This window comes from Nipponia nippon, unplaced genomic scaffold (assembly GCF_047370975.1).
Source record: "Nipponia nippon isolate SJK-2023a ecotype South Korea unplaced genomic scaffold, ASM4737097v1 scaffold_2, whole genome shotgun sequence".
In the NCBI taxonomy this organism is placed as follows: domain Eukaryota; kingdom Metazoa; phylum Chordata; class Aves; order Pelecaniformes; family Threskiornithidae; genus Nipponia; species Nipponia nippon.
The window spans coordinates 34,660,456-34,780,059 of NW_028262336.1; the positions used below are offsets into that span (position 1 = coordinate 34,660,456).

Here is a 119,604-nt window from a genome sequence, read left to right on the forward strand (position 1 = left end):
GCCACCGGCATCCACCTCCGGCACGCCCCCCGCCTCACGTAGCACCGAGGCCAGCCTTTCCTCCACGCTGGCCAGCAGTGTGGAGACACAGGCAGCGTGGCTCACCTCCAGACCCCTCACGGTGGGGCAGGCCACGGCGGAGGCGGGGGCCACTTCATCTTCCACAGGGAGCCCCTCGCCTGCCGCGGACACGGCCTCTGCGGCTACCCGTGCTGTGACGCCTGCCAGCGAAGGCGAACGTCCCACCACGAGCACGGGGAGCGGCGCAACCGCTGAGCCCAACGCCAAGACGTCCCTTTCCCTCCCTGCCACATCGGTGGTGACCCCCTCCACGACGACGATGGTGGGCGGAGGGCGGAGGACGGAGACTGCGCCGGCGACGCCAACTCAGGAAGGGAGCTCACTCGGGGTGTCTGCCAGGAGCGAGGCGACGAGCCCCGCCTTCCCAACGACGAGGCCTCACGCCGCTGCCACCGGCGTGGGCACAGCGAGTGGCACTGCTGCCTCCCTGTCTCCCGCGCCCAGCTCAGCAGCGACGAGCCACTCCTCCTCCTCCTCCTCTCCTGCGGGCTCCTCAGCTGCGACTCCCAGCCCGCAGCGAAGCAGCACCACTGAGGCGGGCTTGGCCACCGCATCCCACCCATCCACGGCACTCGCGTCCTCCGCTCCTTCCTCCACTCCTGGCGTTACCAGCATCGGGTCGGGCGCTGCGACGCCAGAGCCTGTGACACACAGCCAGGCTCCCAGCGCGCCCAGCCCCAAGCCACCGGCATCCACCTCCGGCACGCCCCCGCCTCACGTAGCACCGAGGCCAGCCTTTCCTCCACGCTGGCCAGCAGTGTGGAGACACAGGCAGCGTGGCTCACCTCCAGACCCCTCACGGTGGGGCAGGCCACGGCGGAGGCGGGGGCCACTTCATCTTCCACAGGGAGCCCCTCGCCTGCCGCGGACACGGCCTCTGCGGCTACCCGTGCTGTGACGCCTGCCAGCGAAGGCGAACGTCCCACCACGAGCACGGGGAGCGGCGCAACCGCTGAGCCCAACGCCAAGACGTCCCTTTCCCTCCCTGCCACATCGGTGGTGACCCCCTCCACGACGACGATGGTGGGCGGAGGGCGGAGGACGGAGACTGCGCCGGCGACGCCAACTCAGGAAGGGAGCTCACTCGGGGTGTCTGCCAGGAGCGAGGCGACGAGCCCCGCCTTCCCAACGACGAGGCCTCACGCCGCTGCCACCGGCGTGGGCACAGCGAGTGGCACTGCTGCCTCCCTGTCTCCCGCGCCCAGCTCGGCAGCGACGAGCCACTCCTCCTCCTCCTCCTCTCCTGCGGGCTCCTCAGCTGCGACTCCCAGCCCGCAGCGAAGCAGCACCACTGAGGCGGGCTTGGCCACCGCATCCCACCCATCCACGGCACTCGCGTCCTCCGCTCCTTCCTCCACTCCTGGCGTTACCAGCATCGGGTCGGGCGCTGCGACGCCAGAGCCCGTGACACACAGCCAGGCTCCCAGCGCGCCCAGCCCCAAGCCACCGGCATCCACCTCCGGCACGCCCCCCGCCTCACGTAGCACCGAGGCCAGCCTTTCCTCCACGCTGGCCAGCAGTGTGGAGACACAGGCAGCGTGGCTCACCTCCAGACCCCTCACGGTGGGGCAGGCCACGGCGGAGGCGGGGGCCACTTCATCTTCCACAGGGAGCCCCTCGCCTGCCGCGGACACGGCCTCTGCGGCTACCCGTGCCGTGACGCCTGCCAGCGAAGGCGAACGTCCCACCACGAGCACGGGGAGCGGCGCAACCGCTGAGCCCAACGCCAAGACGTCCCTTTCCCTCCCTGCCACATCGGTGGTGACCCCCTCCACGATGACGATGGTGAGCGGAGGGCGGAGGACGGAGACTGCGCCGGCGACGCCAACTCAGGAAGGGAGCTCACTCGGGGTGTCTGCCAGGAGCGAGGCGACGAGCCCCGCCTTCCCAACGACGAGGCCTCACGCCGCTGCCACCGGCGTGGGCACAGCGAGTGGCACTGCTGCCTCCCTGTCTCCCGCGCCCAGCTCGGCAGCGACGAGCCACTCCTCCTCCTCCTCCTCTCCTGCGGGCTCCTCAGCTGCGACTCCCAGCCCGCAGCGAAGCAGCACCACTGAGGCGGGCTTGGCCACCGCATCCCACCCATCCACGGCACTCGCGTCCTCCGCTCCTTCCTCCACTCCTGGCGTTACCAGCATCGGGTCGGGCGCTGCGACGCCAGAGCCTGTGACGCACAGCCAGGCTCCCAGCGCGCCCAGCCCCAAGCCACCGGCATCCACCTCCGGCACGCCCCCCGCCTCACGTAGCACCGAGGCCAGCCTTTCCTCCACGCTGGCCAGCAGTGTGGAGACACAGGCAGCGTGGCTCACCTCCAGACCCCTCACGGTGGGGCAGGCCACGGCGGAGGCGGGGGCCACTTCATCTTCCACAGGGAGCCCCTCGCCTGCCGCGGACACGGCCTCTGCGGCTACCCGTGCTGTGACGCCTGCCAGCGAAGGCGAACGTCCCACCACGAGCACGGGGAGCGGCGCAACTGCTGAGCCCAACGCCAAGACGTCCCTTTCCCTCCCTGCCACATCGGTGGTGACCCCCTCCACGACGATGACGGTGGGCGGAGGGCGGAGGACAGAGACTGCGCCGGCGACGCCAACTCAGGAAGGGAGCTCACTCGGGGTGTCTGCCAGGAGCGAGGCGACGACCCCCGCCTTCCCAACGACGAGGCCTCATGCCGCTGCCACCGGCGTGGGCACAGCGAGTGGCACTGCTGCCTCCCTGTCTCCCGCGCCCAGCTCGGCAGCGACGAGCCACTCCTCCTCCTCCTCCTCTCCTGCGGGCTCCTCAGCTGCGACTCCCAGCCCGCAGCGAAGCAGCACCACTGAGGCGGGCTTGGCCACCGCATCCCACCCATCCACGGCACTCGCGTCCTCCGCTCCTTCCTCCACTCCTGGCGTTACCAGCATCGGGTCGGGCGCTGCGACGCCAGAGCCTGTGACGCACAGCCAGGCTCCCAGCGCGCCCAGCCCCAAGCCACCGGCATCCACCTCCGGCACGCCCCCCGCCTCACGTAGCACCGAGGCCAGCCTTTCCTCCACGCTGGCCAGCAGTGTGGAGACACAGGCAGCGTGGCTCACCTCCAGACCCCTCACGGTGGGGCAGGCCACGGCGGAGGCGGGGGCCACTTCATCTTCCACAGGGAGCCCCTCGCCTGCCGCGGACACGGCCTCTGCGGCTACCCGTGCTGTGACGCCTGCCAGCGAAGGCGAACGTCCCACCACGAGCACGGGGAGCGGCGCAACCGCTGAGCCCAACGCCAAGACGTCCCTTTCCCTCCCTGCCACATCGGTGGTGACCCCCTCCACGACGACGATGGTGGGCGGAGGGCGGAGGACGGAGACTGCGCCGGCGACGCCAACTCAGGAAGGGAGCTCACTCGGGGTGTCTGCCAGGAGCGAGGCGACGAGCCCCGCCTTCCCAACGACGAGGCCTCATGCCGCTGCCACCGGCGTGGGCACAGCGAGTGGCACTGCTGCCTCCCTGTCTCCCGCGCCCAGCTCAGCAGCGACGAGCCACTCCTCCTCCTCCTCCTCTCCTGCGGGCTCCTCAGCTGCGACTCCCAGCCCGCAGCGAAGCAGCACCACTGAGGCGGGCTTGGCCACCGCATCCCACCCATCCACGGCACTCGCGTCCTCCGCTCCTTCCTCCACTCCTGGCGTTACCAGCATCGGGTCGGGCGCTGCGACGCCAGAGCCTGTGACGCACAGCCAGGCTCCCAGCGCGCCCAGCCCCAAGCCACCGGCATCCACCTCCGGCACGCCCCCCGCCTCACGTAGCACCGAGGCCAGCCTTTCCTCCACGCTGGCCAGCAGTGTGGAGACACAGGCAGCGTGGCTCACCTCCAGACCCCTCACGGTGGGGCAGGCCACGGCGGAGGCGGGGGCCACTTCATCTTCCACAGGGAGCCCCTCGCCTGCCGCGGACACGGCCTCTGCGGCTACCCGTGCTGTGACGCCTGCCAGCGAAGGCGAACGTCCCACCACGAGCACGGGGAGCGGCGCAACCGCTGAGCCCAACGCCAAGACGTCCCTTTCCCTCCCTGCCACATCGGTGGTGACCCCCTCCACGATGACGATGGTGAGCGGAGGGCGGAGGACGGAGACTGCGCCGGCGACGCCAACTCAGGAAGGGAGCTCACTCGGGGTGTCTGCCAGGAGCGAGGCGACGAGCCCCGCCTTCCCAACGACGAGGCCTCACGCCGCTGCCACCGGCGTGGGCACAGCGAGTGGCACTGCTGCCTCCCTGTCTCCCGCGCCCAGCTCGGCAGCGACGAGCCACTCCTCCTCCTCCTCCTCTCCTGCGGGCTCCTCAGCTGCGACTCCCAGCCCGCAGCGAAGCAGCACCACTGAGGCGGGCTTGGCCACCGCATCCCACCCATCCACGGCACTCGCGTCCTCCGCTCCTTCCTCCACTCCTGGCGTTACCAGCATCGGGTCGGGCGCTGCGACGCCAGAGCCCGTGACACACAGCCAGGCTCCCAGCGCGCCCAGCCCCAAGCCACCGGCATCCACCTCCGGCACGCCCCCCGCCTCACGTAGCACCGAGGCCAGCCTTTCCTCCACGCTGGCCAGCAGTGTGGAGACACAGGCAGCGTGGCTCACCTCCAGACCCCTCACGGTGGGGCAGGCCACGGCGGAGGCGGGGGCCACTTCATCTTCCACAGGGAGCCCCTCGCCTGCCGCGGACACGGCCTCTGCGGCTACCCGTGCTGTGACGCCTGCCAGCGAAGGCGAACGTCCCACCACGAGCACGGGGAGCGGCGCAACCGCTGAGCCCAACGCCAAGACGTCCCTTTCCCTCCCTGCCACATCGGTGGTGACCCCCTCCACGACGACGATGGTGGGCGGAGGGCGGAGGACGGAGACTGCGCCGGCGACGCCAACTCAGGAAGGGAGCTCACTCGGGGTGTCTGCCAGGAGCGAGGCGACGACCCCCGCCTTCCCAACGACGAGGCCTCACGCCGCTGCCACCAGCGTGGGCACAGCGAGTGGCACTGCTGCCTCCCTGTCTCCCGCGCCCAGCTCGGCAGCGACGAGCCACTCCTCCTCCTCCTCCTCTCCTGCGGGCTCCTCAGCTGCGACTCCCAGCCCGCAGCGAAGCAGCACCACTGAGGCGGGCTTGGCCACCGCATCCCACCCATCCACGGCACTCGCGTCCTCCGCTCCTTCCTCCACTCCTGGCGTTACCAGCATCGGGTCGGGCGCTGCGACGCCAGAGCCTGTGACGCACAGCCAGGCTCCCAGCGCGCCCAGCCCCAAGCCACCGGCATCCACCTCCGGCACGCCCCCCGCCTCACGTAGCACCGAGGCCAGCCTTTCCTCCACGCTGGCCAGCAGTGTGGAGACACAGGCAGCGTGGCTCACCTCCAGACCCCTCACGGTGGGGCAGGCCACGGCGGAGGCGGGGGCCACTTCATCTTCCACAGGGAGCCCCTCGCCTGCCGCGGACACGGCCTCTGCGGCTACCCGTGCCGTGACGCCTGCCAGCGAAGGCGAACGTCCCACCACGAGCACGGGGAGCGGCGCAACCGCTGAGCCCAACGCCAAGACGTCCCTTTCCCTCCCTGCCACATCGGTGGTGACCCCCTCCACGACGACGATGGTGGGCGGAGGGCGGAGGACGGAGACTGCGCCGGCGACGCCAACTCAGGAAGGGAGCTCACTCGGGGTGTCTGCCAGGAGCGAGGCGACGAGCCCCGCCTTCCCAACGACGAGGCCTCACGCCGCTGCCACCGGCGTGGGCACAGCGAGTGGCACTGCTGCCTCCCTGTCTCCCGCGCCCAGCTCAGCAGCGACGAGCCACTCCTCCTCCTCCTCCTCTCCTGCGGGCTCCTCAGCTGCGACTCCCAGCCCGCAGCGAAGCAGCACCACTGAGGCGGGCTTGGCCACCGCATCCCACCCATCCACGGCACTCGCGTCCTCCGCTCCTTCCTCCACTCCTGGCGTTACCAGCATCGGGTCGGGCGCTGCGACGCCAGAGCCTGTGACGCACAGCCAGGCTCCCAGCGCGCCCAGCCCCAAGCCACCGGCATCCACCTCCGGCACGCCCCGCCTCACGTAGCACCGAGGCCAGCCTTTCCTCCACGCTGGCCAGCAGTGTGGAGACACAGGCAGCGTGGCTCACCTCCAGACCCCTCACGGTGGGGCAGGCCACGGCGGAGGCGGGGGCCACTTCATCTTCCACAGGGAGCCCCTCGCCTGCCGCGGACACGGCCTCTGCGGCTACCCGTGCTGTGACGCCTGCCAGCGAAGGCGAACGTCCCACCACGAGCACGGGGAGCGGCGCAACCGCTGAGCCCAACGCCAAGACGTCCCTTTCCCTCCCTGCCACATCGGTGGTGACCCCCTCCACGACGACGATGGTGGGCGGAGGGCGGAGGACGGAGACTGCGCCGGCGACGCCAACTCAGGAAGGGAGCTCACTCGGGGTGTCTGCCAGGAGCGAGGCGACGAGCCCCGCCTTCCCAACGACGAGGCCTCACGCCGCTGCCACCGGCGTGGGCACAGCGAGTGGCACTGCTGCCTCCCTGTCTCCCGCGCCCAGCTCAGCAGCGACGAGCCACTCCTCCTCCTCCTCCTCTCCTGCGGGCTCCTCAGCTGCGACTCCCAGCCCGCAGCGAAGCAGCACCACTGAGGCGGGCTTGGCCACCGCATCCCACCCATCCACGGCACTCGCGTCCTCCGCTCCTTCCTCCACTCCTGGCGTTACCAGCATCGGGTCGGGCGCTGCGACGCCAGAGCCCGTGACACACAGCCAGGCTCCCAGCGCGCCCAGCCCCAAGCCACCGGCATCCACCTCCGGCACGCCCCCGCCTCACGTAGCACCGAGGCCAGCCTTTCCTCCACGCTGGCCAGCAGTGTGGAGACACAGGCAGCGTGGCTCACCTCCAGACCCCTCACGGTGGGGCAGGCCACGGCGGAGGCGGGGGCCACTTCATCTTCCACAGGGAGCCCCTCGCCTGCCGCGGACACGGCCTCTGCGGCTACCCGTGCTGTGACGCCTGCCAGCGAAGGCGAACGTCCCACCACGAGCACGGGGAGCGGCGCAACCGCTGAGCCCAACGCCAAGACGTCCCTTTCCCTCCCTGCCACATCGGTGGTGACCCCCTCCACGACGACGATGGTGGGCGGAGGGCGGAGGACGGAGACTGCGCCGGCGACGCCAACTCAGGAAGGGAGCTCACTCGGGGTGTCTGCCAGGAGCGAGGCGACGACCCCCGCCTTCCCAACGACGAGGCCTCACGCCGCTGCCACCGGCGTGGGCACAGCGAGTGGCACTGCTGCCTCCCTGTCTCCCGCGCCCAGCTCAGCAGCGACGAGCCACTCCTCCTCCTCCTCCTCTCCTGCGGGCTCCTCAGCTGCGACTCCCAGCCCGCAGCGAAGCAGCACCACTGAGGCGGGCTTGGCCACCGCATCCCACCCATCCACGGCACTCGCGTCCTCCGCTCCTTCCTCCACTCCTGGCGTTACCAGCATCGGGTCGGGCGCTGCGACGCCAGAGCCTGTGACGCACAGCCAGGCTCCCAGCGCGCCCAGCCCCAAGCCACCGGCATCCACCTCCGGCACGCCCCCCGCCTCACGTAGCACCGAGGCCAGCCTTTCCTCCACGCTGGCCAGCAGTGTGGAGACACAGGCAGCGTGGCTCACCTCCAGACCCCTCACGGTGGGGCAGGCCACGGCGGAGGCGGGGGCCACTTCATCTTCCACAGGGAGCCCCTCGCCTGCCGCGGACACAGCCTCTGCGGCTACCCGTGCCGTGACGCCTGCCAGCGAAGGCGAACGTCCCACCATGAGCACGGGGAGCGGCGCAACCGCTGAGCCCAACGCCAAGACGTCCCTTTCCCTCCCTGCCACATCGGTGGTGACCCCCTCCACGACGACGATGGTGGGCGGAGGGCGGAGGACGGAGACTGCGCCGGCGACGCCAACTCAGGAAGGGAGCTCACTCGGGGTGTCTGCCAGGAGCGAGGCGACGAGCCCCGCCTTCCCAACGACGAGGCCTCACGCCGCTGCCACCGGCGTGGGCACAGCGAGTGGCACTGCTGCCTCCCTGTCTCCCGCGCCCAGCTCAGCAGCGACGAGCCACTCCTCCTCCTCCTCCTCTCCTGCGGGCTCCTCAGCTGCGACTCCCAGCCCGCAGCGAAGCAGCACCACTGAGGCGGGCTTGGCCACCGCATCCCACCCATCCACGGCACTCGCGTCCTCCGCTCCTTCCTCCACTCCTGGCGTTACCAGCATCGGGTCGGGCACTGCGACGCCAGAGCCTGTGACGCACAGCCAGGCTCCCAGCGCGCCCAGCCCCAAGCCACCGGCATCCACCTCCGGCACGCCCCCCGCCTCACGTAGCACCGAGGCCAGCCTTTCCTCCACGCTGGCCAGCAGTGTGGAGACACAGGCAGCGTGGCTCACCTCCAGACCCCTCACGGTGGGGCAGGCCACGGCGGAGGCGGGGGCCACTTCATCTTCCACAGGGAGCCCCTCGCCTGCCGCGGACACGGCCTCTGCGGCTACCCGTGCCGTGACGCCTGCCAGCGAAGGCGAACGTCCCACCACGAGCACGGGGAGCGGCGCAACCGCTGAGCCCAACGCCAAGACGTCCCTTTCCCTCCCTGCCACATCGGTGGTGACCCCCTCCACGACGACGATGGTGGGCGGAGGGCGGAGGACGGAGACTGCGCCGGCGACGCCAACTCAGGAAGGGAGCTCACTCGGGGTGTCTGCCAGGAGCGAGGCGACGAGCCCCGCCTTCCCAACGACGAGGCCTCACGCCGCTGCCACCGGCGTGGGCACAGCGAGTGGCACTGCTGCCTCCCTGTCTCCCGCGCCCAGCTCAGCAGCGACGAGCCACTCCTCCTCCTCCTCCTCTCCTGCGGGCTCCTCAGCTGCGACTCCCAGCCCGCAGCGAAGCAGCACCACTGAGGCGGGCTTGGCCACCGCATCCCACCCATCCACGGCACTCGCGTCCTCCGCTCCTTCCTCCACTCCTGGCGTTACCAGCATCGGGTCGGGCGCTGCGACGCCAGAGCCCGTGACGCACAGCCAGGCTCCCAGCGCGCCCAGCCCCAAGCCACCGGCATCCACCTCCGGCACGCCCCCCGCCTCACGTAGCACCGAGGCCAGCCTTTCCTCCACGCTGGCCAGCAGTGTGGAGACACAGGCAGCGTGGCTCACCTCCAGACCCCTCACGGTGGGGCAGGCCACGGCGGAGGCGGGGGCCACTTCATCTTCCACAGGGAGCCCCTCGCCTGCCGCGGACACGGCCTCTGCGGCTACCCGTGCTGTGACGCCTGCCAGCGAAGGCGAACGTCCCACCACGAGCACGGGGAGCGGCGCAACCGCTGAGCCCAACGCCAAGACGTCCCTTTCCCTCCCTGCCACATCGGTGGTGACCCCCTCCACGACGACGATGGTGGGCGGAGGGCGGAGGACGGAGACTGCGCCGGCGACGCCAACTCAGGAAGGGAGCTCACTCGGGGTGTCTGCCAGGAGCGAGGCGACGAGCCCCGCCTTCCCAACGACGAGGCCTCACGCCGCTGCCACCGGCGTGGGCACAGCGAGTGGCACTGCTGCCTCCCTGTCTCCCGCGCCCAGCTCAGCAGCGACGAGCCACTCCTCCTCCTCCTCCTCTCCTGCGGGCTCCTCAGCTGCGACTCCCAGCCCGCAGCGAAGCAGCACCACTGAGGCGGGCTTGGCCACCGCATCCCACCCATCCACGGCACTCGCGTCCTCCGCTCCTTCCTCCACTCCTGGCGTTACCAGCATCGGGTCGGGCGCTGCGACGCCAGAGCCTGTGACGCACAGCCAGGCTCCCAGCGCGCCCAGCCCCAAGCCACCGGCATCCACCTCCGGCACGCCCCGCCTCACGTAGCACCGAGGCCAGCCTTTCCTCCACGCTGGCCAGCAGTGTGGAGACACAGGCAGCGTGGCTCACCTCCAGACCCCTCACGGTGGGGCAGGCCACGGCGGAGGCGGGGGCCACTTCATCTTCCACAGGGAGCCCCTCGCCTGCCGCGGACACGGCCTCTGCGGCTACCCGTGCCGTGACGCCTGCCAGCGAAGGCGAACGTCCCACCACGAGCACGGGGAGCGGCGCAACCGCTGAGCCCAACGCCAAGACGTCCCTTTCCCTCCCTGCCACATCGGTGGTGACCCCCTCCACGACGACGATGGTGGGCGGAGGGCGGAGGACGGAGACTGCGCCGGCGACGCCAACTCAGGAAGGGAGCTCACTCGGGGTGTCTGCCAGGAGCGAGGCGACGAGCCCCGCCTTCCCAACGACGAGGCCTCACGCCGCTGCCACCGGCGTGGGCACAGCGAGTGGCACTGCTGCCTCCCTGTCTCCCGCGCCCAGCTCAGCAGCGACGAGCCACTCCTCCTCCTCCTCCTCTCCTGCGGGCTCCTCAGCTGCGACTCCCAGCCCGCAGCGAAGCAGCACCACTGAGGCGGGCTTGGCCACCGCATCCCACCCATCCACGGCACTCGCGTCCTCCGCTCCTTCCTCCACTCCTGGCGTTACCAGCATCGGGTCGGGCGCTGCGACGCCAGAGCCCGTGACGCACAGCCAGGCTCCCAGCGCGCCCAGCCCCAAGCCACCGGCATCCACCTCCGGCACGCCCCGCCTCACGTAGCACCGAGGCCAGCCTTTCCTCCACGCTGGCCAGCAGTGTGGAGACACAGGCAGCGTGGCTCACCTCCAGACCCCTCACGGTGGGGCAGGCCACGGCGGAGGCGGGGGCCACTTCATCTTCCACAGGGAGCCCCTCGCCTGCCGCGGACACGGCCTCTGCGGCTACCCGTGCCGTGACGCCTGCCAGCGAAGGCGAACGTCCCACCACGAGCACGGGGAGCGGCGCAACCGCTGAGCCCAACGCCAAGACGTCCCTTTCCCTCCCTGCCACATCGGTGGTGACCCCCTCCACGACGACGATGGTGGGCGGAGGGCGGAGGACGGAGACTGCGCCGGCGACGCCAACTCAGGAAGGGAGCTCACTCGGGGTGTCTGCCAGGAGCGAGGCGACGAGCCCCGCCTTCCCAACGACGAGGCCTCACGCCGCTGCCACCGGCGTGGGCACAGCGAGTGGCACTGCTGCCTCCCTGTCTCCCGCGCCCAGCTCAGCAGCGACGAGCCACTCCTCCTCCTCCTCCTCTCCTGCGGGCTCCTCAGCTGCGACTCCCAGCCCGCAGCGAAGCAGCACCACTGAGGCGGGCTTGGCCACCGCATCCCACCCATCCACGGCACTCGCGTCCTCCGCTCCTTCCTCCACTCCTGGCGTTACCAGCATCGGGTCGGGCGCTGCGACGCCAGAGCCCGTGACGCACAGCCAGGCTCCCAGCGCGCCCAGCCCCAAGCCACCGGCATCCACCTCCGGCACGCCCCGCCTCACGTAGCACCGAGGCCAGCCTTTCCTCCACGCTGGCCAGCAGTGTGGAGACACAGGCAGCGTGGCTCACCTCCAGACCCCTCACGGTGGGGCAGGCCACGGCGGAGGCGGGGGCCACTTCATCTTCCACAGGGAGCCCCTCGCCTGCCGCGGACACAGCCTCTGCGGCTACCCGTGCTGTGACGCCTGCCAGCGAAGGCGAACGTCCCACCACGAGCACGGGGAGCGGCGCAACCGCTGAGCCCAACGCCAAGACGTCCCTTTCCCTCCCTGCCACATCGGTGGTGACCCCCTCCACGACGACGATGGTGGGCGGAGGGCGGAGGACGGAGACTGCGCCGGCGACGCCAACTCAGGAAGGGAGCTCACTCGGGGTGTCTGCCAGGAGCGAGGCGACGAGCCCCGCCTTCCCAACGACGAGGCCTCACGCCGCTGCCACCGGCGTGGGCACAGCGAGTGGCACTGCTGCCTCCCTGTCTCCCGCGCCCAGCTCAGCAGCGACGAGCCACTCCTCCTCCTCCTCCTCTCCTGCGGGCTCCTCAGCTGCGACTCCCAGTCCGCAGCGAAGCAGCACCACTGAGGCGGGCTTGGCCACCACATCCCACCCATCCACGGCACTCGCGTCCTCCGCTCCTTCCTCCACTCCTGGCGTTACCAGCATCGGGTCGGGCGCTGCGACGCCAGAGCCCGTGACGCACAGCCAGGCTCCCAGCGCGCCCAGCCCCAAGCCACCGGCATCCACCTCCGGCACGCCCCCCGCCTCACGTAGCACCGAGGCCAGCCTTTCCTCCACGCTGGCCAGCAGTGTGGAGACACAGGCAGCGTGGCTCACCTCCAGACCCCTCACGGTGGGGCAGGCCACGGCGGAGGCGGGGGCCACTTCATCTTCCACAGGGAGCCCCTCGCCTGCCGCGGACACGGCCTCTGCGGCTACCCGTGCTGTGACGCCTGCCAGCGAAGGCGAACGTCCCACCACGAGCACGGGGAGCGGCGCAACCGCTGAGCCCAACGCCAAGACGTCCCTTTCCCTCCCTGCCACATCGGTGGTGACCCCCTCCACGATGACGATGGTGGGCGGAGGGCGGAGGACGGAGACTGCGCCGGCGACGCCAACTCAGGAAGGGAGCTCACTCGGGGTGTCTGCCAGGAGCGAGGCGACGAGCCCCGCCTTCCCAACGACGAGGCCTCACGCCGCTGCCACCGGCGTGGGCACAGCGAGTGGCACTGCTGCCTCCCTGTCTCCCGCGCCCAGCTCAGCAGCGACGAGCCACTCCTCCTCCTCCTCCTCTCCTGCGGGCTCCTCAGCTGCGACTCCCAGCCCGCAGCGAAGCAGCACCACTGAGGCGGGCTTGGCCACCGCATCCCACCCATCCACGGCACTCGCGTCCTCCGCTCCTTCCTCCACTCCTGGCGTTACCAGCATCGGGTCGGGCGCTGCGACGCCAGAGCCCGTGACACACAGCCAGGCTCCCAGCGCGCCCAGCCCCAAGCCACCGGCATCCACCTCCGGCACGCCCCCGCCTCACGTAGCACCGAGGCCAGCCTTTCCTCCACGCTGGCCAGCAGTGTGGAGACACAGGCAGCGTGGCTCACCTCCAGACCCCTCACGGTGGGGCAGGCCACGGCGGAGGCGGGGGCCACTTCATCTTCCACAGGGAGCCCCTCGCCTGCCGCGGACACGGCCTCTGCGGCTACCCGTGCCGTGACGCCTGCCAGCGAAGGCGAACGTCCCACCACGAGCACGGGGAGCGGCGCAACCGCTGAGCCCAACGCCAAGACGTCCCTTTCCCTCCCTGCCACATCGGTGGTGACCCCCTCCACGACGACGATGGTGGGCGGAGGGCGGAGGACGGAGACTGCGCCGGCGACGCCAACTCAGGAAGGGAGCTCACTCGGGGTGTCTGCCAGGAGCGAGGCGACGAGCCCCGCCTTCCCAACGACGAGGCCTCATGCCGCTGCCACCGGCGTGGGCACAGCGAGTGGCACTGCTGCCTCCCTGTCTCCCGCGCCCAGCTCAGCAGCGACGAGCCACTCCTCCTCCTCCTCCTCTCCTGCGGGCTCCTCAGCTGCGACTCCCAGCCCGCAGCGAAGCAGCACCACTGAGGCGGGCTTGGCCACCGCATCCCACCCATCCACGGCACTCGCGTCCTCCGCTCCTTCCTCCACTCCTGGCGTTACCAGCATCGGGTCGGGCGCTGCGACGCCAGAGCCTGTGACGCACAGCCAGGCTCCCAGCGCGCCCAGCCCCAAGCCACCGGCATCCACCTCCGGCACGCCCCCGCCTCACGTAGCACCGAGGCCAGCCTTTCCTCCACGCTGGCCAGCAGTGTGGAGACACAGGCAGCGTGGCTCACCTCCAGACCCCTCACGGTGGGGCAGGCCACGGCGGAGGCGGGGGCCACTTCATCTTCCACAGGGAGCCCCTCGCCTGCCGCGGACACGGCCTCTGCGGCTACCCGTGCTGTGACGCCTGCCAGCGAAGGCGAACGTCCCACCACGAGCACGGGGAGCGGCGCAACCGCTGAGCCCAACGCCAAGACGTCCCTTTCCCTCCCTGCCACATCGGTGGTGACCCCCTCCACGACGACGATGGTGGGCGGAGGGCGGAGGACGGAGACTGCGCCGGCGACGCCAACTCAGGAAGGGAGCTCACTCGGGGTGTCTGCCAGGAGCGAGGCGACGAGCCCCGCCTTCCCAACGACGAGGCCTCACGCCGCTGCCACCGGCGTGGGCACAGCGAGTGGCACTGCTGCCTCCCTGTCTCCCGCGCCCAGCTCAGCAGCGACGAGCCACTCCTCCTCCTCCTCCTCTCCTGCGGGCTCCTCAGCTGCGACTCCCAGCCCGCAGCGAAGCAGCACCACTGAGGCGGGCTTGGCCACCGCATCCCACCCATCCACGGCACTCGCGTCCTCCGCTCCTTCCTCCACTCCTGGCGTTACCAGCATCGGGTCGGGCGCTGCGACGCCAGAGCCCGTGACGCACAGCCAGGCTCCCAGCGCGCCCAGCCCCAAGCCACCGGCATCCACCTCCGGCACGCCCCCCGCCTCACGTAGCACCGAGGCCAGCCTTTCCTCCACGCTGGCCAGCAGTGTGGAGACACAGGCAGCGTGGCTCACCTCCAGACCCCTCACGGTGGGGCAGGCCACGGCGGAGGCGGGGGCCACTTCATCTTCCACAGGGAGCCCCTCGCCTGCCGCGGACACGGCCTCTGCGGCTACCCGTGCTGTGACGCCTGCCAGCGAAGGCGAACGTCCCACCACGAGCACGGGGAGCGGCGCAACCGCTGAGCCCAACGCCAAGACGTCCCTTTCCCTCCCTGCCACATCGGTGGTGACCCCCTCCACGACGACGATGGTGGGCGGAGGGCGGAGGACGGAGACTGCGCCGGCGACGCCAACTCAGGAAGGGAGCTCACTCGGGGTGTCTGCCAGGAGCGAGGCGACGAGCCCCGCCTTCCCAACGACGAGGCCTCACGCCGCTGCCACCGGCGTGGGCACAGCGAGTGGCACTGCTGCCTCCCTGTCTCCCGCGCCCAGCTCAGCAGCGACGAGCCACTCCTCCTCCTCCTCCTCTCCTGCGGGCTCCTCAGCTGCGACTCCCAGCCCGCAGCGAAGCAGCACCACTGAGGCGGGCTTGGCCACCGCATCCCACCCATCCACGGCACTCGCGTCCTCCGCTCCTTCCTCCACTCCTGGCGTTACCAGCATCGGGTCGGGCGCTGCGACGCCAGAGCCCGTGACGCACAGCCAGGCTCCCAGCGCGCCCAGCCCCAAGCCACCGGCATCCACCTCCGGCACCCAGCCCGCCTCACGTAGCACCGAGGCCAGCCTTTCCTCCACGCTGGCCAGCAGTGTGGAGACACAGGCAGCGTGGCTCACCTCCAGACCCCTCACGGTGGGGCAGGCCACGGCGGAGGCGGGGGCCACTTCATCTTCCACAGGGAGCCCCTCGCCTGCCGCGGACACGGCCTCTGCGGCTACCCGTGCTGTGACGCCTGCCAGCGAAGGCGAACGTCCCACCACGAGCACGGGGAGCGGCGCAACCGCTGAGCCCAACGCCAAGACGTCCCTTTCCCTCCCTGCCACATCGGTGGTGACCCCCTCCACGACGACGATGGTGGGCGGAGGGCGGAGGACGGAGACTGCGCCGGCGACGCCAACTCAGGAAGGGAGCTCACTCGGGGTGTCTGCCAGGAGCGAGGCGACGAGCCCCGCCTTCCCAACGACGAGGCCTCATGCCGCTGCCACCGGCGTGGGCACAGCGAGTGGCACTGCTGCCTCCCTGTCTCCCACGCCCAGCTCGGCAGCGACGAGCCACTCCTCCTCCTCCTCCTCTCCTGCGGGCTCCTCAGCTGCGACTCCCAGCCCGCAGCGAAGCAGCACCACTGAGGCGGGCTTGGCCACCGCATCCCACCCATCCACGGCACTCGCGTCCTCCGCTCCTTCCTCCACTCCTGGCGTTACCAGCATCGGGTCGGGCGCTGCGACGCCAGAGCCCATGACGCACAGCCAGGCTCCCAGCGCGCCCAGCCCCAAGCCACCGGCATCCACCTCCGGCACGCCCCCCGCCTCACGTAGCACCGAGGCCAGCCTTTCCTCCACGCTGGCCAGCAGTGTGGAGACACAGGCAGCGTGGCTCACCTCCAGACCCCTCACGGTGGGGCAGGCCACGGCGGAGGCGGGGGCCACTTCATCTTCCACAGGGAGCCCCTCGCCTGCCGCGGACACGGCCTCTGCGGCTACCCGTGCTGTGACGCCTGCCAGCGAAGGCGAACGTCCCACCACGAGCACGGGGAGCGGCGCAACCGCTGAGCCCAACGCCAAGACGTCCCTTTCCCTCCCTGCCACATCGGTGGTGACCCCCTCCACGATGACGATGGTGGGCGGAGGGCGGAGGACGGAGACTGCGCCGGCGACGCCAACTCAGGAAGGGAGCTCACTCGGGGTGTCTGCCAGGAGCGAGGCGACGAGCCCCGCCTTCCCAACGACGAGGCCTCACGCCGCTGCCACCGGCGTGGGCACAGCGAGTGGCACTGCTGCCTCCCTGTCTCCCACGCCCAGCTCAGCAGCGATGAGCCACTCCTCCTCCTCCTCCTCTCCTGCGGGCTCCTCAGCTGCAACTCCCAGCCCGCAGCGAAGCAGCACCACTGAGGCGGGCTTGGCCACCGCATCCCACCCATCCACGGCACTCGCGTCCTCCGCTCCTTCCTCCACTCCTGGCGTTACCAGCATCGGGTCGGGCGCTGCGACGCCAGAGCCTGTGACGCACAGCCAGGCTCCCAGCGCGCCCAGCCCCAAGCCACCGGCATCCACCTCCGGCACACCCCCCGCCTCACGTAGCACCGAGGCCAGCCTTTCCTCCACGCTGGCCAGCAGTGTGGAGACACAGGCAGCGTGGCTCACCTCCAGACCCCTCACGGTGGGGCAGGCCACGGCGGAGGCGGGGGCCACTTCATCTTCCACAGGGAGCCCCTCGCCTGCCGTGGACACGGCCTCTGCGGCTACCCGTGCTGTGACGCCTGCCAGCGAAGGCGAACGTCCCACCACGAGCACGGGGAGCGGCGCAACCGCTGAGCCCAACGCCAAGACGTCCCTTTCCCTCCCTGCCACATCGGTGGTGACCCCCTCCACGATGACGATGGTGAGCGGAGGGCGGAGGACGGAGACTGCGCCGGCGACGCCAACTCAGGAAGGGAGCTCACTCGGGGTGTCTGCCAGGAGCGAGGCGACGAGCCCCGCCTTCCCAACGACGAGGCCTCATGCCGCTGCCACCGGCGTGGGCACAGCGAGTGGCACTGCTGCCTCCCTGTCTCCCGTGCCCAGCTCGGCAGCAACGAGCCACTCCTCCTCCTCCTCCTCTCCTGCGGGCTCCTCAGCTGCAACTCCCAGCCCGCAGCGAAGCAGCACCACTGAGGCGGGCTTGGCCACCGCATCCCACCCATCCACGGCACTCGCGTCCTCCGCTCCTTCCTCCACTCCTGGCGTTACCAGCATCGGGTCGGGCGCTGCGACGCCAGAGCCCGTGACACACAGCCAGGCTCCCAGCGCGCCCAGCCCCAAGCCACCGGCATCCACCTCCGGCACGCCCCCCGCCTCACGTAGCACCGAGGCCAGCCTTTCCTCCACGCTGGCCAGCAGTGTGGAGACACAGGCAGCGTGGCTCACCTCCAGACCCCTCACGGTGGGGCAGGCCACGGCGGAGGCGGGGGCCACTTCATCTTCCACAGGGAGCCCCTCGCCTGCCGCGGACACGGCCTCTGCGGCTACCCGTGCCGTGACGCCTGCCAGCGAAGGCGAACGTCCCACCACGAGCACGGGGAGCGGCGCAACTGCTGAGCCCAACGCCAAGACGTCCCTTTCCCTCCCTGCCACATCGGTGGTGACCCCCTCCACGACGACGATGGTGGGCGGAGGGCGGAGGACGGAGACTGCGCCGGCGACGCCAACTCAGGAAGGGAGCTCACTCGGGGTGTCTGCCAGGAGCGAGGCGACGAGCCCCGCCTTCCCAACGACGAGGCCTCACGCCGCTGCCACCGGCGTGGGCACAGCGAGTGGCACTGCTGCCTCCCTGTCTCCCGCGCCCAGCTCGGCAGCGACGAGCCACTCCTCCTCCTCCTCCTCTCCTGCGGGCTCCTCAGCTGCGACTCCCAGCCCGCAGCGAAGCAGCACCACTGAGGCGGGCTTGGCCACCGCATCCCACCCATCCACGGCACTCGCGTCCTCCGCTCCTTCCTCCACTCCTGGCGTTACCAGCATCGGGTCGGGCGCTGCGACGCCAGAGCCCGTGACGCACAGCCAGGCTCCCAGCGCGCCCAGCCCCAAGCCACCGGCATCCACCTCCGGCACGCCCCGCCTCACGTAGCACCGAGGCCAGCCTTTCCTCCACGCTGGCCAGCAGTGTGGAGACACAGGCAGCGTGGCTCACCTCCAGACCCCTCACGGTGGGGCAGGCCACGGCGGAGGCGGGGGCCACTTCATCTTCCACAGGGAGCCCCTCGCCTGCCGCGGACACGGCCTCTGCGGCTACCCGTGCTGTGACGCCTGCCAGCGAAGGCGAACGTCCCACCACGAGCACGGGGAGCGGCGCAACCGCTGAGCCCAACGCCAAGACGTCCCTTTCCCTCCCTGCCACATCGGTGGTGACCCCCTCCACGACGACGATGGTGGGCGGAGGGCGGAAGACGGAGACTGCGCCGGCGACGCCAACTCAGGAAGGGAGCTCACTCGGGGTGTCTGCCAGGAGCGAGGCGACGAGCCCCGCCTTCCCAACGACGAGGCCTCACGCCGCTGCCACCAGCGTGGGCACAGCGAGTGGCACTGCTGCCTCCCTGTCTCCCACGCCCAGCTCGGCAGCGACGAGCCACTCCTCCTCCTCCTCCTCTCCTGCGGGCTCCTCAGCTGCGACTCCCAGCCCGCAGCGAAGCAGCACCACTGAGGCGGGCTTGGCCACCGCATCCCACCCATCCACGGCACTCGCGTCCTCCGCTCCTTCCTCCACTCCTGGCGTTACCAGCATCGGGTCGGGCGCTGCGACGCCAGAGCCCGTGACGCACAGCCAGGCTCCCAGCGCGCCCAGCCCCAAGCCACCGGCATCCACCTCCGGCACGCCCCCCGCCTCACGTAGCACCGAGGCCAGCCTTTCCTCCACGCTGGCCAGCAGTGTGGAGACACAGGCAGCGTGGCTCACCTCCAGACCCCTCACGGTGGGGCAGGCCACGGCGGAGGCGGGGGCCACTTCATCTTCCACAGGGAGCCCCTCGCCTGCCGCGGACATGGCCTCTGCGGCTACCCGTGCTGTGACGCCTGCCAGCGAAGGCGAACGTCCCACCACGAGCACGGGGAGCGGCGCAACCGCTGAGCCCAACGCCAAGACGTCCCTTTCCCTCCCTGCCACATCGGTGGTGACCCCCTCCACGACGACGATGGTGGGCGGAGGGCGGAGGACGGAGACTGCGCCGGCGACGCCAACTCAGGAAGGGAGCTCACTCGGGGTGTCTGCCAGGAGCGAGGCGACGAGCCCCGCCTTCCCAACGACGAGGCCTCATGCCGCTGCCACCGGCGTGGGCACAGCGAGTGGCACTGCTGCCTCCCTGTCTCCCACGCCCAGCTCGGCAGCGATGAGCCACTCCTCCTCCTCCTCCTCTCCTGCGGGCTCCTCAGCTGCAACTCCCAGCCCGCAGCGAAGCAGCACCACTGAGGCGGGCTTGGCCACCGCATCCCACCCATCCACGGCACTCGCGTCCTCCGCTCCTTCCTCCACTCCTGGCGTTACCAGCATCGGGTCGGGCGCTGCGACGCCAGAGCCCGTGACGCACAGCCAGGCTCCCAGCGCGCCCAGCCCCAAGCCACCGGCATCCACCTCCGGCACGCCCCCCGCCTCACGTAGCACCGAGGCCAGCCTTTCCTCCACGCTGGCCAGCAGTGTGGAGACACAGGCAGCGTGGCTCACCTCCAGACCCCTCACGGTGGGGCAGGCCACGGCGGAGGCGGGGGCCACTTCATCTTCCACAGGGAGCCCCTCGCCTGCCGCGGACACGGCCTCTGCGGCTACCCGTGCCGTGACGCCTGCCAGCGAAGGCGAACGTCCCACCACGAGCACGGGGAGCGGCGCAACCGCTGAGCCCAACGCCAAGACGTCCCTTTCCCTCCCTGCCACATCGGTGGTGACCCCCTCCACGACGACGATGGTGGGCGGAGGGCGGAGGACGGAGACTGCGCCGGCGACGCCAACTCAGGAAGGGAGCTCACTCGGGGTGTCTGCCAGGAGCGAGGCGACGAGCCCCGCCTTCCCAACGACGAGGCCTCACGCCGCTGCCACCGGCGTGGGCACAGCGAGTGGCACTGCTGCCTCCCTGTCTCCCGCGCCCAGCTCAGCAGCGACGAGCCACTCCTCCTCCTCCTCCTCTCCTGCGGGCTCCTCAGCTGCGACTCCCAGTCCGCAGCGAAGCAGCACCACTGAGGCGGGCTTGGCCACCGCATCCCACCCATCCACGGCACTCGCGTCCTCCGCTCCTTCCTCCACTCCTGGCGTTACCAGCATCGGGTCGGGCGCTGCGACGCCAGAGCCTGTGACACACAGCCAGGCTCCCAGCGCGCCCAGCCCCAAGCCACCGGCATCCACCTCCGGCACGCCCCCCGCCTCACGTAGCACCGAGGCCAGCCTTTCCTCCACGCTGGCCAGCAGTGTGGAGACACAGGCAGCGTGGCTCACCTCCAGACCCCTCACGGTGGGGCAGGCCACGGCGGAGGCGGGGGCCACTTCATCTTCCACAGGGAGCCCCTCGCCTGCCGCGGACACGGCCTCTGCGGCTACCCGTGCCGTGACGCCTGCCAGCGAAGGCGAACATCCCACTACGAGCACGGGGAGCGGCGCAACTGCTGATCCCAACGCCAAGACGTCCCTTTCCCTCCCTGCCACATCGGTGGTGACCCCCTCCACGACGACGATGGTGGGCGGAGGGCGGAGGACGGAGACTGCGCCGGCGACGCCAACTCAGGAAGGGAGCTCACTCGGGGTGTCTGCCAGGAGCGAGGCGACGACCCCCGCCTTCCCAACGACGAGGCCTCACGCCGCTGCCACCGGCGTGGGCACAGCGAGTGGCACTGCTGCCTCCCTGTCTCCCGCGCCCAGCTCAGCAGCGACGAGCCACTCCTCCTCCTCCTCCTCTCCTGCGGGCTCCTCAGCTGCGACTCCCAGTCTGCAGCGAAGCAGCACCACTGAGGCGGGCTTGGCCACCGCATCCCACCCATCCACGGCACTCGCGTCCTCCGCTCCTTCCTCCACTCCTGGCGTTACCAGCATCGGGTCGGGCGCTGCGACGCCAGAGCCCGTGACGCACAGCCAGGCTCCCAGCGCGCCCAGCCCCAAGCCACCGGCATCCACCTCCGGCACGCCCCCCGCCTCACGTAGCACCGAGGCCAGCCTTTCCTCCACGCTGGCCAGCAGTGTGGAGACGCAGGCAGCGTGGCTCACCTCCAGACCCCTCACGGTGGGGCAGGCCACGGCGGAGGCGGGGGCCACTTCATCTTCCACAGGGAGCCCCTCGACTGCCGCGGACACAGCCTCTGCGGCTACCCGTGCCGTGACGCCTGCCAGCGAAGGCGAACGTCCCACCACGAGCACGGGGAGCGGCGCAACCGCTGAGCCCAACGCCAAGACGTCCCTTTCCCTCCCTGCCACATCGGTGGTGACCCCCTCCACGACGACGATGGTGGGCGGAGGGCGGAGGACGGAGACTGCGCCGGCGACGCCAACTCAGGAAGGGAGCTCACTCGGGGTGTCTGCCAGGAGCGAGGCGACGAGCCCCGCCTTCCCAACGACGAGGCCTCATGCCGCTGCCACCGGCGTGGGCACAGCGAGTGGCACTGCTGCCTCCCTGTCTCCCGCGCCCAGCTCGGCAGCGACGAGCCACTCCTCCTCCTCCTCCTCTCCTGCGGGCTCCTCAGCTGCGACTCCCAGTCCGCAGCGAAGCAGCACCACTGAGGCGGGCTTGGCCACCGCATCCCACCCATCCACGGCACTCGCGTCCTCCGCTCCTTCCTCCACTCCTGGCGTTACCAGCATCGGGTCGGGCGCTGCGACGCCAGAGCCTGTGACGCACAGCCAGGCTCCCAGCGCACCCAGCCCCAAGCCACCGGCATCCACCTCCGGCACGCCCCCCGCCTCACGTAGCACCGAGGCCAGCCTTTCCTCCACGCTGGCCAGCAGTGTGGAGACACAGGCAGCGTGGCTCACCTCCAGACCCCTCACGGTGGGGCAGGCCACGGCGGAGGCGGGGGCCACTTCATCTTCCACAGGGAGCCCCTCGCCTGCCGCGGACACAGCCTCTGCGGCTACCCGTGCCATGACGCCTGCCAGCGAAGGCGAACGTCCCACCACGAGCACGGGGAGCGGCACAACCACTGAGCCCAACGCCAAGACGTCCCTTTCCCTCCCTGCCACATCGGTGGTGACCCCCTCCACGATGACGATGGTGAGCGGAGGGCGGAGGACGGAGACTGCGCCGGCGACGCCAACTCAGGAAGGGAGCTCACTCGGGGTGTCTGCCAGGAGCGAGGCGACGAGCCCCGCCTTCCCAACGACGAGGCCTCACGCCGCTGCCACCGGCGTGGGCACAGCGAGTGGCACTGCTGCCTCCCTGTCTCCCACGCCCAGCTCGGCAGCGACGAGCCACTCCTCCTCCTCCTCTCCTGCGGGCTCCTCAGCTGCGACTCCCAGTCCGCAGCGAAGCAGCACCACTGAGGCGGGCTTGGCCACCGCATCCCACCCATCCACGGCACTCGCGTCCTCCGCTCCTTCCTCCACTCCTGGCGTTACCAGCATCGGGTCGGGCGCTGCGACGCCAGAGCCCGTGACGCACAGCCAGGCTCCCAGCGCGCCCAGCCCCAAGCCACCGGCATCCACCTCCGGCACGCCCCCCGCCTCACGTAGCACCGAGGCCAGCCTTTCCTCCACGCTGGCCAGCAGTGTGGAGACACAGGCAGCGTGGCTCACCTCCAGACCCCTCACGGTGGGGCAGGCCACGGCGGAGGCGGGGGCCACTTCATCTTCCACAGGGAGCCCCTCGCCTGCCGCGGACACGGCCTCTGCGGCTACCCGTGCTGTGACGCCTGCCAGCGAAGGCGAACGTCCCACCACGAGCACGAGGAGCGGCGCAACCTCTGAGCCCAACGCCAAGACGTCCCTTTCCCTCCCTGCCACATCGGTGGTGACCTCCTCCACGAGAAATTTTAGGAAATCAACATCTCTTTATCCTTTTTCTACTCTATCTTGCTGTGAGTCTTTCAACTCTTAATACTGAATTTTTCTGAATTGTTGTAGGAATTGAATATAATTTTATCTTATTGTTGCTAGTTTCAGTTTGAACTTTAACTTTTTACTATATGTCTTTCTGTTGGCAATTCCATCCAAGAATATTAATCACTGGTTCAAGATAGGTTTCTGAAAAATCGCATCTCTATTCTGCCGTTTTATTCACAACGGCTTGTGCTATTGCATTTTGTTGTGCAATAAAGGGAAGTGGCTGTGTAGTTATGTTTCATAGCTTAAGCAATAGTAGTGGGAACTTCAAATTTTTTTAGTATTTGAGGTTTGAAATTCTATTGTATGGAATGTTAGAGGCAGTTCCTTCCTTGGGAGATTTTCTTTTATATGCATTTGTGCTAACTCTGTTATTTATTGTTTCAGTAGTAGTTCTCTTCTAGTGAATCTTTATTTTTTGCCGTGTGGCTATCTGCCTGCTTTAAAGTAAATGTAGTAATGAATCTTACTTAATTTTTTAATGGATAAAAAAGGAAAGCAAATACGGAAAAGATGTGAATGCATTCTTTTCCCATTCTGCAAAGGGATATGATTTTCATTTTTAGAGCATAATAGTATTCTTCTAGTGTTAATATAAATCTAAGGGGTTAATCCTACCTACATTTGGAGTTGTAGCGTTCTCATGGAATTCATTAGGAAATATGCACATGGTTGATATGGTATAACTTGGTCTTTCACACCTTTAGAAAAACATTCCAGAGATTTTTTTTTCCTTAGGCAATCAGTGTTGCACGAATACTTTATTCCTTAAAGACACACAGACTCACAGACTATAACTACAAGTCTTACAGGAATTTCTTTTTTGCTTTTTAGCACCTCTCACTTTCTCCATAAATCTGGAGGATGTGACCAGTACAATGATACAGTTCAGCTGGAAGCCTCAAGGTGGCAGAAGAGACAGTCTTTACAGAGTGCATCTGTGGGGAGGCTCTCGTGTGATGAAGAGAAGCCTAAATGAAACAAGTACTGCATTCAGAAATCTGCTTTCTGACCATGAATACAAAATATCCGTGGATGTTTCAACTTGCTCTGAGAACATCAGTACCTCCTTGACAGTTCGGACAGGTATTTCCTCAGGAACCTTCTCTTTTTTTCCATTAGCAGACTAACACATACATGGCCTGAAGACGAAGCCCTTTTTCATTGAGCACCTACCCAGACACGAATAAGCTATATACTGAAACTGATAGGTAAAGGGAGGCCAAACTTTCAGACACTAAAAGACAGCCTGCAAATTTTCCATAGGGCTAAGATAGAAAGCCTCCCTTGTCCTCCTACCAAATTAAAAACTTTACTGAACTAGAACCACAGTGTTTCAACATCCCAGTCTCTCCCAGCTCCATACTCTTTTACTTCCCAAGCCTGTCCTGTTCCTGCATCCTCACATGCAAGTTGTGCCCACTTTTGGGTTCTCAGTCATATAGCAGCCAGCAGGTTTAAAGCCACAGTCCTCCTGTAGCCTAGGAAAGCCCAGAGTCCTGCACCTCCTACTGCTTGCTCACTTTGCAAATCCCAGCTGCTTCTTCAGTAGAAGCAGCTGCAGTATGGCAAATGCTTACAGTAGGGTATATCAACATAGTTAAGTTCACAAGTGAAATACCTATTATATAATCTGTTACCTGGAGTCTTGCACTGTCCTCCCACGGGACAGCATCTGTGATTCTGGGAGCAACTGTGCCTGGTACATGAAGCAACATGTTGGAAGGAGCAGAGGCAATGCACTGCAGGTCAAGGGCAGGCCTCTTGCAGGCACTGGTGTTCAAAGGTGCCTTGCTGTGAGGCACATAACCCAAGGGTATGGTGCTCCTTCCCCTTCACATCATGTAACAGCTTGTCCTCTTCTTTCAGAGACACATCAAGTAAAAGGTGAGGAATACAGTGGTTTATGAGTTTATTTGTGAGTTTATTGTGGCCAGCTCTGGTGCGGGGAGTTAACGTGTCTACATTCACCTCTGGTCTGCTCTTATTCTTAGAGGTACTTAGCTGAGGAACCATTTTTAAACAATACCTATACTTTGGCTGGTTATTCTGTCTTTAATATCTCCACAGCTGCTCAAGTCTTCAATGGAACCACTAGGATTACCAATGAAGTTTTCAGACCTGAATATCAGAACAAATCAAGTAGAGCATTTAAGGAATTTGAAACGAAGTTCATTAAGGAGGTATTTTGCTTAGAAATTCTAAATAAAAATTTATTTTCTGTTGAGCTCTTCCTAATGTAAATAATCATGAGGATGTGGGTATGAATAATCTCAAGTGTGGATAGGAAAGATTGTGTGATGATTAGAAACAAAGTAGTACTTATTAAGGCCATACTTCTCATTTATATTGTGATGCTCTGAGGCCCTGGTTTAAATGAAATTCTGTCTGGGAGTTATACATATTCTCCTACTATGAGAGATGCTTCTAAATGAATTATGGCCAGCATATTTCTCTAAAAATTCCTTATATTAAAGGAGAAAAGTAGATAATAATGTAAACTTTTTACCTTGCAGATAGAAAAACATCTGCCACAGAAGATCCTAGAATTAATAAAGGAAAAAAAAATGCATATCGTAATTAATAGCATCAAGAATGGCAGTGTGATTGTGTTCTTCGACATTGTGTTGGATGTAGGAGAAAATATAACAAAACCAGAGATTTCAGATGCTTTTACAGAGGCCCTTAACATGAGTACAGTATTGAGAGCTGATCTTAAAAAGACTGTTATAGAAGGTATGCATTCATTTGTCACTGTGAATTCAAGAAATAGTGTATATTTCACTGAGAGTAACATCCAGTGAAATGGGATTTAGGTGGGGAGAGACAATTGCAAATAGTATTCTGTTTATCTCTTTTTCCAATGCTGACTTAAAACCTTGTTCTTTTTCTGTTTTGTTTAACTAATTTCACTGTAGCAAGGAATAGTTGTCAGCCAGGATTAAATGACTGTTCCCAACATGCTACCTGCACCACTGAAGGAGCAAGTTATTCCTGCCAATGCAACAAAGGATTCACAGATAATAGTCCCCAAGTTCCAGGGAGAGTTTGTCAGCAAAAGCAGCATCTACCTTCACGTAACCGCTTTTTTTATATATATATACACACACACACACACACATATATATATTACTTAAAAAAAAAAAAAAGCTTTAAAAAATTGCATATAAGGTCTTTTCCCTCCCCGACCCTCCCTCAGATAATAGTTCATTATCATTACTTACACTGGCCTGTCATGGATTGGATTTTTTTGTGAGAATGGGTACCATAGTTAACTATTTAAGCAAACAATGGAAGCATATTTTCTGGGCTTGTTTTTTGAAAGTTGTTTATGAAAATAAATAGCATAAATTTGGTGAAACTTTAAAAGAAATTCTACTCACTGCCTCCAAATTGCTATTTTACAGAACAAATGACGACAGTCCCTCCAAAAAGTGCTACAGTGAGATATACAGGATCCACAGCTAATTCCATTTTCACTACCACATTTGCATCAGGGCCTTGTGGTAAGTAAATATTTAATATTGAATACTAGAATAAAAATTAGCCAAGATGAGTTATTAAAATCAGATAGAATATTCTTGTTCATCAGTCATATCAGCTGTGAAGTAAAATCTCTGGATATAACTTCAGAAAGGGAAGCCTGGGAGAACCACTGACAATATATAATTATACAAATATCAATCAAGGCAATGTCTACACCTTGGTAAAGCCCTCCTGGACCCAGTCAGGTTCCACTGGGTGCCTACCTCCAGTGATAAACCACTGTGACAGGTTGTTTTTCTTAATGTTATTATGAAGCACGTTTATTAAATGCCTATCTGCTGCTCTAAACTTAGGGTTTCCTGGTGGCTTTTTAGTAATCCACCCTCCTGATGATATCAGTATGAGTCAAATAGCAGTCCACCTCAGAACACTCATCAGAGCAGCTGCCTTGCCTAGCAAGAGTAGAAGCAAGTAGAATGTCACCCATTTGTGTTTTGGAGCCATCAAATAAAATACCATAATGTATGATTTTCAGCTATAGAGCAAACAGTTTCTTTCTGCTCTTGTGGGAAAATGGGCTGAAAGGCTGAAATCAGCCCTGAGAAAGCTCACAAAGATTTATATTGATTTAATTTGTATTTTTTTGCTTCAATATTAAATGTGTAGAATTGCAGAAATGAAATTAACTGCCCTCAGCTGCATGAAACTTTTTCCCTTTGCAGTGCCAGTGTCCATCAAAGTTCAGAATGTGACTGGGGAAGCAATACAATTCAGCTGGACCGGTGGCAGGAGAGGCAGCCTCTACACCATCTCCCTCATGGATGGAAACAGGGAGATAAATAAAACCACTACAAAAGAGACAAAAACTATGTTTGAACATTTGCTTCCTGGTCACGTATACACAATATCTGTGGCAGTATTATCTTGTGCTGAGAATAGCTGGACTTCAGTCAGTGTCCGAACAGGTATTTCCTCGATTATCCTGTCATTTCTTTTTAATTAATATACTCTCAGAATATCCTTTTACAATATGATTTGGATCTGCTTTCATCGATTACTATTCCTGTAAATCATCTTTGTTTGTCTGACTCATCCGCTTACTTGTATAGGACTACTTGGATTAAACAGGAGTTTGCAACAGTAAGTGCTTATTCTGTAAAATTTCTGACCATGCTGTATTGTTGAACCAGATAATTCTGTACAAAAGTCAAGATATTTTGGTTGTAAATTCAACAGTAAATATTATGGTAATGTGAAGTTTAGGTTGTACATGCTTTTGTGAATGCAGGCAGTCCTTAATTGTCATTGTAATCTTTTTAATTTCATCCTGGGATATAGACATTAAGACAGACTGTTTTGTTGAATCACTGTACTAAATCATAAAAAGTAGAACATATGCTATATTTTTTCTCAAAATTTCAGATACACCTGGAAAGTATCTTTTGGGAAGTATATAATCCTGGATGCTTACACCCTTTCCCTCAGCCAAATGCTTTTGACTAAACTTTTCATATAATGTCCAGGGCCTCCCAGGTGACATTGCCTTTCTTACAAGCCATTTAGGGAATGTACATATAACCTGGATCTAACATTTTAGTATACAGGACACTCAACAGGACCTTCTTAGTTGCAATGTCTGTGCACTGATAGTCATCATGTCATGGGTACCTTTGCAAAAAATGTTGCAGGCAGACAGGAGCTTGCTTTTCTTGAAAGATCTTCCTCTGCTCACCTCTGACCATACAAAAGCTGTGTAGTTCCCTTAGAACAGTGCTGAGCCTGAGATCCGTACCTGCCTCTTAACAAGGTTTACAACAAGTGGTCTGTTAAGTATAGCTATGTAGTTACAAGGTAAAAACTATAGACGGTTCTCATCAACTCATTTATAAGCCATCTTGAAAGGCCTTAGGCATTTTTGCTCAGGTATTCCAAATGGAAAGCAGTTGCAGAATTGCAATGCTCTGATGTTCTGAAAACGTTATCAAATTACCAGCCTAAAAGTATCCATGGCAAATCTGTATCCATTCGCTTTTGTGCTAACATTGCCCTCTAACTTAAATAGTTCCCCTCTCTTCCTTTCCTCATATTGTGTTCTCCCTCCCTGATATAATTATAAAATTTTCTTACAGACAGTGCTCTCAGCCTTTGTTTGCTAGACTAGACAAGCCATTCTTTCCTAGTTTCCTTTCCTAAGAAGAATTCTTCTCTGCCTTGGAGGCCCCCATCACTCTTCTCTTCATTTTTTTGAAACAGAAGTCACCTTTCTTGAGTGTGGGTAACTATTACACACAGCCATCCAGGCAAGCTTCGACCATTGTGCTTACCCTATCATTAGCATTCACGTCTCTACTGGAAATGTATTGAACGATGTGTTATATGACTACACATGCTTTTTTCATAGCTGCATCACAGCTGTGATCAGCTCAGGCACTGAAGTCCTTTTCTCTTCAATGTTTGTGCTGCCAGGTTAGAGAAGACATTTTTATTATTAATCTCTAAATACAGCTTTCAGGAGGTGCCATCCCAGTGCTGCTGCTTCAGCCTTAGCTTCATCCAGTTCTTTCTGAAAGATATCTCAATTCTCCCCTGTGTTAATGACACCTACTGACTTTGTGCTATCAGCAAATTTTATGAGCAAACTCCTGCATTTTCTGGCAAGGTCTAGAATGGAAATGTTGAACAAGTTCTACACCAGGCTGATTCTCAAAGAACACCACATGTAATATCCCTCTAAAGCAAGGTTTCTTCTTTTAAAGCTACCCCTTGCCATCTCCCCACTAGCCATTTCCTTTACACAAATCTTTTTCCACTAAAAAATTGCCACTTGGCACTGTATCATATTGTTTTTCTATCATTAGAAGAGATCTGCAAGTCAGCTTGTCAAAGGAAGCTACTAGGTTATTTTGGCATAATCCACTTTTGATAAAACTGTATTGCACTTTATCATACTTCCTCTGTGGCTGAGAAAATTTTCATGATTTCTTTTAATATCCTTTGAAAGATCTAACTTGACTTTTGGCAATTGTTACTTTCTTCCAGCATTTCTTGACCTCTAAAACATAACTCTCTCCTTTGTTGCAACCTTTTTTTCAGTTCTCTAGTGGAGAGATTATTCTCAAAACCCTTCTAGGGCAATTATTCTAGAGTGAAATGTGGCATTCCTTCTTGTGGATTTACCCTCTATCTTAGGCTTTAGGATCACAGAGCCAAGGAATTCTCATCATAATTTCCATTCAAATCTTTCAATACTTCAGTCCAGTGGCTTTCATTTATTAGTTTCTCTATTTAAAAAAAAAAAAAAAAAGAAATTGTTTCCTTTTGTAATCTGAAGCCATCTACCCTACCAGAGAAGTGTTTGTGAGCTAACTAAAAAGAGCAATAAAGACCAAGTCATCTGGATTTTATGCGGAGTTAAAGATTACGTTCAGTTCTATGAGGAGAAGTAGAGCTATACCCAATGAGCTATCCATATTAAAACTGCAGTACCACCCTTTACTACTACTTTGACCCATTATAAATAATTCAGATTAGCCAGTCTAGACAAGCATACTGAGGTTTTAAGACTCCATGATGCATATTGTTTTCAAATGAAATTGCAGGTGACTTTTACTTCTGGAAACTCTTATCTATCTAGTTTACTTGAGTTGTACAAACACGTAACAGCACAACCTATATCTTTAACTCCCATAAGAAATTAGAGTTCTCAACATTATCTCAGTAAAGTTCTCAAATACCACCTACCCACCCACCACTTGCCTCTCTTCTGATATGATCCATTTTTATCATCTGCAGTTCCAAGTTCTCCCTGGGCAAAAGGAACCGCTGCTTAGGTGATTCCTTGGCCATGATTAAATGCTTTCACCTATTTCAGTTTGGAAGTATGATGAATTATGTGGAGTGCAAAGAGGGATTTTTCACCCCATCATTTTCTTACTATCAACAATCACGCGTGCACAGAGGCATTTATCTTGATTTTTTAATTTATTTTACAGATCCTGTTTCCTGTTTCAACAGAACTGAGTTTTGCTTACCACAAAATACTGGCTGTTCTGACTTAAAATATATTGTATGCTCACGTAAGTTTTATAGAATTTTAAAATTTGTTTATTCATAGCTATGGGGTATCATTTCACAATATAGTATCTTTCATGAATATTTTGTCATCTGCTTTGTTATGTCACTTCACATAGCATCCGAAGTTCACACTTCTTTGGTAAGGAAGCTGCCTTCATTAAACTTCAGTGTCAGCTTCCAGCTCTATTTTTAGTCTAGACTTTTCTATGTAAAGCATACTTCTTTCGGCTTAGGGCTCATCCACCTACTCAGGAGGATAGAAACATACTCAGTATCTCGCAGAATCTAAGAGACTGATCTTGCTTCTGCTGAAATCAATGGGAATGGCTGTTGAATTAGGGAGTAGGACGCACCTTGAATAATATAGGAATGACTAACAAGTTGTGAGAATTGTGATGGCTGACAAATTTGAAAAGGAAGAGAATCAACTCTTGAAGATTCAGAAGCCACTGCATTAGGTACACTTACATAATACACTTTCTTATTATTTAATTAGTTTCTGGTTTTATCAATTAGTATTATAAATACATGAGATGATAATAAAGTTCAAAAAGCAAGTGTGGAGTGACATCCTGAGATTCACCTAATCGTTGCAATTTTTTTTTTTTCCAGATTACCAAGCATTTGCCTGCAGTGTTTTGTTAAAAAGCCAGACATTTAATCATACGCTTTATAATTCTGATAGTGAAGGTTACAAAACACTGTCTGAAAGTATCAAAACAGAAGTAAGTTGCTGTAATCTCCTTTGTCATTATGAATGAACTAAGAAAAGCTTTGCAATTAGCAACATCAGTCTCCTAGATTAATTCTTAAATCAAGATTGTGACAGAAGAAAACAGCATAGGAAGCATAAGAACTATCTTGACCAAAGGAGAGAAAGCATGCTGTCCAATGAGGAGGGTATGTTCCCTAACTCATCCTCAAATGTAAGATATTTAGTGAAAGGCACTTTAAAATTATATTTTTATAAGCACAGGAAACATTCTATTCTGTTTATTTTCTTCCACCTTACTAAGCAGATGCCTGGGGAGACAGAAGAAGCATAGTACTCAAAAATAACATTTTAACACACACTTGGAAATATGGGACCTTTACAAGTGTGTACTGTTAGTCCAGATCATTGTGAATTTGCTTCATGGTAGCGGCTGCTGGACTGGAGAGGTATCAAGGGAATCATATCAGGGAGGAACTGAAGAGAGAACATGGAAGCTTAGAGACAGTGGATGAGCCTAGTAAAGCTGACAGGCAGCCTGCTGGTTTAGCAGGATGTTAAAGAAAAGGAGGAATAATTTATATACCTCTCAGGAATCCCGATCTACATGAGCCTGTTGGAAAGGTAAACTACTGTAAGATTGGGGCAGATCGCTTTTAAATAACTAACACAAAAATTTATTCTGAGTGTGATTATCATACCTTTTAGCTAAGAGTCTCCATGGATTTCATAAGCAGTAATTAATTTGTTCTCACAATGCCAACTCCTTGTAACCTTGTCCTATGACTACTAGCATCTCCATTTCATGGATAGAAAATTTACTTTAGTGAATTTAAAAGGCTTCCTCCAACCTGACTGAATGCAACAGGAGTCCCTTTACTGCCTTTTAATAAGCTTTCTCTCAGGCCCTGTGCAACATGCCAGCGCGACTGTTACCACACTTCTCTTTAAAAAATGGCAAAACCAAGGAGAGGCTGTACTAACATGACTGAAAATTCAGTCAATTTCTGTGTTGGATTTTTTTTTTTTAATTTGAATATTGAACTATTTATTTTAAATTCTACAGTACTATCACTCTGTAGGTTTAGTTTTGAAATTTTACACTTTCACCTGCATAGGCCAGGTTTCCTATCTAGACCGCTCATCATGGTGAGGAAAAGAAAAGCATTTTTTGAGTCTCTGGCCAGAGAATTTAATGTGACATGTAGTTTGGGGTGGGGGTTTATCCCACAGAGAAAGATGGAGGTGGACAACTGGGCAGTGATTCAGAACAGAGTTTTTTTATCATCTATGTAAAATAGTAATCTTGCAAACTTTTCAGGTAAAATATCATATTTTGCCACAGCAAGAAGATACCTTTTCCTTAGTGGGTTGAATAAAAACCCTAATTTTCTGTAAAGATCAGTCCTGGCAGAAATGTTTCAACCAGTCTTAGTTAGAAGGGAGGACTGCTTGTTCTTGCCCTGTATCCACAGGAAAGCACTGGGCAAGACTGTACTTTTGGAGACATCAGGCTAAACCTGAAATCATTCTAATTGGTGTAATGGTATTACACTTAGTTTATGCCAGAATGATTGAGAGATAAATCAGATCCTTGTCTCTCTTTGCATAGTTATTCTGTAACATCATGATTTTGGTAATCTGGTGATAAAAACATTTTAGCTGTTCTAAACCTCTAATGCCAAGTTCTGTGCTGGTAGTGTGTGCATGACCATGCTTGAAGTTTAGCTGTACATGTTAAAAAAGCTAGGGGACACTGAAGATAACTTTAGAAATGTTAGGTGCACTTTGTAGATTCCAAATTTTGTACAGTCAGGGTCCCATACGGGTTAGTAGCCTGTGGAGGAGCAGAACTATTTTCAATGCATTATCCATTGATAGCTAGCTAAACAGATTGCTGATTTGGAAGTCAAACTTTGATTTCATATTTTCAGTCACAGACTGTGTGTTGTTCCAGAATCCTCCTTCAGTAAGATTTTTAGTGGTATAGATAAAAATCAATGTCATTATTCAGTTATTTGTTATTCCAAAGAGATTACCCTGAAAGAATGGTAAGTGCAGAAAATTCATATCCTGATGTGTGTATGATGTGTGCATTCCTGCTCTGCCTCAATTGACTGACACATGGAACAAACATAAATTTCAATTTACACAGGTTGTTAGAGAAATGCGCATTAAACTGAAAGATGACCACATCGATATCGTTATGCTTGGATTCAGACCTGGGAGTGTGATTGCTTATTTTATTTCTCTACTGCCAAAACAAGAACCCATCGATGTGAATGTTATGCAGACATACTTAAGTCAAATATTAAAGAGCAAGTTTGGTGAAGAAACTGAAGTAACTGTACAACGTAAGTGATGTTGAAACATCTTCTCTGTGATGGTGTGGGGATTAAAGGGTCAGATCTCCTGCTCTTCACAAAAGCTGATAAATGAAATTCTTGCTTTTAAGAGATTCAAGTATTTCAGATAACCTATTTATAGTCCAGATATCACGTAGATTATGGATCTATTTTAAAGAGCCACTGCCCATACCCAGTTCCAGACTCAAAGGACGCGTTCTCTTCACCTAGAAGGAGGGTTAGGTGAGCTTCTTGTTGCAGTGCGTATCACCTTTGTACCCTCCATGCTGACTCTAAAAAATTGGCTTTCAGTGGAGACTTCTGTAGTGGCATCTGCAATACTTCTCTCTGGATAGAGGTGTGAAGGAAGGGTTCACCTCTTTTGTTGGACAACCCTTGAAAACCTTTGGCCCCTGCTTCCCTGGCCAGAGGCGGTGTGGATTTAGCAACACAAAGTACTGCAGAGATGCAGAGGCTGAGAGGGAAAGTAGAAATTGTGCAGAAGGATATTAATCCAAAATACAGTATCTGTCATGCTCATGGGAGTGGTAATGTGCTTGTTGCCTTGAGCTGCTATGAGGTGGGAGCTTTTCATGCAACATAGATGCTCCTTCTGCCCAGGTTAATACCCTGCCTTTGTAAAATGGTGGCTAGGACTAGAATTTAGTCTACGTACCTTTCCACCCTTACTACATGCATCTTACCACAGAGATGAGGTATGCTTACATGTGCTATAGGCCTTTCATTGCCTTTATCTGGCAATCAGGAAGCTTTCTGGTTTTGGCCTGTCAGTTTAGAGACTTTGGTTTCAGTGGACTGTCTCGTGGAGCAAGACATGGTGTGAGTACAGCTGGCAGACCAGGTCCCAATTGATTTCACAAAGTTGCTTGTGCAAGTATAAGGAGGACTGTGAGGGTTAAATTATGTACAGCTGCATTTCATGGCCCTTTTTCACACCTTGGCATGACTCCTTATTGAGGTACAGACTGGAGTTCTCTCCTCCCAGAACCTTTCAGGTACTTTCCACCAAGCAAATCCTCAGAGCTGCTGATTATGGGTGTCACCCATAGATCCCAAGGACCTTCAGAGAGAGAAAGGGGTCCATAAAATTTTCTAGGTAACAAATCTTTACTACATACAAAAACATTTTTAATATTATTCAAAAGTTTCAAAGCTGCCAAATAGTAAAATGCAGCTGTCGCTTAGGGCTCCAAGCTTTCTTACACCTACTTTTTACTGTTTCTAGCCAACATTTCTAAAATTTGTTCTAAATTTCCAGCTCTGTCTGCTCAGTCATCAACTGGAAAAAGTTCCACCTGGAAAGTGGCAGTGATTGTCCTTGGAGTTTTACTTGGAGTTGCATTAGTGCTAATTCTGGTAGCATTGGTTTACATCTATATGAAGAAAAGATCGGGGAAATATTTGGTTGAACCTCAAGGACTCCTGGGAAATTTTGCCTACAAGCACTTATAACAGAAGCCATCGGTTTCATTTACATATTTTGGGTAAGGGGAAAAATTAATATATTTTTCTTAAAGTTCTATGTTGATTGTTTATACTAACCCAAGATAACTCTACCCTCTCCTTCCCAGTGTCCATCACCAAATTCCTGAGCTCCTAACAACCTCTAATGAATCATCCTTTTAACATTAACATGTATGGAGTGGGGAATTTTCCCCATTGTACATGTGGTAGAGTGAGGCACAGAGAAACTTCTGTTCAGACTATCCACTACAGGTATTGCAATGATTCCTAACCATTGACTATGAAGAGAGACAGGATCCGAACTACTCAATGCTCTCTTATATTTTGATGACACAGCAAATGGACTGACTGATTTTAGCACCTATGGCAAGTCACCTGACTACACAGCCAAGCCCAGAATCATCCTGGTGGGCTTTATGCACTTGGCCAAGAGCGATTCACCTCATCTGAGACTTTTATCATCATATGAAGATGCCTCTTTCTCCCCAGTGACTGCAGAATGAGCCCAGGGCAATTAGGGTTCAAGCATGTGCAGGCTGATTAGGAGTCTGAAGGGAAGTGGGATAGATCTGGGCTATATGGACATGCTATAGGAGTCTCTGGTGGAGCAGGAATTTGATCTGGAGGCTTCTGAATTCAAGATTAATTTTTTTAATTGCTGGGTTATGAAGAAACAAATGTCTTTATGTAACAAATGTATAGCATGCTATACACAGGTGTGGTTTAATAGGAAATCAGTAATTGCATGGCCTTAACATGTTACTAGATGAGGAAAGGGAGACAAAAGGTTAATTCGGGCTGGAGTATTTGACTCATCTATTTTTGCCTATCAGAAATGGTTGGTTGGGCAAGGATGTGTCATATACTGCCATTGTGCCTTGCTCTTGATAATCCCAAAGTAGAGTCTGCTAAAAGCAACCATGGCATTGGACCAGACCTTGTGCTTTAGACCAATGAAGAGAAATGGCCTTTATCTGTTTTCACCACTCTTAGCTGCAGTCCCAGTGAAGCTACAGTCTGTTTTTCCTGTCGTGTATTTTTTCCTGCTTGGAACGTGTTGTTGAACAAATTATAAAGGTCAGTGTATTGCTGTACATATTTTCAGTAGGATTTATGTATTTCATCTCAAACCAGTTCTCCTTGTGTCTGTGTATTTTGTCTGTATGCCAATGCTCTGCATTCACGTCGAAGCACTGAATATCCTGTGATGTTGAGGTCCTGGCTTATGCCCCCCGAACAGTTCTAGTCCCTTGTCTTTGCAGATTATGTTATAGTTAGTTGGCATGGGTTAGAGTGTGTCCAGAACTGTAGCACGTTGTGGGACATCAGCAGACAAAGGACCTCAGCAGAGTGGTGGTGCACAAGCAACTCTGCTGTCTTCTAGGTGCAGCCAGTGTTAATTTTTTTTATACCTCCTTTCCTGGGCTACAGCATGGCTCCTGGAGGAACCTTGCCGAGGACCCTGGTTAAGCAGAAGGGTGAATCCATCTTATGTGCTGGCCTGACTGCAGAAAGGCTGATTTAGGTCAGGCTGTGTCATCACCCTGATGAGGGAAGTCACATCCAGCCTTGCTCCTCTGTCCTTGGCTTCGCAGCAGTGTCACTGTGAGAGGCCAGCGGGCTGTGCTGGTTGAGAAGGGAAGGCTGGACGAGTACCTAGGGCATCTTTGCACACAAAGTTGTGTTGGTGGTTTATGTTCCTGTCCGGAATATTTTTTTTTCAGGGACCTATGAAAGAGGGGTCTCGCATGACTAGCTCTCCCGTTCCTTCCATGTACTATCAGCTTGGCTGTCCTTCTGCTCAGGTCTGGAGTATAGAGTCACAGCCCACCTCACTGACGGAAAGTCAGTGTGATTCATGTTTGTTAAACTTATTTTATGTGGGTTTTAAACAAAGCTAGCTCTGGTGCTATATTCACTGAGCAGTCACTTGACAATGTATTCTGTCAGTAAATACAAGTTCTCCTGTGAGCTGTGTGTTGAAAATACAAATGAGTGCTCTTGCTTATGTTAATACTGTTTTCTTTCTTTTTTGAGGGGTCTACTTTGAATAGCAAACTCTCATTGTTAGTGAATCTTTCTGATGTCCTTGCAAATAATGTTGGAATAAAGACCACATACAGCAGGCTTCTACTAAGGAATCCTAGGACTTGTTCATGCAAAATATATGTAAACTCTCTGAAGAAAAGTGGTATGTTACATGATTTTCTCAAAAATGCTTTACAAATAAAATCTCTATTTTTACAATTTTGCATTCTGAAGGCATCTGCTGTTCTTGTTTTGTCATGTAATTTGGAGCCTCTTCTAGCAGGAGGAGGGGAGGGTAGCCAGTACTGTCAACAACAGAGCTAACCTGGATCCAGTAGACAATTGCACAAAGGGATGATCTCTTTGAGCTAGGTTAAACAAGAGAAGCTGGATCTAATGGATCTAGCCTTATTTTTTTCCCTACTCCAATAAAAATCCCCCTACCACCATACTGTGGTGTCTAGACTCTGAGAACTCTCTGAAAATGAGAGCAGGAGTAGCCAGAGCTCCCCTTTCCACAGGAGATCGCTTTGTCTCTTCCAAGTAGCATTCAGACAGGCTTATGCATATTCCCTATTCAGAGAGATGCAGGCCCAGCAAGTGGGACAGGGAAATAAACAGCTGATGGTAAGATACTCAAAGGTATCTAGGTAGCCGGCTCCTGCTGATCCAGCGGGATTTAAGCAGCCCCTACATCTTTGTGGGTCAGGGTCTATATGACTGAGGAAAGGCACTTTGCCTGTTTCAGACTCACCTTTTTTTCCCTGGAGCTGACTGACATTATTACCCAGAAAAAGTTGAGCTGCTCTGGCTTCAGGAGATCGATAGGGATGAGCTGGTGTCTGAACAGCAGAACTGCACAAGCCTGGTTTCCTAAGGGCTGGCATCCTGCATGCTCTATACCCCATCGCTGCAGCAACGCACCTTCCCGTCTCCATGACCTTTCCTGCCCCCAGTCCGTGGTCATTCCACGGTGCCAGCTTTTCTCCCACAGCACCTCTGGTCTTGCCTCCTTCCTCTCATCCTCTAGACCTGTTTGGCTGTATAACAGATGGCATAGTCTGGGTAATGGTTGAGCTTTCCCTTAGTGCAAGCAGTATTAAAAGCCTCTGATTTTCACCATCCTTCAGTGACCTCAGTATACTTGAGACCTCTGAGCCTCTCTTTGGAGGCATCTACATCGTTTCAAGTTTAGTTGCAACTGGCCAACATTTGCAGAAGTTTTTTGGAAGGTCAGCAGCTGAATAGACAGATGGGCTGGTAGGCTGATTGTCAGCTCAGTCACACAAGTCTTATCTCCTTAGGCATGCAAACTAAACAATACCTGGCTAAACATTAGCTTGGGAGTTACACAGTGCCCCCAAACTTTTCAAACGTGTCTCCCATGCTGGGGATCTCTCATGTGATTGCCAGCAGGGCTGCTGCAGAGCCTGCTGGGCAGCCTGGCTGTGAGAGGAGCTGAGCCAACAAGGATTGCTGGGGCCATCATCTTCTGGGATGTAGCACCAGACTTGGCCCTTGGGTGCTATTGTTTCCCACCTGAGAAGCAACCTGGAGCTCTCCTGCCTCATGTTTCACTGAAGCCTGATGTAAGCACCTCAGCCCTCTGTATATGTTTTATCACTTCACTTTGATATAGGTGGTCAGAGTCTCTCACCAGTTATATGGCCTATCATGCAGGAGGAGAGAAAAGTGTCTTCAAACAGAAGAAATTCTGTAGATACTGGTGCAGAGGGGAGGAAGGTTCTGGGACAACTCACCTGTGGGACTGATGGGATTTCCAGCCCAGGGGGATTCTCTACAAAACAGTAAAAATTAGAAGTAAATTGCTCAAGTTCATAAATGTGGAAGATAATAAACTAAGCAATAAGTGGACATTTAAAAATGTTAGAAAGCATATATTGCAGGACAGCATGAAATGTGTTAGTCTGAAAGTAGAACACTGGCCAGTGCACACCAGCCATAGCTTAATAGATGACCCATTTCTTGTAGAGACAGGAGGAACGTAGCCAGATAATGATAATACGTTTTGCTCATGTGACCCTCTGCAAGATGTGTCCTCTGAGTCTTTCAGCTGGCATTCAAATGAGAGTACCAGATAAGTTTCACCACATCTGTTAAACTTCTACCGTTTTGCAACCAAGATTTGGATGTTCCCTTTCTTGGCACTGTTAGCCTCCTAGCCTCTGAAGGGGCCCATGACATGTTATTTTTCCCATAAGTGTCGGTAGTATAAGTATCTAGAGAAATATTTCAGCTTGCTATATAGAGAATTGCTATGCTGGCTCAGAAGACAAGACCCACCTAACCCAGTATTCCAGCTCCAACAGCTTTCAGATAACAGGCAATCTCTCTCTTTATTGGGTCTCATCCTATGGTGGGTGGCATTAGCCTCTGCTGGTCAAGTTTTTAGTTAGCTTCTAAGTGCTAGTCACTTAAGCTACCATTCACTTCATGCATTTTGTGATCAAGGCCAAGGTCCTAGGAAATATTGTGTTCTGTCTGACTGAAACCGATAGCAACCTGCCAGCTGACTTCCTGGTGAGACTGAGGCCCCAGCCAGCCTCTGGCCTCTGGGATGTCATATGATGGCCCTGGAACTGATGAGATGAGACTGAAGTCTTCTGCCGATTTTTAAATAATGTCTCTTCCTATTCCAGTTGCTGTCAATAACCAAAAGCTTTGGTCCAGCTTCATGAGTAAGTTATTAGACATTGTGATGAAAATGATGGTGCTATGAAACCAGGACCATACTCAGCTGTTGCACTGCATTCCTGTGGGCACAGGCAGTTTGGGACTGGATCTAGCCAAGCTGTGGAAGAGCAGGTTGTGCAGTCACCATCTTCTATCCAACTGGGATTATGTGGGCTATGCTAGGAATTTCCCTTAGTGCCCTTGTCGTTGTAGACTCATGATGGAGAGTAGGAATTACATCTTCTTTAAAAGGGAGGAGCAAAGCAATAGGACATGTGCTCAGACTGAACAAGAGAGGCCTGGGAAACACCAGGAATGTCATCTCCTGCTCTCCTGCAGCCTGTGAGCCAGGTGCCAGAGGAAAAGAAGGAACTGGCTGATGAACACAGGGACGACACTGGGCCAGAAGTTCCCTCTGCAGAGAGCTGGCTCTGCTGCGTGCTGATACAGACTCTGAAGTGAGACACTAAAGGATCTAAAGACACTCAAGTTAGACAAAATAGCAACAAGAGGGGTCAAAGTTGCAGATGATCTAAGCCAATAGCATAGTGATGTGCCTTACGTAAGCTTACCTGCTTGCTTACCTCTTCTCAAACAAACAGCAAGAAAATGCTGTAGGACTTCAGGATATTGTCAGTATGTACTGACCTATAGACTAAGGAGTGCATGCATGCACTCAGCATGTCCTGGAAAAATGAACTGCAGGATTTGGGTCTGGGTAGGACCTTGGCAGCTGGTGCCAGGAAGCATGCACAAGCTGCAGAGACATCAGCCAGCCAGTCCCTCAGGCCCACATTACCTGCACATGATATTGCCTGGCTTGACTAAGGACTGCGGCTAGTCCTTGTGATTGACTTTGTAATAAGAAACCTGCTGACATCTGCTTCAAAGTGTAATAGTGTGGAAATAATCTAGCAATAGAAATATTACCATTGGTAATCCAAGCAGACCTTTGTCATTTATACTCATGAGAGCTGGGTTGTCCCAGAACACTGCATTCTGGGGACCCAAATCAATAACATACCTGTTTAGCTACCACTGACTGGATCAAGCTGGTGCATCTGCCTGCTGGAAACCCAGTTTCCACTTTATGAGCAGAGCCAGACAGCACTGCTGCTGAAAAGGGGTTGAGTTTAAAAATTTTTGCTGTATAAACATGCCCATCTGCCAGTTGTTTCCAGAGTTAACTGGTTCTCTTAAGGACTCAGTTTCCAAACATTCAAGAAATTTAGGGCTGTGCTCAACTTGTGGTTAGAAAGCTTGCAGTGAGAAACTGGGATTTGGCCAGCTCACATCCCCTTGGCTGTGTCACGGCCCCAGTTAAAAGTTTCCCCTGAGCAACTGAAGCGCTTCCATTACTCTTGCTGTCTGGGGGGCACCTGATCTTCGCATGGTCGAATATATTTGAAATTGTGCTAGAAATTGTAGCAAGAATAGATGTTTTAATTCAGAGAAATATAAGCTTTTGTTACTGGTGTTGTAAATGCCCTGTTCTAAGCTCACTGTGCTCCTGTGCTGGCAGCAACATTCATGCAGGTTAGGCAGGATTATAATCAACTTGGGATGCTTTTAGGAAGACTTTGTCCTGCCAGGGGTTCAAGGAGTTGCCTACATGACCACTCAAGTCACTGAAGACAAGTTCAGCTTACTCTTCTGCAGTTCTGTGCTCGTCCAGTTTGGGTTTGACTTGTTGCAGTGAGTCAGTGCAGCTGTGTGATCCCACAGCAGATGTGCATAGTTAAGCAAAAAAATCTACAGGGTTCATTAGAAAAGGGTGTGTGTGGGGGCACACCTCCAAGCTACTTTAGTGGCAATTATTCCCTCTCCTACACTTCCAACTTCATAAAGAAAGGTTTGGTTTTCTTTTAATGATGAGACTGAATGAGTATAGCACTACATAGCACTACATCTGAGCTTCCAAAAATCTTGTTAATACCTTGATTGGACATCGACAGAAAACTATCCATTCATGACGGTAGGTGAAGAAAATGCTGCACTGTGAAGCAGTAGCCACCAGATGGTGCTCCCTGTACCTGTATCAGCTGCTCCAAGCCCTGTTTGCACTAAAATCTTCCGAATTCCTGAATTTTTGGCTCAGTCTGCGGGACAGGGCAGCCTGGAAACTCACTTCCCTTTCAATGGCCTTTGCAGTGCTTAAGTGCACTTCAGTCTTAAAGCCATCCAAGTGTCTTCTTTTCCAGCACGTGAGATGGCACAAGAGTTGGGAAATGAATAAATTTCATCACTCTGAAGAGGTGACATGGAGCAAAGAGATGCTGGACCGGCAACGGGAGCTTCTGCTGCCTGCAGGTCACCTTGGCTGTGCCCTGGCAGCAGGCTCTGTGGCCGTGCTGTCACAGGTAGGAAGAGCCATGCAGCTCTCTCATTACACATGCAGTTAAGCTGATGGGGGAATTACAGTCAAAAAAGGAAGGGATAAAGGTGTCTGTGGGAATCTCAGTGTGATCCTACCTGTCTCTCTGAGCGCCTAAATACCAGCTTAAAGCATAGCCCTGAACGCTGTGAAAACACTCGAAGAAAAAAAGTTTTGATTTGTTTCCTCCACACACTCTTCTTCTGCTTGCTTTGGTATGTTCTGGGTTGGTGCAAGGTGAAGTGAGAACGGAGGGTGGCACCTCGGCCAAGCATGGAGCCAGTGCAGCCAAGGCGCAGCCACTTGCAGCCTGAGGTAAGGGACTGATGTGTTTGTTGGACTTTGCCACTGCAGTTGTGGCAATGCAAATCACTAACTCGTCGTCACTGTGGCCTGGTCTTGATAGCAGCTCCTGAATTTTTATTCATCTCATTGCAACAATAAACATCCTATTCTTCTGTTTAAGAGGCTAATTGTACACCAAGTACATTAAAAATCTTAATTTGATTTCTTTTCTCATTCAGAAGGCTTATGCAGCTTATGGACTCTTCATCATTTCAGCTGTTCCTTGTGGAGATTTTTACATTGGATTCACTGAATCAGCAACTTAAGTAAATTAATATTAAAAAAGATATACTTTTATGAGCATGGCCAAATTATCTGTGTAAAAAACACCCTACGAATCAAAAATGTAATTAAATATTAGCTCTCAGCTAATTAAAAAATGTGATATTCCAACTGTCATTTTCCTGAACTATCACTGAGGTCATTTCACATGTCTAATTATTTCTCTTGTCTAAGCAAATGGATAGCTGCAGAGTGCCAGCTATCAGCGAGCTTGCTTGCTCTTGAGTATCACATACAAGAGCCTGAATATTATGCCATTAGTTTTTCAATCCTAATTAGTGTTTACAGAAAGGATCCTTTTCCTTCACTTCTGCTGAACAGTGCCTAAATCCATGACTGGTCCGCACTGAAGTCACCCCTGGAACAAGGAAATAAGAACGCATGACTTGTAACACATGGCAACAGGAGGCTCTCTGCTTGCCTCAGGTTTGTCGCTCAGCCTATAGGGCAAGTAGTATGCTATAACCCTATAGCCATGCGCTAGTGAACAGCCCTATGGGGCCAAAGGCATGGGCGGTATAATCTCTCGGCTCTCCTTTCTGTCTTTCCAGAAGAAGTGAACTCAGGAAGAGCAGCTCACCCTTGGCCAGGGGTGGGGACCAGGGGCTGCCACCTAGCAGGGCTGTCCGGGAGGAGGGAGCCCTCCCTGCAGGAACCATGGCTTTGTCCCTTCCCAGAGATGCAGCTGTATTTGCTGTGTGATGCTGTGACAGGGATGAGGCCATTTGTCTTGCCTTGGGCTGGCCTCTGTTGTCAACAGAGAAAAATGAGCACCTTCAGGACACCATCCATCTGCCCTGTTTTAGATGTCTACTTCAGATGAGATGAAATCACCCAGAAATGCCTGTTTCTCTCCATTGACTTTGAAGGGAACCTAGAGCAACACCAACTCATAGACAGCTACATTATAAGAAAGCTGTAGGTGCTCAGAAGAGACCTCCCTCCCCAACCTTCATGCCTTGGAAGAAGGTACCAGCTTTGTCTGTCATGCCAACACCTGGTGAAGTGGGTCAGCAGGTCTGTGGCATTAAAGGTCTGGGCAAGGCACTATATAGTGTCATGGGGAAAGAACAGCAATTTTTGCAAGCATGGGGAGTTTAGAAGCAGCAGCAGCACCTAAGGGGGAGCCTGTGGCTCTGCAGGCACACAGCTGGCACAAGAATTTTTCTCTCTTTTCCAGGATTTTGCCAATAATAGCCCATAGGGTCTACTTACCACAGCACCTTTCATGACTGGTGTCTTTCCTCCCCTCTTTCCTTCAAGTATAACTGGGATGGAGGTCTCACTAACAGGACTTTGGCCTTGGAGGAATGTGTGGGATAGGACATACATCCCTCGTATCTTTCCATCCCACATCCCTCTCACCATGCCTGTCAGAATGCATCTTGACCCCAACGTGCTCATGTTAGAGAAGATGTGCAGTGGCACCAGCGCACTATTGCACGTGCCCTGGTCTCCATCGCAGTGCTGCTGCCTCCCATCCTATGCAGCCTGCACGGAGAGCTGCAGCCAGATCATGTGTATCAGCAAAGACTGGGCAACCCACGACCTAACAAAGGTACGTGCGTGTGCAGATTATGCAGGAGGAGCGAGGAAGACAGAAAAACAAGGATTAAAGCAAGGGCAAGCTGAAAATTCCTTTAATGATAACTTGTCAGTGCATACTGGTAGAGCTAAGGAAATTAGTTAAGGAGAGTTGTGACTGCTTCACTCCTTCATGAGAGATCACTGGCCAGCCTTGCAAACTCGTTGTGCCTACTGCATGGGGCCCTCCGAGCAGCGAGGAAGCAGGGATGTGTTATTACTGTGCAAGCCTGACAGGAGATGCCTGTTCTGATTCTCGCTGCTAGCAACCTGCCTGCCTCAGACATGCAAGCTGGCGGCAGCAGATGTCTCATCAGACAGCGTGATGGAAACCAGATAAACCCTTTCTCCTCTTCTTTTGTATTTTGTATGGGCACGAAGCCTTGTAGTTGGCCTGTTATTAAAAATGAGTGTGGTCACACTGCTCTGTGAGCAATTTTGTCAATTCTAGCAAAAAGTGCTGAAAAACTTAGAAGAGAGAGTGATTTTGCAGTTTATGCCATGCTTGAAAACTCCTTTTTCATTTTGTTCAGTCTCATGCTAGTAACTGGTTCCTGCTTCGCTATAACAACTCTGTATTTGCTGGGTTGTCCTTAATGCCTTTTGCAACACTATGGTGCAAATGTGTGCAAGGTGTATTTACAGTTCATTTACAGGAAAATACGGTCTAGGCTGTCACTGCCAAAAAAAAACCTAGCAAAGGAAGCTCTCGGGTCACTGTAAAGGGCAATCTGATTTTATTCTGCTTGTGCAATGTCAGAAGTGATTGATGTCTTAAATATGAGGAAATGGAGTTTCCTGCTTTGTCCTACAGCTTGTATTGCAATTGTCTCTGTCTCATTCTCTTTTATTAAATGATCTCTCCATGGGTAGCTGGGAACAGTCTCCCTTTTCATTCTCTACATTGTACAATGCAGTTTGTAATTATTTCATGAGGACTTTAATTAGTCTTTCTTTCATTAAGGTTACAAGCACCACATTTAGTGATTTTTTTTTTTTTAGTTGACTACTCAGCTCTTAAAAGAGCTGGGGGAGTTGAGGGGCTTAGAAGAAAGTGAAACGATTGTCATTTCAGATCAAAAGCATTACACGGGAAAACTGTCAAAGTCAAATGGCTCTGCAGGATCCTGTTTGTTTTCCTGTCAGCTTCCTCAGACTCCGGCCGGGGAGGCTGCGGATGCTGGCCTTCAATCCACCGCGCCAGCTAGGCTGACAGGGAGCTGGGCAGTGAAAACTTCCATCCGTGACTTGCCTGAAGGCTCCTTCTTTCCCTAACCCTCTTCTCCTCTTCACCTTCCTTTCCCAACAAAAAGCTAGTAGGCTGCTACAAAACTGGAAGTATATCTTGAATAAAATGACGCTGAGACGTTTCCATCCACTGTGGGGTTACGTTGTCGTGTCCATCAGGCCTGTCCTCTTCTACTCAGAAAAGTTACCTGAGCCAAGTTTGAGGAATTGCTATGTTAGTTCAGGATGCCCAGGTATGTGTTCTTGCCCTTAACAACACAGCCTGCTGCCACTGAGCATACATTATACCATGAGCATATGCATGCATGGCTGCAACAAGCTTCTCACCAAGGGTGCTCTACATCTGGAAATTCCAGATGTCCACAGTACATGCACAGATGGCGTGGAAAGTAGACCTGAATGGTTCAAAATAAAAAAGGAAACAGAGGGATGCTTGCTGTCCATGCACTACACAGAGTGCACCTTGGTGGAAATAAAAGTAGAGAGTTTTTAACATGGGAGATGTGCTGTATTCTGCAGCTATCAGTAGTGAACCAATGCTGGAATTTTTAAAAAGTACCAATTTGGTAACATTTAAAAGCATTGTGCACAACATAGAGTCGCTAGGTACTTTCTGTCTCACTGGACTGGAAGCCAGTGGTTGCTCAGGGACCACTGATGCCAGTCTGCCTGTTTACAAGCAAGAAGAATCCCAGTAGTGCTCTGTATATGGGACAGACCCACTATGATCCTGGCATGACTCATAGCACTGCAGAAAATAGCAGAGTAATTAAATAAAATTTGGAAAGGGGCTGCATGGCGTGAGTAGATCAATGAAGACAAAGAAGTACTTTTTGGGCCCTTAGGATGGAAGATGATGCTCCATAGCCCTTGCTGGCACTAAACTTGTAAATCATTGGCCTGGATAGTTTACAGACGTGATTCCTAAAAATATCTCTACAGAGAACCTTGATCACGTTGAATAAAATTTGGAGTCCTGGGGAAATGTCTTTATTCCTACAAATGTTGCACCAGAATTCAGAAAAGGCCAGAGCAATGGCTGGATTAGGTTGGGGTCTGTGACACCAACTCAAGGCAAAATAACAGAATGGCTTTAATAATGAATTATAATAGCAAACAAGATGCGTAATGCCATGCACTGAGAAGACTGTCCTTTTCTGAGTCTGCTCTAGCCAGGTCAGCCCTTTTCTATGAGCAGGTACCAGACTGATTTATGAAAATATGTGCATGCTCACATGTGATATAGCTACATTCGTGTGAGGTTTGACTTAGTATCCTATGACAATATGTCAAATACTGTAGAATATCATAAAATAAGATAAATAGTTTAGCAACTGGTAAACTAATGTACCTCATGGCAGTTATCACTGGGGAAGCTTCTAATGGGCATGTTTTGATTAAGATTGCACTGGAGATAGCGTTAGGCTTGAAGTGATTAAATATTTGCATCGGTGATTCAGAAGTAAATATAACTCCTCCGCTGATTAAGGTGTGTGACTTATGCAGAATGGTAAACAAAGAGGCTAGAACTGTTGTATGCAACGATCTTGACTTCTTGATAAGCTTCACCCATGTAAGTGAAATGTATTTAAGTAGTTGACTGCACAGATGCACTTTTAGGAATAAGGAATGAAGGTCATGCCTACAGAATAGGATGCCGTATCCCAGCAGGAATGGACTCAGAAAAGGATTTGACAATCGAAGGATAAGCAAATCAGCATGAGCTCCCACAGTTACGCTGTGGCCAAAAAAGGTTAATGGGATGCTTGGATTAACAGTGCATAAGCAGGGCAGAAGTAAGGTAATGTTAACTCTGAACATGGCATTAGTGGGATCAACGCTGGAATGCTACATCCAGTTTTGGCATCAACTGCTCTAAAGAGAGGCTGAAAAGGTATAAAAAAGAGCCACAAATGATTAGAAGGCAGGAGAAACTGCCTTACAGAGAGCCCTAAAGGGTTCAGTGCATTTAGCTTATCAAAAAGAAGATTGGCTACAACTCGATTACTATGTCTAAGTATCTACCTTCTTGGGACTGGGGGAAGGAAAAGTACCAAACTGTAAAGGGCTTTTTAACCTGGTTAATTACACATGTAAACAAATAGTTGAAAACTGGAGTAGACATGTAAATACTCTACAAATTATTTTGCAGCAAATGACAAACTGGTAGAATAAACTATTAAAGGTAACCATGCCCTTCTTTGATTTGGTACCTTCAAATAAAGCCAGAATACCTGTCCAGAAGAGAGTTGAACATTACCAACTCCCATACAGGGTAACTGAGCAAGACTGAAGGACCAGTGACATACAAGGCACCAGACTAGCAGATATGGCCTCTTAGTCTGACATGTGTCAGTCTATCAATGGGCAAATGTGTATGAATTAGGAAAGGTTCCTTGTGACCGGCTTTCATGTCAGGCCCGCGGACTGACAAGGAAGTCAGGCACTACTGAACGCTGTGGCTGTGAGGTTTGTGACGGTGCCAAATTATTTGCGGGGTTCCAAGTGCCCCACTCTCAAGCCTCTATTAGCTGTGCCAGGAACTCCAAGGAGCTCATCTCTCCAAGGTGACAGACTGTCACTCTGATAACCATGACAAATTTGAGTGTAAGTTCAGGGCCTGCAGTATGGACCCTTCACGGGTAATGACAGCTCTGCTTCCTTGGGAGGTTTCCCAGTGACCAGGCACCTTTTGCAGAGCGCATCACACTCATTTCTTGTTTCTAGATGTAATCTTGGACAAAAGCATTACCAAATATATGTAACAAGCATGTACTAAGCTTACCAGCCCCTACTACGCTCCTTTCCGCATGTAGCCCTGGTAGTTGGCTGACAGAAGTGTGTTAGTGCTTTGTTCCCTGTCAGTCTCATGTGGGCTACCGGAAGGAGCGAGTGGGACAACTTTCCCAATGCCTCGTTGGTAACTAGACAGTTTTGAGTGGTTTTGTAGCTTTCTTCCCCTGCGCTAAAGCAGGACATGCAACTTCTCTATGAGACTGAGACTCCAACAGACTGGGTTTGTTGCCTGGGAATCATGGTCATTACCTTCCAGGCATTTCAGTTGCTGCAGGAAATAAATGTATACATCTGCAAGGAGCACCTAGGAAGGTTCACGTCACTTATAAAATGATCTTTGAGATGTGCCAGACAGCATGGCCATGTGGAATAATCGAGGTTTCTCTGCTGAGTCTCACATCTCTCAGAAAGAGTCTAAAATCTCAAATCTTCGGCGCTTCTGCTGCCAGTCATGTACAAAACCACCTGAGGTGGACAGGGTTGGGAAAAGGACTGTTTTTCCTTCTGATGTGGATGGTTAGGGTGCTTTGCTGGCAGGCACAGTAACTGCTCTGCCTAACCTGGAGCACAGGGTTTTATTTGGAGTCTCCTGTCCGTTGTAGAAGAGCTGTGCATCTTGAGGTGAAACTCTGGACTTCATGAAGTTGTTCCACTTCATACAGAAACAAAGGGGAGAGTGGCATTCACACCCCTTCCCCAGTTGGTGTTTAGTTGCATTTCCAAAGTGCAACAACCGCAAGGGGAGAGACACCCAAGGCTTTCCCCACAGAATACTTAATTTCAGTAACTCAGACCTTGTCCTGTCCCAACAGGCACATTCAAAACCTTTCTTGAAACTGAGCAGAGACTGAATTTGAAATTTACTTTTCAGGACCAGGATGAGTGCTCAGTGGCAGGGCTATTGGGTGTAATGGGATAGGTGCTGTTTGCAGCTTTCTGTGAGAAGAACATGAGTTGGTGTCATGGCTGAGAATCCCCTTTGGAAACAGCTTTCAGAGACTAAGTCCAAGTCCTCCAGGCATGAGTCTTTCCTTGGCATTTCCTTCTGCCTAACTTTTCTTGCTGATGTCTGTGTATCCCATTCCCAGGTGCTCGACTCCCTCGCTTGGCACTGTACAGGGAGCCTAAGCTGGCAAAGGATTTCAGAAGATTGGTGCCATGTCTGATTTGCAAGTTGCCTTGTGAATTGAGACTGCAGTCTTTTCATCAGACTGTGAGAATATTTTCTTCACCTAATCTGCTCACAACGGGTTTGCTGAAGTTTTTCAGCTTGGCTACCGCTGCATGAGTTCTATCGCTTTCTCCTTGTGCCCAGACCCCGAGGCTACAGTCTGGGAAGGTGCAGCCTAGGGAGACATGATGCCTAAAATCCAGCTGCTCTTAGCTGTGATTTCCAGCCACTTGTCTGAGCAATGTGTCCTCATGTCTGGTTATAACGAGGGCAGTATGATTTGAGGGGGACTGCACTGTAGGAATGCAGAAATATGTCTGAAATAGGCACTGTGCTGGGGACCTTTTCCCTAGAGCCCTTGTCTGCTTCCAGCATGATATATGGGTGACAGAAAAATTTGCTATTTCTCCTCTCATAACTGAGGGAAACTAAACTTGCTGTGAGCATGCTATGTTGACATCAACTGAAAGTAGTGAGTTCATATAAATTATGCTCAGTCTCTGACAAAATAACTCTATTTGTTTGAGCAGGAAGACTGATGAAGTGTTTTCTTGCTCTTCTAGCATGTCTTGGGATCAGCTGGCTATGACAACTGAGGGCTACTTAGATACAGACTAATGGACCACCATCTCTTGCAGAGCTGACCCAATCCATTGCACCTACTATTACTTCTTTCCAGTGTTATCTCCCTCAATCTGCTTGAGGCAAAACGCTCAAATAATTCCCTTGCATCAAAGTGAGCACTGTACATCCTACTGATTCCCATGAGCACAATAGAGAGTAGCCATAGAAATGAATTGCAGCTAAAACTAGTTAGAAACAGGTTGGTGTTTCGCTCTTGAATTTCTTGCCTTTGGATCTCAGAAGAGGGACATTTGAGTACCCAGACGTCAAAATACTGATAAAATCTCATGTGAAATAAACATGTGAAGCCTCTTGTGTTATTCCTGGCAATGTTATGGTGTAGGAACACAGCTTGGGTGGTATCCATCTCTATAACACTGGCCATGGCTATTCCAAGTTAGGTGTCTCGAGCCCTCCCCAGTTGATAGGGAAGCCAAGATGGATCCAGAATCTATCCCAAATCAAGGTAAATATTTAAGAAGGAAAGACTGAATTTTCTTTTGGGGATGCCCATTTCTCTCCAATGACTGAAAGAGAGTCTGCACGACTAGCTTAGATACCAATTTTCTAGGCAGCTAAAATTAGAAACGAATCCCACCCATTACACAGAGTATACCTAACTTGAAAGGAATGACTGATTATGTTCTTCAATATTAAACAGATCTGAAGGCAGATCTGTTTAAACTGACTGATCACATTCTTCTCAAATAGCATTATGTGAGTATTTCCAGTATAGATAGGGAAGTACTAATGTCATGTACAAAAAGACATGACGAAATTGAGAGGGGTTATGACTGTTGTTCCAATAAATTGGGAAGGGAAACAACAGGAAGGGAGAAGAAAAATGTGATCTAAGTCAGGGATTTATTGTATTTTAGTAAGATGATGCTTCAAATTTCCAGCCCACTGCCACAAAGTACTGGAATAGTCTTTTTAGTTGGAGACTGGGTGCAAAGCTGCTAATAACTTCCTAGTAGTAAAGGAAAGTTTGATATTTCACTGGTGGTTTGTTTGATACTTCACCTGAAAGCAAGATGTATGCTGATGTCTTTCAAGTCCTAATACATGGGAACTTAAACAGAGAATAATACCTCTTTAGTTAAAATAATTCTCTTCCACTAAGATACTGATTATTTTCCCCACTATGTTTTCCTTTTCTCTGTCCTGCACAATGCAGACTCATGGCTACTAGCCGCCAGAAACCCAGGCCCTCAGCCTTTCTCAGGATCAGACCGTAAGTTTTTTCTCAACTTTATCTTCAGGCTGTTCAAACCTACCGATATTCTTTCTGCTCTTATTTCACTAAACCTATGGAAATAATTGGAGTAGGGCAGAAGAAGAGAGAAAACATCCTTCAGAAACCATCCAAAACAGTGTATATTTTCAAACGGCAAAGTGACACTCCATCTGGGATAAACTGTTGTTGTTTCGTTTTTATTTAGGTCAATAATTGTGTGAGCGTTTCACAGTGGGATATGTTTCTTTGTGCTCTCAGCTCCTTTGACTTTTTAGGTAGATTTAGAAACATAATTCTGAAATGAAAATCCCAAATGTTTTTCTTTGATAAACTTTTTTTTTAAAAAAGGACATTTTTCTCAAAAGCTCTTTAAATCTTTTCCATAGAATTCCTCGAACTCTGCCCAGACCAGCTTAAATGAACAGCAAGTTGTGAATAGTTAAAGCCGAGGGTTTTTTTTAATGACAACTCCATCTAAAATATTTTGCCTTTTATAGTTAAGACTTTCCTTTTTCTCATCTGCCTCTTCCACACTTCTCAGATGAACTTTTCCTACATGTTGTATCTCACCAGTTAAGTCCATGCTGGCCTCCGCATTTCCCCAGGCTATACCGCTTCTATACATGAACTAGTTCTTGTACAGAGACACCAGAGCTATCAGTACTGCACTAAAATGCCTCCCGTGGCTGTGCTGTAAATCTGCCCTCTCCTGCTGTCGCTGCATTTCCACTTCACCCTTCCCAGTGCATTTCTGCTTGTGATGTCCTTTTTCTTTCCTGTGGGCTGCACCAGTCTACTGTCTGTAATGCTTACCCTGCTGTAAAGCCTGGAAGCTACTACTATTTCCTCATCTATTTTAGGAGTCAGAGTTTTGTCCCTGCCTGCTTGTCCTCACCTTCATTTGTAGCTTCCCTTTTTTTTTGTCCTGGATTTTTTTCAACACCGTTTTATCTCTCTCTTCTTTTTTTTTTTTTTTTTTTTTTCCCACAGAGTTGTGTTCTTGATCTTTTTGCCTGCAGGGACCAGGGGATCACCTGTAAAGTTAATGGAAGAGTTAATGAGGGAATGTAGGAATGCAGGAGACTGCTATTTTTAGCGTGCTTCATCTTATGTAATCATTTTTTTCCTGTGTGGTATCAAAATAGATACCAAACAGAACTTGGTTTCTGAGAAACCTGTTTTACGTCTCAGTGTTTTACAAGAAGCTCCCTTAGATACTGATACTGCGGCCACCATGAAAAAAATTAGTCCTCAGGATCTGATCATGTACTCTTACTCAGGAGAAACTCTCGTGGAAGGTGATGGGAGCAATCCTTGAGGCTGCAGGGTCGAGCCATCACTTGTCTTCGCATCATGCCTAATGTCTGTGCCTCTGCGCCACTTCATACAGTGAAGGGTAGTTTTTCACGTACACCGTTAAAAGCCGTATGGCAAATACACGGTTGAGCCCGGACTACTTCAGCCATAATATCGATAGAGAAGCCATCACTTTGTTGATCAGGAGCACATAATGCCACATGAACGTGGTGCAATGTTCCTCCTCGCACGCTGCTGGCCTGTGAACGAGGGGCAGTAACACGACCTAGCCGGCGACACGGGCAAGCCCAGGCAGGCAGCGCGGGCAGCCCCGCAGCCGACAGGCAGCGCACGCCTTCCCGCGAAGGCTCGACTCATGAAAGGCACAATTCAGCCCTTAGTACCGTAAGCTGCGTACAGGCGAGCTAAAACTTTTAATTGCGCAGCAGATTTCAGTACTGTACATTTAAGTTTCGTTACAGCCTTTATGTTGTTTTCCTTGCTCCTTCCCGAGCCTTTAAAAAGTTAGAACGGAGGATAGTAAGCATCGTGCTGGGTCTGTATCACACATTTGCTAAGATCAGTGATCTCCTGCTCTCTCTCTGTATCCTGCCTGTTCCACCTCACAGTTAAAATACATGATGTCTTTAAGCAGTTTGCTTTACCCGTAAATGCCTTAAACATATACAGCAGTATTTCACAGCCCGTTTCAGGTCCCGTAGGGAGATAATGCAGCCTTCTCAATGTTTCTAAGGGAAAATAAAGGAGACAAGTGTGAATAAATTTTAGGTGCCATAGACACGTGCTCCAAATCAAGTTAATTAAAACCCTAGACCCTCACTGGAAGAATGCTTCCTAATTTCTCTTTATTTCTAATATTGGGAGATAATTGTATTTCAGATTCATTCCCTAACACAGTTAAAGCCTTCAATGAGGACTTCTGGATGGGCCCATCCATGTTTGGTCTGGTATTCCACAGCAGGCAGGCATTTCTTCCTCAACACATGAGTTACAAGTAAATAATTTTCTGCAACATCTACAGACTGAATCCAAGTTCAAGCTCAGTGAGTCTCCGCACTCTGTTCCTTGGCAATAGGATGTAGCGGATGGTAAAAGTTCATATGTTTCCAAGGGGGAGATTTCTCTCATGGAAGAGGTATCTACTGAGGGTTATTAGTACATTCAGGAGCGACAACTACGCCAGGAAGTCCTTGAGCTACAAACAGCTGTAGGCTGGGCGAGTACCAGGGAGACGTCTGACACAGGACAGCCCTGTGCCTAAGCTCTCCTTTGAGCATCCGTCTCCCGGCCGCTGCCAGGAGGGAGGGTGCTGCAGGAGACGGGCCCCCGCCTGACCCGGCGCAGATGTTCTGTGCAGCAGCGCTGTGCCGCCTGCGGTAAACACCCCTCCACGGCTCAGCAAGGATAAAATACTTACCTGCCTGCCAGGGGCTTTGTGAAGATTACCTCCGTGTCTGTACAATGCTACGCGAGCACCAAACGTTATGGCAACCTCCCTGGTTAGAAGATTCCTCACAGATTATGAACTCGTGTATGTAACGTTTGGTAGACGCTTTGAACCCAGTTCCCCTGCTATAGTTTGTCCCCTCTTCCTGCTGCTTCCAGAGGAACAGAGAGGGAGCCTCAGCACAAGCCAAAACCAGGCCCAGCGTGTACGTAACACCAGCGGCACTTCGGACGGATGGTGGGTCTTCCAGTATCTAGCTTCTTGGTGAACTGGTTGGGCAGAGCTTTCTGCCACCGGGTAGCCTGGCTAATGAATCGAACTCAAAACCTAGTCACGGATCTAGACTCAAGTCAGCAGCGCCAACACAACCCTGACGGCATGTGAACACCACCCATGGCACTTCATGGGCAAGCGTGTGGTTCAGGCCCCGTCTTTGCAGGGCCTTGCTGAAATGCAGGCCTTTGATTTCAAGAAAAAAACAAAGAAAGATGGAAACCCAGTGACAACCTTTATTTATTTCTGAACGACAACGGCTTGCTCAGCTAACAAAACCAACGGCATGCGAGTCCCCGGGCGAGAAGAGCCGTCCCCTCCTCACGCAGGCGGGATGGCACCCGGCGCAACGAGGTGGTGCTCCGGCTCCCGGTCGCCTCGGGGAACGCCACCCCGGTCCCCGCGGGGCGCTCACGGGGAAGCCGGGCCGCAAGCTGTGCCAGTTAGGGGCGGGGAGGCAATGCCCGGCAGCTCTCCGCCGGGACGTCCCGACCAGCCGCCTTCAGCGGCCGGTCCCCCGGAGAAGCCGGAGAAGCGTCTGCCACCTGCTCCGGCAGAGGGAAAGCCACAGCCACCCGCGGGACGGGACGGGCCGTGCCCACAGCGGGGGCGCGCTGCCCACGGCGGAGGGGGGCCCCTGCGGGCCGGGCCCTCCGGTCCCCCGGCACCGCCCCGCCGGCTCTCCCCAGCCCGGCGGCGGGGGCCGCGGGGGCGGGCCGGGGCGGAGGCGGCCCCAACGCGGCGGGAGGCCGCTCCCTCCCTGCCCGCCCGCCTCCCGCAGCCAGCCCGGGCGGAGAGGCGGCACTCGAGGGCTCCGCGCGGTGCCGGCGGAGCGGGAGCCGCCGCCAGCAGTCGGGCGGGCAGCGAGGCACATGGCATGTCTGATGGCGGCTTTCTCCCTGGGCACCGCTTTGGTAAGGCGCGCCCTGCCCTCCCTGCCTCCCTCAGCGGGGCCGCGGCGAGGGGTGGGCGAGGTGCGGGCGAGGTGCGGGGCTGGGGGGGACGCAGCGAAGGCTCCGCGGGGCGCCTTCCCGCTCTCCCCGAGGGAAAACCGGGGCCGGGCGGCGGGCCCGGGGCTGCGTCCAGCCCGGGAGAGCCCGGTACCAGCGGCGGGGCAGCCCGCGGTCGGCGGCGGGGTGTGCGAGGGGACGGCGGCGTGCGGCGGAGCTTGACCGCTGGTTACCTCTGGGCTGTGGGTAAGGCTGGGGGATTAGCGGCTGCTCCGAGCATGCTCCGTGCGCCGCTGCGCCCCGTCGCTTTCAAAACAGATTTGCGGAGGGACCGTAACCTTTGCATAACAGCCGGGGCGAGCGGCACATGGGCGGGAGCCGGGGGGGCAGGGGCTCGGCGGGGAGGCGGCCGGGGAGGGAGCGGGCAGAGCCTGTGGGACCGTCGGGCCGCCGCGCCCGGTGGGCGCCGGGAAGTAGTCCAGCCCCGGAGAGGCAAAATGCAATGGTACGGGGAGTAGAGGTGTATGACGCCAGCCGAGACGTGAGCGTAGTCTTTGGGAACGTACGCTCTTCGTGTCTGGTGCGCAGGGGGGTTGAAGCGGACAGCGGTTTGAAAGGTACGGCTGTACGTACTCGTCGGTGTGGCAGCAGAGGGACGAAGGGTTTGGTGGTGGTAGCGGGTACGCGGGGGGAGTTGGGGTGTGTTTGAGGAGCGGTTACGCGGGGCTCGGGTAAGCCTGTGGTTGTCCTGGCCACGGGAGTTGCCCCCCTCTCCCCAGGCAAAGGTGACCCCGCGTCTGGAAGCCATTTCTGCCACCCCAGGCTCTCGGAGGGATCCTCGCCCACAGCAGGCGGTCCCTGGGTCGGGGGGGATCCTTGCCCACAGCAGGCGGTCCCTGGGTCGGGGGGGGGATCCTCGCCCATAGCAAGTGGTCCCTGGGTCGGGGGGGGATCCTCGCCCGTAGCACGCGGTCCCTGGAGGAGGCAGGCGTGTGACTGAGGGCTGGCAGGCCTCTGTCACCATCTGCTGAAAACGGGCATTTCTGTCCATTGGGTGATTGATTTGTTTAATGTCCCAGGAACAAAAGTCTCTGGCTTCATACTGGCTGATGATTAAGTAGGCAAAGACAAGGCCCTTGTCCGAAGGATGTTTCTTTTTGAATTGGTCTGAACTGGAGAAGCTCTGACCGTCCCCTGAATACTCAAGGTGACCTGCTCATTGAGTCTTCATTGGTGGATGTTCCCTCTGACGTGTGAAGTTGCCCAGTGGTTCTTCTGAACCAAACAGCTTATGAGTGCCAAAGTAAGCCCTGAAAACATTCAGGAAAGAATATTGTTAACTCACCTTCCCTTATTTTTCAGGGAAGAGGGAGGTTCCCCTACTTTAATTGTTCAGTTCTAAGGTGTTTCACGTTACTCTCGTTACGTTCAAATTACATGCTATTACAGTCAATTATTTAAGAAATTGGGAGTAAGTGTTACTGGATACCTGACCTCTGAGTAAGTTGAGAGCATGATTAAAATTGCTTTCGTGATAAAATGTGGTAAGCGGAGCTCATTTTTGCATCCAGAACTTAGGGCTTGTGCTTTGAAGAACCGGATGATGCTACCTATATAGTGGTTATGTAGGACTGGTTTTTTTTTAATGTTTTTCATCAGCATTCATGACAAGTGACTGATTAGAGCAGCACTGCTTTTACAGCATAAATGGTAAGACCACTAACCATGACAGGGTGAAAATGGTACGGTGAAAAGGAGGCAGTGTCACTTCTTAGTTGCATTGGAGGATGGGTCGGGGGAGACCGTGGCATGACCTACAGCTCTTTATTTGAGGGTGTTCAGCAATGATGCCTTGAAATGTAGTGCAGCAAGCATGTATGCTTTCCAAGAGATACCTTTGGGGATATGCAGATTTTTGGGCAGATGTGACAGCGTGGAAAGCCTAGCACATAAGCCAGCTACAGAAGTCTTTTCCAATACAGATCTGCATTGACAATACTACATTTTCTAATAGATGGCTGTGCAGATGTTGGGCCCTGCTTATGACATACTCCGGACAACAGATGACAATGAACAGCCTCTGAACTGTTCAAAATTCTGTTTAGCTGAAGAAAATTTATGATTATTTTACTTCTGGCTTTATACTCATCCTGTTGATATTGGTGCAAGGTGCCCATGCAGGTAAAAGAAATGGAAAAAGTTCAGATTTTGTGTGCATGATAAAGAGGAAGAGAAAGGCAGGTGGCAGGCCATTGTCATGGTCAGGAGAGGAGGGGAAAGAGATTCAGTCCAAAAAATGCCAAGTGGAATTGCAGTGAGTGCTACGATGGGCAAAGTGGAATAAGAGGTATGGCTGTAAGCATAAAGCATTGACCTTGCAGTATTAACGGTGCAAATGCTGGAGCAGGGTTTAATGTTTATGTAGCTGATAAGATTTCCATTAGGGATCACTGTCAAGCAAGGAGAGTGTGCAGGGATTTTGGGTGGAAAGCGCTGTGCTTTCCTAACAGACCTCTAGGAAAGAAGTTGTACTGTTCCAGGTTGCAAAGTCTCCAGAACTATCAGTGCAGGAGCAAATAAGGCACAAAATAGTACATTTCAAAATTTGCATAAATATAACTTGTGCAATTTCACATTTACAGACGTATATTCTGATCCAAAGGAATAAGAGCTCTTAGACTTCTTGAGTGGTTGTCTTTTGAAATGCATGCACAAATAATAGTTCAGCTAGCTCTCTTCCCCCTTCAGCTCTGTCCCAGTGCAAGCCCTGGAATCAGAGTAACTAGAACCAAATTCTTTGAGTGCATGAGAAACCAAATACAATGGGCACTGAACTTATCTGTGTTGTATTAAGCTGGTGCAAGAGCTACTCTGTTCGGAAGACACTGATGTGCTGTATATAAGCCCTTTGTGGGGAAACTGGTGCTAAAGGAACTGCCCTTTGTGTGCTGCAAGTGCAAGAGCTCTTTTACCTCCTCTGTCAAGATACTGGCAGAACAAACAAAAGATTGTTTTATTTTTTTTTCCCTTTCACCACATTACTGTGCTGGATTCTTCTGTTATTTAAATAGTAATTCTTCTAATGCAGAAGGTTTGAAACATGTTCCTAGACCAAAGTCTGTGAACTTTGTCCTTTTTCCATTTAGAACGGCAGCAATTGTGCTTGTACCATGGCCGAGCCAAAGTCAGTGTGTGTTTCTGTGGATGAAGTGGTCTCAAATGGCACAGATAACCAAGACGTTCGACTGATGAATGGACATTTAAAAAAGGTGGACAATGCTCTGACAGAAGCTCATCGTTTCTCCTACCTACCCCGCAGACCAGCTGTGAATATTGAGTTTAAAGAACTGTCATACTCTATCCAAGAAGGGCCATGGTGGAGGAAGAAAGGTGAGGAAAACTTAATGTTTTGGCTAACATACAAACGTTATTGTCCATGTGGGTGGTCATGATAGGTGGAATGAGTCTGTTGTGGATGGCGAAGCAAAGCAAGTAAAGGGAGCACGTTTTAACAGTTGCTTTTTGGTCAGCTTCTTGATATACCCACTGTCTCCCAGCCGGCACTGGGGAACTTTCCTGGAGCCTGATGCAGTGGGGCGCACAGCTCCTTGCACTCCAAGAAACTGTAGATGCAGTTCGTACAACTGCTTATTTTTGCCTCCCAATTCTAAAGTATCTGAAGTAAATATAGTATTGCTGTGCTGCCAAATATCTGTCCTGTGATCTTGCATGTCTACAATTTCTTGTTGGGGGTGGGTAGAGCATGCATTAGTTTAAAGATGGGGGTGGGGGGAAAGAGGATGCTTTTTTTACTTTTGTGATTGGCTGTTTTGTGAAATGGTATTTTTTCAGTACTCTTTCTGAACAGCAAGCATCTCAGAATTTCAGAAGGCATTTTAAACCAGGATAAAAATTATTGTCTTAAAATGCTGTGTTTGGAAATAAATGCTGTGAGGTATAGGAATGTCAGCCCATCCATGTCTCTTGGTATGCTATGATGGATGTCTCTAAGCTTACCATTTCTTTTAACGGATGAAATCACTGGCTATTGCTTGGACTGAATCCTGAGGTTTAGTCAAGGACCAGGATGCTCTTGCTAGCTACTTTGCTAATGATACACAGCAAAGAGTTCACGGCCTACAACACAGGGCACACCAGAATGATACAGACATTCAATCCGTCTCAAGGAAATGAAGTGTTACCACTTTTCTTCTCGCAATCCAGTTTCACTTACAGCTGGCTCTGAGACAATTCTTCTGGTACTGATTTACTGATGGGAGTGAGGAGGGCTTATTCAGCTCTCTTCTTCATATGCTCTTGGTCTATGCCAGTTCTGAAAGGTGGGTGTAAGGTGGCTCTGTCCTTTTTCATCTGCCTTGCATTCGTTCTTTTTATACCTTCATCTGCTTTGTGTAGCCTTGTGTTTCCTAGAGAGTTTTTGTTTTTTGTGTATGTGTGTGACTAGTCATCTCTGAAAGGAAAACTAGGTCGTGCAGTAAATTCCTGCGAGCGAAAAGAAGTAAGCCCAAGAGAAAATATTGAAATCTTCAGGAGAATTTTGTATAGTAAATGACATAATTGCTCTTCCTCGAGGAATTCTCTCTTAGTAACGTAAATTGGTATGGTTGTGTGCTTTAGTTCTTTTTAAGAGATAAGCCCCTGCCAATGCGCTGCTCACCTGAGCCATACTTGATACCTGCACTTGCTCTGACTCTGTAAATCCACTGGATTAAAGGTTCCACTTGAAATTGTTTCACAGAGTACATTGCTGCTGTCTGGAAATTGTGTCATTATCGCAACAGCTAGGCTTTTAATAATCTAAAAACGTGTGGTATGAAAAAAACTCGATCTGTGGCTATGGAGGTGCTACTGTATGTTGACAGCCTGTGCATACAGTTATTCATTTGCTGAAGTATATGCAAACTTGAGGCTTTAATGGGTTTTTCAACATCAAAACTGTATGCGCACACACCTGCCTTCTTTTAATTCTTTATTAAAATTGCATGTAGCCATGTATACTGTCGATAGGAGAACAGCTTGGTTTGACAGCAACTTTCGTACGTTCAAAATTATTTTTTATCTTATCAGAACAAACTCAAACGTTGAAGTTTTTTTTTCCCCCAAGAAACGGAACTATGCCAGTGTCTCATGTAAGACTTAAAAACTTCAGATTTTTAACTGGATCTCTTTCGTATTGGCCAAAAATGATCGAGGGGTTCTAGACCAAAGACGTCTGTCCGCATTTGCTGACATACCTGAGTGACTTGGCTTGAACAAAATGGCACATCCTAACAAAATGTCCTGCTGCTGAAAAGGACTGGTTGTGGTATTTAGCTCTAGGGCATGGCTGGCTGTGACCGTGTCACTACACTTAGATTTGAAAGAGGAGATGAAGCTTTTCTGGCTATCCGTGAGCAGGAGTTCATATGCTCCCATCCTCACCTGGTCTTGCACCATATGTCTTTCCTCGGGCCGCTGAGAAGAGCCCCTGAGTGGCTGTGGGCCGTGCTGTCTGCCAGCAGGTCTTGGCGCTCTTCTGCTAGCCAAGGATCTAAAAAAGACTTGGGGGGTTTACAGCTGACGCCAAGCTGAACGTGAGCCAAAGTGTAATCTCACTGCAAGCAAGGTAAACCACATAATAAGCTACCTTCAGAGGACCTGGCCAGATGGAGGCAAGTTGTTATCCTTCACAACATCGGTGAGAGCACAACTGGAATACTGTATCCAGTTTTGGGCCTTCCAGATCAACTGTTGGGTCAGAGCTATTGGGAAGCTGGAAGGGGTCTGTCAGAGGGGTAGACAATTGGTCAGGGGACCTGCGAAGAGAGGTGGAGGAAACTGGGCTTGTTCGGTCTAGTGAAGGGGGGGCCAGGGGATGATCTCATTCTGGCGTACCGCTGCCTGGAGGGCAGTTACAAAGACAGTGGAGCCAAACTCCTGTCAGTAGCGCCAGCTGATACACAAGAGCCAGTGGCCACATGCTGCAGTTTGGGTGGCTTATGGTGGACGTTAGGAAATAGTCGTTCACCAGGAGGTTGGTGCAACACTGGGACGGGTCACCCAGAGATGGTGTGCTTTCTCCATGCCAGTGGGGTGTAGAAAATTTGGCTAGGCAGAGCCACAGCTGACTTGATCTTCTGTTGGTGATCGTCTTGCTTTGAGCAGAAGGCTGGACTAGGCGACCTCCAAAGGTCCCTTCCAATCAACACTTCTATGGTTCAGTGAATTGCTAGGCATATTATAGAAACCTTCTGTCAACAAAACTTCCTCCCAGCCATGTTCCCGGCTCCAGGGACTGACCCAATGTATTGGTTTTAATAGAAAAGGTTTTCCATTAGAGAAATAGAAAACTGAATTGTCTAAATTGTTTCAAATGAAGGTAACTGTCGGATTCCTTGAATTGTTTTAGTCGTTCTGCAGTAGGATTGTTTGTGTGCAATTTGGGATATCTCTGTTTAAAACTGGTGGGCTCGTAGATGAATACGTTACATGTAAAACTATTCTGAATGCCTCTTACTGGTTTCTCGTCCCATGGGAAACTGGGACTTTGCAATGGGTTTTAATCTGTCTCTGCTCAACAAAAGGACAATATTGTGCCTTGAAACACTGGTGGATGTTTTAGCTCTGTCCTCCTTGTGGGTTCCCTGTGCTAAAAGGATCTGTCATTGCCATGATGTGAAATTTTTAAATTCGCTTTTTAATGAGAAGGGTAGCAGAAAACGCATTCCTGAAGGTACAAAGTCCAGTGTAGGAAATGCAACTGATTTTTAAAAAGCGGTAAACTTGTATGCACAAGCTGAAAAAAAATGAAAAAATGGGAGATGTCTGTCAGTTCACATTGTTCTTGGGTGCTGGTCATGGCAATAAGCGATAAGGGATGCTGTTATGAAAATGTGCCTTTTAAATTAATGGTGTTTCTATTCTGAAACGGAACTTGGAAAAAAATTCTACTTATTTCTACATCTTTCTCCATGACTATAATGAATTAGTTGAAATCTTTCACGAGTGTTGGATCACAAAGGGAGAAATATGATTTCCTTGCAAAGACAATTTGTGCCAGCATGTTGGAGGGGAATTCAACTAAAGAGCAACAACAAAAACATGTACTCCCTTCAGTAAAAATGGTATTGCAAAGTAATGTTAAGGTTAGGCTCTAAATTAACAAAAGGAGGAATAATTAGTAATGCTGCCATTGTGTTCTGTGCTTAGCTGTATTGTTCAGACAGTGAAACTCATGGTATGTAACATCATTTATTTTTTATTAAAAGCACAAAGAAACATGAATTTGCATTGCTTGTCAACAACAAAGAAGCTAAATAAGCCATCGTAGACTTCAAATTAGAATTTTTAATTGATTTGTGTCTCAGCCTTATAATGCCTAATTTATCTATTAAATCTCATTTTCTTTTTAAAAATAAGGAAGGGCATTTTCATTCTCAGATTTGTATGATAAATGCTGTTCTACTCATTCTAATAAGGTTTTATCAAATTCATAGCAAAGATTGGTATGACTCTGGACCTGATTCATTCATGGTGTAATTCCTCTTGAAGTCAGTGGTATTAATAGGGAAGGAATCTGGTAGGTGAGTCCTTGATCTAAGAAGCTGTATCATCTGACCTATTCCATTCAGTAGGAGTTCTTAGCAATATGGGAATTTGGAAGAGGTTACAGAGGTACAAGTTTCAGAAGGTCTCAGATGACTTTGGCATTTTCCCCATAAAGCTTTTAGGGAATTAGTCAACTAGTAGAATCAAGTATTTCTTCAGTTTTGAAGGAAAGAGATTTATAAGTGACTTAATCCAGATCTTGTGAGGGTAAGGATCTTCCAAAACCAAAAATGTGTCTCAATCTTTGAATTCTGCCATCATTCAAGCATGTGCCAGGGGTCTCCTGCGGTCTGCAAGGTTCCAGATTTCACGTAAGAGAGCTGCAGGACTGCTGGAGCAGAGACAGAGTGTGTTGTAAGATTAAGACGAAATGGCAAAGCCAAAGGAAACTTCAACACAAAAGGAAATAATAGGGCTGTTTAGTCCGAGAATGCCTTCTCCCTTCTTTTAGGAAGAGGGAGCCAGCTGGCTTGGAGGAGAAGAAAAAGAGGAGAGTCCTCCATTAGATCCAGTATGGGCTTCTTAGATGAGGAAAAGCAAGATCCACAGAGCTTCAGAACAAACTTTGTCCAAAATTTCACTGTCTTGTCACAAAGCCATTTATCTAAAGGTTGAGAAGGAGATTTGAAGGTGGATCTTATCTTGGCTTCTGAACTGTCTGTTTAAACTGCAGTTTGAAATGCGAACCACAGAAACACACATTGGTTTTACCAGTTTATAGAAGAAGTATAGACACATAGGTTTTAATTCTAGGACTGCCTGAAAACTGTTTGCAAGAGGATTTCAGGGAAAAGTCAGCGCCTTAGCTTTCTGCCATTTTTGTTAAAAAGTGCCATGAAGTAATCTGAATAGAATGAGTGGTTTGGGGATAAAATTATGGATAGGCCCAAATACAGAGAGGGCATGAAAAGTACTTTGGAGCCTTCTGTCTTGGTCAAATTCATTCAGCTTTACTTTGAAAAGATATATACATTCTATATACCCACCAAAGGATGTTTGTCCTATTGTTTCTAGGTGTTTTTGTTACGATGTAGGATGGAAATGGAAATATTGTTCCTCCATAACTTGAGTGCATCCAGGAGGAAAGTAGTAATAAATTGGCTTTCAAAACTCCACAACGACTCAGGGATTACTTTTTTTTTTCCTCATGCTTGTCAGTATTCATGGTTAATTAGGCAACATTTTAGTTGGAAATTTCTCTGTTGTTATTTTTAGGACTGTAATGACTCATTTGTGCTGTGTTCGAGTGTAAGTTCTGGTAGGATTTGGTCTTTAGTAACCTCCAAGAGAACCGGCTCCAGCCGGTCAAAATGTGGCCGGGTACTTTTATGGAGCAGTTTAGTAGCAATGCAGAAATTCAAGCTCAGCAGAAAATGTGATATTTCTGTTGTTTTGGGTTTGTTCTAATGGCTCAGACCCTGTGGAGACAATCAGCCAGAGAGGTGCCGTCTTTTCTCACAAGGTTGTTGCTTCATGGCTTTGAGATTCAGCACATTAAACGGCAGGAGTGGAAGGAAGGGAATGAAGGACTGTGCTTATTCTGGATGGCTTGGTTATGTCTGATGGGGAAACACGGAGTCTTTGGCAGGTCACTTGATATTCATGAAACACGAAAAGTGGCCGTCGCAGTCTGAGATAGTGTCATCGAACAGCTAGATACCTACATTTCAGCAAAGAGGTCTGCATATTATGTTAATACTGATCTCTGCATAAGATGGAAACTTAACCCACTGTCAATTCATCAGCAGAGATTTAAACAGGCTGGGTTTCACTGATTTGCTTTGGTGCTCTGTTACAAATTAGTTCTGGTACGTGCGCTTGGACAGACCTGTTTCTTTTTATTTAGCTAGGCTTTTTTTTCTGCATCCTTTCTGTGACTTCATTTAAAAGATTTCACACACTAACACCCCCCCGCCCCCCCCCCCCCCCCCCGGGAGATATCTGAAGACCCAAATGAAAAAGCGGAGCAGGGGGTGAGGAAGGGAGGATTTGCCCTAAATTATTTGCTAATCCTTGCTGGAGGAGTCAGAAAAAGCCTGTCCTCATCCCCAGCAGGTGCACTGCGGTAGAGGTGCCGCATGCCCGGTCTGGGTCTCGGCCGGCGCGGTTACTGGCGGGCAATGCACTGCAGTAACCCGGCCGTGATGCTCTCGCCCCGCCGCCCGGGCCCTGGTTGGCTGCTGCAGGCGCTGTTGCTAAGATGGGAGGAAAAGATGCAGAACAGTAAAAAGCAAAACCCACTTTCCGAGAGAGGGTTTGGTTTTGGTTTTCTTTATTTTTTTTTTTTTTTGGCCTTTCTCTGACAGATGGGTTGTATTGTTTTCGTCCATTTTTGCCTGCTTTATCCGAGAGCGTGTTTTCATCTTGGAGAGCAGGATGTATGCAAATTAAGATCCATATGTTAGAAAGAATAAACAAGTTAAGCTGGTTGAAATGAACTGCGAAACTAGTAAAAAGCTCTTTAAGCAAGTATCTTGTGGATTCTTTTTCAGTGTCTTAAAATGTTAGTGAAATTAATGAAAATGAAACATGATTTTTAGCAGACGATTTCTAAATGCATGTTTCAACCTTGATAAAAATCCACGCAGTTTTTCTTTTAACACTTAAGCTGTCTCAAGATGGTAAAAATATACTGAGTAGCCACTGTTACCGGAATAGTTCACAGCTTTTTATTAAGTGATATATAACTCTTCCTAGCATCCCCTTGCATGGGCTGTATAAAATAGAGGTTACTGGGGACAAGTTTCGGTCAGCCCCTTTGTCTGATCCTTCTACTGTTTCCCAGCTGAGTATGACCTTACTTCAGCATTACTTATTTTCCTCCATGCAGAAGCCATTGTTATTGTTGTGGGTTTGGTTTGGGGTCTTTTTTTGGTACTTTTTTTGGAAATACGTCTGCATTTGACCGAGTGAGTTTTGGTTATTGAGTCTTTGTGTGAGTAGAACATATTTTTCTTCTTTCTCTTTGCTGTATTGTTTATTAAAACTAAACATTACAATGACCTGATTGTTTTTCATTCTAGCTAATGTTTTAATACATTTTTTTCATTGCTGTTTTGAAAACTTGTGGCCGAGGAAGGAAGTTTTAGAGAGATACTGATTAAAACATTTCTGAATTTATATGCCAGGGAAGTGGTGATGGCAGTGGTGATGATGAGTTGTCGGGAGTTTGAGCTATGGTCTCCGCAGTTCCCATCTCGCAGCAAGCATGCGTCGGGGGCTGGCTGTAACTCACCCTGACAGCCCTCCACTACAACTTTCTGTACACTGAGTGGGATTTGATGAAATGCTTGCTGTCCTCTGCCCATACGCAGTCATGTCTTGCTCGAGGTGTTGAGGAGGTAGAGGCAGCATGCACCATCATATGGGTATACTTTTTTCACATTTCAAAGTAGAATTTGGTCCATAGTCTGAAGATATGTTTGAAGTCTGAAGAAAGATGAAGCAGGAGTCATTTTGCAATTGAAGGCTTCAGCCATCAGATGGTTGATCAGGGTTCTCCATAACCTCAGTAAAAGGAAAGAGAAATCACAAGAGCAACTAAGAATAGAAGCTAGCTCAAGAGTAAAAATGCTGTTAGAGTCCATTTTTACTTGTGTACTTACATGCCATTTTGGAAAGTGCCTTCTGGAGGCCCACGGGGTCTAAACTTACCTGCCTACTAAGGCAGGTCTTTTGTTCTCAGGGGATTTAATATCTCAGAGTTCAGCTCTGTATTCTCTAAGAAATTAATTGCTTCACACTTCCCTGTAGTATTGTTCTTGAAGTAAACTGGCTGGCTTTGGGAAGACGGAGTTCAGGGAACATGATACTACTCAAAATGTGGCAGACCCTCACAAGGAGTACTCAGCTGCGTTGTAATTCACAACTGTACCTGTTAAACTGACAGCTACCTTTGTCCTCTATTAGAAAACAGTGTTTGGTCTTACCATTAAAGTTAACATCTCAAGACTTACTCCAAACAACACACAAGGAGAATCCCAGTAAAACGTACGTGATAGTTTAGCACACGGGAATGGACTGATTTGGATTTAAAATTAAAGCATAGCAAACTGGAGAGTGGGTGTTCAGTCTCAAGATGAATCTCCTTGAGGCAAAACCTAAATGCATTAGCCAAAAAGGCCAGGCCTTATCCCCAGAACCTCTGCGACTTGCACGCTCTTGAGGTACGTAAGGATATATGTTTAACACAAGACCGAGGTTTTGGTAGATGTAAGCTGGGAGTTTAGGTCAGTTTGCCATTAAATGAAGTCAGAAAAGGTCCACCTGGCCCAGTGTCCCTTCTCTGACAGCAGGTAGAGCCGAGTGCTTGGGGAGGAGTTCACGTGCAGGCAGGTATATAGTAGTGCTTCCCTGGGTTCTCGCAGCTTGCAGCTCAGAGGTTTCCTGAACTGGGTGTAGTATCTTTGTGTTTACTAGCTCGCGAGGGGTTTTTCTCTTGTAAAATCATTCAGTTGCTCTCTGAACCTAAGAGGGCTTTTGGTGTTCATGCTGTCACCTTGCTGTTTGCCTCCTTTTTCAAACTGTTCAGGAGTAAGGTGAACAGCACATAGCCTGAGAAAGATTCCCTGAGACTCAGGGCTAAGCTTTCTTCATTGATGGACCACTGGCTCCTACTCTTTTGTTTCCTGTTGCTTTATCTGCTTTCTCATTTATTTGAGAACCAGCCATCTACCTTCCCGTCAGATTCATTTATTTAAGAACTTTAGTAGAAGGACTTGTTGAAACATGACATCCATGTAAAATGACAAAATGGCCCTCTTTTTTTAGGTATTACTTCCGAAAGACATCACATGCAATTTATATTACCAATTTTTCTATCAGAGAGTTCTGCACAAGATCTGTCTTTTTTTCTCTGTCAAAAGCATTGGGACAGTAACAAGCTGAGATGCTAGTGGTTCAGATTGCCTGCCCACTGTGCTGGCTTTGAACCTAGAAGCTGGCAATTTTTGTTTAACATCATTGGTACAGAGGACAGCAAGACCACCAGCCCTTACTTAGACTGTACCAGGTGGAAAATTTAGTTCTCTAGTATGAAGGTAATTTACAAGCACAGTTTTAGTGCCTAGGACTGGCAGAGTCCTCCTCATCAAGCCCAGGACCACGCTGTAGCAGGCATCTTCTTCTTGATATCAAAGCCTATGTTAATTAGGAAATGGAAAGACTGAGGGTCCTCATATCTGTCCAAATGTGATCACTTTTTCACCAACTTTCAAATACGTGAAAAGAATTTATGGTATAATAAAATATGTGTGGAAGAATTACTGCCCTTTTCAACCAATTCTTTAACTTGTTCACCCCCAAAACATGTTAAGTATGATGGAAAAGGGTCATACAGCACATACATAGAAGGCCAAGCAATTTTAGTTGTTTTCAGTAACTATTTGAATCTCAAATAGCTTCCTACAAGTAGATGTTCTTACATATTTCATTAGTTCCTGAAATAATTATCAGGAGACCTGTTGAAATATCCCATTGGTGATGATTCAGGTATTTGAAAGTGGCTCCCTTGTGAATTATGTGCTTTAGTGCAGACGTTTGTGTTTAATTTGGCCTTTGGATACTTCGTCTCTTAGAAAAGAAGATTTTAGAATGAATATTTGATACAGAATGTAAGTGGTAGTATGAAACACAGAAGGACTAGTGCTGCGTAAGTGTCTCTGGGTGAGGACAAAATAATTCTGTCTAGGAAGTGGTGCGGCCGGAGATGCATGCTGCAATGTCTTGAGTCACGTTGCAGGAACCGTTGTAACTGCATTTCCCGATAGGACTTTCTTGTCGATGTTAGGCTTGTATTCTCATTTACAGTTCATTTAGACTTTGCTGATTTCAGGGGGAGAAACAGATGCGGTCTGAAGACTTAATTCTGTTCAGAGAGGATAGGGATGAAGCCATCCAAATTCTTCCCAGAAAGAAGTACGTGGAATTACATAATAGTCGAACTGAGTTAACCGCTTGTTTGTTTGTTCGTTTTTTGTTATGTATCTGTTCCAAAGAAAAATAAACGGCAGACACCTTGGCTTTACAAGATAATTTACCATCTGCCTCTCATCTAGTATCTACAGCCTACATCTTTTGTGTAAGAATCATGTTTCTTCCTGCTTTGCATGTTTAGAATGATAACAAATGTTGTTTATAATTGCAGTACATCTGCTACAGGAGACAGGAAAACGTGGAACACGCAGTGGTCGAGTTCCTGGATAAATGAGAATGAGACCTCTGCTCTGTCTCTTGCTGATCTTCAGAGGGCAGGCTTTCATGCCAGACAAGAGAAGAAAGGAATTTCAAATGAAGGGAATTTCAAATGCAGTGATGCACCTAGTTAATATGAAATTTGAAGAAAAAAAAATCTGAAGGTTTTAATACTCTCGTTAAGCACTGGAGTTAAATTCTGCCCTGTTGCATCTGGTTTGTGCTTGTGGAAGCAGTCAAGTAGATGAGGCTGCACCGACAGAGCATGGCTAGTATAATTTTTTTAGACATGATCCAGTTATTACCTCAAGTGATTGGGAAATTAAACACTCTAATAGCGCCAGCATGACAGGGCTAGAATTGGTAAATGAGTACACAATTAAAAGGAAGGGGATTGAAGGTGAATATTTGCTATTAGAGGAAGGGCAGTTATTTTTTCTGGGTCAAAAAGCCACGAACTTCAGCCAGCTTATTGAATATGAATACTGAGGCCTGACTGTCTAAAGTAACTATTTTAGGCCTATAAAGCTGAAGCCTGTGGGTGGCTGTCTAGGACTGAGTTTTTCTTCCTTCTGCACTCAGAGAGGTGAAGGTCATATGCTGCCACCAGAGAAATGTGAGAGTCAGAAAGACAAGGAAAATGTGGAGGGGTGCATCTGTGCGTAGCTGGCCATGAAAAGATACTCTGTTGGGTTTTGGTTTTGACCCTCAGTCTCGAAGAATTACTTGAAGGAGAATTTGCTCCAGAGGAGCAAAGTGACACTAAATAAATATTAAGCATGCAGATGCTGGATCAGAGACCTTTCTGAGAACCGGTTGGGTCAGATCTGTTTTGTAATCAGAACTGCAGGTTCTTCACGAGAAGTTTTCAAGAGTTTCTAATTGTGGTGATTGTAAAACAAGACCATTGGCAGTAGCTGAATCTGGTGGGGCTTCAGGACCTGAGGGGATTCCTCCTGCCCCAGCCCAGTTGGTACGTGGCGGTTCTGTATTTACAGGTCCAGTTAGTAACGAGGCAGGGCACGTATTCCCAATAGGTATGCACACACGTCCATACGTGCAATACACTCAGCCAGCCATACGGACCAGCACAAGGACAGAAGTGCCTTTACGGCACCCACCAAAACACAGACCGCACTTCTGCAAACCTGGCCACCACCCTGCTGCCGTTCCTCCCCGCTGTCTGCTTGTGGGTTGCACACGCACACAAGGCAGGTCTCTCCACCAGTGGGTTTTGGATGCTGTCAGTCCACTCACTGGCCCAGACTCTGGTCTCCCCCAGTTGTTGGTACCTGGACCTACAAGCCCTCAGGTTTGCGACCTCTCGCTCCACTGGCTGACGTGGAAGCTTCTGCTACTCACTGGTGAGTCCATCGTGATATTTGCTAGAGTTCACGCACACAGGCTCATGGTAGAGAGTGCGTTCACACAGTGTATCGTTGAGAATAGTGTTTAGTAGGAGTACAGGTTGGACTGCGGTGATCGAGGCAGGGCCTAGTCAGACAGGTGTACTGACCCGCCGCCTGTTCACATGCGTCTGGCCCCTTTAATTGCCTTTTCCATCTATTTTCTCAGGCTTGTTCCTCCTCAGTCCTTGATCCATCCTTTTTCCTGCCTTTGGCAATTCCCCTAAACGTCCTGTGATAAGTATGTCTCACTCTATGTAATTCCCATAGCCCCCCCATGGCTGGTCTTACACCATCCCAAACTTCCATTCCCCCTGCATGACATGGTAAGTCCTGTTCCCCAGCAGGCCATCACCCCCTCTCGCTTGCATGGCATTCCAGGAAGGGAGTTTCCCTGTGGAGGCATCTTGCTGGGCTCTCCTCCAGGAAGAGTGATCCTGTCCTTTTCCTTCAAGTGTCTTCAGAGCAGCCAATTCAGGGGGCTGTGTTTGCACTGGCGAGGTTAGTAGGGTTGGTCCTCTGAGCCTTGACTCGGTCTCTCTGCTCAGTGTGACTGACCTTTTATCACATAACTGAGCAAAGACCATTTTTAGACCTTCTTGGCTGATTCGATTTTTTTAAGCTTTCTATTTAAAAATAAATGAAATAATGTGGCTGGCCTATCGCTTGTTTAAGCCCATGGAAAGTTTCCTTGTGATGTAAATCATCATTGAAGTGGAACTTACACTGGCGCTTTCTTACCCTTACATGTGAAAGTTTGAGGAAAGTTGTGAGTAACTGCAAACAAGGAATCGAGTTGCTGCCACTTGTGATTATAATAAATCAGGTTCTGCTGTCTTAAAGGCTGAGTTATGACTGTGTGTGTGAGCTGCTATATCACAAACAGTCAGAGGAGCTTAACAAACATAAGAAGCTTAACCAGAAGAAGGTAGACTATTTGATTTTTTTTTTTTTGTCTGGGAGAAAGACGATGTAAACCTCAAGGAGAAATACATTACCTGAAGTAACAAATCCGTGAACCCTGGGATTACTGTAAGACTAGGTATTCATAGAGAATGATTGTGTCTTGTCCAGTAATAGTTTGACACTTGGGGGCACCAAAAGGAAGATGAAACTTCAGGATATGCATCATAACATATTTAGTCTTTAGCCTCCAAACAGAAGTATTAGCATCAGTCTCCTGAATCCCATGTACTCTAAATACGCCATGTACACATTATAAAACCAAACAAGTAACTAAAAATAAGGCAGGCCTTCCCATACGGGGCATGGCTGTGGCATTTTAACACTCAGCATTTGATTCTTATTGACAGGTAGTAAAAATAAACTCCCCAAGCAATGTGAGTTGGCACAAAAAGTGACACACATTCAGCAATAAATAAAACTAACTTCGAAGCCAACCTACAACTCATCTCAGACGTTCATACTATGCTGCTTTAAAAGTACAGGGCCAAATGAACCTTGAAATCACTGCAATGGCGTAATGGATAGAGTTTACCCAAGGAACAGGTATCGACAGTCTGCCAGGAGTATTGGCTTATGATAGAACATTTTGGACCAAATTCGTCCCTGATGTAAATTAACTGAAATGAACAAAGCTTGCTGAAGGAAGAGTATGGCCTAATACCTAAAAGGTACTTTTTCACTCATTAGTATGGTTTACTGCTAAAACTGTGTTCTGAAAAATGCGGAAGCTAATGCAGTTCATGTGAAATGTCAATGCTGAATGTCAACCAATATGCTGTTTGGGCCAAACTAGACTTTTGGCTACCAGGGTAATAAAGCAAAGGCCATCTTTTTCCCACTCCCTTCCATCACCCACAGTTTTAACCTCAGAAAACTTGTCCTGGCTTGGATTCCAGCTCCTGTCCAGATGTTCAGCATTACAAATGAGGGAGTCCAAGGCATGTTTATATGGTGGTGGAAATGTGTCAGCAGACACTGTCCAATATAGGCATGTCTCAAAGCATCAGAGGCCCCCCCTTTCAGAGTGCAAAGAGTAATGTATTGCTTCTTACCAAGATTTCTAAATATTTTTTAGTAATCTGAGAGTATATTGTATGTGCATTGTCTTTATATATATATATATATATAAATATGTTCAATGTGTATATATATAGATACATCTAATATATTTATAGATATGTGTAAATATAAGTGTGTGAGTGTATATCTATATACATGCTATCTCTGTTTTCATATATATATATATATGTGTATATATGCACATATGCCCATATACTCACTTATATTTATTTATGTACAAAAACTGGCTGTGTATCACTATAACAAATATTTTGAAGACAACGTTTTTATAGAGGTGTATATTCCTCCTCCTTTGTAGTGACAAGATGATATAATTATAGAAAAGCATTAACAACCTGATTTTTTAAAAAATGAAAAGCAAAAGAATATGAGTTGCTTAGAAGTGGTTCAAATCTGTTGCTACTGGATTAACGGCATAACAAGCTAAAACAGCAGGAAAAATGACTGTAAAATGGAAGCTGTTTTATCCACCTGAATGCCAGTGGTGTAAAGAATGGTATAAAGCAAAGACAGCATTTTGCAGATGCCTTTCAATAGGGACTTATTGCATTACATAAGTAATTTTCTGCTCTGGGTCATTCTTCTCGTAATCAGATTGCTTGTGCTTTGTTCTTGTTTTCTTTAGAAGTTGTAAGAAAGAATGGGTTGGAGCTCTGCTGTGTATCAATGGTGGTTCAATCCATACATGTTTGGGCAATTTTGCCTGTTTATAACTGCCGACATCATTGTCTGAATTTCCTTCTTTATTAGCTGAGCATTACTGCAACTCACTTTTCTGCTAGGTGTAAAGGAGAGTATGCTTACATGCCAGATAAACGTGTGGTATTTCTGTTTGTTTGAATAGTGGTTTACTGGCGACAGAAAACTGGAAGGAGTTTGTATCTTGGGGTGCAGAAGGAAAATACTGAGGTTTTATGTAAACTAATGGGAACGTGTGCTTCGATTTGCAAGAGCCACTGAGAGAGTGGTGCAAAGAACAGGAATATGGTGGAGGTGTTCTTCTGGCTGATTTGCTTGGGGGCTAGAAATGTCCCTTGACTGCACCGGGGAAGGCAAATAACAGCACCCAAGATCCGCAAATGGAGGGCACTTCCCAGAAACATCTCTGTGCATGCGGTGGGTTCCACGTTCCCTTGTGGCTGCGTTTGCCTTCCCTGAGCACCTCTGACGTGGGGAAGGGAAAGGGCTGGTGAGGATATTGTCTGGTTGCGGTCAGCCTCGAGAGGATCCACACTGCGTACCCCTTGCACCTAACGTATCTCAGAGGTGTGAGGAATGCTCTGTGGTCTCTTCTTCACAGGGATGAGGGGAGTGGGATAGGGGTGGCAAGAGCTGCGTTGTTGTCATCGTCTTTTTTGCTGGCCACACTGGCACTAATACACGTCCGGATTTGTGTGAATTGCCCAGTGTGTTTTAAAAGATTGTCTCTCCTGTCTCCTCTGCTCCAGCTCCCCTCATTATCCACACTTGTAGCCATTCTGTGCGAGTGCTGACACTAAAACACATAGGAAGAAGTGACTCCAAATGCTTCCAGGGTGTTTACAACTGTACACAAGGAAAAGAGATTGAAGATATAGTCAAGATTAACCTCTCCTTTTGTATTGCAGTATCATTATCTAATTAGATCAGCCGCAAAGCCCTGCGGCTTAGTCAGTATTAGAGCGTAGGCACCCATTTCAGGAGGAAGCCTTTGAGAAGAGCAATCTTCAGCCGTCCACCTACACCATTTTCTTTGCGGCTTTGTAAGATGGAAAAAATGACAGATGTAAACCTCCCCAAAGGCAGTTGCATGTTCTCCTTACGCGTGTTGCCTTTAAAGAGACTTCTGCCCTGCTGAACCACTGCCTCTTGGATGATCCCCATGGGTGACCCTTGTCTTTGCTGTCCCTGGGCTGCTGGGGCAGAGGCAGAACAGCTTTGCTGGAATTCAGTGGGTCAGATCCTGAGAAGAGGGTCTGCTGGTTTCGAATCACCCATGCTGTTTTATTACAGGCACAGGTAGCCTTTATCAGGGAATTGGAGCCGTGATTCAGATAAGCTGGATGGAGAGGGAATGGGAGGGAGCGGGGAATTCTTCCCAGTTGCCAGAAAAGGTCCTTTACCTGAACAAGGACTCCTGTCATCCAGTAGTTGCTCTGCCTTACTGCAGAAAATGGCCAAGATAGTTTAAATATATGGAGATACTGCAGCTGGGGCTGTTGCTGCCCAATTCGTAGGTCCCATTCTTGGGGTTTATATACGTTGGGACTCATGCCCGATTCTCTGATTTTTTGGTTCTGCATCAGTTCTGAAATGACTTTCTGGTTTAGGTTCAGCAAACATCCCTCTAGAAGAGCATGTCTTGTGCAGTTTCCCCAAGCATTCTTCTAACATAACAGATGGTGGGATTTTTCTGGGCAAAGCCGAACTGTGGGTTTGATTAAGTTTTGAGTTTACCACTCTATGTGAAACTAATCCTGGTGTGACCTTCGCTTTACTGACATACAAGGGTCTTGCAGCAGTGCTTTGGGTTCCTGTAGGAAAACATGCTGTAGCAAACCCTTTCATTATATTGGGACAATTTACCATCAGCAAATAAAGGGAGAGAGGGGGGGAGAAGAATAGAGTAGATCAGATTCTGTCCCTGCTCCACGATCTTGATCTTAATGTTTGATGTCAGTTGACTAAGAACATGGGACCATGAATCTGACCAGGACATGTGGAGGCTACTGTGCTAACAGTGGTATCAACTGTAAAATACACAAGAACTCTTACAAATATTACAAATACAGAAGTGGAAGCTCATCTGTTGGGAGCAGATAGCAGAGCTCAAAAGCAGTTTGTTGGGTTTCACTCAGGTCTTCATTGGAAGTGGAGCGGTGACTCAGTTTTAACATGTACATACAGAAATTTAAAAGAATAGTAATATTTTGAAAATGTTGTGATCTGGTGACAGAGCAGTGTTCTGTACCTGTGCCATTACCTGGATTGTCAGCATAATGTAATCTCACCTGTTGGCACAAAACCAAAAAAGACACAGGTGATGCATTCACCACTTGCATATAATGATCAAAAGCATTTAGCTAGCACTGAAATGAAAACTAACAACATTAGAGATGTGCTTATTTTTCCATTTGCACACAGGCTACAGCTGTCATTACTTTCCCTTGTTCTGTCACATACATTTAGAAAAAATTGCATGAAAACTTTGAACTTGTGCATCTCCTGTATGGCACTGAATGTCCTGCCCGTAGAAGGACTGTCTGTAGCCCAGCACACTGCAACTGCTTTATCACTGTGTGTAATGAAACTGCTCATCTCACAATGACATTTTAAATTATACTCAAGTATATCAGATATTTTTAAAACCATGGATTGCATGAGCGATTATACCTAATAGATAGTAGACCACATTTTTCCTTGGGCATCTCATAGCAGTGAGAGACAGGCATGACAGTCAGATGCATCTGTGTTCATGTAGGTGTCTGCTGTGTAGGAGGCCATGTCCAAGTTGGACAACAACATAGGCTCTCTTTATAGACAAAAGATTTCACTGATGGTCAGTGGAGTGTAGGTTACTATTCATTTCATCCAAAACAAGTCGAACAAGTGACTCTACATTTACTAGGAGGAATAGCTGTGGTGGGGTGGCCCCGGCCAGCAGCTGGGCACCCACACAGCCGCTTCCTCAGTCCCCCCCACCAGAACAGCGGAGAGAGTCAGAAGAGCAAAAGCTGACAACTCGTGGATCGAGATCAGGGCAGTTTAATAAGTGAAGCAAAGCTGTGCACACAAGCAAAGCAAAATAAAGAGTTTATTCACTGCTGCCCATTGGCAGGCAGATGTTTAGCTGCTGTCTGGAAAACAGGGCCTCAGCACGTGGAAGGGTCGCTTGGGAAAACAGATGCTGTAACCTCAAACGTCTCCCCTTCCTCCTTCTTTCCCCTAGCTTTTATCGCTGCGCACGATATCATATGATATGGTATATCCATCCCTCTGGTCAGCTGTCCCGGCTGTGTCCCCTCCCAGCTTCTTGCACACCCCAGCCTGCTCTAAAAAAAGAAAGCCTTGACTTTGTGCAAGCACTGCCCAGCCATAGCCAGAACACAGTGCATTATCAGTATTGTTTTAGTCGCAAATCCAAAACACAGCACCACAGGGACTGCTCTGAAGAAAACTAACTCAATCCCAGCCAGACCCAATAGAATAGCTCACATGCAAATGTTTACGTGGTAGATATTTGCAGCTGGTTAAAATAAATCCCATCTTGAGATTCTGAGTTCCTGATATATCAGTATTCCTACATGGAAGGTTTCCACCTTCCAGTCTTTGAATCTTGCAGTATTGCTGTGTGTCTAGATTGTTATTAATCCCTGCTTGTGATCCCTTAGCCTGTGTCAGCTACTGAACTGGCATAAACCTGTGCTGCTGTATTGGTTTTAGTGGTGCCATGTTGTTTTACAGGAACTCAGTCTGGAGAGCGCCTGTGGTTTTTAGGATCAAAGCATATGTTTTGAGGTGACGTGGATATTGTTCTAACTGTGTCTCTTCATTATTTTATTTAAAATGACAGTATTTGCAAGGAAAACTGTGTAAATGGCCTGGACTCTTATCTCCTTTTTCTTTCCTGTGTGTACTGGTGTGTTAATAGGTAGCATAGATAAATGACTTACAGAAGTATGTTAAGCATAAGTAGACTAGTTATATAGAAGTCATACAGTAAGAGAATAAAGAAACCTCAAGAGACAAGGCAAGTTTAATTTTCTGGTAATGTATCCAGCTGGTGTTTTTTTGAAACGTCATTGTCAGTTTAGTTGGTGGTTGAGAAAAAATGGAAACGTGTTGTCTTCACTTTGGAAACCAGATGTATTTTGGAATATAGTTTACAGGGACAACTAATTAGAAGGATGTGAGAAGACCAACACTTTTTATGTAAGTGTGTCTTACTAGTGATATACAAGAGTCTTAAGGCCATTAACATAGCTAATTTCTTTTGATGGACTTTTAATTTGTGGAGGAAGGAGCTGCTTTCACTACCAAATTTCTCCTGTCCCAGTAGACCAGTTGGATCAGCCAACATCCAGCTTAAGTCTGTCCGTAGCTTATCCTTGCCTTTTCATTGAACAGTTAAATAACCTAATTGTAAAGAAGGACAAAAAGTGTCAAAAGAAGTTACAGGTGTTATTGAGAAGTGAACCAGTGCAGGGATAAAGTATAAGTGAAAGGACTGTTAACACAGAGGGTCTCCTGATGAGCCTAATTAAATACCTCTGGAAATTTTCAGTAGCCTGTTTTTGTTGGAAAATGGTGGTGCATCAAAGTAGAAACATGTTGTTTCTTCAGTATATTTTTCTGACTAGATTTGCATGGAGATTTGTTAGATTGAGGACTAGTTAGAAAGAGAGAAAACCCAATCGAGCTGGTGACCAGGGCACTTGAAAATGTAAGAGACTCAAGCTGGAATTCTTGATCTGACTCAGGGATTTAGACATGGTTCACCCTCATCTCAGTGTGTTCCACTGGCCTCTGGAATGATTTGTTACTGGTTTGTAAAAAACACAACTGAACAAAAAATCTGCCACCAAAACTCAAAGTTGAGTTTTCTCTCTGCTTCAGCACAAGAACAAAATGGAAGCTTGAGGTGAAAACCATGCTTTTGTGAAATGAGTTATTGCTTCCCAACTTGCCTTACTAATCATTTTGTAGATAATTTAGGAAAGACAGGATTTCCAAAATGCCAAATGATTCTGATGCCTTATTTTATCACATCCTGAAATTGTGAATTAAAGTTCATTAGCCTTTTTTTTAAACTTCAGATAAGTTTAATATGTACATTTGAATTTTTCTAGTATGTGAAATAAAAGTTAATCATTCTGATTATATTTATACAGCAATCTAAGTGCATCTGCCGAATGATTATTTCTTTTTGTGTGTGAAATGTCAAAGAGTTTTCCTCTTGAAAACTCTCATCTTTACATGGGACATGTTATTGATAAAACATTTAATTGCTTAGGATATATGGTTAGCGGCAAGAGTCAAGCTTTGTTTGTGCTACTCTATAAGCTTCAGCTAATCCATAATATCAAATGTAGGTGTGTTGGAGCTTTTTAAAACAGATGGAAATTTAGTCATTTATGGTAGTTCAATGGATGTATGTCCCCACAAGGCTGCCAACTTCTCCAGTTCCGAATTGCAAAAAAAGCAGAAATCAGACTGCTGAAAGGCGCTCATTCTAACTCATTTTCATTCCAGAAGCAGCAATGCCCTGTGCAGCGGGTTTTGTTTGTAACATATTCAGCACTGACATGCTACAGAAGATGATAATTAGTTCAGTGGTGTTTAGAGGATTTTATATTTAGTTTGCTGACAACGAAAAGTATTTTAATTTGGGCAACTTCATTAGTGTAAATATTCAAGAAGAGAGATAAAAACACAGTTGTTCTAAGTAAAATGAGAGAACTGGAGGTAATCCAGGGTTTATTTCTGCGCACGCTTGAGGTTTTCCTTTATTTTTATGTTCGGGATCATAGGTTATATCTGTTACTAGATTGGTGCTAGAATAAAGTAAATAAATTATCCTGTGTTTCTACTTCATGAAAGGCTTGAGAGTGTTGAGGAGACCTGGGCAGAATCAGTATGGCTATTTCTGAAAATGAAAGTCTCCCAGGACACACGCTCCAGCCGTCCATGTGGCTGGCCACAGGGATGTCCCGCTGCCGTAGGAGCTTCTTCAGCCTCAGCGGTTCTTCTGAACGTGACTCCTGTTCTCGCTAACTGAGCTCTTTCAGTTTTGGAGGCCAATTGCTGAAGTTTCTATCCGTGTCTCTGCTCCTGGGTCTATATAGTAGAATTAAAGACTCAGTGCATGAGTTTAAAATTTACTTTTTAAAACACCTCTGATACTTGCCTCTGAGTGTGTTTCAAAAGGTCCTCCTGGCTCCAGGTGTTCTTCAGCCTGCTTGTGGGAGAGAATGGGATGGGAGCAGCGGGAATGCGAGGCGGTGGAAGCGCTTCTTGCAATTTGCAGTGCAGAATTGGTTTGAGAGGGTGGGAAGAGGCAGGAGAAGGATGTGCAGGAGTTGTCCAGAAGGTCGGATGGCCGAGGTGCTTGGCAGTTGCCTGTTCTTCAGAGAAAGTTCCTGTAACAAACTGTCGTCACTATTGCAGTTGAATAAGACTGCTGTGAAAAACTGCTTTTTTTTTTTTGAGTCAAATGTAATATTTTGACTTATTGAAGCTGACTTGTGAACTGTGATTTTTTTTTTTTAAAGGTTAAACACTGTGGCAGCTTTTAAATTGCAGTGACCAGGACTGAAAACATTTTTCAAAATCCAAGAAATGTGGGTCCCCATGTCTGTAAGGGCTAGGGACAAAATGTTGTCTTGTGAGCGTGTAAATCATTGCAGAATCCCGTGTTCTAAAGGACAACTCTTGTTTCTAATAGTCTGGGAAAATGTATGTTTTCTTCCTGTGCAGTTTGCAGGAGACATTTCATCACATTCCAGTTTAACCTAGAGTTTGTGATAAAGATGTACGCAGAAGTGTTAGGGAAAGCTTTTCTTTACACACCAAGCTCTTCAGATTAGGTATTGCCGTCAGGCCCAGCTTGGAGGAAAGATGTGCTACATCACTTCAGCTGCTGCTGCTGTAACTCTAGAAAGCCCCAGGGCCTTCCTCTCTAGCCCTTACACAGGTAGGTAGGTGGAGGGAGCCAAAGTTTTACTTTTGCTTTTTCCCTTCCCGCTTTCGTGCTCTGTGGGTGGGGAGAGGCTGGGAGGAGGGAGGGAGAGAGCAACAGTAAAAAATGGGGTGACTGTGGACATCAGCACAGGAGACCCAGGGTAGCCTTCTCTGAGGGAGGAAGGGTTTCTGTCTCCCTTGTTGCAGAGTGACCCAGATGGATCTGCACTTCAGAATGAAGGCAGATGGGGCAGTTCAGTTCATAACAGCTGCTGGGCTATTTTGGAATATCTCCTACTTGAAGATTTTTTTTCAGAAAGGAAGAGATGTTGGGAAGGGTTCTGGTTTTATCTGTTTGTAAGACTCTGAATAATACTATTTGTCCTTTGAGGTATAAAGGTACTGCAATTATGAGAAATTGCTTTCTGCCTGATTGGCATACGTAAACAGCTTTCATATCTAAATGTACGTATCAGGCTCGTGACTTCAGTTTGTCATTCGAGGGAATGTGTCAGCCTTTCATTTCAAACTGTGTTGGCTCTTCTTTTGTCAGGAAAGACCTTCCTTGCACGCTTAAGTAACAGAAACAAAGGCAATTAAAAAAAAAGCAGCAAAAAGCAATTATCAAACAAGGATTAGGCTATGGATATTGCGTTAAAAAGACATTTCCAGTAGATTCAGAAGCAGATGAAGCTGTGTGTCATTCATACATGTTTTTTTTTTTCCCTTTCGTGTTTCCTAAGGGTTGAAGATAAATTAGGGTAGCTATTTTCTGTGCAGGCAAAGTACAAGCTATGCCCTAGATCTCCAAATGCTTCAACATGTAAATACTGCTTCTGAAGCCATCAGGTCTTGCTGCAAGTACAGATTTATTTGCATTCACGTTTGAAGGTTACTTTCGTTCATTGACCCATTTAATTGTCATTCTCTATCCTCAGTTGCAGGCATACGGCTTCGTGTGCATGCGTATGGAAGATGAGCAGCTTTAACTCTTTCAGGCAGAAACATTCAACAGAGAAATTCACAAGAACCGAATCTTGCCATAGACGCATCTGATTAAAATTAATAGGCAGGACCGATATATAATTGTAATCATCCTGTAAACCTCAGTAGAAGGCTGTAACCTTGCTGTAGGACCGGATAAAGGGAGCTATACGGAAAAGGTGAATACAAGGAAGGGCTCAGAGCAGCTGTTCCAAGTGGGACTGGTATCAACCAATATGAGATATTTCCTTAACAAAAAGGGTGTCTAGTAGTTACCTGGGCTCAGGTTGCATCGACAGGTTACTTACGTACTTCAGCTCTGCCTGGTCATAGTCGTGAAGAGCGTAGACTTAAAGGGGGCTGGCACAAAACCCATTCATCTCACAGCATGGTGGGGGAGTGTAATCAATAGTTGCAGGAGCAAGGAGGTGTGCCCACGATGCTACTGACTCCTGTTCTGCTCCTCCGTGCTGTTGGAGGAATACATATTTCAAGAAAGTCTGTAAATTCTGTGTGCACCTGCAAGCACTTCAGTCTCCTGTTATTTGGTGGTATGGGTTCTGTGTATGTAAAACCCATCTTGTTTATAGAGAAACGTTGCCTGGCCAGGAGATGTGATACAGTCAGACAAGGTGAGTGAGGTTGTATAGTCTATTAAACCTTCAAACTCAAAATTAGGTGTTTGCAGAGCTTGCAGCCTAACAGACTGTCATATTTGATTAGGTATGCTGAAGAAAAGTAGTATTCAGATACTAAAATAATGCGATGAGCAGCCTGCATAATAGAGAAAGAGCATGGTGCACACAACTCTTATTTCGAAGTTTCAAAAGAGTGAAATCTTTGCTTAGTCAGGGTATTTTTTGTGTTTAACTGCACAACAGGGACTGTCAGATCCAATGTCTTGCATAAGTTTAATATCTAGTCCAGGGATCTGAGAGAACAATGAAATTAAAGGGACTTTTCAGATTCTTTATAAACTACAGTTTGGTTTAAGATTCTCTCTCTGCTAGAACTCAGCTTCCCATCTGGATTGCCGTCTTCTCATCAACACATTCTCTTTTAGTATACAACCTGGCCTACAGTAACTAGGGATTTCATGTCATAAATCTTGGCTTGGGGGCTCACAGTCTCTCTTTAGGCTCCAATTTACTGTATGTTTTACTGACTTGCCACAGAGGGAAGTCAGCTGATAATGTTTAGCACAAAGGAAGTGCGTCGATAGAAGTCAAATCTTAGGCACCCACACAAACAAAATTCAAAAACTGCTTTAAAGTTTGTTCTAAAACATTTAGCTTTTGATTAACATCTAATCTTCTGAAGCACATTTGGATTTTTCAGGCTTTGAGATGTTCTGGTTAAGTTTGAACCAAGTGCTGCCAATACAGTGCTCTGTTCTTGAGCTAGTAGACAGCTTGAAGCAAAAATTCATGGAGTTTGAGCTGTCCCCAGTTATCAGTGTGTGAAGTAAGTGCTAAATACTAATGATAAAGTAAAAACACAACATCTGATACATTTGTACATCCTGAACATGGGCAGGATGCTCTTCTTGATATGTTCGTAGGAAGCATCTGAACATGTGGAGTGCCAATCCAACTTGAAGATTTTGAGTGTGTGATTTGTGTGCTTAATTATAATTGAAATCGTGCAAGCAAATGAGGGACCACGATCAAATTGACATTTAAAAACACAGAAAATGTCTTGATATCCATTTTATTTGTGACCGATACTGAAGTCAGCCATGATTTTGTTGGCAAAGGATTCGATTTGTCACAGCATCTAGAGGTTTGGTGTCTAGTCTAAGCGAATTGTCCTGAACTCCCACTATAGTTACGAGAAAGATGCATTTCCTGAGGGTTGTTTATCCCTTCCCAGAACAGGAATGCAAAATAAGTAGAATTAATCACCTGTTAGGTGTGCCTTTTTCTCTCTTGGTAATTTATGGGCCCTAAACAATGAATTTAGGTTAAGCGTCAAACTTTTAGATATATAAAATCAGGTAGATGGAATGCTGCAAGGCTCACTGTGAGCATGGGCTAAGCTCTTCATCTGAGTTATGAATAATACGTCCCATGAGCACTGAGGGGGAAATCAGCTGTGGATCAAGAGCAATAGGTTTAAGAAGGCCTGGTTGTGGGCTGTATTAAGAAATGCAGTTTAGTCCACCACAGAGAAAGAGCTTTGCTGCCCAGGGGGGAGGTTTTTTTGGGTTTTTTGGGGTTTTTTTGTAAAGCATGAAAGACATTATATTTTTAGGTTGAGAGGAATGGATTTCTCATTTCTGAGTTGGAGAGGACTTTGAGGCAAAGGAATTTCATTTGGTTACTTCAAGTACTCACTTAGCTTTTCTGCCCTCTCTGTCCTGATGTTTTGGTGCCTGGCCTGCTGTTTTATAGACATTTACATAACGAAGGTCTTTCTCTGAGGCAAGGTACAAGAATGCATTACAATTGTAAATTCCCTTAATTGTCCTAAAGCAGAGCTCAGAGCTTAGACAGTGGAAAATCCTATTGTTCTGTGTCGCTGAGAGACGTGTGAATAGAGTAGACTTACAGGGATGTGTGGATTCTAAAGCTAAAGTGGAAAAATTATTCATAAAAAGGTTTATTCACGTGTGATAAACAAATGATGGTGGAAGCCATGAACCAATGAATGGCTTGTGAGTTTACATATAGGTTTTATTTGGTAAACAGTTACCTTAAACATGTTTATTATTTGTGGTGTGACTTTGCCCCCCAGGCTTTATATAGGTATAGTTCAGGCCAATATACAATTAGGAAAGTTCCTATTACTAAAGCAGTATATTTTTTCACTCTGTTTGTCAGGAAAGCTGTTTCTGTCCCACACGTTTTCTGGAAGTTAAAAGATGCCTCTTTTTCTTCCCAAATACCGGTACCAGTAATTCACTTTAACTTAAGCCTGTTTGAACTCAGTGGGGAGCTTGGGAAAGAAATGTCCATTTAAATAATCCCCATCAAGAGTCTTTTTTAAATTCAAATTATTTATAAATTATCAACTGATACAGATAATCCCTCTCACCTGAGAATTTACAAACTCTTTCTTAAACATTAATAAACCTTGTCCATAGCACTGAGAGGAAAGCGTTCTGTACTCATGTAGTGAGTGGGCAACACGGTGCCCTGGCTGGTCAATAGCAGAATTAGAAATACATGGAAAACACCTCTCTGACAGTATGCCAACTTAGGGAAACACCCTGGCTTTGAACTAACTTTGATTTAGGTGAAAAGCCCCAGGTATCTTCATCTTATCATTGGGAAGTGATTTAATTTTTGTTTTATACTAAAATAAAGCAAACGAGCAATCCAGTTTGGAATGAAATGGGTTGAGTGGCCTAGCATGAATTATGCATAAGGGGTAATTTCATTTAACTGTAAGTCCTATTTATGTTTCAGAATGGAAAAGAAAAGGTATCTCAAGAGATGGATTCCTGGGTGGCACAAACTGCTGGAAGGTCCCCGGCTGCCGAAAGGGCTGTCCCACCTCCCTACCCTGCTTGCAAACAGTGCCGTCTCGTCCTGGCAGTGACAGTCCTGCAGCCCCCGGCTGCCGAAAGGGCTGTCCCACCTCCCTACCCTGCTTGCAAACAGTGCCCTCTCATCCTGGCAGTGACAGTCCTGCAGCCCGTGCAGCTGGAAACAACCCCTCTTTGTTCTTAATTTCCCAGGAAGGGTTTCCAGGTGGATGGGGTTTCCAGGTGGACGGGCTTGCTGTCCTCACTGGTTGTGTAGGTGCACTTGAAAGCCAGCTCAGGGAAAGTGATGGGATGGTGTCCTGGGGAGAAAGGGCAGAAGGACACTGCCCACTTCAGTAACAACATCATCTTCTATTGCTGTAAGCTGCTTCTGAAACTATGTGCACCAGATAGCCCCAAACCCACAAACAGGGCCACCACCTTGCAATAGCTACTAGTCACTCCGCACATCTCCTGGTATGTGTATGGCTATCATGTTCACATTCACAAACTGGATGGCTCTGTGACTGCTGAGTTGTAAAATGGAACTGCAAATGGTCAGGAGCTAATTTACATGCACAATTATGTTATTTATGTGCAAAGAAGAGGAACCTGTACCTCTTTTCACGTGCAAATAATGTGGTTGTGACTGCGGGCTCCATAAAGTAGCACAATAAATGCAAGATATTTACTGTCACTACCCTCAGTGCTCTGCAGCACCAGCCTGCTGGTCTTCTGTAAGTGCATATTTGCTTCTGGGGTTTAGGAAGGTGCTCACTCAGTGCAGGGGAAGACAGAGGAGGTAAACCATGAGGACACCCGAGAGAGACTCCATGGGACGGCGATACGGGGTAGCTTTCAGCAGGAACTTCACGTAAGTCTCTGTGCTGCCACTGCTTGCTTACCCTTGCCCCACAGGGATCAAACTCTGTTAGATGAAGCAGGCCAGCATAGTCTTTGCCAGTAAACATGTAGATGTTTTGCTAGGACAGTGGCTTCTTCTCAGGGGTGAGAACAAGGGTTGAGATGCAGAAAGTGAATAATAGTTAGAGAAGGATTGGGCGAGAGGACTTCTTGTTGGTATATTTACATGTAGGTATATGGAAAAAGCTTTTTTGCTGGTGTAAAAATTACGAAGAAATATGTTTCCTAGCTAATGTTATTACATCTACAAATGTTTCTAGTGTAAATCTGGCCTTGGGCTGTTATCTGTATCTGTGTGTGTTTCTCATCTCGTGCTTCTCTGTGGGGTTTCTGCCAGCATTCCCCAGCTGTTCAGTTTTTTGATATAAATCTAAAGAGTCTACAAATGAAATGTCTGCCAGATATCATGAGGATGTTTTCCGTGTCTGGATGGACTTCTGCAAGCTCTTTCTCTCATCCATAATTCACTAACTTTCCATTTAATATGATATGTGACCTGTTTAATCTGTTTTTCCCTTACTTGCATTGTTGCACAGTAGGTAATCCAAGGAATGGTCTTTACCCGTCGAGATGTGGGTATGGTAGATCTCGGGGGCAGCAGCAAAGTCATGGATTTGCTAGGAGCATTTTTCCATAATAGGAGGACTCTCTACTCCTGCCTCAAGGAGAAAGGTGGACGTGGCATCTTGATTCCCCTTCCCTTATTTGGATTTTGTGTTGGAGAATTCCCTGGACTTTTTTTGATTGAAACAGGAGGAAATGAGGTGAGGATTAAGCCTTGTAAATTTTAGAATAGGAAAATGCAATGGAGTTTCTTTAATGGAACAGGGTCGATACGCAGTGCCAAGAAATTGCTGCAGTTTCTCCTCATGATTTAACAAACAATTTGACTGATGGTACTGTAAATGAACACATTTGTGTATTTAAATTTAAATTGCTGTTTAAAAAGTGTGTTGCTTGTTGAAGGTATTAAAGTAAGGTAGGTTAATAATACAGTACTTGCCAGAGGTGTCTTCTGTATTTCCAGCTGGATGTTTCTGAGCAGGAATACATCACATCCCATCTAAAAAAGCACCACAAAAAGACATAGAAATACAGTCCTTTTTAATAAAGAAATGGTGCACTTCTACTTGGGTGCAGGTAGGGAGTGTGGAAAGAGCAGGTTATGATGCCTTTGGTTTTGACATTTAAGTGTCAAACGCTGATTATTTTGTGGCTCGGTTTTCAGTTTATAGTTTTGCTGAACTTGAGCTGTTCGAGTTGAAATTTCCTATGTTACCTATTTGTGATAGTGGATTTTCTGGGAAACCTTTGAGCAGTTCCAGGCCAGTGGTACTTGCAGGGTGCCAGCAGCTGTTTCCTACCTTCAGAAGAGCTTGTGATGGAAGAGAAACAGTTCAGCTATATTGGGAAGGGCAAATCCTGCTCTAATTGCAGTGAGCAGGGAAAGCCTGCTGTGCTCACCCAGGACCCGAGATGGGCTCTTTGTGTCTATTGATGGATGCAGAATTAGGCTACAACGCCGAGAAACTTCTAGGAGTCTGTGTGACATTTGTCTGAGTAACAAATGAGTATATTACCAGCAAGGAAATGCAAATGAATGAAGCATTTCAGTAAAAAAACCTAGAGATGGTATTTACCTGAGGAAATTCACTGTAAGGGCAGGAGTTTTAGTTATTATTTTTTTGGTGCTGATTCAGACACATTCTGAAGTATGCGCTCCTACCCCACGTATGGGGAGGGGGTGGCTTGCTTCTTTCCAGATTAATCAGAATTTTTGTGAAAATGATAAAGCCAAATCTCCACAGATATCCTTGTAGAATCCATGAGGAAGCAGATAAAACCATCAACACGTTTCTCCCTTGCTGAATCCATGGTGCCTCGAATGACGAGAGCTCCCCTGGTATCTTCATCAATACAAGAGGTCACCCTCGATCAGATCATTAAACAAGGGGCTGCCGTGGGCTTTGTGCTGCAGCCAGGCAGTGAGGGAGAATACGTCTCTTGAATGGGGGGGGGTCTGTTCAGGCCAGTCATGTGTTTCTGGCTGCAAATCTGGTCTAATATCACAGTGCCTGGAGTCTGCTTTCCATGGGAAATCCTACAACAGAAAACGAAACACATTTTGCTTCTCGGGAGAAGGAGTTGAACTCTGGAATGTAATGTGAGGGGAAATTAAGACCAAAAAATTTTGCATCACTTACATTTTCTGTTTCGGTTTTGATGTCTTACTTTTTGTATTCTGTGAGTTGGACTGAGAAAGTTGCTGAGTGCTTGTTCTGGTTGGTGATGGTGTATTAATGTCCTGTTAACAAATTCATATTTTAAGTAGTTCTTGAAAACTGGTATTTGGATTCCCATGGGCATCGACCTCTAAATATATTTTTAAGGGTGAGGTTGCAGTAACTCCAGGAGGGGACATTGGAAAACTGAAAGGATTCAAGCTATTTTCCATTGGAAATGAAAACAGTTTTAAGAGAAATAACTGAAAGTCATGAAGCTAAACTTGGTGTTGATGTAAGTCCAGTCCAAAAGGAGACGGCTGCTGTAGTGCTGGAACTGAATGGCCCATAATATGCATCCATCTTGGGGTGAGTTTGCTTTGAGGTTCAGCCCTTCATTAAACTCTGGGGTACCAAAACTCCTTGCTGCATGGATCACGAACTGGTGGCCTAAGGAAAACAAGGTGGGCCAGGTAGACCGGGATTGAAGGTGGTCAGAAATTCCTAATATACGGCAGAAGGATATGAAACAGTCCCTGTACTGTAAGAGTACAATCCCCTCCAAATGCATAATCTGTTTCTCGTGAAAGACATGTGGCCCGATATAGAAGTTTTAGGTCAACTGATTCAGTTAAAGATTAGCCTCAATATTCTGAAAGAGAAGTCTGTAGTTACTTATGGATTTTAATTCCTTATAAAGGATTATACTGGGCACTACGCTACTGCTACAGTGTCAAATCTTTTTGAGGGTTTGCTAAATTAACCTTTGTAATAGAAAGGCTTCTTATGTGCTTCCAGTCAAAAGAAGAGATGGGTTTGAGTTTGTAGCAACTAAAAATGCCAATGATTGGGATCCTGATCTAAAATTCATAGTTTTTTCTATTTCTTCTTAAATCATGTTCCTCTACTGTTTAGCAAATGAGTTGCAGAGATGTGTCCTGCTCTGATTTAGCATTGTGTGCAGGATACTTAAAATGGAAATCTCCATCAGAGGGGCAGAAACAAGTGCAGGTAATGAGGGGGAAGATGCTGCAATTAAAGTCAAACTGATTATCGTTTCTGAAATGATGTTTGGAAAAGTGACTTTAATGGATGTAATGTTAAATCTCACAGTCATACGTAGTGAGAGGAAAGGCTTCAGTTTTAGGTAATGGCGTATGCGTGTTGATACATGTTTTCAGACGATGAGTGCGTATTTTAGGTTGTACGTCCCTCAGTATTCATGGCAGTACACGCTCTTTGTGCTCCCCTATAAGTTTGTGCAGTATTTACTGTCCTGATCTTGAAACTCGTGATGAGCTGACCATTAGGAAACTCTGACAAGAACCCTTTATCCTGGAAATCTGGGTCAGAGCAAGCCCATACGATAGAAATTGTTGTAATGGAGTTGCCGTGTGACGTTCTGTCATGTTGAACTGCTTTGTGGGGCAGACGGGGAACAGAGACAGACACGGGTGAGTACTTTACCCTGTGCACTACATGTGGGACCCAGTGAAAGAAATCCTGTCCCAGTGGAAGTTAATGACAGGCCAACTTGGCCAGCTTTCGACCAGTGTGAGAAAGAGTTCCTAGCTGCATATAACTTGTCTGTGTGGTGGGTGTGTGCGTAATGCAAATAATTGGTGGCAAAGTCTAATATTTGAGTCCCTTACAAGTTTAATAGGCTTTGGAGGTAACTGGGTCTCGTGACACTTAAGGGGTAATATGAAGGACTTTGTCTCCATACATCCCGTGTAGTAAATATTGTCATGTTTGAAAGGTCTGATCTCTTCCTTGCACTTTTCCTTCAAATGCTGATTGGAATGCTGACACTGGCATGAGGGACAGGCTTGTTGACCTTGTCAGGGTGCCACAGATTTCTCTCTTCAAAATAGCTGTTCCTTTTGATAGATTGTCTTTGCTTTTGTTCTTAGGACTTGTGCCATAAATAGGCAATGCAAATACACTGCTGTTTTCATACCCATGATATCTCGTAGCTTCCAAACAAGTTGTATCATTCAGGTCCAGGACAAGATTTTAGAGAGAAAAATTACCGGCCTGTTTAAAAAAAAGGCACTTGAGAAAGCTATTATTTTGATATGTTTGGTCAACTACATTTTCTAGGGCATTTGCCATGAAAACGGTAGGATCAAATATTTCTAGAGAGAGTTTTTGTGGCTACTGCTTTCCTCCTGGGCTGGGGAATGGTCAGAGTATTTGCTGTGGATTTGGGAGACCCCATGGGAGGATGACATTAATATTTTTGGTGCAAAAGTTTGCTCTCTGTGGCATTGAAAGAAGGTGAACTGAGACTAGAGAAAAGAAGAAAATATAAAGAGAATGTTAAGCAGGGATGAAAGGAAAACAAGAAATTATGGAGTTAGGAAGAAAGAGAAATCAGAAGAAGATAATCCACCATTCATTTTCTAAGAGTTTGCAGCCAGTGTGATTTTTTTTTTTTTTTTTTTTTTTTTTTTTACAGCATTTCAACATTCCAGCTACAACCTATGCTAATGATAATCACAGGACTGGGGTAGTTTACATGTGGAATAGAAATGCTGCCTGTGTATGCGCCAATATGGCACAATGGATTGCCAGATCCCAACACTGCATGTAAATGGATCTTTCGCCCTTCTGTTTTGGTTTTAATTTAACTGCAGCAACATTTTCAACATATGAGATTGGTTTTTTTTGACATCTTACTTAACATTTTTTATTATTAAAAGTTTTAACTGAAAGCACTGGTAGTTAAAGTAAGCAAGCAAAAAAAATAAAAGGGAAGGAGATTCTGAGAAGTTTAAATGCTGGTCAGGGCTCTCTCCAGCCTCCCCACCCAGTCCTTATGCCTTAAAATGGGAATCATGCAGGACAAGATGGATGCAACTAAGTCCAAATCTGGAATTCTCATTGGAGTCCAGTTTGCTTACACCTAGAGTAACATGGAGTTTGGGGTTTAAATTAAGGTGATCACAAAGGTGATTTACTGAGGAATGAGATATGTGAAGTTGGTGTTGTGGTTATTCTAGAACAGCTTTGCCTGAGGACATAATTATTGTGGCATGATTGTCTGAAGTGGATTAATCTAAATGAGATAAAAACTTGTTCTTAATCCAGAACAAGTATTTCCCCAGGAATTATTTTTACAGAGTTATTGTGGTCAGTCTCCTTGTCTGGACAAGCCTTTAGAGCTCTTATGATAAGAGAGTCCTTATGGTAAGACAGTGAAGCAGGTTTGCCTTTTCCTGTATATCTCCTTTTGCGGTGTTTGTTGTCATACCTCTTTTAGCGGGGAATGAACAAAAGCGTAGGGCTTTGCCTTTGAGATCATGGCTATTATTCTCCAAGAAGTTGTTGTTTTGCTGAGAGGGCAGAATTTTGGCATGAAGCTGCAGTGATCGGAGGGCAGTCTGCTCCAAGGCTGTGGAGGTACAGTAGCTGTGGAGTATTAGATGTTTTAATTAGATGCCAGCACCCTAGTAAAATACTCTGGGAAGACACTTAGAAAATGGCAGCAGGGCTTCTTAACCCTGTTTGAAAATTTTCCTAGAGTGAATCAAGGGTATGTGATCCTGTAATCCCACAATACTACTTGTGTAGTGGGGGAGGCTGCCGCTCCCACTCAGAATTTGGCTTTTGGTAGTTATTGGCAATGTGCTGATCTCAGCATCAGCCTCTCAGCAGGTGCCTGCTAATACATATTTGTTGTCATTGTTTAGTGGAAATGAACTTTCATTGCCCCCTAGATTTGATTGTGAAGGGTTCAGTGAACTTTTCGTTCTTCTTTCAGGTTATAAGACCCTTTTGAAAGGAATTTCAGGAAAGTTCAGCAGTGGAGAACTTGTTGCAATTATGGGTCCTTCAGGAGCTGGGAAGTCAACGCTCATGAACATTCTGGCAGGATACAGGTCAGTAACAATGGAAATCCCAAGTAAGATAAGATCACCTAGCCTGATGGCTCCTTGGAGACAACCGCAGAAGAAATCTTACCCCAGTGTTTGTAGAAAACAGGTATTTCACAGGTTTTGATTTAGATTCTTATTGCTTATATTTTTTTCTGTTTGCCGTGTTCTGGTCACTTAGGATTTATCTGTTAACAAGTCTGATCCAAAAATAGGAAGGAATTTAAAGTCCAAAACACAAAAAAAATTTCTCTTCTCTAGCTGTGTACAATTCTGACTCAGTGTCTTATGTTTGTGATATTTTTTAAATCACATTTTATAAACACTTGAAAAATATGACCCTTTTTAGTTGCTACTTTCATAACGTTGATGTCTTCTTGACCAAACTGCAATGTGCGAAGTGACTGTGGTTCATCTTCCTGAATCCCCTGTTGTATGGCCAAATACGAAGTGTCTCTGTGTTGTTGTCATTAGGGCATAAGGAACAGGATAGAGAAACCTGAAAAAAAATCTCTTGAATGGCTTGATATTTTTTCAGACATTCATATAAGACAACACACATTTTGTACTAACTTGGAGTAAAATTTTCAGCAACATTGCATGAAGCCTGTTATGAAAGAGAGCGTAATCATGAAATAAATTAATTTCTATCCACTCTATCAGTTTTATTCCATACTAGGCAATAATTACCTAAGACTTCCACATACTGAGGCCTGTGGCAGCACAAGTGAAGGCAAGATTCACCGCTGGTTATTTTCTTGGTTCGTTTCAGAGAGACAGGAATGAAAGGAGAAATTCTCATCAATGGACAGCCTCGTGACCTGCGCTCTTTTCGCAAAGTCTCCTGCTACATTATGCAAGATGACATGCTCCTTCCTCATCTGACTGTCCAGGAAGCTATGATGGTGAGCTTTGTTTCTTACTCTAATTTATTTGAGCAGGAGAAAATGGAAAAATCTCTGTGTATTGTGCACATGTTCTTACTCCTGGTAATGCCACGAGACATTATCTCTATTTGATCCCACCCAATGAAAGTGCTTGGACTTCAATGATGCCTTGAATTCCATTGCAGGTTCATCCTTCTAGGGGTTGTCTAAGCTTCTTTAGCTTTACTGTTTTCAGTTTGTGACCAGCATTATGATTTGGAAGAAAATCTAAGGCTCAACTCCTTAGACCCCCTAGAGAATGGAACCTGAAATTCTGCACAGAATGAGCCTTTGTAGGGACCATGATTTTTCTTGGGTGGTGGATGAGTAACCTTGTCTCTCTCTTTCTCCCCATCTTCCATGTTCTTGACTGCGAAGTGCTATTTTGACTGAGCATGGTCCCTCTGCTACTTCTACTCTTCTGTGCCTTTTCTTTAATAAGGGCAGATTTTAATCTTTAATCTTTAATAAAGGCAGAAAATGTTATTGAAATAAGGCTAAGGTTGCTCATACTATATGCAAGCATCAATTCACAAATTTTAAGGCCAGAAGAAATCAGTGTAGTTTTTATGTGGCTAATTTTCTGCAAAGGCTCTTCTCTGTGAGGAAGTTTTTCTTCTCTTTTATTTACTTGAACATTGTAGTCGGAGTCCCATAGGACCACTTTTGTAGAATTGGGCCCAGATTGTACTTGCTGTCTAAATTAATCAATCAAGGCTCTGACAAAAATAATTACTTAACAGTTTAATTGCTTCTAATAAAGGTTAATCATCATGTTTTGTGGAGCTGCCTCTTAGGACAGCAGATTGCATCTTTCACAAGATTATTTATTTCTATACTCATTTGTTCACATCCTGGAGAATGGCAGAATTTGGTTATCCTTATGATATGGATGAAGCACAAATAAACTGTGATTCTAGTATTGCCTGGGAAGTTAGTGGCTATGAAAAAACATGACTCTCCCATCTTCCTCTCAAGCTCTTTCACTTGCAGAATGGCCTTTCTTTCTAATGTGCTTTTTGTCAGATGCTTGAGTGATTGCTTAAGTCAGATTATACTCAGTTACCTACTGCACATGCATATGTGATGCTTGCAATTTGAACATTATAGTTCAACTTAACCTTTTCTGACTGGGTTGAAAGAAGTTGTTTAAATGGTACGTTGGGATGTAGTGCCTGAGACACTGTAACTGGTTGTTGTGCTTCAGACCAGTTCAAAATCAAATTCCATTGTATTGCATTCCAGGTGTCTGCTCACCTGAAACTTCAAGAGAAAGATGAAGGCAGGAGAGAAATGGTATGTATATTGTCCATCAAACTGAGAATTTTTGGGGATGCCAAAGACGTCCATGAAGTGAGCTCTGTAAAGCAGGCATTTTTATCTAAGATTGAATTGCATTGGACTTGTAATGATAGAATTAATCATAACCTGAAAGTTGACAGGTATCATTATGAGGGAATGTTTACTACAGTCTCTACAGAAGTTGCTTTCAGTGTGAGACTGAGTAGATAATTGTAAAAAATCTATTGAAATAAATTCACAGGTTTTGTAAGATTCCTTTTAATGTACCTTAGCAGCTTAGATTCTCTTATATGCATGTCTGAGGGCTCAGGCATCTCGTGTGTGGCAAGATAAATCAGTCATGTCTGGCAGTGGTGAGTGTAGGCCTTAATTTTTCCAAGGACTAATGAAAAACTCAGCAGTTCTTGTAACTGCTGCAGAAATTTCTGTGCTCGTGTTTGAAAGCATTGATCTTCATGGCTATGCTGGTGGACATATTGTTGCGCTGGACAAGTTAATGCAGTTGCGGTTAAGATACAGACTAAGGTATTTTGAAGCTGTGTTGGGTGACCAAGGTTTGGACAAGTAGGAAACCGGGCTAAAACATGCACGTATCTTTTCTGAAACACTGGGAATGAGTTGCACAACTTATTCTTGCACATTTGCTGCACTGTCCTGCTTCTGCCTGTGGCTGACATATGACTTTCCTGAGTGGGAGAGAAGTCCTGGTGTGGTTTTGCCCATGGAGACCCGTAACCCAGCTGGACCTGTGCTAGGAAGCGTGCGCTTCTCGCTCGTCTGATTGCCATGATTCCTCCCCGTGATTTGTTCTGACACAGGGCTGTCCTTTTAAAGAAAATACCTTGGAGGTGTGTGACCAGACAAAATGGCTTCTGACGTGTTAGCTTGTGCATGAGGCGGCTTTCTCAACTGAATTTGGTTACCTCAGTTATACTTTAAAAAGGACTGGAAATGTGCCCTTTCTACACATTTATTCTGCACTTAAAATGTCTGGGCCTGTGTATTCCTAAGGACACTCAGAGCTCAGGTGTCTGTCTGTGCTCAGGTGGAGTTAACCAGAGCATGCCAAAGCCTAGGAAAGGAACAGTTCGGTCCTGCACAGCATGTTTCAAAACCATATATGCCCAGGGAGGATAATGTCTGGAGCAAAACATAAAAAAAAAATCATGGTACTGGTGAAAGCAGAGATGGTTCAGGTTGTTGAGAGAGTCGTGAAAAGTTAAACGGTAGCTCAGAAAGTGTTTGGAGATGTTTTGGTTTCAGTCCAGCATAAGAGAGCACCAACGAGGAGACAGTATGATCTCTCATACACTGCTTCCTCGAGGAGGAAGCCTGTGTTACATGGGGGTTATGCTGAGGGCTGATGGGGCTCATGTGATAACAGGGCCACACGGCTACTATTGAGATTTACCTTCCAAGAAAGCTGGCTGCTCCTTCTATCTTTGTTAGGGACATGTATGTTACTCTGAACAAGTTTTCTAGTGGCTTAGCAACTCAGTTGTCCCACCAATGAAGAGGGAGTTACTACTGGTATAGGAAGCTGCCAATGTTTTTGCTATACTTACTCCTGTAAACAGAACTGAAGTTTTGGGCTTTCCATGATTTTTCAGTGTTCTTTTTCATAAATAGAAAGGAGGGTGAGATTTCCATTTTGGTGCATTTTGTGCTCCCAAAGCTGTGCACTGAGGAGACCCTCCGTGGGCAAATTAGGAAATCACGTAGGTGACTGGAAGAAGCCACCTTGCAGGACTCAACTGAAACCGAGTTGTGCAGGAGGAAGGAGGAGATGAGGGGACACAGGAGTGGGAGTGGAGCATGGGCATGATAAAGTTGTGGCCTGCTGTCTCAGGAACATAAGAGGCTTCCTGCTCTTCCCCAGCTGCCAGTTTAATTCATTTTTTTTTATCTGGTAGAGGCCTGAACTTGACTTGTTGGACTTAATAATTTCAGATGAGTCTCTTATTCTAGTAAAAGACGCCTCTGACAGTAGCTGGCATGTGATTCTTAAGCAGAGGTTATAAAAGAGAAGGTGAACCTGCTTCTGACCCACCTGGTGAAAAGTATACCCTTTGCCTGAAATGTGAAAACTATGGCAGCTTCAAAGGCAGAACAACCATTTTTGTGGCTGTCTTCTGTCTGTATTTACTTCCAAATTGGAACATTTGGCATTTCTTCAATCTCAGAGAGTCCTTGAAAATCAGAAAGAGCTCCAGAGAGGGAAACTTACAGGAATCAACATATGTTTGGTAGCTTAAGGTTGCTTTGATTCTCTCAAATACTTTTTTTTTTTTTTAATAAGCTAAACACAGATTATTTTTTTTTATTGGAAAATGCATTTGTTTAGAAACAGCTGTTAATTTTATTTGCAGTTTGAAAGTCTTAATTCATTTACACTTTAGTAAGTTAGGCCAAGCAAGTTAATTCACATGTTCACACTGTCACTGTAATTAGAAGCAGCTCTTTGAGGAAAAACCTGTGCTGTATGCATTTATTCAACACATCTTAGAAGGGCAGTCATTTTCTGGTTAGTGTTCCTGGCCTGTGCTGGACTAGATCATTCATTTTATTGTTGTAAATTGTAAGATACAATTTATCTATGATAAACATTTACGAATTTATGCACTCATGTTAGCAAGATTACAATGCTTGTTTAAAACACAGAGAAGTGAAAAATCCTCCAGTGAACCATAGTTTACAAGTCTAGTTGACCTAAGTTGTGCTGCCCATGTCCCATAGCATCCTTCCTAGAGATAAAGGGAAGGAGATAGTTGGGCTCTTTTCTCTGAGAACAAGGGTTAGTGGGTTTTGTTCTTTTTTTCACCCCCTCTCATTGAGAGAGGTAGCTCCTTGAAGTCAAAATCAGGACAAGTGAAGGGTCAGGCCCTGGTTGGTCTAACCAACTTTTACCATGTTAGCCACCCTTTCTAGAAAAATTCCCTCCATCCAAGCAGCTACTACTTTAAAAAATGACGGGCTCCTTTTCCTATACTTCAGTGAAGTATTGGATGTCTGGGCTTTCTTTCTACCTTTTAAGTGGTAGATTTTTTAATTGCATGAGCAACGTAGCTTGGATTCACTCATTTTTATGTTCATGTTTTTACCGATGCCAAAGAGCTATTTTCCTCATATAGGGCTACCAGGCCAGATCTAAAACCACTGAAACAGGAGAAATTCATAGCAGCTGGGATTGTTCTCCTTTTGCTCCAAAGACCCTGGGACAAGCTGTGCCCTTCCTGAGGCTGTGCCTTGAGGAAATCCCAAATGTCTGACAGTACCTGTGACAACTGAATTGGCTCTGAGGAGAATGAAAACACTTAAAATCAATGGCCGCACTTTAAAGAGCAGACTGTGAAGAATGGATGAGATAAGAGCAGGTCATTGCTCTATAGAAACCACTGATTTTTGTTATACAGTTCTCCAGTCCCTTGTAAATACAGCCTAGAAGTTCTATTGAAAGAAGCTTCTTGGTTCCACTGTGTAGTAACTCCTCACATGCTGCAAAGCTCTTTTGATATCGGTGCCATATCCAAGGGGTGCTATAGAAGAACTGATTTCCACTCCATTTTCACAGGCAAGGTTTCCTTACTGAGACAGGTCATGTAGGACAAACAAGTAGAATTTGGGTCAAAATAGTAAATGGGAGACTGTTAAGCCCCACTGAATCTAATAAATGCTACATTAGATGAAAAAAGGCTTTGGTGTATGGATGGTGAAACAAAGTCATGAGCTAGTTTACATTCTCCATGAAAATCAGTAAAGAGGCTTTTTTTTGTGCTAACAAATTTAAATGACGCATTGTTGTGTTTCCTCTAGGTAAAGGAAATACTGACAGCCCTCGGTTTGCTGACATGTGCCAATACGAGGACTGGGAGTCTTTCTGGAGGCCAGAGAAAGCGTCTCGCCATTGCTTTGGAGCTGGTGAACAATCCTCCCGTCATGTTTTTTGATGAACCAACCAGGTACTTCAAGGCCAAAAATTATAGACAGACAAATACTGCTTTTTATAGTAGAACGGTGGTGTAGAAAGGTTATTCACCTTGGAAAAGGCTCATTTTATGTTGCCTGTAAGTACTGAATAAGGCCACAAGAAATAATTTGATTTGGGTACTTAATGCCTTGGGTCACTGCTGTAATTGCTGGACTGTGGGACACAAACTGAAACAGGAAGGAAGAGAGAGAGGAAAATGTTTTCAGAATGTGGCATGAGTTTTCTTTTTCAAGCAAAGATAGCTTGAATATAAGCATTTTAAAGTGTGACTTTTAATAATGAATGTAGCATATATAGAATCGAATTCTGTGATCAGTCTAGGAGGAGGCTGGGAGAGCTATGAATATGTATCTGTTCATTAAAGTTGGGAGCATTTAAATCTGCAGTACTAAAATGTAGAAGTCCCTTAAGGCAGCTTTGAGAATACTCTATTTTTCATTCTCAGGCATGCTTCCAACTTAATTAAAAGACTGATGGAGAAATACAAGCGTAAGGTTGGCATATGATAAAATTAAACTGCTACAGAGAAAATTTGTAAATGGATAATAGTGAGACACCAAAGTAGCAAATACATGTGCTAGTTTTGAGTGGTGCCTATGGACCTGTGGATAACTAACTTTCTTTTTATTCAGCGGCTTGGATAGCGCATCATGTTTTCAGGTTGTCTCCCTGATGAAGGCTTTAGCCCAGGGTGGCAGGTCCATCATCTGCACGATTCACCAGCCCAGTGCTAAACTGTTCGAGTTGTTTGATCAGGTATTACTCTCAAACTCTTTCTCTTTATGTGTGGTTTAGGTAGGTTATACTTTCAAGGCTACACTGTTTAAGTAAAAACAAGAATAATTCTAGTCTATGGTTCCAAATCAAATAAAGACATTCAATAAATAAGAGCGAAATATATTTTTTGATTATGTTTTTTTCTTCTTCTCTGCCCATTTCCATTATTTACATGAAAAGTTTTTAAAGAATCTGGCTGGTATGTTTGTGAAATCATGATTATTGCACTTGTGATTTTCATGCCTTCACCCACCACTGCTCCTGGGCACAGGGCTGTTGGTAAAGTAAATTAGAGTAGTTTAAGAGCAAGAGAGCTTTAGTGCCAATGTCTGCAATGTTGCTAGTACACATTCTCATCCGAGCTACACAGGTGTAAATTCAGAAGAGTCTATTCACGTGAAATAATAATAATTGAAATGAAGTCTGTTGGAGATCATGCGTGTTCAGGTTAGATTTAAATTTACTTTAATCTTGTTAGGAGATTTAAATTAGACTTGTGAGAGCTAAGAGAAAACCTACTACACCATAGGTGAACAAGCTCTTGCAGACTGCCAGTCTGGCAAGGAGGTTTATTTAAAGTCAATAGTGTGGCTAAAAGTAAGAATAAGCAAGCTGTTTCCCATTGCTGTGCTGTTCCACCTCTCCTTCCATTCCTGCATTCACCAGCCTCATCTCCCAGCCCAAAATATCCATAATGTGTGGAAATTAGATGACTCGGCTCTACAGTTTCTTGCCTATTTTCCGCATGTGTCTAAGGCTGGAATTAGTCTGTTTCTGTGTTAATGTGCTTTAAGTTCTGGAGGGAATGTTTGCAGAATTCAAACCTTAAGCACTTCATTTTCCATTAGTTGTAATTCCATGCAAAGGTAGTTCCACATCGTGACAAATCTTCCCAATGTGTTCTTCCCACGGGGACACAAAGAGGTCATTATGTTCATGGATTGCTGTCATACAGATAGCAGGATCAAATATTTTGATACTATTTCACATTTTTCTTTTTTCTTTTTTTTTTTTTTCCTGTTCTTTGCCTTGTTTTCCAGCTCTATGTTTTAAGCCAAGGTCAATGCATTTACCGTGGGAAGGTATTAAACCTAGTCCCTTACTTGAGAGATTTGGGTTTGAATTGCCCAACATACCACAATCCGGCAGATTTTGGTAAGGACAATTTGAATACTTTATTTAATTTATTTTGTATTTGATTAGCACCTCCAGGGTAATGGGGACCATGGTCTGTTTTATACTCTTGTACATACATGCATATGTGTGTGTACATATATGTACCAAAATTCAAAATAAAATTATTCAGATTTTTTGTAAGTAATTTGAATGCCATCTAGTGGTAAAATTTAATGAATATTTCTCTCTGGTGGAAGTCCAGGTCCAGGAAAGATAAAATGTATTCTTTAGTGTTTCATAGTAACTAATCTTAGTGGCTTTTCGAAGTGGCTGCAGTATTCTGTTTTTTTTATCTTGAACAATACCACTGTGGTATTGTACAGCTAATAGCATGGTGGGTTTTTTCATTGTTGTTTCTTAATTCCAAAGAAGCCGTAAGGACCACAAAAATAGACTTTTGTCATTGTTTATTACTAAGACTATCCCATATTCACTGCCTTTCCTCTAAAATGGTTCATTTAACTTCCAGGATGAAGAGAACTCTCTGAAGATTTATAGAAAGATACATTTAAATTATGTGTCTATACATATGAATTTGCACGTGGCATTTTAGAGCCTGTTCTAGACAAAAATCCTGTTTCTGTCAATGCTACAGAATCAAGAGGATCTAATAATAAGGCTTGTAACTAGTCAGTAGCGTAAACCAGTAACTCACCTCTCACCTTCTGTTTTCTGTAGTTATGGAAGTAGCATCTGGTGAATATGGCGACCAGAACAGCCGTCTGGTAAGGGCAGTACGGGAGAGGATATGTGACACAGACTACAAGAGAGATGTGGGTGGTGAGAATGAGTTGAATCCCTTCCTCTGGCACCGGCCTTCTGAAGAGGTATTTTGTATATCACAACTAATGGGCATGGCTTGAGGCTGGAGGGGGAGGAAGATAATTTAAATACTCAGTCAATGGAGGAAGTTTCTGGGCACATTCAGCTGAGAGTGGGGTTTTGTGAATGAACACTAAGCAAGATGCTGCAAAGAAAGAAGTTTATTTGTTTATGTGTTTCCACAGGATTCGTCCTCCACAGAAGGCTGCCACAGCTTCTCTGCCAGCTGCCTAACCCAATTCTGTATCCTCTTCAAAAGAACTTTTCTCACCATCATGAGGGATTCGGTAAGACTGCCTTTATAATAACTTGTAGCCAAAAGGTCTATCCAGTTGGTTGTGAGGTAGTGTAATACACCTTAAAGGTCCTGTCCAACAGCCCATGCATGAAAATCATCACAGAATGTCAAAGGAAAGAGACTGCTCTTTCAGTCTTGCTATTAACTGTACCGTCTTCACTGTGAACAACAGTTTTCCACCGTCTTCATTGTGAACAACGGTTTTCTTCAGAGGAACTCAGAAGCATCCAGCCTAAAAACCTAAAGCTTAAATCCCCTCTGTGCTGGCAGGTCCCTTATACAGTTATTTATCCTACTGAAAAGTGAGTGAGAAGTTGTACAGGTGTGTCACAAAATTAGTTTTTCCAGAAAGTTCAGGGTGGCAGAGGTAATAATTTCAGTGTGATGTAAGGCTAATACTTAAAGTCTTTATTTTTGAAACAGAAAATTGGTAAATAAAAATGTTGCTTCTCTGACAAAGAAACATTTCTGTTTTCGTACATTTCCTATCAGAATGAAGTAAGTATCATAATGAAACTGTTCATTCCCAAGGGAAAAAAAAAACATATCTTTCACCTTTTTTCTTAAAAATAAACAACCCCCTTCAAATTCCCAAATCCTGCAGTTTTCATGTATGTTCATTAAATATTTTGGGTGCCTAGTTTGCATTAACAAAATGCAATGGGAATTTTTTTTTATTGAAGGAAGTTTTTCTTATCTCTAAGTAGCTGAGTTGTTTGTGAATTTAAGAGATAGAATTATTTACATTGTCTGATTGATGCTTTGAAATATCCTCTAGGTAAGATTGTCCCTTCGTTAACAGGTGTGAGTTAAGGAGATGAGCTTCCTCAACTAGACCTTACATGCACAACTGTCCAAGGAGCTCACCCATGTGCAATATAATTGGTACTGGTTGGCCAAGTGCTTTTCTCTGTGGCAAATTTGCAGTTTGATAAATCTGAGGAGGGTTTGTCTGCTGCTTTTTCTGCATGTTGGAAGGTTTTCAGTGCTTTACATGAGGGTGGGGGGAAGACAATATATACATTAATATATAGAGATGTATTAATTTGACATACCTGTCCTTACAAAAGGGGAAGGTCAGAGACTATTATCTGTACTGGTGGGTACATGGTGGATTCAGATGAGGTAGTTTGGAAACCAAAAGCAGTTGAGCCATGTGGAGCTCAGCATGAGTAAGTTACCCTTGTGACAGGGTAAGCTGAGCTTCACTGAGCTCCAGATGCTGCAGCTACGCTGCTTTTGCCCTGCACCCAGGCAGGTATCTCTTTAGGACACTACCATTTCCAGTGTAGACATGTCCACACAGAACTACAGGCCTGGAAGAAACCTACTGGACCATTGTGTCCAGGCCTCTGCTGTCAGATAACCACAGTATCCCTTCCCTTTCAGAAAGGGAAATATATTGAATGCCATAGTAAAAGCAATCAACTATTTTCCCCACTGCTCTGGTTGGGAAGAAATGCCAGAGCCATGCAATTCTAGTGGTTAGGAAACATCTTCTTATTTCCAGATCATATATGTTACGCACATTTGTTGTTTTGCCAGCACATTTCTTTGCCATAACTTGTTCTTCTGCCTTGCTGTTTTACATTATAGTGCATTTGTCATACAAGGATTAATTAAGCTGTTGAATTTTGCCTTCCTGCAATCTGGAATAGTTTGCACATCTGGTCTAGTACCAAACATTTGGTCAAAAATAAATTGACATGTTCATGTGGGAGGGCTCTTGTAATCCAAAACGTACGTACAGCTTCACATTCTCCATGTTGCTCAACTAGCTGATCAGAATGGCTCTGGTACACTTGGAGACCATATCTCAGAGGTGCGCAAGCCCTAACCATGGATCATGTGGTCCTCTCCTCGTCTCCACCAAGGGGAAACTGTAACTTATGTTCTGATGCATAGATTGAAGAAAAGAGTTGTTTTTAAGATTTTTTTTTTCCCCTGCTCAACTGTAAAGGCTTGCAGTTGTTCCAAACTTTATTATTTCTTTTGTTCTTCCTCTTGTAGGAATACTGTATTGCAGAGAAGGCACAGAAGAGTAATTTATGCCCGATAAGTTAGTTTGGTTTATATAAGCCTGAAATACCTTTTCTGCCTCTCTTCTGCTCTGGGATTATCTTTTAGTCAGAGAGAAAGTCTCCTCCTGATAAATGAGGGACAATGGCTCCATGACATTGTCAAACAGTAAGATTTCAGGTTGCAGCATTTGCAGTTTCTGCCTGTGTTTACAGGACACAGTTTTCTGTACTGTAATAGCCGTGTGTCTGATTGACACTGGGAAGCTCATTACAATACGTTTTCCTTAGCTGAAGCCCAGTTTGCCAGTAGGAAATGAAAATTTCTATTTAAGTTCTTCTGCACATAAGTACTTCTTTTCTGCAATCTGTATATCTTATTTCAGTCACATTGCCATTGTTTTTGAGCCCAGGCTTTCTGACCAGAAATAATACTCCTTCCTTGCTTGTAGGTCCTGACGCACTTGCGTATCACCTCACACATTGGCATTGGACTGCTCATTGGCTTGCTCTACCTAGGCATTGGCAATGAAGCTAAGAAAGTCCTCAGCAACTCTGGCTTCCTCTTTTTTTCCATGTTGTTTCTTATGTTTGCTGCGCTCATGCCAACTGTCCTTACATGTGAGTACCGGTCATACTGTTACATCAATGGAGAAGGGGATTGCATTAAGCTGGGAGGGTGTTGTAACGTATCTGTTTCGTATAAGTTAACATTTGACTTGTGCTACTACTTCTAAGACAGGTGTGGGGATAAATCTTGCACCGGCTAAACTGCTGTGTAGAGGCAAACAGAAATAGGCTTGTCCAGTGGCACCTCTCTCTCCCCATTTTTTGGCACTGTTTCTCAACCCAGGCAGTTCACGGTTACAGTCCCGGACTGGAATTTCCCCTTGTGCCAGTGCATCTCAACCGTGGTTGGTCTTAGGGAGGATGTAATAATTTCTCTAGGACTTCCAAGTCATGACTCCTGCATTAGATCAGCATATTCATGTGGTGTCAGAAGCAAACTTCTGCAGCATGGACTGTTCCATACTTCTTCTGGGAGCGCTGTTACTTTGGATTCCCTGTTGGACCAAAAGGAATAACCAGGTTCTTTAAGTTTTGACACACTTTTAATTCAAAAAACCTCTTTAAGGGAGGTTTAGATCATCTGAGTAGACTGATACATAGTCTAAACAGTGAGCAACTCTCAGGGCTGACCTCTTACATTTCATTACAAATCATTGAAACTATTGCTGGTCTGTCAAAGGCCTCAGTGTTCCAGTCCCACTATGGGACTGCAGCAGTGCAGGATTAGATATGGATAAACTACGTTATTATGTGCAACAGTTTGCACACTGACAACCTAACTTACTAACTTATGTTCTCTGTAGTTCCTCTTGAGATGGGAGTATTTCTTAGAGAGCATCTGAACTACTGGTACAGCCTGAAAGCCTACTATCTCGCCAAGACCATGGCTGATGTTCCTTTTCAGGTATGTGCTCTACTCTTCAATAAAACAAGAATCATTTAAGTTCATGGCAAGTCCACTTGCCAAGAAGGTTAGTACTGGTATTTTATCCATCTAAATAGTGGAGAAACTGTCCATATGTGTGTGCTGAAGCTTCAGGTCCAAATCAGAAGCACCCTAAGGGTAAACAGCAGGACTTCACAAAATGCGAGACCTGACCCAATACTTCTTTAACAGATGACCGTCTTTGCTTTTTTCCATAAGGGGAATTGAAAAGGGCTGTAAGCAAGTGGGTTCTGTTTTTTAATGCCCAAGTATTAAGATAGATATCACAGTCTGTGGCAGATGTATTTATTCTCTTCCGCCATGCCTGTCATGTAATGGAAAGGCTGAGAGCTGTGGATTAACTAGAACTCCCCCTGTTTTTATCTTATTCAGAGTAACAGTGAACGTTTGGCTTTAATGGACTAACTCCGAGTGTATCTCCTTACAGATCATGTTTCCTGTGGCTTACTGCAGCATTGTGTACTGGATGACTTCACAGCCATCTGATGCACTCCGATTTGTCCTCTTCGCAGCCTTGGGAACCATGACATCCCTGGTGGCTCAGTCACTGGGGCTTCTCATAGGTGCAGCCTCTACATCCCTCCAGGTACTGATGGTGTTTTGTGGTCTCACAGGAACCCTGCTGTCTCCTAACACTGACTGCTTACTGTAACTGCTGCTGTGTCCCCAAGACATTTGTTGAGAGATGACAGGCAAAAAGTTCTCGTGGTCTGATATAGGTACTTGATGCTTCCCACTAGCATCAACTTAAACAGCGTATACATGCACTGGGTGTGAGGCTCTGAAGTGCCTGCCCCTGCTTGAGTGGGTTGTCTCTTGCTATTCATCCTAGGCTGAGCAGGTCCTACAGACTGCAGGACTGATGCATTTCTGTGCATCTACAAAGTGGAGGTAGGCCATGAGGATCAGTTGCTCAGGAGAGGGTTCTTCCATACACATACAAAAAGGTTGCAGGAGGCAAGGTAGGAAAAGGCTTGCCCAGAAACTAAACTTCTGCAGAAGGAAGGAGAGAAGCAGCTGTTGGCATGACTGTCACACCGCAAGTTGGCTGTGTAACTCCATTCTGCTTCCTGGCAGGAGATGTGCTGAGGTGACCATTCCACAGCAGAACTGCTTTGTGGTGCTTGTGATAACAGATGATATTGACATTAATACGCATTGATGCTATGAAGATTTCTGCAGTAGAAGACTTGATTCCCTCTCTGTGCCACCCTGTGGAGACCAGCATTGCCCTGTTGTGTCATCCCTGTGCTTCTGCTCTCTCCAGAGATACCTATATGGCCCTTTGCCCTAGCGGGGATGTAGAGACGAGAGCCTGGAGTTGGGTCAAGATCTGTCTTCCCCACCAAAGCCACCCAGCTGGAGATGTTCCTTATCCTCTTCACAACATTTTAGGACTAGTTGAAGCTACTGTTCATGTGGGGTTAATAAGGAGGGAGGTCTGTGTGTCCTCAGTGGGGAGGGAGTGAGAAAGGATAATATTTAGAAAGAGGGGTCTCATACCCAGAGAAGGAAGCAAGGGAATCACAGTGCCCTCTTGCTCTGTAAACTTTTTGGTGGGTTCAAGTCCTTCAAAGGCCAGATCCCAGCACAGCAGCAGCATCAACTAGTAGAAGGGTTTAGGAAGAGGAGAGGGACCCCTTTTCCTCCACTAACAGCATCTAATCTCCCCCTCACAAGAAATCTTGTCCAAAAAAATCAGTAATCTCCTAGTATTTGGAACTGTGATAATTTTGCGGAGTAGCATTATAAGAAGGACTTGAATGTCATTGCTCCCCACTGCCTGAAGAGTAAGTTTGCACTGCCTGTTTGGGTTTGGCACAGAACAGAGGATTTGCCATAAGGGAAGTCGGCTCTTTTAAAGGCTGGTTTCCTCACTAGAGCTCAGGACATCAGATGAAAGAGCAAGTTAATTTTTATTTTTTTCTCTGACTGTCTGACAAGAAACTGTCTATTCCTTCTCTTCACAGGTGGCCACTTTTGTGGGCCCAGTTACTGCCATCCCGGTGCTTCTGTTCTCTGGGTTTTTTGTCAGCTTTGATACCATCCCAACATACCTCCAGTGGATGTCCTACATTTCCTATGTCAGGTACTGCTAGGGAGGCCATTAACCTCCCATCTGGAAATGCTGTTTGTTTGCCTTTGCTTGTTTGCTTGGTTACTTTGGGTGCCAAAGAGACTATGTTCACAGCACATTCTTTTAGAGTATAAATGTACATACGATGTATACCACATTATCTTACTGCATTTTACGTTATATGTGGTGTGAAATAAATAGGGACGTTCAGTACAGATTATCAGCCACAAGTCCATACCAGTCCCCTTGAATTCAGTGGGATTGCACAGCATGCAAATCTTCCTGGATTTTGCAATAGTGGATTTCTGAAATAATAGGGACAGTATGCCCAACTGAGAAATTTATGCCAGCACCTCATTTTGGAAGAAAATGTTGTATAAATCACTGCTGCTAGGTAGACTTGTTGGATAAAGACTTGTTTTTAAGTTTTGCAGTAGCGCTGCCACAAGAGGCATGGGATTTGTTTCATCTCTAATCTGAACTAGTGTATTAAAAACCATAGGCACCTTACAGCCTATCTATGTCTGTCACTCTCGCTGTCTGAGACAGCTATCTTAAGATGGGATGATTGCCATCAGGAAACCTCTGGAGGCTAGCACAGAGGGGTAGTTTAGACTAGACACTTAAATGTTTACAGCTGACATTAGGTGAAGTGAATTTTCCCATTCCCCTTTTCCCCACCCTGCCCAAGCTGCACTGTTACTGAGAAAACCCAAGCTAAAATATCCTCTCATTTGGCAAGTGAGGTCTTACACAAAGACCTATCAAAGATTAGGAGATTGCACACCCTGAATTAGTAGCTAGAATTCAAGATGAGGCCTTAAGCAGTTGTCTAGCCCGTGTGGGGTCTCCTGAAGCCGGAGGGTGCTGTCGTACGCATGGGATGCATGATGGTGTATCTGCTCACAAAGTCAAATCCTGAGTTCACCCAGTGCCAGGGGAGACGTGAGAACTGTACATTGTCAGTGAAACTATAGCACATGGAAGGAAAGAGAGATTCTAGATTTATGCCAGTTTTAATATATTTCTGACTTTAAATCATAATTGTATCCCTGTTGCTTAGTTTCAAAACATGGAATTAATGATGTCACTTTTAAAAGGGGGATTTCTGAATATGAAATTAGTCTGCTTTGTATTTTAATATTTTTCTTTGGAGAAATTGCACTATACGCTAACTGGAAGCAGTTAAAGGCAAAACTTCTGTCTTTGTTCAATCTTATGTAAAATGCCAGTGACATGTCATTTGCTTGATTGTAACAGGGATAGAACTTGCCCCGAGACACATGTGTCAGAACGATATTGAACCCCTCGGTGTTTCCAGCCGAGCTCTCATAGGGATTGTATTGCTGTTGGAGTACTTCTAAACAGATCATCAGGACTTTCCCTTGTAATCCATCCTTCTTCTTTCCAGATACGGGTTCGAAGGAGTTATTCTCTCCATCTATGGACTGGATCGAGAAGATCTGCATTGTGACAAAGATGATACTTGCCATTTTCAAAAATCAGAGGCCATTCTGAGAGAACTGGATGTAGAAAATGCCAAACTTTACCTGGACTTCATTGTTCTTGGAATTTTCTTCTTCTCTCTGCGCCTAATTGCCTATTTTGTTCTCAGATACAAAATCCGAGCAGAGAGGTAAAGGAAAAACAGCTAAAACGATGCAGTAGGAAGATCTTTAGACATGCTATAGAGGGCACTTGACATTGTCTCACTGTGGCAGGCCAGTCTCCAGTGCCCAGCTAGATGCTGTTATGACCTAGCCCGTAGAGAACCACAATGGGATAGTGGACATATAGTGTTAAGCCAATCAGTCCAGTTGGGTTGGGTCGTGTTTTCATTACACTTTCTAGCTTTAACTAGGAAGAAGAAATAGAAGGGAATTTTACACCAGAGAATATCAACACTGAGGCAATGCAACTGTAACAAAAAACATGGCTGCAGGAACTTTCCTTATGAAAAACAGTTTTGTGATAAGGTAATACTAGTCCTGGTAGCCAGAATAGTATAATGTCATCTATCGATGACAAGGTAACGAGATGCAAAATAGGGAATGCAAAGAAAATAGGATTCTCTCATCTTTTTAAATTCAGAGTTTCATCTTTGCAGTTTTCTATGTATTATTTTGCAATTCTTTTCCACAGAATTACCCCTTCTGGCCAAAAGTCTGTAAATGTATTCATTAATAAGGTAAAGAGATCTTTTTAATATGGATACTTTTTTAAAACAAACCTAAAGTGATTCAAGTAATTATTTTTGTTTCCGTCTAATTTTAGAATTCTGGTGCTTTACTTGTCGAGCTGGTCTCATATCTGAAAATTGTAATGATAGGAGGAAAAGGCAGATTCTGAGTCTGCACTCAACCTGTGGTCCATATTTGGAAGCAACAGTAGATAGCACAGGCAGTCAGACATGTTCAAGCTGTTGCTGAATGATGGAAAAAATGTTGTTTTGCAGTGTCTTTTAAATCCTCAGTCTTTGTGGTATTTAAAATACTAACTCTGCTCATTATCTATTTGAACTACCTCCTGCGAATGAAAAAGTCAAAGCTCTCCAAGGCTCATTTTTTCTTAAATTGTGAAAGCAAAATCTGTCCCTAAAGCCTGAACGATTGTTAAAGCCTGATGGAGTGCAAGAGCTATCCACAGCTCAAAGCTTGGGGTATTGCATTAAAACACTTGTGACCACCTCATGTGGCAGTGTTCATTATATCTGAAGCACACTACGTGTAGGACTCTCCTCAAAATATACAAATGACCTTGTAATACTGCAGGTCTAATTATGCCAGGCAGTTTTGTTCTCATCCTGAAGTCTACGTGGGTGACATGGGAATTAATAGCTAATTGATCTAAACACCAATGAAACCGTTAAAAGAAGCATGCATTTGTTTTGCATATCTCACCTTTGTGAACTTGGCAGGGAGAATTCTGGTTCCAAGTCAGTGTAAATTTTGTCACTGATTTTCATGGGTTTGGATTTTCAAGCCAAAATGAAATTATGGGGCCCATACTCATGTTGGACACCTTGGTGAACAACTGTGCAAATTCCACTACCTTCTGCCATTACTGTGTGCTTACCCTAGTGTCACAGACCTCCAAGTCAGACCTACAAATTCTATAAATGCATTATTCCTATCAGGATGCTGAAGTCTTGTAGATTGGAAGCAGCTCGATGTCAGCAAACCATTCAGGAGCTCAGCAGCTCATGACAGTAGAGTAGATGAAGAGAAACCTTGCACATCTGCTGGTCACCAGCAGTCACAATTCACAGAGTGTTTTTGAGGACTCCGTGGCTACATTATGCTAGTAAACTAAATAGTGCCAGGGCCAGCTCTATTAGTCGTCAGACAACTGGGGCTAATAGGAGCGGTCACAGGACTGTACTAACTCCTAAACAGAGCCCAAACATTGTCTGGAAAAGCTGTGGCTGTGCCGGGCCACAGCTCTGCCATTTAGCACTGAAGACAATGTTTCCCAGTTTTCCTGGCCAGTGACCAGGCTCTGTTTAATTTACCAGTACAGACATAGACCACATGTATCTTTTAAATTCAAGATGCTTGAATTAAGACTGTGTTCTGGAAAACTTTAAGTCAAGTCACATGTTTTAGGAAGGTTAGCTGAACTTTTCCTGAAAATAAGATTGACCTGAGCAAGCAAGGTCAATCTTTACTGTAGAAGAAAAAAAAAAAAATCCTTACACAACCTCTTTACATAGTTTTGTTGCTGTTTTTTCACAAAATGTCCTGGAGCCAGTAGAGCTTTTATACAGCTCTGTGGCTTCTCCAGGCATAATCACAAGCATGTATAGGCCTATATGGCTGTCAGATATGAGAAATTAAGAATTTGGTCTGTTCTAAATAATACTCATAACTCTGAATGGTTTTTAAATAAGTCACACGCTGAAATCCCTTGGCACAACATGCCTTGGTTATTTCAAGACTCTAAAAATATTTGTGAATATTACAGACGGTTCAAATGCTGCTTGCCAGCAGACGAAAGACTACCTTTGCCAAATTACTCTTTCGTTGCACACTGCTGGTCCAGCTGTAGGCTAGCTGAGTATGAAAGAGTGTGACATCCATGGCATTAAATACCTTCAGGGTTCATGTTTTGTGTTTACCAACACAATTTACCAAATACCACCTTGAAAATCACTTGCAATTTACCAACTGAAATAACTTTGCTGACACTTCGACACTGTTAACTTACACAATGACAATGCTGTCTTCTCCCATCTAGACCAATTTAGCAGTATGAGTTCCTTGGATGCTATCTTGTTATCTGTGCCTGTTCCTCTGTTTGTAGACTTTCTTATTTTACCTCTTTAGTCTGCAACATGTCCTGTACTGTAACTTTGTATTTTATTATGGTAGCCAAAAGTCTGGTCCTCCACGGGCATTGCTAAGAAAATGCATGCTCTGCAATATTTTTTGTCACTCCTTTTTTTTGGTAGACATGCTTTTTCCCAGCCATCTGCTGGCAGCATTTAGCTGAAAGTTACTATTCTAAGGAACGCTTTCAGACTGTAGTATCCCGCTAAAGAAATAAATTAATTCTGTTGAAACTCAGTGCTACACATAAATGAGATAATCATTCTTTCCCTCCTTAGCTCTAAAATTAACTAATGATATCTCTTTTGCCACTACTGTGCGACAGAAGTATTTAAAGTTCATCCCAATTATGTTTTCATACACTGCAAAGATTTTTATCGTAGTCTCAACCTGGCTTTTTTCTATTTATTTGGAAATAAATTCTAACAGGCTGATAGAAAACGCATTCCCAGGTTAATGGACTAAGCATGCATGTGCTGTAGTGTTAAGCAAGCACATAGTGAAGCTCTGAAGGCTTCATGCAGAATAATAATGAGGCCAGCAAGATTCTAAAGACTTCAAATCCTCAATTTATATAGCCATATATAAATAGCCGTAAACTGGTTGAAATCAATGCCGTTATTACCATTCGAACCAGTCACAATTTGACTAAATGTTGTGTACGATGCGAAAGGTTTATTAAAGGTCTCTTGAAGACTGAATGTATGATTTCTGTTGGGATTGCAGGAAGGTTTTCATGTTCTGTTGGCCTCCTTGTTTTATTTGCACTTGTTTTCTGCATGTTGCTTTGGTTACTGTGTGCATCAGTTAAGACTATGTGTTTCAAATGTTTTTTTTGTTGTTTTTCTTTGTGGAAACCTGCATATAATCTGAAAACCCCTGAGAATTTTTAAAAAGAACTTAAAACATTATTATTTGTAATTAAATAAAAGATTTGGAAAGCAGATTCTACTCATATAAGAAATTGAGAAAATTTCATCCTTATGGATCAAAGGGAGTAACAGAAGACTATCTGGTGCTGAGTTCCTGTCCACTCCTTAATATTTGGAGCCCAAGATATCTTTTTTTCATTAAAGGAGAGGAATATATATACACATAATACAGAGAGCTGGGAGTAAGTGGGAGGTAATGAACACTTGAGTCCAAGTACTGGATGTGTCTGATGACTGGCATTTCGATCTGCTCGTTTGTATCAAAGTCCATGTTATCAACAGAAATGAATGTTTCATTAAACATCTGTTTCTAGAAAGCAGTGTGGTACATACTGACATGTACCACCCCAGCGATCCTCATAGAGGAGGTCCTGTCTGTCCTATTTACTCGAGACCAGATGAATGTTTTCGACTCTAATGGGATCCTTTGAAGCCCTGTTCCAACAAAGTGCTTAACTGTCTTAATAACTTCTCACATCTGCATTATCTCATGTGAATCAAAGGAACAACTAATGTCTTTAAAATAAAGTCCAGGCTTAAGTGCTTTGCTGGGTGAGGGCTGTATTGCACCGGAAGAATGAGATGTTGGCTGTCTAAGCAGACTTGGAGACTATACTGAAAAATCCATTTGCTTTGGGTTAGTCTCTAGGAGATTACACCTTTACAATGATCTTGAATTAATCTTTTCAAATCACAAAATACTTCTTTTGAGAGGAAGAGGAGAATGAAAATCAAGCATGGAGATGAGTGTATATTTTTCTGTGTACTTACTGTTGCTTTGCATAATTGCTTTTGTTATCTGCATAGTTTTGGTAAGGAAAAATGAACTTTCCATTTTTTTTCTTTCTGTACTAGAAATGCCAATCCACAGCTGCTTTACATTCAAACAATGTCAGCATTTATTTTTACTTTCCAAACTAAGCAGGAGGGGATCTTAATTAATTATTTTTCAGTGTTAACATTTATGGGAATATGATTTTATTCTTTTGTCTTCTGCTCTGTGACGATTATATTCAGGAACAAGAACACGGGGCAGAGGGAGAGACTTAAGGTGCAATGATGATGTTTCCAAACAGAGCTCCTCGCAAATGGCAAGCATACCTCTTTCTGCAGCCTGATGCCCCTTCTTCCACGTTGCCTTCGCTCACTGAGCTTCAGGTCCAGTCTCATTTGGTGGCTGTGTGGGAGAGAGGGTCACACGTGTTTGTCCCGCGTAATGCAGAAGAGCCCCCCAGCACTGCAGGGCTGGTTATCAGCTCCTTCATGGGGGTCAAGTTAGTTCTGTGGGGAGTTTTTCATACCTGTGGGATCTGCTCTGATGCTCCTTGATCTTAGTGCAGCAGAAGCTGGCTCGGAGTCTTCTTCATGGGGGTTAAGCACAGCATTTTCTGTCCTGGCACTGTCTCTACTCTGGTGTGTCCTCATTCACAGAGGATTGTGAAGTTCATCAGCTGCCTTGGGTTGAGTGGGATATAAGCACAAGTTTGATTGCTTTCCCAAACAGAACAGTTCTCTTGACCTGTATTTGATTTGAGCCAAGCTTTGTGAGTTAGAATGAACACGGTTGAAAAGGACGTCCGCTGCAGGAGCAGCAGCGAGGCAGAGCTTCCTTCTGAATGCGTGGGTAGAGCCTGGGGTGCAGGTGGCCAGCCACAGCATTGGCCTGCTTCTTAGGATCCAGGTGTGGAGGAAGAGGGAATTACATGCATGCTGCTTTTAACTATGGATACTGTGATTCAGCCAATGAAATTCAGTTCTTTTTCATTTTCATCAACTGGATAGTGTTTTTGGACATGGTTTATCTCACAAAAGCATAGCTGTCTAAAAACGAGAGGTCTAGTCTAAGTTAATCATCTACTTTTCTCTGTAGTAAAAGGAAGCAAATAGCCATCTCCAGGACAAATGGACCAAGGTACTTCCATAGTTCCCTGAGGTAGGTATTTTTCCTAGTGACTTGAATTCTGGCCCATACAGTGAGTTTTATTATAGCAGTTGCCACATCTGAAGTCATGGCTGTTCCCGGGGGGCGTTCAGGGCAGTGTCAGCTGGAGCAGGACTGGGTCCTCATTTTGTCAGTGTGGTTCCAGTTTTTGCAGTGGCCCTGAAGTGGATAAATTGAAATGTTAGTAGTGTAATTCAGCTTCCTGGACTTACTGAGCTTAGTTTATGCATTTCTTCTGGTTTCCCAAGCTCCTTCTCTAGTTAATGGGGACTAGAGAGGCAGCTGCAGAGGCAATTCTTCCTGCTGAACTTAGCATCTCCTTTGTGGTCTTTCCTAGGCATGTGTTTTCGACACTGGCAGAAGATTTGGAATTAGGTAATGTGACAAAAAAAGCATGGTTTGCCCTCAGGGCGGTACATAACTCTTGCACTGAGGATCAAGGGAGCTGAGGAAGGTACCTTAGATAGTCTGCCTACCTGCTCTGGACGCGTCAAGTTAGAGGAGATGAGCCCCTCTACGTTGAAACTTTAGAGCTTAAAGCTTTGGTGTTTAGACCTTCGGAGCTGGAAGTTCAAGCAATTCCTTGCCAAAATGGAAACTTGTTAAAACTGGTCTTGCATTGTGGATACCATAGCACACTTAAACAAGTAGATGTGGTGTTTTGAGATATCTTGTTTCTGTAGCCCTGCTGTAAGTTAGAAAAGGTCCGGACTTCACCCTGAACTCTGAGTGTTAGGATTGTCATTCCCTTTAACATTCACACAGGGCAGCAAAGATCCCTGCCAAAAGCAGGAATATTAGAAAACACTGAGGTTGGGTTTTGGCAGTAGCTAGCCTTAGGCTCCTCCGGAGCAGGTTGCCTGGGGTAGATAATCGGTCTGTATTTCTGCAGAGGGATCTCAGTGGTAGCTGCAGAGATACTGTCCCACGTGGTGTTCTTTTTTCTTTGAGAAAATGATCTTCTCATGTATATCAGTTTTCCTACCAGAACAGCCCAATAGGGTGCAATTGCTCAGGAATTTCTTTCCTTTTGTTCCGTATGGAAAGCCATTTACAAAGTACGATAATAACAAAGGCATTTTTGAAGAGCCGTTGGGAACTAGAAGTAGGCAAAAAATGACACCGTGTCACGTCCTCTGTAGCAGTTTGTGACAGACTGATCATTGCTGTGCCTGTGACACGGGTCCTATTAATCCTGCCACACAGCACTAGTGAGCGCAGAAATGAAGTGCTGAAGTGTCATTGGAGTTAATCATGAGCTCTCTTATTCGTGGACAGGAGCAGTAGCGTTTCCAGTGATCAGCTTCTACTGTCCTGTTCTTAAATACCTGTTTTCATAATATATAAAGAGATCATTGTAACGTATCGCACTGGTTTTTATAACCCCGGATATCATTCTGCATATTACGTGTCCAAAAGTTGCAGGTTGAGCCTGCAAGGATGACAAGTTTCCTTTTAATTCTGTGCGTATGTTAGCGTACTTCTGTTCCTGTACACATTTCACGTAGAGTTTGTGAAGGAGTAATGGTACTGTAAAGCACGAAATCTAGCTTCAGAGTTTTTATTATTTTGAAATCTTATAACGAACCATAAATTTATGCAGTTGTCAACTGCAGAACCTTCCTTTAAGAGATTTAGATTTCTGTTGAGACCCATTGCCAGCACTGTAAAACAGAGGGTGACCAGTCAAAATACATTTGGCACAAGAAATCCCCATGGCTCAGCCTGCCAGCCTGCATTCTCTGCATTGTTTATGCCTTCAAGATACATCAAGATTTTGTCAACCCATTTTTTTTCTGGGGGCCTCCATGCAGCGCAGCCCATGCTTACCAATTGCTTGTGTGCTTATTGCTAGATATTTGTGGTTGCTGTCCACGTGGGGTGTAAAAATGAGCTGCTTGGGAACAGTGAGAGGTAGGTAGAGGTGCAGGGATGACTTTTAGATTTCTTTGAGCTACCGAATACCTAATGTGCTGGATCTATGGGTTTGCTTTACTCTTTCAAGAAGAAAAAAATCTAAAATGTCTTTTTAAGCAGATTGCAAGGCAACATGGAAGTCTTTACTTTTAAGGTTGATGGGGCTTTTTACTTCAGTGGCATGTGTGATGTCTTTTTTTCTGACCCCATTGTAGCTTATTTTAGTAGCCCATTTAGAGTAATCATTATACGAACTCCTTTCTATTACTTCCAAAAACCAGCCTTCCTCGCCTCGATGATAATTGTTCCAACTTTTACAAATGTGAATTAGTTGTTGAGCAATTTTAAAAAATATGGGAAAAAATGCTCTTAAATTACGGTAAAAGTAGATTAAATTTAAGGAGAAGATTTCATTGATATATCTAAAAAGAAGACAAGCAAGTCCTGCAGTGTAGCCAAGCCTTTACCTGTGTCAGTAAAGATTTGTGAAATACCTTATCTGAGTCAGTTGACCTTATTGTGAGATACTGCCCTTGAATCTGTTATTGAATTATTTAACATTTGTTCTTTTGTTTTTAAAGCAAGAGTCAATGCAAGGTATCATTTTAAATCAGCGTGCTAAAGTTGTGCATATTCTGTATATCTAATATGTCATTGTTGTCTCTTGTTTCTGTAATGCATTTGCATTACTATGAATCAATTTTATTACGCTTCTCTAGAGACTATTGCTGCCTGCACGCTGTGATATATTTGCACTGTTGTAGATATATACATATATACACATATATATAATTATATTCTATAAACCATGTCTTTTTCAGGTTGCTTGTTACCTTTGTAGTTTACGCTTACCGGTACAGTGAACCTGAGTAAAAATGCAGGATGTGGGGCATTCTGATGATATGTTACAATAATAGAGAAATCTTTGTATATTTCTGTATACTTAATACCCGTAAGAAGAGATTTGTATGTGCATTATTTTCCAAACTAGGGCTTTGTTTTCTGAGAATAGAGAACATTTATGATAATGTAACAAAAAAAAAATCAAATAAAGTGTTATTATTTTCAGACAGATGCCTTTGTCCCTGTTCTCTCTCAAAGGGAAGCGGCAGGTGCGTTGGTAGTGATACGTTTTCGCTGCCTGCTCCTAGGTTCTGGCAGCCAGCAAGGACATGGAATTGACTGTTTCAGATGTACATTGTGGTGGTTTCAAGTAACTCCCAATACAGGTAGGTTACAGAAATACCCAGTAAAAATTCTTAAAAACGTAAGTGCAGTCACGTTGGCCCAGAGCAAAGGTCTGTATTGCCCAGTAGCTGACGGTGAACAACAGCACCGCACAGGGAAGAGTGCAAGAACAGAGCAAGCATCAGGGGGTGCTTCCCTGACAAACCCTACACAATTTGAGGACTCCTGAGCCAGTGGGATTATCTTTGGGTTTTCTTGCCTTTGATGGATTTTTCTTCTACAGACTTATCTGCTGTTCATCTTGACCATGCTACCTGCAAGTGTCAGCAGATGTTCCCCATACTCTTGCATTCCGAACAGTCTCCCAAAATACAGTCCCTGAGGCATCGGGACTGCTGCTTCCTATTGCACTGGCAGGGAAGCTCTTGGGCAGAAAACTCGACCTGCGTAAGGCCCCAAGGACACCAGTGTCAGAAGAAGGGTTTCACTGTACGTATCCCTTACTTTGCCATATACTTTGCTGGCTGGGTGGCTTTTCATGCTATTAAGCTGTCTGTTTGTGTATTGGACTTAAGGTCAAGCCTAGACAACATCACTGTCCTTGTGCCACCCCTCCTGACCACCACAGCAAGAAAATTGCCTGCGTTGGTCACCACAGGTCAAGGATAACAGCCATAACTTTTACAAGTTAGTTAAGTGTCCAGTCCTAGATAACGTGAGCTGTGATGCTTAAACTACCCTAAGGACACAATAGGATTGCATTTTCAAAGCTAACGGCAAGACAATTTTCTAATGATAGCAGAGAGAATACTTTGTTATGTTTTATAGACCTGCAAATAATACTAGATGGAAGGAATTATGGTCCCAAAAACTAGATGACTCCCCATGCCAACTGTCCATAGAGCAGGAACAGGAGTCCTTCGTAGCTTGACTGGCGACATAAATTACTTTAAATGTTTTATACTACGGTTAATGCTATGAAATAAGCCAGCCATAAACTTCTCATTAGCAACGCTGCAAAAATTAATATACCTCACATGCAGTTACCAACCACTGTGTATCCAAAATGGATTAATAAAATAAAGGGAGTTTGAAAATATAGGACACTTAATGTTGTATTTTTTAATAGCTATCAATTTCAAACCTGCTTCGTAATGCAGGTTGGAAGGCAGGGAGGCTGCTGCGGTAAGAAGGATCACCTCTTTCAGCATGGCAGGATACCAGGATCTGTGCAGTGCCCAGGTGAGCAATGAGCAGCCGTCGTGCTGTCAGTCGCTAGCACTGACATCTTGTCTTGGGAGAGCCTGCATAAAGGGCTTGGCGGGGAAGTGTGTGTTGCAAGCTCTTATTTAGGGCAGAAACGCTGTCAAGGGCTGGATTAGTGAAATTGGCACTAATTGCATCCATTTCCATTTTTATTTTATTTTAAATTTCATAGCCTCATTTGGTTTCTTTTATTTTTTTTCTGTGCCTTGAAGATTTGTTCAAGATCTGTGAGTTTTCTAGGCAATGTTAACTTTGTGCAATGGCATTGCTGGATACCTGACGTTTCAGTTTTGTTCCTGTGCCCACACACACATGGGAAGGCTGAGAAGGAAGTCAATACTTCATCTCTCCCACAGACGGAAAATATTATCAAAACACGAAGCTGATTCATTGTCAGCTTCTGACTGCAAAAACACCCCTCAGAGATGCACTATTTCCCCCCAATTCTTTCTAGCATGTAGTCATTCTCTTGTCCCACCGCCAGTTCATCTGCTCTGCTGGGCAGGTTGAATAAAGCTCCGCCTCTTCCTAGGACCTCCTTGCTCATCCCCACTGCCACCTGTAGAGTCAAATATTTAAGTAGATATCATGGCTTTATCAAGAGTCTTGCAGGTGCTTTTTGTCTTTCTTCTGTGTAAGAATCAGAAAGTAGACCCAAAGTAGTTAGAGAAGAAACAAAAGCTACAGTAAAGCTTTTGATTTTGCCCCTTCTGTTTGTTGAAACCCATATCCTAAGTCTTGGTAAAGCATGCCTTGGATGGGGCGTAATGCCAAGTCTGAAAAAGGGTAACAAGCAGGGGAAATCCTGCTTTGTGGTAGGAAGGAGCATCTGTCCTGGCTGGGTTTTACTTACCAAATTTACCTTTCATGAAGCTTCCTGGAAACACCACAGACCACAATCATCAAACTGATGCTGTCTGCTTTCAAACCACCATCAGTCCACTCCTGTGTTTAGTCAGACCCAGCTAACTTTCATGGGCTTTGAACCCTGTGAATTTCTTAGAGTTTCTGCAACAA

At 47.7% G+C, this 119,604-nt stretch overlaps 1 protein-coding gene across 8 annotated transcripts; it reads left to right on the top strand.

Annotated features, from left to right (window-relative positions):
* Nucleotides 1–55,515: 55,515 nt before the first annotated feature.
* On the top strand, nucleotides 55,516–117,153 carry ABCG1 (ATP binding cassette subfamily G member 1). 8 transcript variants are annotated; one of them, XR_015704760.1, is made up of 17 exons: nucleotides 55,519–55,690; nucleotides 58,873–59,116; nucleotides 92,003–92,120; nucleotides 92,887–93,019; nucleotides 94,286–94,336; nucleotides 98,156–98,301; nucleotides 98,963–99,086; nucleotides 100,148–100,262; nucleotides 100,962–101,110; nucleotides 101,291–101,392; nucleotides 103,874–104,042; nucleotides 104,795–104,895; nucleotides 105,365–105,523; nucleotides 106,908–107,026; nucleotides 108,426–113,432; nucleotides 114,145–114,207; nucleotides 114,554–117,153. XR_015704760.1 is itself a non-coding variant. In XM_087757703.1 (16 exons), exons 2-16 carry the CDS (start codon nucleotides 57,018–57,020, stop codon nucleotides 108,652–108,654), a joined length of 1,971 nt encoding a protein of 656 aa, XP_087613829.1. In that variant the 5' UTR covers nucleotides 55,568–55,690; nucleotides 56,806–57,017; the 3' UTR covers nucleotides 108,655–117,153. The 8 variants fall into 8 exon arrangements, 5 of the variants coding, with proteins under 5 accessions (XP_087613832.1, XP_087613828.1, XP_087613829.1 ...); XR_015704759.1 differs by having other exon boundaries at nucleotides 108,426–114,207; XR_015704758.1 differs by having other exon boundaries at nucleotides 114,145–117,153.
* The last annotated feature ends 2,451 nt before the right edge of the window (nucleotides 117,154–119,604 follow it).

Excerpts from the sequence above, each read along its gene's own strand:
- ABCG1 (XM_087757702.1), top strand. The coding sequence starts at position 55,649 with ATGGCATGTCTGATGGCGGCTTTCTCCCTGGGCACCGCTTTG. Across the intron at positions 59,117-92,002 it reads GCCATGGTGGAGGAAGAAAG|GTTATAAGACCCTTTTGAAA; the intron begins GTGAGGAAAACT and ends TTCTTCTTTCAG. Across the intron at positions 101,111-101,290 it reads GGCACCGGCCTTCTGAAGAG|GATTCGTCCTCCACAGAAGG; the intron begins GTATTTTGTATA and ends GTGTTTCCACAG.